The sequence below is a fragment of the Tenrec ecaudatus genome, chromosome 16 (genome assembly GCF_050624435.1).
Source record: "Tenrec ecaudatus isolate mTenEca1 chromosome 16, mTenEca1.hap1, whole genome shotgun sequence".
NCBI lineage: Eukaryota > Metazoa > Chordata > Mammalia > Afrosoricida > Tenrecidae > Tenrec > Tenrec ecaudatus.
Genome location: NC_134545.1, coordinates 49,454,740 through 49,597,187, shown reverse-complemented (window position 1 = coordinate 49,597,187; position 142,448 = coordinate 49,454,740). Strand labels below are relative to the sequence as shown.

Below are 142,448 nucleotides of genomic sequence, written 5' to 3'. Positions count from 1 at the left end.
TGTATCTTCCGGAGCAGGGACCATTTGGAGCCTGTAGCGGGTCTTGGTCTCAGCACAGCCACAGTTTGCCCGTCCCTGCCCTGAGGCAGGCACGGGACCCTTGCAGCTCCACCAGCAGGGATGGGGGTTCAGCTACATTGTTGCTTCTGTTTGCATCTCTGCTCTCTGTTCCCACACAGCCTTGGAAGGCTGCACAGGGGCTTCTTCACTGCACAGCCACAGCTTGCCGCGCCCTGTCATCTGAGCAGGGACTAAACCCAAACCCTCACAGCTCCACGGGCAGGGATCAGGGTTCAGCTACACTGCGGCTTCTGTTAACATCTCTGCTCGCTGTCCCCCCACTTCTCTAAGGGCTGCTCAGCGGCTTTCTTGTGACTCTTCTTGGGGCTCAGCTGCGGACTGCCGCTGGGGCTCCGGGCAAGGAGTAAACCCTTGCAGCTCCACAGGCAGAGAGTGGGACTCAGCTACATAGTTGCTTTTGCTTCCCTATACCCCTGCACAGTCTAAACGGTCTTACTTTTAATTTTTTCTCCTCCTCCTTATTTCTGCCCTGTTCTCTCACACTCTGCTGAGGATTTACAGAACACTCCCTTTGCCCTAGGGCATTTACACCTGAGCCACACCCAGCTAGGTGAGCTCCACCCTGCAGAGATAGCCCAAGGCTAGGGAAAGGCCTGTTTTCTCTCCAGGGGATACTCCTCCCAACTTCTCCAGGGAATTCCTTCCTGTGTACCTGGGGGCATAAGGCAACTCGGCCAACACTTATCAACATTCCAAGCAATAGCAGGAACTTCAGTCCAACCTCTACAACATTGAGGCTGGGGCACTCCCCTGAGAGGGAAGCCACAGGAGGATAAAGTGAGAGGTTAATCCCATAGTAAAATCAGCTGTAGGCAGTTCGAAGAAGCATTCCTATAAGTCTCCCAGAGAGAGCCTAGAAAATGGCACCTGGTCCCTCTAAAACAACTCAATGCAAACAGCCATCAGTCCCAACGACCTCAATGAAAAAACAGGAGAAACAAAAGGCAAAGGCAGAAGATGTCCTGAACATAACAACATATATAGAAGAAGCAGACATTGAGATGCCACACAAAGAAATTCTCAGAATGCTGCTTGGAGCTATACAGGATATGAGGGAAACAATACAGAAAAAGGATGAAACGATAGAGGAGATAAAAAGCACATACCAAAGGGAAATACAGGAGCTTAGTAAGGAGACAAAAAATTAGCAGAATCACGGTCCTTGAGAATCGATTGGAGGAATCAGAGAACCGCATCAGTGTCGTGGAGGACAGCCAAGCAGACTTTAATAAACGTGAACAAAAATCTAATAAGAGCATCAGAGAAGCTGAAGAAAACCTAAGAGCTATGTCTGATGCTATGAAGCGGAACAACATTAGAATTATTGGCCTACCGGAGGAAGACACAACAAAGAAGTCATCTGCAACAATAGCGAGAGAATTCTTGGAGGAAAACTTCCCCAGCTTAATGAATGAAAACCAGGCAACCATCCAGGAGGCTGAAAGAACACCAGCACGACAGGACCCCAAGAAGAAATCACCAAAGCACATAATAGTTAAACTATCCAACTTTGAGGAAAAGGAGAAAATCATGAAAGCAGTGAGGGAAAAACAAGCAATCACACATAAAGTTTTCCACATAAGAATATGCTCAGACCTATCAGCAGAGACTATGAAAAAAAGGAGAGTGGAGTAACATATCCCAAAACTTGAAGGAAAACAACGCAAATCCAACAATACTCTACCCAGCCAAGTTATTGATCAAGATTGATGGAGAAGTAAAAGTCTTCCCAGACAAGGAAAAATGCAAAAAATACGTTACAACAAACCCAGCCTTACAAAAGACCCTCACTGACTCAGTATGGGCAGAAGAACAACACTCACCAAGCATAAATAAGACCATCACATAAGGATGGAAAGAAGTCAAGAATGATACACACACTAATGATAAAGGAAAGTAGGAAAGCTCCCAACACAAAAGGTATAAAATGGCATCACAGAGTCAGCACATGGAGATAATAACCCTGAATATCAATGTCCTGCTCTCAGGCATTAAAAGACTGAGACTAGCAGACTGGCTTAGAAAACACAACCCATCAATCTGCTACCTACAGGAGATTTATCTCAAGGCTACAGACAAAAATAGGCTGAGAATCAAAGGCTGGAGAAGGCCCTACCAAGCAAACAGCAATACAAAAAAAGCAGGGGTTGCAATCCTAATCTCAGGTAAAATTGACCTCAAAGTGCAAACCATAAAAAGAGATAAGGAGGGACACTATATAATGCTCAAAGGAATCGTAGACAATGAATCTCTAAGCATTGTAAACGTATAATCCCTGAATAAGAGACCAGCTCAATAAGTCAACCAAACACTCTAAAAGATTAAGAAAGAAATCACAGACTCGACAATTATAGTGGGTGTCTTCAACACACCACTCACTGAGAAAGATAGATCACAGGGAAAGAAACTCAACAAGGAGACTAGAGAGCTAAACTCCACAATTAGACAATTTGACCTGATAGATATTTACAGAGCTTTTCATCCAAATATTAAAAATTTCACATTATTTTCAAGTCCCCATGGCACATATTCAAAGATAGACCACATGCTGGGGCATAAGGCACATCTACATAAATTTAAGCACATTGAAATAATACAGACCTCTCTTTCTGACCACTTTCCCATAAAGTTGGAATTCAACAAAAGGAAGACAAAGAAAACAAGAGCAAACAATTGGAGGATGAATAACTCTCCACTCCAAAAGGAGTGCATACTGCTGCAGATCAGAAATGAAATTAGGAAATTTCTAGAAGCCAATGAAAATGAGCACACGATGTACCAAAACTTATGGGACACAGCAAAGGTAGTCATCAGAGGAAGTTTCATAGCAATACATGCACACCTAAGAAAGGGAGACTCATGATTGATACGCTAGCACAAAATTTACATAAACTAGAGCAGAGTCAGCAGGACAATCCTACTAATAGCAAAAGAAAGGAAATCATAAAAATCAGGGCTGAGATCCAGGAGAGGGAAAAGAAAACTATGGAAAAAATCAATATTGCTAAAAGTTGGTTCTTTGAAAGGATAAACAGGATTGATAGACCATTGGCAAACCTAACCAAAGAAAGGAGGGAACAAATCTCAATAGCAAGAATAAGGGATGAAAGAGGGGGCATTACAACAGACCCTAATGAAGTCAAAAGAATAGTTACACAGTACTATGAAGGATTGTACTCCAATGAATTCAACAATTTGGAAGACATGGACAAATTCCTGGAAAAACAATGCCTCCCTAGACTATCCTCGGTGGACATCAAGAATCTCAACAGACCCATAGCAATAGAAGAAATAGAAAAGGTTATCAAGGGATTACCAACAAAAAAATCCCCTGGACCAGATGGCTACACTGGAGGATTCTACCAAGCATTCAGGGAAGAACTAATACCAATCCTACACAAACTCTTCCAGAACACAGAAAAAGATGGCAAACTCCCGAGCTCCTTCTATGAAGCTAGTATAACTCTGATACCCAAACTGGGCAAGGACCCCACAAGAATCAAGAACTATAGACCAATATCCCTAATGAACATCGATGCAAAAATCCTTAACAAAATACTAGCCAACAGAATACAAAAGTATATAAAACAAATAAATCACCATGACCAAGTGGGATTCATACCAGGGATGCAGGGATGGTTCAACATACGAAAGACCATTAGTATCATTCGTCACATTGACATGAAAAACTATAAGAACCACATGATAATATCAATAGACGCAGAAAAAGCATGCGACAACATCCAACACCAATTCCTGTTTAAGACACTAGCGAAGATAGGAATGGAAGGAAAGTTCCTCAAGACAATACAAGCTATATATGAAAAACCAACAGCCAAAGTCATAGTCAATGGAGAAATGACTAACACAATCCCACTGAAAAAGGGGACCAGACAAGGATGCCCCTTGTCCCCACTCCTATTTAATATCGTGCTGGAGGTTTTAGCTAACAGCATAAGGCAAAGAAGAGACATCAAAGGTATTCATCTGGGGAAGGAAGAGGTGAAATTATCGTTATTTGCAGATGATATGATTTTATATATGGAAAATTCCAAAAGTTCCACAAGGGGAGTACTGGAAGCAATAGAGGAAATTGGCAGAGTGGCAGGATACAAGATCAACAAACAGAAGTCCATTGGAGTGTTATATGCATCAGATAAGACCACAGAAGATATAAAAAAAAAGGTGGTACCCTTCACAATAGCCAAATACAAATTGAAATATCTAGGGATACACCTGACTGAAAAAAAACAAAAGGTCTATACAGGGAAAACTATAGAACACTATTACAAGAAACCAAGAGCTACCTCAACAAATGGAAGAATATCCCATGCTATTGGATTGGAAGACTTAATATAGTTAAGATGTCAGTTCTGCCAAAAGCACTATATAAGTTTAATGCCATACCAATACAATTACCATCATCTTTCTTCAAAGAAATGGAAAAACTGATTACCAACTTCATATGGAGAGGGAAGAAGCCCAGAATTAGCAGAGAACTCCTCAAGAAGAAGGACACCGTGGGAGGGCTTGCTTTACCTGACTTTGGCACATACTATGCAGCCACAGTTCTCAAAACTGCATGGTATTGGTACAATGACAGATACTCAGACCAATGGAAAAGAACTGAAAACCCAGAAATAAAGGCATCAGCATACAGACAGCTGATCTTTGATAAGGGCCCCAAAAATATCAAATGGGAAGCAGATGCCCTCTTTAACAAGTGGTGCTGGAAAAATGGATATCAACATGCAGAAAAATGAAGCAAGACCCTTATCTCACTCCATGCACAAGAATAAACTCAAGGTGGATCACAGACCTTGAAGTTAAACCCCAAACTATTAGGACTATCAATGAGGGAATTGGGACCAACTTGAGAATCTTAGCACAGGGAATACACAGGCTATCAGAAATAGGGAAGGACACACACACACACACACAGAGGAGACACAAATTGACAAATGGGATATACTGAAGATAAAACACTTGTGTACATCTAAAGACTTCACCAAGAGAGTAATAAGAGAGTCCACAGACTGGGAAAACATCTTTAGCAATGACACATCAGACAAAGGCCTTATTACTAAAATCTACAATACTCTGCTAGCTTCCAAAAAGAAAAAAACTAATGGCCCAATGAAGAGGTGGGCAAAGGACTTGAACCAAAGTTTCACAGGGGCAGAAATCAGAATGGCCAACAAACATGAGAAAATGTTCCTGATCTTCAGCCATAAGAGAAATGCAAATTAAAACAAAATTGAGGTACCACCTGACACCCTGAAAGGTAGCCCAATTCAAAAAATCAGAAAGTAATAAGTGTTGGAGGGGCTGTGGGGAGACAGGAACTCTCATTCACTGCTGGTGGGCCTGTAAGTATGTACAGCCACTATGGAAATCAATCTGGCGATATCTAAAACAGATGGAAATAGACTTACCATATGACCCAGCAATCCCCCTACTGGGCATATACCCAGAAGAGGCAAGAAACAAACCAAGGCCAGACATCTGTGCTCCAGTGTTCATTGCAGCACAGTTCACAATTGCAAGGAGTTGGAAGCAACCCAAATTTCCATCAACCGAGGATTGGATCAAAAAACTGCGGTATATACATACAATGGAGTACTACGCATCACTAAAAAGCAGTGATGAACATATGAAGCACTTAGCGGCATGGGAAGAACTGGAGGAAATCATGCTAAGCGAAGTAAGTCAGGCACAAAAGGACAAGTACAATATGAGTCCGCTGAGGTAAGTATTAAAAAAAATGCAAAAGAGGCATAGGGATATACAAACATTTTTGGGGTGAAGACTGTGTAGTATGGCAGAGACCAGATCAAAACCAGGGATGCACATGGAATACAACTGAGAAGGTGGTGGGGAAAGGAAAATAAAAGGATGAACATAAAGAAGAAAAGGGGAGCAGGGGCATGGGGCACTAAGCCACCCAAGGGTATTGTTTATATCTCCGCAGGGAAAGAGGGACCAGACTTCAACCCAGTGCCGCAAGGTGTGAATGTAACATTCCAGCGTGGAGTACGGAACCAGTGGAGAGGTCTGGGAGGCTGGCCCCAGCACCAAAAATTAAGTGGATTCCTGCCCCTCCCCCAAGAAGAATTTGTTTCAAAGGACAACATTGAGTCGGCAGCTCCGGGAGATGGACATATCTGATCAGAGCACACGGGAGCAGATGAAGGGGGAGGAGGAGAGAGTGGAGCACAGCCTGGCCCACCAAGCTATGAGGATGATGTTTCTGAGTAGAGCAGCCAGTCCACAGAGAGGACCACATGGCTGGCCCCACTATGAGACATGATGCCCCTCAGTGACAAATGGCGCTACAGGGGACAGCACTGGAGACACAGTGTGTGAATTGCACCTGACCTGATCCCACCACACCGAGGCAAAGCACTGGGGGAGTGCAGCGGAACAGCAAGGGAATGGAGTGGCAAGGTCCCCAGGGAATGCTGAAAGTGGACTTTGGGGCCAGGGCGTGGTGCCCCAACAGACTGGACTGGAAAACGCTCCTAAGGGCCAGCAAATGATCCTTGAACAAACAAGTTTTTCTTTTGTGAAGTGTTTTGTTTTGTACTTTGTCAGTGGTTTGTTTTTGTTGTTTGGTTGTATACTGTTACTTTGTTTTCCTGTCTTGTTTTCGTGCATGTTAGTGTCTCTACAGGTCTGTCTGAATAGGACAGGCTGGATGAACTATCTGGAGGAAAAACAACGGGACCGACAGTTCCAGGGGGACTTAGAATAGGGGGGAGGAGGGTAAGGAAGTGGTGTTAACAAACCCAGGGACAAGGGAACAATATGGGATCAAAATTGGTGGTGAGGGGGGAGTGACAGGCCTGGTAGGGAATGATTAAGGGTAAGGTTACATAAAGAAAAGGTATAGCTGTAGCCCAGGTGGGGATGGAGCATGATAGTGGGGCAGGAGGAAAGTCAAGGGAAATAGAGGAAAGAGTTAGGAGGCAAAGGGCATTTATAGAGGTCTAGACAAAGACATGTACATGCAAATATATATGGATGGGGAAATAGATCTATGTGTCTATGTTTATAGGTTTAGTATTAAGGTGGCGGAAGGACCTTGGGCCTCTATTCAAGCACTCCCTCAATGCATGAATACTTCTATTAAATTGGCATTCAATGATGCTCACCTTCCGGACACAACTGCTGAAGACAAGACACAACTGCTGAAGACAAGACACAACTGCTGAAGACAAGACACAACTGCTGAAGACAAGACACAACTGCTGAAGACAAGACACAACTGCTGAAGACAAGACACAACTGCTGAAGACAAGACACAACTGCTGAAGACAAGACACAACTGCTGAAGACAAGACACAACTGCTGAAGACAAGACACAACTGCTGAAGACAAGACACAACTGCTGAAGACAAGACACAACTGCTGAAGACAAGACACAACTGCTGAAGACAAGACACAACTGCTGAAGACAAGACACAACTGCTGAAGACAAGACACAATTGCTGAAGACAAGACACAACTGCTGAAGACAAGACACAACTGCTGAAGACAAAGCAGATGAACAAGTAAATGTGGTGAAGAAAACTGATGGTGCCAGCCTATCAAAAGAGGTAGTGTCTGGGGTCTTAAAGGCTTGAAGGTGAACAAGCAACCATCTAGCTCAGAAACAACAAAGCCCACATGGAAGAAGCACACAAGCCTGTGCGATCATGAGGTGACAAAGGGATCAGGTATAAGGCATCATCAAAAAATTTTTACCATAGTGAATGAAGGGGGAAGTGCAGAGTGGAGACCCAAAGCCCATTTGTCAGCCACTGGAAATCCCCGCACAGAGGGGTCTAGGGGAGAAGATGAGTCAGTCAGGGTGCAATGTAGTACCGATGAAGAATACCGCTTTCCCCCAGATCCTGGATGCTTCCTCCCACCCAACTACCATGATCCGAATTCTACCTTGCAAGTCTGGATAGGGCAGAGGATGTACACTGATGCATATAGGAGCTGGAGACACAGGGAATCCAGGGTGGGTACCTTCCGGACCAGGGGTGTGAGGGGTGATACTGAGAGAGTAGAGGGTGAGTGGGTTGGAAAGGGGGAAACAATTATAAGAATCTACATGTGACCTCCTCCCTGGGGGACAGACAACAGAGAAAGGGGTAAAGAGAGAGGCCAGATAGGGCAAGATATGACAAAATAATAATCTATAAATTATCAAGGGCTCATGAGGGAGGGGGTAATGGGGAGAGAGGGGAAAGAAAAAAGAGGACCTGATGCAAAGGGCTTAAGTGGAGAACAAATGCTTTGACAATGATTAGGGCAAAGAATGTACAGATGTGCTTTATACAATTGATGTATGTATATGTATGGAGTGTGATAAGAGTTGTATGAGCCCCTAATAAAATGTTTTTTTAAAAAAGAAAAAAACACTATTGAAAAAAACCCAGTATCAACAAAACACTATTGAAAAAAACAAACATTTTGGGAAAAAAAACTTCCCAACTTCAAAACCACTTACAGCCATAGTAATGAAAACAGTTTGACATTGGTACTACAGTCAATATATATGTGGCAGTGGATTGGAATAGAGAACCTAGAACTACAACCAAGCATCTACAGAAGCTGTTTTTTTTTAAATAAAGGACTAAAGCACATTAAGTGCAGAAGAGAGGCTTTTTTTCAATAGTGCTGTAAAAATTAGATCTCTGCCTTTGAAAGAATAAAGCACCATGTACAAAAATGAACTCAAGAGGGTAAAAGACCTAATTACATATCCTAGGACCATAATAAAAATGAAGGGCACTAATGCAAGGAATAAGCATTATCTAACATAAAAGTATCCACACTACAGAGGACAAAGTAGAATGGGGCTTCCTTTTAAAGAGGCTGTTGTGAGAGGCATGAGGGAGGTGGCTTCTGCTCTTGGCCTGGAATGAACGGCTTTCCCAACGGAGACATGGTGGCCAAGCAGAGCCCAGGCTGGTACATGGTAAGAGCTGGACTGACTGTTGCTGATGCAGGATTTTCAAAGCTATTAAGTTTTGCAAGCCATGGTGTATGTGGAGCCTTAAATAAAACAAGCTTTACAAGGTCCACCAAAATTAGCCTTCAGTGGTGACTATTAACAGATTTGAGCCTAGAATGACTAAAATGAGAGGCAGCATTAATTCTTGATGTAAGTACTACTGCCAGCAATGGATAAATAAGAAATGCTCATGAATTTTGCTCTTAAATCATTCAGATAGGGTGGGTCTGCCCAGAGCACATGAAAACAAACTAAGGGGTGGGGGTGGGGGTGGGGACGGGAGAGAGAGAGAACACAGTATCTTGGCCCACCAAGCCTCGAGGACATTCTTGCTCAGAGCAGCCAATGCACAGAGAGGATCATAGGGCTGCTCCCCCACAATGAGCTACAGGTGAATGTTGAGAAAATGATGGCATCTTATGTTCAAATATGCTTGATGCAATTGATGCATGGAATATTGAGAGCCTCCAATAAAATGACTTTTAAATAAGGTCTTTTCAAAATTGATAAGATAGCAACTCACACTGACACTCTTAACAAAATTGGAAATAAACATGCTGGAGGGGAGGTGGAGAGATTGGAATACTCATGCACTGCTGGTGGTGTTAAAGAATTATACAGCCCCTATGGCAAAATGTGGGACACTTCCTTAAACAGCTCCAAATAAAGTTAACATAGGACTTTTGTAATCTTTACTCAGTGAGGTAGTTTATTGTGCCAACCTGGCTGATAAACACATGTGGGATTAATTGAAAGGCGGAGAGATCAATGGCTCAGTGAACCTTGCACCTTTGTCTCTTGCTCTTTGATCATCAGACCAGTGTGTGGCTGCCTTGCTTGTTCTGTGCCTCAATTTTCAAGCTACACTACCTGTGGGACACCTACCTGTGGACTGTGTCGCTGTAATTTGAGGTTTCTTCAAGACCTGCTTTGCCACACCATTGGAATTAACATCTCTTGAGCTGGGGACTGTCGGACCCTGCCATCTGGCTGACTATTGGTGACCTGCCTTGCTGTTTGCTACCTGTGCCCAGATAGCCAGAATTGCTCTACAGAGGACTACCCGGTGGTCCTCAAGACATGAAGGACTGCCAGTGTCTCACAACTGTCTCACGGGAGTTTCACTGAGCCATTTGTACTGTTTTATAATTTAATGAACTATTTCTTATGTTATATATATCTATCTGCATAAATATATATAATTATTAGCATTCGGTTGTTTCTCTAGAGAACCCTAACACACTCAGAATCCATTCCAGAAAAGAATACAGAATAAAACATGAGCAGATATAAGCACACCCAATCTACAATTAGCAATGTACAGATGTGCTTTATACAATTGATGTATGCATATGTATGGACTGTGATAAGAGTTCTTAATAAAATGTTTTTTTAATGGAATAGTATACATCAGAAAAGGTAATGAAACTGTCAGGCATCTCATGGGTAAATTTGGAGGATATTAAGCTCAACAGTCAGTCAACTGTATGAAAAATGGTTTTCACACCAAAAGCAGACTTTGAAGACAATAGGGAGGCAGGGGGAGTAAGAAAATACTGTCATTCCAACATATGATCAATAAAAGATGTGCAGAGCTCAAAGACAACTACCAGGGAGCCAGCAAACATACGAGGAAGTGTTCAGCCATCACTAGCTATTTGAGATGCAAATGCAAAGAATGAGATGCCACCTCACTGACAGCAGTTACAGCAAAACGAGTGTTGGAGAGACTAGAACCTCATACACTGTTGGGGGTGTTGAAACTGCACCCGCTGTGGAAAGTGGCATGGTGCTTCCTCAGATACCTGGGAAAACTCCACCTGAACCAGCCATGTCCACTCAGTAAACATCCTAAAGAAACAAGGGGTGACACATGAGCAGCAGCTAATATTCACCAAAGTACTATCTGCGATAGCAAGCAGATGTCCGTAACTTGAATGTGCATCGGTGGGAGAATGGATAAATAGCCGATACATGCTTACAATGTAGCACTACACATTGATAAGTAATCAAACTAATGGATTTGGAGGACATGCCAAGTGAAGTTAGGCAAACACAAGAGGACCAATATGGTATGAGACCATTATTTAATATAAAGATAAAAGTTCTCATACCAAAAGAAACAGACTTTGATAGTTGCCAGGTGGGAGGGAAGAGGGAACAGACAGCTGTTAACTTGGGCAAAGGGGTAAAATAACGCACTAGAAAAGGAAAAAGAGAAAAACAGGGTAGACAGGGACAGGGCAAGCTATTTTGCAGTAATTCACAATAAAAAGTTAAGAATTTAAAAATAAAGGACAGACGAGCTGGCACTCAGCAGAGGGAGAAGGTAAATATAACCTCTGGTCACCTTGGCTTGTCTATCCTGGTGTGGCACTGTCGTGTTAAATACAGGCAAGGCTGAAGGCTATCGGGGCTCAAGTTTTCTCAGCCCACCCCCCACCAAGGTGGAACCTCTGCCCCACAGTTGGCCAGAAGAGAAGTCCCACCGCTCAGCCACACTCACTGAGAACTAGCTCCTGCAATAGGTCATGGCACAATCAAGCAAGCCATGGCTTTGCCTACGACCTGAGAGGAAGACCCTATGCTGAAGCAAGGGCCATTTTCAGGCCACAGATGGAACTTCTGCCTAGGCTGTCCCATACTCACAGAATACCTAACGTGATCTGCATAAAAAAGAGTTTTGACAAAGAGGTTGGAAGTCATCACCCCCTGTCCTCACAACCAGAACCATGCTGAGGGTGGAGGGGTGGGGAGATTAAGTATTTTTGGTAGATGCATCAGCAAAGAGGTCACAGGAAAGCTACCGCCTCAAACATCCCACAGGAGAGATCTGTATGCTCCAACTAAGTCATGGTTACCCAGACCTGCCTGGCCCATTGTGCAGTGGCTCCTACAAGAAGTGTTGTGGGAACAGGCCTGGCACGCAGGGGGTGAGGGAGACCGAGTCACCTACCGACGCATGCACACAGACTGCAGAGACCAGGCTCTGATGACGCAGATCTGACTTTATTGTTGTCCTTATAGTTTATATAAGGTGCGTAAGCCAATCAATTGTTACTGTGCTTACTTCCTTGTTCTCAGAACTTATCCTTTTAAGGTTAGAAACTCATGCTAATGATGAAGGGGCAGGCTTTGGCCGTGGGCTAGAGCAAGCAGAGGAATGCTGAAGCTTACAGAGCCGGCTCCTCTCTCTCAGGGCCATTGTGTCTCACCAGTGTGCTGGGAGCCATTGTAGTAGAGATGGCATGCTGCTTCTCAGGCCCGCTCGAGAAGGATGCTGCGCTTTCTATGCTGTTCCTCCTGCATGCATTCTCACTCCACAGCCATCACCCCCACAAAGCTTCCCCGAAACCAGAGCCGTTAGATGTAGATTTTGTGTAGGTCATCTTCATTTCATTAAACGACACATCCATCTAGACTTAGTTGATGCGTAACTATCCTATTCTCCCCAGCCGTGTTCTTTGATCAACAGGATCAAGGTGCCCTTTACATAGCTGAGCGCACTAACCACTGTGCTTCTCCAGGGTGAACATAACATAGTAGCCACAACGAGAATGGGAATGGAGGATATTAAGATCGATACCAAAGATGGGGCTGCTAGAAGAATTTCTGTGACCAAACCCATTCAACCATACTCTTGAACAGATATGAAGACCAATGGGTTAAAATTGAGAACCTAGAAACACAACTGATTACCTACAGACATCTAATTTTTGATAAAGGACTACAACACATTTAAATGGGGAAGAGAGCCTGCAATAACTTTTTCAATAAATGGTGCTAGAAACACTGGATTTTCACCTGCAAAAGAATGCAAAACAAATTTGAGATGTAGCGAAGACATCAATATAAACCCCACAGCCATAAAGCTCAATAGGGGCAAATTTAAGGACCCTAATACATGGCATAAATACTGCTGAGCATGAGGGAAAATATCCACACTACAGAAGACAATGAAGGACCGAGACCTTCTAAAACTGCAACATTTATGGACATCAAAAGACTTCGTCAGAAGAGTTCAAAGAACCCACTGATTGGGAAAAATATTTACTATAGATATGTAAAATAAAGGGACTAATTTCAAAAACCAGAGAAAATAACACTATCTTAAGAAAACCGCAATTCACTCATAAATGGGAATATGAATAGACCATTTACCAAAGACAACTTCCGGGCAGCCAGCAGCCCTATGAAGACGTGTTCGTGGATCAACAGACTCTGGGGCACTCAGACAATAGAATAGCAAGCATCAATAAAACCAACAGTGATAATTCCTGAACACAGCAAGACATGGACGAAGCTAGAGAACATGATGCTTAGCAAAGTTAATCAACCTGAAAAATGCAGCACCACCACTGTAAGAAAAAAAAACTGAAAAGTGGTTTTTAAACCAAAAGATAAGACTTTGAAGAGCACAGGGGTGGGGTCAAGAAGGGTGGGCTAGAGAGGGTAGAAGGGTGGAAGGAGGATAAAAGAACCACCTGTACAGAGGGCTTATTAGTCCCGACTTCATTTGCAGTGGGCTGTGCAATGCCGTAGAAGGCGCTTCCTTGAGAACCAACAGAAAACAAAGGGGCGAAACTTCACAGCGTCAATGCCCTCCTGCAGGGTCTTCCCCCTCAGTTCTAAGCGGTGGAGTTAGTGGCTAGAGGAGGAGAAAGTAGAACGGAGGCGACGTAGAGTCTTTAGTGGCGTGCACACAAGCTTGCTTCAATGTGGGTAAGAAGGGAGGTAGCATGTGAGCAAGAACCACTGGTACTGAAAGAATTTCAAGATGCACCGAAGGCTTTAGCTGAAAACAAGCCTCCAGGAACTGATGGAACACCAACGGAAATGTTTCAACAAGCTGATGAAGCACTGGAAGCACTCACTTGCCGATGCCAAGAAGTGTGCAAGACAGCCACCTGACCAATTGCACCCAGGTCAAAGAAAGGTGACCCCACGGAATGCTCGGATTGTAGAATCTCATGAATATCAAATGCAAGCAAAATTTTGCTGAAGATCATTCAACAATGCTTGCAGCAGTACATTGACTGGCCAGAAATTCAGCTGGATTCAGAAAAAGACATGGAACAGGGAATACCAGCGCTAATATCAGACAAATCTTGGCTGAAAGCAGCAAATACCAGAGAACGCTTATGTTTTATTGGTTATGCAAAGGCATTCAACTGTGTGACTGTAACCAACGATGGATAACCTTAAGAATGGGAATTCCAGAACCTTCATCGTGCTCTTGGTTTCTTGTAGCCAAGGCTAAAAGAACGCCTGACTTAAGGACTGGAGTCCCCAGTAAAGCCGACAAAGTGCACATCCAATAGCCCAGGTATTAGAATGACTTCCCTTCCCACAAACGGATGATACTATGACAAACCTCAGACACTGTGGCAGAGACTCCACAGGCTTTAAGGCTTTCGGCAGTAAAGGCAGTTTTTAAATACTTCGGATTTCCAAATGAAAATTGGATCTAGTTCTACACAGAAGTCCCTCCATTGGGCTATGTGGGCTGCACACTGGCCCGAGTCCCATCGTTGGCTATGCTTTGTGTTTGGCAGAGATGACCCCAGGGGTGGGTCTGATTGCTCACAGCTCTTCTGCAAACACTGGTGACTTATGAAGATCCAGGAAAGTAAATAAAGCAAGGAAGACATTGGCCTTAGAATCAAGGAAGACAGCCCTGCCAGTAAAACATAGAAATCTTCATTTCTGCTTTCCAGCAAGCAGAGTGGCTAATGGAGGGTAGGGGAGAAGTGGGAGGGAGTGAGGGGAATAAGGATGGTAGTTACCAATGTATAATGGACTTAGTAAATTTTAAGCACACGAGCAGCTTCTCTTATTTGCTCTATGTCAACTGCTAGCTCTCCCCACTACCATAAACCTTGGAGAAACGAAGAAAACAAGCTCAGGAAACCCAGCTACACCTGTGGGGTCAGGATTGTTTTGACCTGGTATGAGTGGGTGCAGCTTTGGTCTGGGTACGCAGCAGCCTGCTCAGCTGTTGGGGGCAAATTAGGGAACATGGTAGTTTGCATTCTGCTCTTGCTCCTCCCTCTATTGCCCTGGCACTGAGCCTGCCCCATGTGCCCAGGAGCTCAAGCCTCTAAGGCAGGCATCATTAGGCATCATCAGGACCAGGCAGAAGCCAAAGCTAAGGAAACACAGGTAGAAAATGCTGCTCTTGGTAGGTACGTGGCTCTGTAGCTCATGCTTCCACGACTAGGGTTTTTTTCCTGAGGTTACTTCTCCTACTAGGCAAAGAAGTCGTGTCCAGACAAGTCATTTTCGTGTGGTGAAAGTGATGATTCACTGGCTACCCAGCACCCGGGCACTCCACACCAGGCTTCGTCTACACCGCGCCTGAGCTCAGCTAGTTCAAGGAGAGGGGTCTGCCCCTCACCCGGTGTCGTTATTTCACAGTAATAGATGTTCCCAGGGTAAGAGCTCCAGCCAAGCGAGACACAAAGAGTAAGAGACTTTCAAGATGGTTAACTGGATCAGAGGTTCCACCAGATAGAAATGTGGAAACAGATGGGCCTAGGTTTTTGTTTTGTTTTAATGTTATCAGCAATATAAGCATGAAAAGTATTAAAATGAAAACATACCATTGGTGTGACAGCAGAAGGGATACAAATGAGTTAACGTGTTGGAAGCTCAGCTTGAAGAAATCTGAGATGAAGAGCTGTACGGTGGAATTGGATAGATAGAGCTGTGCTAGTCAATCTCCTTGTTCAGACATTGAGACAGCAAGGAAAAGGAGCTGGGTCCCAGAATCAGATCAAGTCCACCAGTCATGACTAGAAGAGACCAGTGTGTCCTCTCCTAACTTTTTGAGGTCAGAAGGCAAAAACCACCCAGATATAGGCTAAACTCCATCATTATGGACCTTTCCCTTCTTGACAGAAGATGTAAAAACTAGGTTTTGTTCTGAATCTTACTAAGACAAACATCAATCAGATGCCAGTGACCACTCTAGAAGCTCCCAATAAAAGATTCCTGTCCAGAACTCAGGGAGCCACCATGGGTGCACGAGTCTCCGTGTGGCTCCTTGGTTTGCCCAAACGAAGCTTCTTTTGCTTTCTGCCATTTCATGTTTTTATCACCACACCAAGTAAGACCTGATTGCAAGCACGTCTCTCAGAAGGACACAAGGATAAACACCTGACTTGTAGAGGATTGTCATGTCACCGAGTGCAGGAAATGAAAGCTGCAGGGAGAAAAGTGACAAGTTATTTAGAGGGAAAAGCCCCAAATATTTAAGACAGAGGGAAAACTCCAGAGAGAGAGGGGCTGGGAGGACGAAAAGACCCCAGCTTAGGTACGTAGCCGGATATTCTTACATTCGACGTTGAAGAGAAAGTCACGGTTAAGAAAGGACAGATCACGTAAGAAGCAAAATCAGATTAGCCCGACGGGCTGTCTCTGGGTTTCATAGTACAAGCACAGAGCAAGTAGGGAAGGCTTGCAATCATCAGAGCTAGAAGCTGCCTCTCTCCTGGTACACAGAGAGGGTACACCCGACAGAGGCACTGGGTGCCCAGGGAAGTGTAGTGATAGAATTTAGACATCTGTGTGAGGACTGGTCACAGCACTGGGCCAAGATAGGAGCGCCCTAACTCCCTGTGTCAGCTTCAGGGATGCGGGGCCTATAGGGCCCCAGCTGGGAGGCCTGAGAGCACCAGGGTAGCCCAATTGAGCCATTTGGGAAGGAGATGCCCTTAAATTGGCTATGCAAATTGCTCCTGCTTCTTAATTTGGCCGAGCCACACATGGTAAATCTTCCTTCAGCATGTGGTCCATCCACTCCATCTTTCGTGCCTGTTCCAGACAAGCCCCACCTGCCTCCCATCTTGACCTCTACTCCCCATCACAGCTCGGCTTCTTCATGGAGAAAGGGAGCTAACATTTCTCACCTCGAGCCCATGTCCCAGCTCCACGATGCCCAGTGTCTCCTTGCGTAGGGACCAATCTCTGCTCTCTCTTCAGCAAGCCCCATTGTGAGATTGGAGGCCTTGAAGGCAGAGTGGGGCTCCACCTCTGCCTAAAGGACTGTGCTGTGCCAGCTCAGCCAATAGGACAGTGTGGGGGGAGCTTGATCAGGTGTGATTGGAGGGCAGCCAAGATACAGAAAGACAGCAGCACCCCATATCTTTTGCTCCCTGGTGATAGGACTGGGGTTCCGCTGCTTGAGCTAGTTCTCTGCCTCAACCTGTGGGCCAAGCCAACCTGTGGATCGTGCTTGGCTGGAGTTTGAGGCTCCTATGACAGCTGCTTTGCCAGGCTGCTTGGTGTATAAATTGCTTGAGCTTGAGGCCAGCAGAGCCCATCAGGACCTGCCTCACTAAGCGCCCAAGCTACTGACTGTTGCCGACCCACCCCGCTGTGTGCTGCCTGCGGACTGCCTACCTTGCCTAAGGAAGATTCGGCTGTCTCCTTTCTTGACCTTGGACCCGGCAGTCCCAGTGAGTTGAAGGATTTCCAGTATATTAACTGTTCCATGAAAGTGAGTTGAAAGGAACCCTCTGTGCTGCTGTGTGGACTAATTGGCTCTTATAGTCCTTCTGGCTGTATAAACCTATCCTCTTGCGTGTGGGTATATGTTTGTTTTCTCACAGAACCCTGCCTGACATATTGACTGACACCAGTCAGAGCAGCAACCAATGCAAGTGAACAAAGGAATCAGAGACCCAATGATATGAAAACCATGTGTTCTTATCCATGGCCCACGGGTCCCTCATTGGGTCAGGGGATCCTGAGCAAGCAGCCCAAGAGATGCTACACCCAGAATCTCAAAGGCCCAGTGTGTGAGCTTTCCCCAAGACATCTCCCACCCCCCACCACATTGCCAGACGACAGTCAGTTTCTACTTTCCAACACCTGGAGCATCTGCCTGTCCTCCCGGAGCTAGAGATGGGAGGGGGATGTGTGGGTGTCCTTTTGACCATTTGAAGGTACCTCGCTACCCAATATGCATATGAGCAGCTGGCCATGGCGGTGGGAAGAGACAGGAAGTGATTAATAAGCAATGCACATCAGACGTGGGCCCTTAGCACCTGGCCCATTCCTGAGGCTCACAGGGCTGCTTCTCAAAGACTAGCCTCCCACTGCAAAGTATAGCTCAAGAGCAATGGGCCAAACAAGTCCTGAGTAAGTCAACTGAGATACACAGGCAAGCAGAAGTCACTCCCCATTGGCTTAAGCTCCCCAAATCTCAGGCAAGTTCCTCCCTTCCAGGTGGTCCTGGAAAAGATACCGGACATTCGGCCCAATCTTGGGCACTAGGAACCCTCCATCCAGGTAAGACTACGTATCTGGGCAACATTATCTAACATTGAGGCTCCGACCTGGGGGCCCTGCACACATGGAACCTAGGATTACTCAACATTTCATAATAAACATCAAGCTCATACTGCCTACAAAGTATGCCAAGCTATACCCCTCAGCCACTTCTTGTACCACAGACCAGCCAGACTCTGATGAGCACGGGGATCCAGATGAAGCAGAGTCCGCTGCAGAGTGTCCTAGCTCCTGAACGGAAAGACCCTGGTATCCTTTCCAGATCTCGGGGAAGGAAGCCCCTGTTCCCATCAGCCAGGCCCAACATGTATAATCACAAGTCCGGCATCAACCTCCCCCAGGATCCAGCAATACCCCTCATGCATCTGGCCCTAGCTCCTCTAGGCCTTCCCATAATTTGCTTCAGAGAGAAGGCAGTGGCAGCCATCCTAGTGAAGGAGTGGAGAAGCCAGGGCATCATGAGTCCTGTGACATTAACCAAGGTCATAGTGTGTCTGCCTCCTCCCCAGCCAAGCCTCCCAGCCACCCAAGATGCCCTGCTTTAGTGGAGATAGGTCTAAGCCCCGTTAGGAAGCTGTCAGGCGCAGGGCTCAGCTGATACTATGTTCAGTAGACATCCCCCCCTGCAAATCTCTGGGCTACGACAGCCACACACAGTCTGCAGTCAACAGGGAGGTTCACGGGGACCAGCCCCAGCTTTCCCATCTGTCTCCAACGCCAAGCTTCAGCAGTTTTCCCCTAGTTTCCCCATTTTCCCTCCCCAGATGGCTGGGGAAGCCCCCAGCTGGGCTGCTTAGCTAAGTAACATATCCACCCACCTCCAGAGACTATTCAAACCTTGAAGCAATATGATGGTAAGAATCGACACATCACTGCCTCTACCCCAACACCCTTATGCCCAGACCAGCGGCCTCCCACCCTGTGCACTAGCCATGAAGCGTGACTACACTGATCAGAGTAGTCCTTGGAACACCTATACCAATCTTATCCCAAGCCCAGTATCAGTCAGAGGTAGAGCAGGTCATTAAATCAGTTCTAGTTCCCACCTGGGTTAGTTGCCCAGCCTGGACAGGCACATCACCTGACAGAGCAGGCCTCAGCCTGTGCTGTTTAGATAGGCGCCTGGTGGACTGAGCCTCCAACCAGACCTCTGTCCCCAGCAGTCACCAGCACACAGGGGTTCCCTGAAGTCCCAAGCGGTATAATCGATTGTCTTCGGCCCAAGAGGCTGATAGGACTTACTCCGAAAAAAGTCACATCAGCTTCTCACTGGAAAACTGCTTTGGCTTGAAATTTGTTTGGGTGGTGTGCATGCTCGGTCTGAGTGGTACGGCAGGCAAGCAGGCAGGCAGCAGTGTGGTTGGGGCTGGCAGTGGGGTAGGGACACCCTCAGGCAACCTAGCCAAGCTCCTGTGTGAGGCTCTTTATAGGCTCCAGCCTCTGCTTCTCTTTCTTACATTAGCTTGTATCAGAATCATCTGGAAGGTTTTCTAAAACAGGTCTGCTAAAATAAGATCGCTGGGCCCCATCCTTAGGTTCTGATATGGTAGATCTGGGTAAAGTTGAAAAATATGCATTTCAAGCAACTTCCCAGGTGGTCCTTATATTGCTGGTCCCAACTCGTACATTGAGAACAGCTGTCTTAGAATCTCTGTAAATGCTACGGACCAGAGCCAACGCTTTCATGAAGGCACAGGTGGATCTGGGATTACAGGAATAGGTTCAGTACTGTGGGGCTGAGTCCTTGGCATAGGACAAGGAGAGTGGTCTTCCTTATTTAATTGTGTGTGTGTGTGTGTGTGTGTGTGTGTGTGTGTGTGTGTGAATTCACTAAGATGTTAGCAAACCTGAGGGGGTCTAATGTCTCTTCAGGGCAGGAAGGCCATGTTGGGTGCTGATAGCTATCTCTTGGGAATCCCTAAGCAGACGTGAAGCGGATGAGAGAAGAGGAGGAGCGGGCAGTGGTAGGAACATTCCTGGGATTTAGAGGAGTGGAATTAGCCCCAGCTCTTCCACTAGCTCCTGCGGACACATGGGAAATCACTTGCCCTCCTTAAAGATACTCGCACTTGGGCACATTTCTGGGGTGAGACCAGATTCCTTAATCTGTGGTGTGTTTGGAAATCACTGATGGTCTATTGTGTGCCGGGTGCTGAGATTTGGAACGAGAAAGAGCAGCGCCTTGTCCCGGAGGAGCTACTGCTTGTGAAAGGAAAATAATCTGAATCCAGGCGGGAAACAAGCGCAGGCAGCAGCGGGGAGTCTTCCTTGGGGGCTCAAAAGGGCCTTCCAACCTCTATCTAAAGAGGAGAGGCGGCCACGGTTGGCAGCTGACAGGCCATTGTGGGGCCGTGAACTCCCCAGTTCTGGAACATGAGTGGGAAGGCGTGAGACAGAAATGCGAGGTCAACCTAAGTTTTAAACGTGTTTGCCATCCTGGCCAGGCTCAAGCAGTGGGTGGGCCTGTAAGATTTTGAAATGTTTTCACTGTTGATGCTGAGCTCAGGGGCTCTGGGGTTGGGCTGCTCACCCAAAGGTTGGTAGTTCAAACACACTAGCTCTTCTGTGGAAGACAGACGAGGCCATCTCTTCTCATAAAGATTTACAGCCTGGGGAACCCTAGAGAGGGTACCTACGAGTCAGAGTGGAGTACGTGACGGTCAGGTTTTGGGTCAACAGAGCTTATAGTTTTCCAAGGGTCAAACAGGTTCAATACTAATGCTCAGTCTTCACTCAGACCAATGTCATAGAATCACCGAGGGCAGGACCAGGGTATCAGGAGGTCCTCTTGCAGAATGATGGTTGGTGAAGAATTATCAGGTGGTAAAGGGCTGGGAGGTTGTTCCAGACACGGTGAGGCAACGCAGGGAGGAGGCCAGGAAAGGAAGCGTGAACAGCATGGCTCTTGGAGGGGGGGGGAGGGGGAGGGTAGAAAGGTCAGTTGGTCTTAGTTTGACAAAGGACCGTCCTTGCAAACCACCTCTTGTCTGTTTGTCATACCGAGGTGGCTTGCATGTTGCTGTAAAACTGGAAGCATCCTAGAGCAGAGAGGTTTCAGCAGGGCTTCCCGCCTATGACAGACCAGGAAGATGGACCTAGTGATCCGCTTTTGAAGAAACCGGCCACTGAAACCTTATGCGTAGCAGCGGAACATTGTTTGACACAGCGCCAGAAGATCCACCCCCTGGATTGGAAGGCATCACAACGCTACTGGAGAAGAGCTACCTCCTCAAAGCAGAGTTGACCTTCATGGTGTATTCATGTGCCTACAAGCACAGCCAGTTGTAATCAGTGCTACTCAAAGGTACCAGGCAACCCCGAACACCAAAGAGGAAGACGTTTAAGATTTAACCTATTTCTTCTGTCTGCAATTAACCTAGCAATCAAGATGCATCGGTGAGTACTAGAGACAGGAATGTGAAAGTTGGAAACAAAGAAGGATCCGTAAATGGAAAATACAGCCTTCCTGATAGAAACGATCCCAGAAATTACATGATACAATTTTGTAAGACTAGTAGTCACTGGTATTTGTTGCAAATACCATTATAAAGGTGGATTGCACACACTGAACTTGCCAGAAGGAATACACAGGAATCAAATTGGCTACATCTGTGGGCAAAGTTCGTAGAGCATCTCAATGCCATTGGTCAGAACAAGATCAGGAAATACTGCAGAACAGACCACCAACTGTTCGTTTGCAAGTTCAAGTAGAAACTGAAAACATTCAAACAAGTCAACAAGAGCCCGAGTATGGCTGTGAGCACATCCCACTTGAATTGAGAGACCATCTCAGGAACACATGGACACCTTGAATGCTAATGAACAAAGACTAGACGAGCTGTGGGATGACATCAAGGACATGCGTGAAGAAAACCAAGGTTATTATTAAAAAGACAGGAAAGAAAGACCAAAATGGATATTGGAAGAGACTCTGAAACTTACTCTGATGTAAAGTACCTAACGCAAACACAGGAAGTGATGAAGTAAAATAACCAAGCAGAAGATTTCAAAACACATCTGGAGAAGACAATGTGAGATATTCCATTGAAACGTGAAAGGATGGGGAGTTAGAAAACAAAAAGGGAAGAACACATTCCAAATTCCTCAAACTGACAACTGAAGAAAAGGATTCAAGCCTTGAGTTGTACTGAAGGTTCCGATGACCCAAATGTCGAGCAACACAGGAAGCATCAAAAGTTGAAGAACTGCACAGAACCACTATACCCCAAAGAGTAAGCTGGCAGTCAACCATTTCAAGAGGAAGCACACGATCGAGAGCTGATGGTACAGAAAGAGAAAGTCCAAGCCACACTGAAGACATTGCCAGAAACAAGGATCCAGGAATGGGCAGAAGTCCAATTAAGCTACTGAAACAGAGAGACCCAATGCTAAATATACTCACTCATCTATGCCCAGAAAGCATAGATTTAGGAGTGAACTTTGGTCTTGCCCTTAATCCTAGCTCCTATCAAAGAACAGTTCTTACAACATGACCCTGCTCAAACTCACCCCCATGAAGTAAACACAGAAGACAGGGTGCTATCGCAACATGTGGTAAAGAATTTGAGTGGTACACAGCTATCAAAAAAAATAAGGACTGGGTCTTAAAGGCTGTTTTCAAACAAGCAGCCATCTCATTGAGTGAGATGTCAACTCAGAAGAATTGGAAAGGATATCATCCAAATCCGAAGGAGGAAGGATATCAGAGCTTGAATTGTGAAATTCTGGTTTGCAGGAGGCTGTGGATGACAGTTGACAGGACCCACACATGGAATCAGCCTCCAGTGGTTGCTCTCTGACCATAAGTGAGGGACTGGAGTGACCTGGTTATCAGACGGAGGGCAGTGGAGAGATCCCAATGATCAATCGGACTCGAAAGGTTGAAACCTTGTCGTTTAATCTCACTTTTGATATACTTTGAGCTTGACCTGGTTTCTAATACTTTCTATTTTTTTTCCTTCAGATCGGAGCTTATCCCTATGGTACTGGGTTTTTGTTGGTAGCGTTCTTGCCTCTCTGTTATGAATCTTTCTAGGATTTTCAGCCTATGAAACCCAAGCTGGGTGAATCTACAGAGACAATAACTAGACTAAGGGTCCCTGGTGGGCACAGTAGGGGCGAGGGGGTAATGAGGGGTCGATGTCAAGGAGGACGGGAAGGAGGAACATGGTTGGAAAAGGACTGTGGGGGCAATAGTACAACACTGCTTGGTGTGACTGAACGATTGAATGGTATGATGCCTGTATTATGTCCCAATAAAATGATTTGGAAAAACAAACTTAGAACAGAGTTACCCGATCAGTCAGCCAGAAGAGATCCTTATCTGTGACCACTCTGAAGAAAGGTGATTCAATAGAATGCGGAAATGATCAACTAATATCATTCACATCACACGCAAGCAAAATTTCCCAAGATCACTTAAAAGTGGTTGTGGCAGAGCATCAACAGAGAGCTGCCAGAAATGCAAATCAGACTCAGAAGAGGATGTGGAACAAGGGTTATCATTGTGGATATCAGATGGATCTAGGCTGAAAGCAGAGAATACCAGAAAGATGTTTATCTGTGTTTTATTGACTACACATCCACCTTCAGGTGTGTCGATCTTAACAAATGGCGGACAACTTTGTGAAGAATGGGGATTCCAAAATACTTCATTGTGCTCATGCAGAACCTGCATATAGGTTGTGTTAGTCTGGGTTAACTAGAGAAACAAATCCAGAGACACCCATATGTGTGTAAAAGAGAATTTTATATTAAAGCGTAATCGTATATTGAGAAAACATCCCAGACAAGTCTAGATCAAGTCCTTACGTCCAAGACTAGCCTATATGCCCGATACCAGTCTGTAAGTTCCTCTTCAGACTCACACAACACATGCAATGACACCGAATGCAGGAAGGTCACAGGGCAGTGGGTGGGAAGTCTTGTGGATGCAGTGGTGGTGGAAGCATCTCACACTGGTGTGGGTCTCCACGTGGCTCCTCCAGCTCCAGGACTCTGACTCCATAAGTGTAGCTCCATGTGGCTTGTCAACAGGAATGTCTCACAGCGAGAGAGTGTATCTGGCCTCCAGTGAGTTATTTATCTCTATTGTGCCTAAAATGAGGTCATTAAACTGAAACCCGATTGACAGGCTAGACTCCACCTCCTCACAAGGTGGAAGGAGATTATGTAACAGCCACATAGGTCACAAGGCAGCTGTTCAAACAGAAGAGGATATTGCACAGTTTCAAATCAGAGTCGTACTCTTTCACATACTTCTTCAGTCTGTGTACTGAGCAATAACCCCAAAGCTGGACCATGAGAAGAAGGATGCAGCATCAGGATGGGAGACAGACTTATTGACAACCTGGGATGTGCAGATGACACAACCTTGCTTGTGGACATAAACGAGATTTGAAGTACTTAGTGGTGGAGATCGGTGTGTACTACATCTCAACCTGAAGAAAACAAACATCCTCACACCTGGACCAATCAGAAACATCGTGATAAACAGGAAGAAGGCCGACGTTTTTATCATGATGCACAGTCAACACCCATGAAGGCAGCAGTGACGAAATCAAACAGACAACAGGCAAATCTGCTGCAAGAGACCTCGTCATGCTGTTAAAAGCAAAGATGTTCACTGTGAAGAGTAAGGTGGGACTGACCCGTCTTGCTGCTTTCAATGACCTGCACATGCAAACCCTGGACAACGAGTAAGAACGACCGAAAATAACTAATGCAGATGAATTATGGTGTTAGTGAAGAAAATCAAATAAAACATGGATTTCTAGAAGAACAGGCAACTCTGCCTTGCAAATACAGCCAGAATGCTCTTTAGAAACTACGGTGGCAGGACTGCATCTCATGTGCTTTGGGCATATTATCCACGGGGACCTAGTCGTGGAGCCGGCCATCAGGCTTGTGGAGCAGCGGGTCAGGGAGGAAGGGGAAGCCCCTCGGTGGGATGGATGGATGGATGGATGGATGGATGGATGGATGGATGGATGGATGGATGCAGTGGCTGCAACCACGGCTTGAGCACAGCAACCACCGTGCAGTGCGTCCTTCTGCTGTTCACCGCAGGAGAAGCCACGAGGCCCTCCGGGTGCGGTTCCTATCGTTGGCCGATCCCAGCTGGGGCTGAAGGTGCTGAGGGGCAAGCAAATTGGAAGATGATTTGTATAGCTTCACTCCCTGTGGAGGCCCAAGCCTGCTAAAAGGAACAGGGGCAGGTGGAAAATGGCTATTTTGTATTATCCTAAGGGCAAATGTGAGAGAATGATAGCAGGGATGATACGGATGGAGAACAGATGAAACATTGATAGTTTTATGAGGTGACTAGTGCGGGAGGGGGCAGAGGGCAGGTGGGGAGACAGGAAATGGGCTCTGGATGCCCTCACGGATACATACCTGGGAAGACGCACCTGTGCCTGCACCTTTCAGACCACCTGATGTTCGTGCACCTTTCAGAACGACCTGAGGTACAGGCCCAGAAGAGGGTAGGTTGAGGTTTCTGAAGAGCATTATTCAGAATCCACACCCCAGTTTTGCTGTGTCACCTGAACACAGTGCTATGTTTCTGGGCTCCATTCCTCCGGGTCCATGGGGTCTCCTCTAATTAGGCTCCAACCTGGACCATGAACACCATGAGATGCATGATGTCCAGGGAGCCTACGGTGTGAGAGGAGAAATGAGTGATTTAAATAGCAAAGATCCCGCCTCGCCTCAGCCTCAGTCTCAGCCTCAGCTGGGCCTGCCTTTACTGGCCTAGGACTACATCTACCTTTGGGCCCTAGTCCACTCTGATCCCTGTGGTGGACTTACTGATGAGTGTAGGCCCAGCAGGCCCACGGGAGGGGCCCCATTCATGTCAGGCCTCAGTCTCACCCTCTCCCCATCCTCACCCAAACTGGTCCATATCCTCGACCCTCCATTCTTCTGCTAGAAGTTGAAACCACAATCTCAGCCAGGCCAGCCGACTGGCCTTCCTGCCTGCCTGCCTTTTCTCTGCCTCTCCTGCCTTTTCAACTGGTTTTGAAGTCAGTCTGGAGCACCAACAATCTAGAAGCATACAATGCAGTCAGTGACTGCGGTGTTCTATCTCCTAGGTGACGGGATGGGAAAGAAGTTTGCCTTCTCTGTCTTTTTTTTCAACACACAAGTGCTTATTGAATACCCAGTGTGAGCCAGGCCCTCCCACATCTCTCCTCTTCCTGAATTCTCACAATCACGCCACCAAGAAGGACTGTCTTCCTTGACTTCCAGAGGCAGAATCAAGGCTCTAATCGTCGCTTACCCCGTGTCCCAGAGCCAGCAGAGCCAGGGTCCAATCCAGGGTTCACAATCCCCAGAGCGGAGTTCTTTCTCAGAAGTCTGAGCTGGTCTCTGGTTCAACGTCCCCCTCTGGACAAAGGGTACCACTTGTTCTTCCCGGCTCGTCCTCAGGGTGGTCGTGGAGAAACTTGGGAGGCAATAACCTTACTCCCCGCCAGCCTTCCTTGGGGCACCATCCCGAGTCTGCAGACCACAGTGCGGGTTCTCTCCAGGGTTCTACTCCCCTCAGGCCCAGGAAGGCACGCCCGACCCCAGGGAGCATCGCATGGGTGACACCAGACGACTCCTACTCCCACTCTGGGGGCAGAAGAGTGTCGTGTGAGGCTGAGATTCAGAGGCCAGCACACTTAGGTTACATCGCGGCTCTCACGTTCAAAGGTCGGGGTGACCTCAGCCTCTCTGAATACGGGGGCCTTTTCTCAATCAAATGGGGACAGTGCGAACTCACAGGGTTATTGCAGGACTTAAACGAGAGTGAAATAATAAGCGCACCAGCTGAAAAGCCTGTCCCTGAGGCTGGTGTTGGCAGCACCATGTGCCAGGGAGGAGATGACTTAGGTCCCATCCCAAAGGCCTACTTCCCAAAGGCCCATACCCAGGTGGTCTCACCTGCCTGACGCTTCCCCCACCTGTCAAACTGCCTGGCCTTAGATACTTGCTGAAAGCCACACCCCTAGACTCCAGGCACCGCATCTAGAACTCTGCAGCTCCCCTACATGAGACTTAGCAACCATCAAGTTCAGAGTCCCGACTTGACAGAGGAGGGAATGAAGTGCAGAGGAGGAAAAGGCCAGGAGGGGCAAGGATCAAAGCCCAGGCCCGGGGCTCCGAGTCGGAGGCTCCTGCATTTGCTGTGCCAGCTGGGATTGTTGTCTTCTTTGGAAAAAAATGAAATTACAAATTATGAGGTTGACAAAAACTATTGAACATGCCACGGACCTCCAGAGGAATGAATGAATTTGTTTTAGAAGTATAGCCAGAGTGTTCTTAGAAGCGAGGATGGTGAGACATGGCATCAGGAGGGACCAGTCCCTCGAGAAGGACAACACGCATGGTAAAGTCCAGGGTGAGGGGAAGGGCAAAGCCCCTCAGTGGGCTGAGTTGGCCGCGGGGCTGCAGCGATGGGCTCAAAGATGGCCACAGTGATGCGCTGGCCCAGGCCCGGCTGTTTGGTTCAGGGTGTGTGGGCTTGCTCTGAGGGCCGGTGGACATGATGGCACTGGCCACAGCAAAGCAACACCAGTAAGTAGGTAGGACCACCTGGTGGTCTGGCTCAGGCCTGGCCCACCGATGGATTTCCTCTGCCAGTCCTCCACAGTGTTTCATAAAAGTGCACATCCACAGTCCTTTGGGGTAACAGGGGCATCTGGAGCAGCAGACCTGGTCCCCTTATGACCTTGCCATTTTTTAGCCGGGTTATTGTTCGGTGAGGCTGGTGCAAGACTGGGCCATGGTTTGCTGTGTTGGACACAGGGCTGCTATGAATGGGGATTGACTCCATGACACCGTGGCATGTTCAATAGTTCCTATTCACCCAGAAGATTACACACTTCACTCGGTCCTTGCAGCAAGGCTAGGAGAGAGAGACTATGGTTTCTGAGCTGCAGAGGGGTTAGGGTGCTATTCCAAGGCCACACTGCTAGTTAGCTACAGGACTGGGACTCCAGCCCAGGTAGCCAGGACCAAAGCCTGTGCTCTTAACCACCACACCAGATATAGGAGCCATTGTCCCTGAATGGGGAGATTAGCTTTTTATTTGCTTTTTAAGCTTATCTCTGTTTTCCAAATTTTCTACAATGAATATGCATTGCTTTTGTAATCAGAAAAAACACACACAACAAATTACTTTTTTAATAGCCTCCCACTCCTTCTCCAGGTCCCTAGATACCTCTAACCTATCCCCTTCCCAACCTCTCGGCAGCCTCAGACCCATACTCCGAGCAGGAGGGAGGAGGAAGGAAAAGGTAACAGACACTGTACATGCTGCCCTCCTGCAGGGTGTCCACACAGCCGTGCTCCTCCATCAATCTTGCTCTAAGTCCAGAGCTAGGATCACTGGCATGGGTGAGGGGCTGCCTTCCAGCCTTTCTGCCAGACCTGGAAGCTCCACCATCGCCCCTCAAAGACTAGGTGGTCAGTGCCACTCCCACCCCCACCTTAACCTGATCAGCCCCCAGCACTGGGGAGGTCCCCTCTGGAAGCCATTGCCAGCACTGACTGTGCCTCCCTGGAAGCCATGGCCATCAATTGGTACCAGGTTCCCCTGAATTCTTTCTTAAGTCCAGACTGGGACTGTGGGACCATGCTGACTTCACCCCTCAGCACAGGTCAGAGATTCTCCCATGTCTCCCTGTCGCTGGCTCTCTTCAAGGAAGAGGAGGAGCCTGAGCCTAGACATGGGTCAGTCTCCAGGTGGAAGGCTGGGGGTCTGTGCCAAGCTGCACAGTCTTCAACAGTGGACACTGTACCATCCATCCTCTCTAGCTCAGCCCCCCAGGCCCCTTGGGACTTATAGCTTCAGTCACAAGAGGAGTGACAAGGACATCAAGCGCAGTCAAGGGGCTTCAGGAAGCTGACTGGCCCAGGCTGACTCTTAAAGGCTTCACCTTGTTTGTACACACACACACACACACACACACACACACACAGAGAGAGAGAGAGAGAGAGAGAGAGAGAGAGAGAGAGAGAGAGAGAGAGAGAGAGAGAATAACTCAACTTTCAAATGTTCGTTGCTATGGATTGGCTCATGTCCCCACAAAAGTTAATGTTGATTTTCGGAATCCCTGGAACCTGTGAATTGATGCTTTTTTAATAAATCTGGTTTTTTTTTTGTAGTTGTTATTAGTTAATGAGGTGATACTGGAGGAGTGTGAGGCCTCATCCCTTCTGAATAACACCGTAGAAAAGGGGAGCACAGACACAGAGAAAGAACCAGAGAGAGGTACAGGGAGGAGAATGCCACATGAAAATGCGCCCACAAGCCCAGGGATACAGAGACTCCCAGGGGCTGAAAGAGACAGCACAGGGATTTCCTGGAGTAGACAGAAGGCACCGGCCCATCTTGGGACTCCTAGCCTCCAGACCTGTGAGCTTATGCACTTCTGCACTTTAAAGCCATGTTGTGGTGTCCCCTGATGTCCACCAGAGGATTGCGACACCCATGCCATGGGTGATGGCATAGGCATTAAAAAGATGATACAGACCTGTGTCTGTTGACCTGGAATAGCAGCAGTGCTATAATATTGAGCGGAAAAACATGATGGCCCCCAATATGAAGCATTTTTTCTTTCTCCTTAGATATTTTAGCCATGTTGATATACTCCATCCTTGTGCTCATGGGAAACTCACACATTGACCATGGGGCAGTCCTGCTAACTGTGGTAGTTACCTAATCTTGTATCAATTTGAGGATACTCAAGGTGAGGGATGGAGTCTAGCCTGTCAATCAGATCACAGCCTGATGACACCTCCTTGTGGGCATGGCCTTTGCATGAGGACTCTGAGAACTTCCTTTTTCTCTCCCTGTGGTGGACCACAGACTGTCTCTCTGCTTTACCTTCCTGTTGACTAGCCACATGAGCCACACTGATGGTAGCCAGAGCCGTGGAGATGTATTAAATGCAATTGGATCCATGGGGCTTTCCACCCAGTGGCCTGGGATCTACCTGCATCTAGCATCATTGCATGTACTGACTAGTCTCAGATATATGGGCTGATATTAGACTTATGGATTTGAATTGGAATGGGCTGGAATATTTTCTCAATATACAATTGCTCTTTGATATAAAGCTCTCTCTAACACAAACATGAATGTCTCTGGATTTGTTTTTCTCGCCAACCCGGACTAACACGCTAACAGAATGGGGAGCTACTGTGTGGTTTAACATTGGGGGAAATGTGTGTTATACTTGTTCAACACTGTATTCAATTTTTATGCTGAGCAAATGATCTGAGATACTGGAAGAGCTCAGTGCCAGGAATGGAGGAAGATTAATTAACAAGCAGTGATATGCAGATTACATAGAGCCTTGCTTGTTGAATGTGAAGGGAACTTGTACCTAATGCTGAATTAGGAACTTGTACCTAATGCTGAAGATCAAAATGTACAACCTTCAGTATGGACTACACCTCAACATGAATAAAACACAAGTTCTCACAACTAGACCAGCAAGTAGCATAATGAGTGTGTTCGCAGGGTTCTCTGGAGAAACAAACTCAGGACTCTTTATATATACATATAAACAGGTTTATGCCAGAGCAGCATCCCCTGAGAGGGCCTTCCAACTTGCCCTCCAAATAACAGAATACTGGTTGGCTAGGGAGAGAGTGAAACCACAGTGGGACAAAATGGTAGCCCAACCTCCCAACACAGTTACCTGCAGGCAGTCTGCAGAAGCATTCCTGTGAGTCTCCCAAAGAGAGAGCCTATTGCTCTTCAACTCTGGAAAATGGCACCAAGCTCCTCTAAAATGACACACAGACAGCAACCAGCCCCAACAACATCAATTAAAAAAAAAAAAAAACAACCAGGAGAAACAAAAGGCAACATCAGAAGAAGTCCTGAACCTAATGAAGTGCATAGAAGAAGTAGACATTGATCAACTACAGAAAGAAATCTTCAGAATGCTGCTCAGAGTCATACAGGATATGAGGGAAGCAATATAGAAACAGGATGAAACAATTGAGGAGATAAAGGCCACGTGCTAAAGGGAAATATAAGAGTTAAGGAACAGGAACCAAAGGGAAATACAAGAGATATAGGATGAGGTAACAAAATAAAACACAGGTTAACAGACATTACTAACAGACTAGAAGAAGTAGAGAACCACACAAGTGACCTTGAGGATAACCAGGCAGCCTTCAACAAATGGGAAAAACAGTCAAACAATTTAATCAAAGAAGCTGAAGAAAACCTAAAAAAAAAAAAAAAATCTGATGCCATGAAGAGGAAAAATATTCGAATAATTGGATTACCAAAACAAGACACAACCAAGAAGTCAGCTGCAAAAATAACAAGGAAATTCCTGGAAGAAAACTTCCCCAGCTTAATCAGTGAGAATCAGGAAAACATTCAGGAAGCAGAGAGGTCACCAGCTAGACTGAGTCCCAGGAAGAAGTCGCCAAGACACATAATAGTTAAACTATCCCACTTTGAGGAAAAGGAGAACACAATAAGAGCAGTGATGGGCAAGGGGTTGGGGGAGGTAGTCATCTCTAAAGTTACACAGGTAAGAATATGCTCAGACCTATCATCAGACACCACGAAAAAGAGGAGAAGGTGGAGCAACATCTTCTAAAAGTTGAAAGAGAACAATGCCAACCCTCTACCCTGCCAAACTATCTATCAAGATAGGTGGTTAAGTATGAGTCTTCCCAGACAAGGGAAATCTTAAAGAATATGTTAAAAGGAACCCAGCTCTACAAAAAATTCTTACTAACCCAGTGTGGTCAGAAGAACAGTATGCATTGATCACAAATAGGAGGCTACCACAGAGAGCAACTCTACCCATGGGTCAATACATCGAAAACAGTTCCGAAAGCAACATTAATTCAACGTTGAAAAGACAGCAAGAATGAACAACCCACCCCCACAAAACACAATGATAAGAAGAGAGGTAGCCAGATACCTAACACAAAAGGTATGAGATGAAATCACAAAGTCCACAGATGGCTGTAATAACTCTGAATGTCAGTGGACTGAACTCACCCATTAAAAGACAGACTAGCAGACTGGCTTAGAAAACACAACCTATTGATCTGTTATCTACAAGAGACACATCTCAAGCTCACAGACAAAAATAGGCTGGGAATTAAAGGCTGGTGAAAAATATATCAAGCAAACAGTAATTCAAAGAAAGCAGGGGTTGTGATCCTGATCTCTGACAAAACTAATTTCAGGGTGCAAGCCATAACAAGAGATAAGGAGGGGAACTAAATGATGCTCAAGGGAACAGTTGACCAAGAACAAATGAGCATAATAAATATATATGTGCCCAACGAGAGACCTGCAAAATCCATCAATCAAACACTCCAAAAGACGAAAAAAGAAATCACAGGCTCAACAATCATAGTAGGTGACTTTAATATGCTGCTCTCGGAGAAAGATAGATTACAGGGAAAGGCACTTAACAAAGAAGCTACAGATCTAAATTCTACAATTAGGCAATTTTATCTAATAGACATTTTTAGAGTTTTTCACCTGAATGCAAAAATTTCACATCTTTTCAAGTGTGCATTGCTTGCAGATAGTGGGGGCACATGCTGGGACACAAGCTGAGCCTGAGTAAATTCAATCACATAGAGATCACTTAAACTTCCCTCTTGGACCACTACGCAATAAGGCTGGAAATCAATGAAAGGACAGTTAAGAAGACCAGGACAAATAATTGGATGATGAATAACTCCTTACTGTAAAATGAATGGGTACTGGTCCAGAGAAGATATGAATTTAGGAAGTTTTTAGAAACCAATGAGAATGCGAACAGAGTGTACCCAAACCTTTGGGACACAGCAAAAGCAGTTATCAGAGGAAGCTTGAGCGTGATAAACACACACGTGAAAAATGAAGAGTTACTTATGATCGACACTTTGTCACAAAGCCTCCAGCAATTAGAGCAGAGTCAACAGAATGATCTTATCAATAGCAAGAGAAAAGAAATAAAATCAATGCAGAGATAAACAAGTGGGAATATAATGCACACACACAAAATCAATGCGGCATAGAGCTGTTGGCAAACCTAACCAAAGACAGGAAGGAACAAACATCAATATCCAGGATAAGGAATGAAATGGGGGAAATTACAATGGGCCCTAATGAAATTAAGAGGTTAATTATACAGTACTACAAAGGCCTATACTCCAAAGAATTTAACAACTTGGAAGATATGGACAAATATCTCTATGTTAGTTTGAATTGACTAGAGAAACAAATCCAGGGAGACACATATGTGTATAAGAAAGAGGTTTATATACAAGAGCAATTGAACTTTGAGAAAATGTCCCAGCCCAGTCCAGATCAAGTCCGATATTAGCCTATATGTCAGATACCAATATATAAAGTCCTCTTCAAACTCACAAAACACATGCAATGAGGCTGAATGAGGAAGAACACAGGCCATTGGGTTAAAGTCTTCTGGATCCAGGGGCATTGTAAGCATCTCAGTGCTGACAGGGGTCTCTCTGTGGCTTCTCCAGCTCCAGAGGTCTGGTTGCATCAGGGTAGGTCCATGTAGCTTCTTCAGCTCCCAGGGCATAACACCGTGTGTCTTGTCAGTAGAGTGTTTCCAAGGGAGTGAGCTGAGAGAAAGAATCTCTCCCACCGCCAAGGAAGAAAATCAGGATTTCCCTGAATTCTCAGGAGAAGGCCATGCCCACACAGAGGCCTCGTTGGCTATGATCCACTTGACAGACTCAAAGCCCAAATTGACACCAGATTATGTAACTACCACAACCTGGAAAAACTATCTTTCCCTAGATCATCCCAGATAAATGTCAAGTACCTCAACACACCCACAACTATAGAAGAAATAGATAAAGTTATCAAGGGACTACCAACTAAAAAAATCCCCTGGGCAAGACAACTTCACAGGAGACTTTTACCAAGTATTCAGGGAAGAACTGACACCAATCCTACACTATCCCATGCTCCTTCCAGAGCATAGAAAAGAATGGCAAACTCCCAAACTCTTTCTATGAAGCTGGTATAACACTGATACCTAAAGCAGACAAGAATCCCACTAGAATTGAGAACTATCGACCAATATCTCTAATGAACACCGATACAAATACCCTTGACAAAATCCTGACCAATAGAAGACAAAAATATATAAAACAAATCATTCATCATGACCAAGTGGGATTCATTCCAGGGGTGCAGGGATGGTTCAATATCTGAAAGTCCATCAATATGATTTGCCAAATTGACAAGAAAAAGGATAAGAACCACATGATAATGTTGAGAGGCATTCGACAACATCCAACACCCATTCATGTTTAAGACACTCAAGAAGATAGGAATGGAAGAAAAATTCCTTAATATAATAAGAGCCACGTATGTAAAACCAACAGCCAATGTAGTAGTGAATGGAGAAAAGGTGAAAACATTGCCACTGAAAAAAGGAGACCAGACAAGGATGCCCCTTGTCCCCTTTTTGATCCAACATCGTACTGGAAGTCCTAGCTAATAACATAAAGGGACGACATGAAAGGAATTCATCTGATAAAAGAAGAGGTAAAACTATCATTATTCACAGATGATATAATTTTATATATTGGAAACCCCAAAAGCTCCACAAAAGGAGTGCTAGAAATGATAGAGGAACATAGCAGAGTAACAGGATCAACAAACAGAAATCTATTGGATTACTTTATACACCAGACAAGATCACGGAAGAGGAGATTAAAAAGACAGTACCCTTCACAATAGCAAAACACAAATTGAAGTATCCAGGGATATACCTAACCAAAATAAAAGATTTTTACGAGGAAAACTGCAGAACACTATTACAAGACAACAAAAGTGACCTCCACAAATGGAAGAATATCCCATGCTCATGGATCAGAAAACTCAATATAGTAAAGATGTCTATCTTACCCAAAGCACTATATAAATTTAATGCTATCCCAATACAAATACCAACATCTTTTTTCAAATAATTGGAAACACTGACCACCAACTTCATATGGAAAGGGAAGAAGACCAGATTAGCAGAGAACGCCTCAAGAAGAAGGACAAAGTAGGAAGACTTGTTTACCTGACTTTAACACTTATTATATAGCCACAGTGGTCAAAACAGTGTGGTACTGGTATCATGACAGATACTCAGAAAAATGGAAAAGAACAGAAAATCCAGAAATAAAAATATCAGCATATGGAATACTGATCTTTGATAAGGCCGCCCAAAATATCAAACAGGAATCAGATGCCTTCTTCAACAAATGGTGCTGGAAAAAGTAAATATCTACCTACAGAAAAATGAAGCAAGACCCTCACCTCACTCCATGCACAAGAATAAAATTGAGGTGGCTCACAGACCTCGAAGTAAATCCCCAAACTATTAGGTAGTCATCTCTCAAGAAGTGGGGAGAGCTCATTGAAATGAGAAAACTGGCATCCGCAGACCACTACATCCGAGGCAGTGTTTCTTCTGGGGTAACTGCCACTCTGTCTCTGACAGAGCCTCAGAGCTCTTGGGCTTCCTCATCACCACACCTGCCCACAGCTTGTCTCCCCAACCCCTACCCTCCAACCCCCACCCCCACTCTTGAGTTAACCTCTCTGTTGATGAAGGGGCTTAAGACTGTGGGCCCATCTTCCTTCCCACAGGATGAGGGTCAAGATCCTTTTAGGCAAAGCCTTTAAATGGCCTTAGCGAAGAAATGACATGCGGTCTTAGAGAACTGTGGATGTATCTGCCTACCTGCTGACCTGCTTACCTCAGTCAGGGCCAAGAGGATGAGGGAGAAGGGGGTCGTGGGAAGGGCTTTCAGTGATGGCAAGCGTGGTCTGGTCCCCTGGCCTGCTGCTCACTTGCCAGTCCTGGTAGGCTGCAGGGGTAGGAAATGACAGAGACCACAGTGATCAGAGACTCTCAGGGCTGGAGGGCTCATCTAATCCACTCTCCTCCCACATAACAGAAGAACTGGACTCAGAGAGGGAAAGAGTTGGGGAGCCCTTCTGTGACCCACTAAGACAGTGGTTCTGAACCTTCCTAATACAGTTCCTCATGTTGTGGTGTCCCTGTAAGTGGGCGTCTTTCCATGTGGGTGGACCCGACTGGAGACGGATAGAGGAGCAGTGTCTTGGTTCCTAAGACCATTGGAAATATGGTCATAGGCGATCCCTGTGAAAGGTTCGTTTGACCCCCCCCCAAAGGGGTCGCAACCCACAGTTTAGAACTGCTGCTCTAAGAGGTATGGTCTGAAGAAAGGGTAGGAGGTGAGGGCGGAGGGTGGGCGAGGAGGGGCTGTTCTGTGCGACTAGACAGGAAGGTAGGTGACCGGGGAGTGCTCAGGAAATGGTGGACAAGGGGGTGCGGCATGAGCATAAGGCTAGACAGAAAACTTAGGGTCATCGCCTGCATCTGCCCTGTCCAGTCCAAGAGACACTGCCGCACGTGGTCCCTGAACACCTGAAACAGACCGGACGGTCTGAAACACCAAATGCTAATTTGTTTACACATTCTGTTTATTTTTTATTGTGCTCCATATAACAGTTTTCATTTCCACATTCTTCACCTGTACAATTCAGTGACAGTAATTAAGTTCCTTGTGCTGTTCAAACATCAACACGATTTATCTGTTTCCGAGTTCATTCTTAATTTTTCACTTACTGGGAAACTTCTCAGTGTGCTTGGAAAAACTTTATTTTTTAAGACCCGTGTTTTATTTCTTGGAAAATGGCACAGAGAGTATAAAACTTTTCCATCAATGTCCCCTGTCCCGCTCACTGAGCTGGAATGACACAATGGCTGCAGCAATGGGAAGATGGTGTAGGACTGGACCGGGTTTCATCCTGAGTGCACAGGGACCCTGTGAGTAGGGACGGACTCAGAGGCAACTAGATCCCTGCTTCCGGTTTCATATCTTGTACTAGTGTGGTGCATCTGTACAATTGATGCACAACGATTGATACACGCCTAAAGTCCAGGGTTGGTTCATTCTCTGTATTTTATAGTTCCACAGGCTTGGACAAATGCCCAATGCTCGCTCTAGCTATCTATCTATACATAACGATATAGATATAGCTCAGTACTGTATCAAGCATGATAGCTTCATCCTCTCACTCTACTATTTCCTGTCTCTATGCTTTTCTTTCCCATGTCCTAGAGGGGCTATCATACAATATGTAACCGTGTCTGACTGGCTTCTTTCCCTTAGCAATATAAATTTTAGCTTTCTTCCTGTCTATTCATGGCTGAACAACTCGGATCTTTTTATCTCTGAATAATGCTCCATTGCAGGAAGCCATCATTCGTTTATCTGTGCCAACATTTCACTGTAAATTTTATTCAATGGAAACACAGCTCCATTGTTTCTGATGTGAATTGAGCGTCCGACCTGAGATGTGCTCTAAGGGTAAACTGCATACCAGACTTCAAAGGTGGTATTGAAAGAGGAGTATGATAGCTGCAAGTGGTTTTCACGTTGGCTGCATGTTGAGAAGGGCCTGGAGGGGCAATGGTTACCCATTGGACTGCTAGCTGCAAGGTCAGCAGTTCAAAAGGCCCATCCTCTTCCTGGGGGAAAGATGAGGCTTTCTACCCCCATGAAGATTTACAATCTCAGAACGCCAAAGGAGCAGTTCTACTCTGTCCTATAGGGTTGGAAGAGACAGAATCGACTCGATAGCAGTGAGTTTGGTTTTTGGTTTTTAAATGTGGAGATAGTAATCATTTGGTATATATCGAATAAAATAAAATAAGAGTTATTTCGCCTCTTTCTTACCTTTTAAATGTAACCACTCTCTCTCTCTCTTACTGCCACCAAGTCGATGCTGACTCACAGTGACCCTGCAGGATAGGGTAGAACTGCCACTGTGAGTTTTGGAGACTATAACTCATAACAGAAGGAGAACATCCTGTCTTTCTCTCAAAATGTAACCACTAGAAAATTTAATTATGTGCATGATGCACATTGCATTTCTACTAGAGAGTGCTAAAGTTTTTAAATGCTGGCCTACTTTTAGCATTGGAATAGCTTAATTACCCATTAAGTGTCTCAGGTTTAAATACCCAGTGTGGGTGCCCCATGCCTTAGTCTCCTGGTACTGATGTAACACAAACACCACAAGCAAGTAGCTTCCAGGACAGATCTGTCTTTCCTCAGATTGCTGGAGGCACGTGATTTGCTTCTTGTTAGCACTCCCAGGAGTCCCTTAGTCCCGTGGTGGCCAACAGCCTCCACGTAGTGTCTGTCTGCCAACAGTGTGCGTCTGTCTCTGCCTCTAACCTGCTCTGTCTACAATTCAGAAGTGATGAGATTTAGAACCCACTTTACTTGGGTGGGATCTAATGGACATAATACAGAAAACCCTGTTTCCAAATGGAATCACACCCACAGGCATATGGGTTTAGGGATCCAACACGTGTTTTAGAGAGACACAATTTAATCCACAACACTCAGGGAGAATTCTTTGTTCCCCAGGAGTGAGCGGGCCCCACTGAAGGACCTCTTCTGCACCTCCTCCTTCACCAGGTGCCGAACATGTTCTCCCCTGGGTACTAAAAAGAAAAACAAAGCCATCACCATTAAGTGGATTCTGACGCATGGCGACCCTGTATGGTGCAGGCCTTTCTTCTGTGCCACAGTGTGGTGCGCTCACACCATCAGGCTTTAGGCTAGTCTGGCACAGACCATTTGTGTCTCCCACAGACCTCTCCCCGAGGACTATCACCTATTACCATTCCCTCCTTGGGTCTACAAGGAGCCCCAGAGGCCCAGTGACGAAGCACCGCTGCTAACGGAAAGGTCGGGGCCCACCACCAACTCCATGGAAGAGAAGACCCGGAAATCTGTCCCTGGGAAGACCACAGCCTGGGAAACCCTGCGGGGCAATTCCCCTCTGACCTGTGGGTGGATCTGAGTGGAAAGATCCCACCAGGACAACCCTGGGTCTAACCGTGCCCAGGGGGATGCAGAGGATACTGTACAGCCTCCCAGAGGACCAGCCTCCTGCCCCCTCTATCTTGCCGAAGACTCTCTCCACTCCTGCTCCTGACCCAGGGCGCTGCGGTCAGTTTTCAAGCTTTGTTTTGAAGTAGGAAGCCCTGTCTTTATATAGACCCAGTCTGTAAAGCAGAACCTGCTTTGGAAGACAAAGGTTGGGTGTCTGGAATACTCCTAGTCAACCCCTTTTACGAGAAGCCCAGGTGGTAGAGTGGGTTAACCAGAAAGTCTGAATCTACCAGTCACTCTGAAGGGAAAGATAAGCTTGTCTATTCCTGTAAAGAGTTTACGTCTCAGAAATCCCACGGGGCAGGTCTACCCCAGGAGAAGGACTATGAGTCAGCGCTGACTCGATGGCAAAGAGTTTGCTTTTTGTTGTTTGCTTGTTTGTTGGAGAGACTTTTCCATTGTCTCTACTTCCACCGTTTCTTTGAGTCTTTAGTATCAAGTTTAAGTATTTGTGAGAGAGACACCACCCACATCATATTAGGGGGCTTGCATACTGTCGTGATGTTGGAAGCTACGCTACCCATATTTCAAATACCAGCAGGGTCCCCCAGAGTGAACAGATTTCAGCTGAGCTTCCAGGCTAAGAGAGATTAGGGGGAAAGGTGTGAAGTTCTATTTCCGTGGATCACAGCAAAACATTGTCCAACAAAGTGCTGGAGATGACCCTCTCGGTTCAAGCCACTCAAATCCAGGGTTGTAAGAATGGCCCGGAGCACCTGAAGACCACGGTCATTTCCTTCTACTGCCCAAGGGTCCCCAGAGGCAGAGCCAGCGCACTGGCAACGAACGACCATGAGGCAACAGGGGCTCATCTGAGAGGATCTTGGTGAAAGTGAGCAGGCAGCTGGCGGAAAGAGGCTTGTGATGAGAGTCAAGGAGCCAGCCCATGAACCAAAGATCAACTTCCAAACTTCCTCATTTTCTGTAAGTGATGCTGGAGCAGATGAACTACAGGACCAACCAGGGTCGCTCAGCTGCCACCCCGGCCCCATGCCTGCTGCTCAACCCAGCCACCACACGGTGCTGCAACAACTTCACCGACGGCCGCTCACTGAGCACCTACTGTGTGCCAGGCATGCTGATGATTCCAGGTCCCTGCCCTCGGAGGAAGACACATGACAGAAAAGCCAGACCCCCCCCCCCCCACCACCCTGCAGATGGGGACAAGTGGCTGAAAACATGCCGGAGGGATGGATCAAGGTAAGGTATCATGTGCCCCTGGCTGCAGATAGAGATTTCCAGGAAAACAAGAGTGGAACTACTTTTGTGTATTTTCGGCTTATCATAGAGCCACTTATGCAAGGAGCCACAGAAAGGGGCTCACCACCACTGCGTCCAGTCCTTCATTCCACCCTCAGGGGAATGGGGTCCAGGAGAAAGCGGTAAGGCGTAGTGAAAACAAGCCGAGTAGACTTGCCTGTCTCTCAGCCCATCCTAGACATGACTTACTGGGCCACCTCAGTGGAGGGGCTCAGCCTCTCTGAGCCTCCCCTCTCTCAGCTGGGAAGTGGGCTCAATCAGAGTGTCTCCTAAAGGCCTTACAGGCTGGTGATCACGCGTGATGTGCCGGATCACACTCACTGGAGAAACAAAACCAACCCACAAAACCCACTGCTCTCAGTCGATTCCAACTCACAGCGAACCCTCTATGGGGCTTCTGAGCTCTAAATCTTTAGGGGAGCAGATGGCCTCAACTCTCTCCCATGGAGCAGCTGCTAGTTTGGAACCACCGACCATGCAGCCAGCAGTCCAAGGTTTACCTGACAGTGCCAGCAGGCCTCCCTACATACTCATAACAGGTGCTCCGTAAATGCCCTGACGACTGTTGCCATCGGCATGAGGGGCTGACCTGCCCAAGACAAGCCAGAACTGGATCCTAGGCCTCCCAGGATCCCGACTACCCCTGCCAAGATCCAGTGTGCTTTCAGCAGAATTTCCAGGTCAGATGATGAAAGTTGGAAAAACAAAAAAACCAAACATTTAGTAGGATATTATGCAATCGCCTACCATTAGGATAAGCGATAAACAGGGGGAAAGTTCCAATGATGCATAGACTTCACAAGCAGCAGCTCTCTTGTTTCCCAATGGGTTTCCCCAAGGTGAGCCCAGTAGGAGACACCTTAAGTGACTGTGCTACCTGGAGAGACCATCCTAGCCCTCTGGGAGCCCGCCTGCCCTATCAACGCCACCCCCTATCCCCTCACCTCCAGGGGGAGCCTGCTTGCTCTACCAATGCCACCGCAGGGAACTTGCTACTTTAGCAAGAATGCACAGTGACTGCAGCAGAGCCCCGCAGCCAGACCAAGCTGGCCTGCCAGGGCAGGCTGCACGAGAGGGAGCCAAGGCCCGGGGCAGGCAGCCAGAGCATGGCACCAGGGGCAGCCTGGGACAGTGGAAAGAGGATGGCTCTGGAGTTGACATGCTGAGACTGATGCTTGGCCATCCCCTCTGGAGCTAGCTGACTTGGTATTGTTCGGGGACCCAGCTGGTGAAGAGCCTGCACGGATTTCAAGAGATCACATATTGTGTGTGTGTGGAGGGAGGGGGGGGGCGTGGGGAAAGCACACAGTAGGGCTTCAGTACTTGTTTGTGGTCTTGAAGGCCCCAGTCCCTTTCCTAGTGGTGGGTTCCTGGAGGATGAGGGCTGGATGGGACTGGCAGGAGGGGAGAGGGTGGAAACTGTTAGCTTCTCTGGATGGGGCAAGGACAGTAGCAGCTGATATCCTGTGGGGCTGTCAAAGAACAGTTGACACAAGGAACCTTGTTGACACCAGGAGACAGAGCAGTGAGTGCTTCGCAGCAGTGACTGTCACTAGGGAGGGTACCTGGCCAGCAAACCAGTGAGTGGAGGGGTTGCTGCCATCGACAGAGAGGGATGGGGACAAACCGCCAACACTTAGGCAATGAACTAGGCTGTGAGAACAGATTAAAATCAGGCCTCATGAATCAACAGTTCCATGTTTTACCATGTAATCAAATTTCCCAGGGAGAACAGAAGTGGAGGAGGGATCAAGATAAAATTACGTGTATTTGGCACTATGTATTCTTCCAGCACCTGAATTTTAAAAAAATGAATCCAACGATAAGTCAAAGCCAAACCCTTTCCCAATTCAAATAAAAAGAAGATTAATTTTTTTAAAATCTGGTAACGGAACTTGAGTTTGGGGACAAAACAAATCATGGGTGAATTCAATACAACTAAATCTGAGGCCTGGCATCAAGCAACGCAACTCAGAAAGAATTTGATAAATTCTCCCCTCACCCTTATACCCGACAGAGGCAAGTGCATATACTCTATTTGAAAGAAACAAGTGAATCCAGAGAAAGGCTTTTTCCATATCTATTTTTCATAGACAATGCCCATGAAAAATGATAATGTATTTTATACATATAAGAAAGAGAACAGCCAATTGTACATTTCTTTTCCCATTCAGTTATGTTATGTTGATAGGGAATGCAATCCTGGGGAAGTAGTTATACCCTAGAAACTGATAAACACTGCAAATCAGGGTATGCTCTTTATCATTGTTTTCAGTGAGCGGATAGTTAAGTATTTATAACATACTACTGAAAACCTGACCTATGACCAAGAGAAACTACAGTGAATGTAAACAGACACACCAATGACTCAAAGAGTTCAAAACAACTGTTGTTAACATTTAGAGAATATACAGGAATTGGGTTTAAGGAATAAGATGGAATATTTCAGAAGACAGAAAACAATCTAAAATGAACTGAATGGAAATTATAGAAAGTAGAATAAAGTATCTGAAATCTTCAGAATTCAATAATAGACTTAATAGCAGACTATATACTATCGGGGGGAAAGAATCAGTAAAATTGGAGGCTAGGATCATACAGGCAGTCTCTGGGATACAGATGTCATATGTATGGACAACTTGTACTTACCTTTAAAGGTGACGTAAATTTACCCTAATTTTGAAATGATCGAACCAACCCTTCACCCCCACTCACTGCCATCCAGTCAGTTCTGACTCAGGGACTCGGTAGAACACAAAGGGCGGAGTAGAGCCGCCCTGGCAGGTTTCCGAGACTCAATCTGTACAGGCAGGGAAAGCCCCTCTTCCTCTGCAGAGCAACAGGTGATTTGAACTACTGGCCTTAGCAGCCGAACTCTGGTAATCCGCCATGCCACTAGGCCCCTTGAACCAACCCCTTCTTGCAAAACATTCTTTACAAAAATCACCTTCACTTGCTGCATACAAAGCTTTTAAATGAAAAAAGCTTAAAGCCTTTGCTTGCCCTAACTCTCAACTCACCGCCGTTGAGAGAAGAACTGCTGTGTGGTTTGTGAGACTGCCTGTAGATCTCTGTGGAAGTACAGAGCCTCAGCCTGCTTGCTCAGAGCAGCCGGTGGCCTTGGACTGCCGACCTTGGGGTCTGCAGCCTGATGCACAACCACTACCCCAGTACTAAAGTCAGGCTGACTAAGAACTGTATGTATCTGCTCAAATAGCCTTCTGCATCCTACTTTGTGGTCTGCTTATCTTTCAAGACATACTTCAGAACAGATCTCATTCATAACCTGGGGACTGCCTGTACCAATTATCCAACTTGAATCAGAAAAAGAAACGTGGTTGAAGAAAAGAGCACCAAGGATCTATGGGATCATAGTCAGCCATCCAGAACCTGTGTGTTGAGAGTCTCAAAAATAAAAGATAGTGCAGGAAAAAATACTTAAAGAAATCATGAGAAAATTAGGAGAAAAACAACCCCCAGTTTAAGATGCTCATTAAACCCAGGTAGATGAACACACATACACAAACCACCAACTTAGCCGTAATAGGGTCAATTCATAAAAAGTAAAGCTCACGATGTTTTCATATCATGTCTACAAATTCTTTGTTACTCTCCAAGAGATGATCTGTGAGTCTTCTCCCTTTGAGTGATGCCTGGACTTAGTGCTCTCCCTACTCATAAATATGGCCCAAAGGGATGCTAGTTAACTGAAGATTGGGTCTTAACTGGTGTTGCTGCTGCGTCCATATTCGCTCTTCAATCACTCATTCTGGAAGAAATCAGATGCCACGTCATGAAGGAACTACAGCAGACACGTGGAGACGTCCACCAGGTGACCGACTGAGGTTTCATGCCCATTACCAGCAGCTGGGACTTTATGCCAACTGACATGTGAGTAGCAATCTTGGAAGTGGGCCTGCTAGCCTCGATCAAGGGAAAGCTATCGATAGAGGAATGTAGCTCCAGAGAACATCTTGACCGCCATTTCACGACCAGACGCAACAAAATCCCCCAAACTAAGCTGCTTCTATGTCCCTGAGGAACATGTTGTGAAATGGACAATGACCGATGTTCTAGGCTGCTCAGTTTGGGGGGAACCTGTTACGTGGTAATAAATAACAATTCAAAGGGAACAACCTTAAAGCAAATAGAAAATACACCAAGAAGAGCAACCATAAAAAGTAATATTACCATGGGGAGAGGGGATGCTCTCGGATGGACATGGTGGTGGTGATTGTACAAAGATTCAACTCTATGATCAGTAAATTATGTGCAGATGAAATGGTTTTGCTGTGCTTACAGGAAAATCATCAACCTCTTTTTCTATAATAAGTATAAATAACCAAAACTCAAACCAGCAGTCATCATGTCTATTTCAACTCATAGCAACCCTATATTAAGTAGAAATATGTTTCAGGAGGGAAAAAAGGTTTTTTTTCACATAAATAAAAATCTTCAAGAATTCATTGCAAGAAACTTACATAAATGGGAAGATGTTCCCTGTTCATAGATAAGAAAACTTAATATTGTGAAATGTCAACACTACCCACAGCAATTTACAAATATAATGTAACTCCAATCCAGACACCAACAGCATTCTTAAAAGCAAGGGAAAAACTAATCACCAACTTTATTTTGAAAAGAAAGAAACCAGGATATACAAAACATTACTGAAAAAGAAGGACACAGTAGGAGGCCACTCCCTTCCCAACTTAGAAACCTGTCACACAGCCACGGTGGTCAAAACAGCCCGGCACTGCTACAATGACAGACACACAGACCAACGGAACGAATACAGAACCCAGAAATAAAACTACGCATCTATAGACAACTGATATCTTGGTTATATACCTAGTTACTTAGACTGTGAACTCAGTGGGCATGGGGCTGACATTTCAGACTACCCATTCTGCATTTAACAGTTCAGACCACTTATCAACCCCCACATACCCTCTCCATTCTACCCTCCACCGCTGTCTGATGTCCCTTCTTCCCCCCTGTGGTCCTCCATCCTCCCTTTCACTAAGTCAACACCTGTTGGCCCCTCGGCCCCTGCTTCATCTTCCTGCCTGTGGCCCCCCCACTTGGCAAACTCCAAAGTTTGCTTCCTTCGGTGCATGGCTTCGTCTTAGCTTTTATTCTTACAGCAGGATCGCGGGCAATATGTGTCCTTTCGTGACTGAGTAACTTCGCTCGGCATAATGATCTCCAGGTTCACCCATTCATGAGGGGCTTCGTGGTTACATCTGTGATTTTGAGCGATGCGGCGCATCCCGTTGCACGACGCACAGTTTCCTTAGTCAGACTTCTACTGCTGGGCACGTGGGCTGTTTCCAGCTCCTCGCGACTGGGGAGGTGCTGTGAGGAGCCTGGCTCTGGTGGTTACTTTATGTCCACTTGCTCTGTAAAAGGAGAGGGGTGGAGTCCAATCTGTCCATCCCGGTACAGCCTGATGAAGCCTCGCTGGAGGTGTAGCCTTTTCATAGAGAGACAATGAGAATGTCTCCTTCCTCTCTTGCCCTTTGCCTTCGTCCTTGCTGCACCCTGTCTTCCTCCAGAGGCAGCCCACGTGGCCACTGACCCTGGGAGCCAACCTCTGAGCCGTTGGCACCTGGCCAGGTTCCCACGGACCGGGGACCTGTGCAACTCTGCATCCACCAGCTTGGGATCTCCCTGCATCCCGAGTCCCTTTCTGCATGGGCCTTTGGCTTTGAGTCGGAAGAGGGCTTCAGCTAGCATGGGGCCCAGGGGCTTGAGTTAGACTGGGTTGGGATGTTTTTGATATAAAGTTTCCTTCCGATACACGAGTATCACAGTGTCACTGGTTTCGTTTCTCTAGACGACCCAGCCTGACACAGTGAGCACGCATCTCAGGCAACTGATTTTTGATAAAGAGCCCAAGCGCTGTAAATGAGGACAGCAAAGTCTCCTCAACAAATGGTGGTAGCAAAATTGGATCCCCGTTTGCCGAAGAATGAGACAGAACCCATACCTCACACCGTACACAAAAATGAACTCAAGCCGGATTAAAGGCCTAAATGCAAACCCCAGAACTATAAAGATGATCAATGAGCAAGTAAGGACAAACATATGAACCCTAACACAAGACATAAACACACCATCAACACAATGAAAACATGCACACCACAGAGAGTAAAACAGGACTGTTGTTGTTGTTGTTGTCAGGGACCATTGAGTGAATTCCAACTCTTAGAGGCCCTATGCCAAGTCCTGTACCATCCTCACAACTGGGACTTCCTGAAAACATGACATTTATGCATCAAAAGATTTCATTGAAAATGTAAAAAGGGAACCCACCAACTAGGAAAACAAAATTTGACACTGATATATTGGATAAAGGACTAATCTACAAAATCCATGGAAAACTGCAACACTCCAACAAGAAAAAGGTGAGAAATCCCATTTAAAAATGGGCAGAGGACATGCACAGACAACTCACCAAAGCTGACGTCCAAGCAGCCCGCCAACATATGGAGAAATGCTCACGATCACCAGCCCTTCGAGAAATGCAAATAAAACTAATGAAATATAGCCTCACGCTGGCAATGATAGTAAAGTTCATTAAAACAGAAAATAGTGAAAGTTGGCGAAGATGTGGAAAGATTGGAACTCTCATACACTGCTGACGGGACTGGAAAACTGTACAATTCCCATGGACAGTGGCACGGGGTTCCCTAAAACAGATGGGAAGAGAAGCGTCATATGACCCAGCAATCTCGCGACTCAGTATAAGCCCTACACACCCATGTTTATCACAGCGCTGTCCACAGTAGCAAGAAGATGTGAACAGCCTATTGTGGAGGGAGGAAGGAATAAGTGCACTTTCGCGTACACACACACACACACACACACACACAACGGAAAACTATGCATCACCAAGGAGCAATGACAAACTGTCTAACACCTGGATGCATTTGGAGGAGTTTGTGCTGTGTCATGGTAGGCAATTTCATAAATACAAGCACTGCGTGAGACAAGTCGGGAGGGGTCAGGGCGGGGTGGGAAAGTCAGGGAGAGGGAAGAAAATAAGATAATAATGTATAAAAAGTTTTCAAAGAAGTTTTTAGCATCATACCCAACCTAAAAGAAATACTAAAGCATACACTTTGGGCTAATAGGAAGTAATAGCAACTTGAACGGTTCATCTATTGAAAGGAAGGGATGAAGAGTAAATATAAAATACTACTTAAACAAACAAAACACTATTTTTTCCTTATTAACTTCTTTAAAATAAATTTTTGTATTTTTCTTTTGAGCAAGGTGATGCCACAGGGATTGAATACACCTTCCCATCTGGAACAATAGGTAGGGTGTTCTGTACATATCTGTTAGGTCCCGTGGGTTGGTGGTGCTATTGAATTCTTCTATCTCATTGTTGACTTTCTGTCTGATCGTTCTAGCTCTTGCTGAAGACCGGATGCTGAAGACTCCCAGCTCACTTTGCAGATTTATCTCTTTCTGCTTTTTTGTTGTATCAGTTTTTGCTTCATGTATTTCGAAGCTCTGCTGCTTGTTGCAAACCCATTTAGGATTTCTATGTCATCTTGGTATATTGATTCCTTATCAATATTTAATGTCTCTCTTTGTCCATGGTTATTTTCTTTGCTCTAATTTCAGACAAGATTAATATAGACATCCCTGCTTCATAAACATTAGTGTTGTCATGCTCTATTTTCCCCATTTTTTGCTTTCAAACTACCTGCAATCTTGTAATTGAAGTGAGTTGCTTGTAGACAACATATAGGTGGGTATTAATTCTTTACCCATGCTCTGCTAATCCTTGGCGGAAGAAGGGGATATATATATTGTTTTATATACATATATAAAACAGCTGAGTGAGGTCAACTCCAGGAATGCAAGACTAGCTTCATACCTGACAAGAAAAAAGAAGACAATACATAACCATCTCAATATATGGAGAAAAAGATGCATTTGACAAAATTAAATACCCATTCATGAAAAAAATCTTAGTAAAGTAGGAATAGAAAATAATTTCCTCAATATGATAAAAGATATCTAGAAAAGCTTAAAACCAATATCATACTTACATGGTAAAAAACCAATATCATACTTACATGGTAAAAAACCAATATCATACTTACATGGTAAAATAAGAGCCAGAACACGGCAAGAATGTCTACTCTCACTACTCTGTTCAATACTGCCCTACCGGCTTGACCTCGGGCAATGGAGCCACAACAAATGATAAAATCCATAACAACGAGAAAGGCATGCGTCAAACACTTTCATTCACAGATATACACAGTGTTTGTGTATATATAGAATCCAAAGGAAGCTAGAAAAATGACTAGAGTCGATCAATGAATTTAGCAGGTCTCAAGAAACAAGTCAGGATACTCAAGCTATTGTGTCTCTTCAGATGATTGGGAAATAAACAACAACACAAAGAAAACGTCTACGTGAGAGTGGGGTTCTGTGTCAACTAGGCGGAGCCAGGATCCGCAGTGGTGCCATTGAAGGGCTTCTCATCCCCAAGATTGGAGCCTGGTGGTACGTCGGCTACCCATGTGGCTGTGATCCACATGGTTGGCAGCTTGAAACCCGCAGCAGCTCCTTGGGAGAAAGAGCAGGCTTTCTACTGCTGTAAACAGTTACAGTCTCAGAAAGCTAGAGGGTCTCTGTGAGTCACAATTGACTGGATGGCCTTGAGCGTGGTTTGGGCTTAATCCCCAAGATGTGAGCTAACTCCATAAGGGGGGATCAGCTGGGAACAGCCAATCGGTTGTAAGATTAGAGTGGAACACACTCCCCTTACTTAAGTCACAGTGCTGATAAAGTTTCCTCGGGGGGGCGGCCTACTTCCTATATAATTAGACTCTGTGGGCAGCTTCTTGGTTTCTTGCTAGTTCTGGATCCTGCATGTGGGCTCATCCACCTCAACTTCTTTGGACCCGTGTTCACACCTCCACATTGTCTGCCGACCCCAGAGCCTCCACCTGACCTGCTGACTCTGGTCCCGTCGGCATTTGCATCCATCAGCCTGTGCTCTTCCTGCTTTGTCCTCCCTCTTCCTGGCTGTTCTTCCTGCTTTGTCCTCCCGCTTCCTGCTCCCTGGTTCATCGCCCCTCAGGAAAAGCCTCCAGTTTAACCTCTAACCCATGGACTTGAACTGGACTAGATTTACCCCTTTCTACAACTGTATGAGCGAGCCGTTTTCTCAACATATATTTCTCTCTCCCTTTTGCTCTCTGTCTCTAGATATATGTATGTGTATGATTGCTGTTTTATATATATATATACATTGCTCTCTATTATCTATATCTCTATCTATATAATTGTGTGTGTGTACCCCTGGGGTAGAGTGGTGACACACTGAGCTACTAACTGCAAGGTCAGCAGTTCCAAACCACCAGCTGCTCCTCTGCAGGGCTTTCTCCTCCTGTAAGGAGTTAGTCTTGGAAACTGACCAGAGCAGTTCTACAGGGTCATACAGGGCTGCTACCAAGTGGAATCGACTCAATGACAGTGTCAAATGGAGGAATGAATTTAACGAAAAGATGCAAGACGTCTATACTGAAAACTACAAAACAATGCTGAGAGAAATTAAGAAAATGTCGAAGGCCACCCTGTGAGGCAAAGCCAAAGGGCAGTGAGAAGGAGGCAGGCTCTCAGTGAGATGAAGGACACAGGAGCTGCAACAACAGGCTCAAGAACAACCGGGAGGATGGCCGGGAGGATGGAGCAGGGCAGGTTTCATCGGAACCGACTCAACAGCACCTAACAACGACGACAACGACAAACAATTGATGCTAAAGCTGTGGTCATGAAGACTAGGTGGGATTGGGATAACAGACAAATTACTAAAAGAGAACTGAAACATCTCAAATTAGAGCGACACATGTAACAGGCAGTTGATACAGGTGTGGAACCAAAGCTTTTTCCACAAGTGGTGCTGAATTAACTGGGTGGTTAGAGAGCCCGACCACTACCTCACACTCTGTACAGAAAGAGAGCTGTATCACAGAGCCAAACAGAAACGCTGATTCCTAGAATCCTCTTCTCTGGGAGCCGAAGAGAACGTCTCCACGACACACAGTCGAGTAACCGTAAGAGGAACGCAGCAACATTTGTCTTTCGTGAACTCTAAAAGCGATGCTCTTGGAAAGCCCACTGCAGGCAGAGGGGGATGATCCCGGTATGAAGCTGTCGACTGGGAGTGGTTAAGACATTCCCACACATTCACGACCCAAAGACAAACAACCCGAGAAAAGACGTACAGTAGCTGCCACCATCAGAGAAGCACCAATGAAAAGGAAACGGGGGGCTCCTCCCCTGCCCCCCAGCTGCTAGGACGGAGACCCAGACGTCAGATCTTGCGGAGGGTGTGGAATAGCTGGATCTCCTACACGATGGTGGGACGTAAGACGGTGCGGTGACCCCGAGAAACAGTTTTAACAGTTTCCAAGAAAGTTAAACTTACACTTGCCTGACGACCCAGCACGTCCTCTCCTAGGTGCACTGATGAAAAAGGAAAGCGCATACGCACACTCAATTTTTATTTATTTATTTAGTTTTGGTTTGGGGCTGACTATTCACAGCAGTGTTAGGCATACGACACGGAAATGGGAAACCAGCAGATGCCCGCCAGTGAGAACCTAGATAAATTGAGGTGGTGTCATAGAATCCATCCCACTCACAGGGGCTCAAGGAAAAGCTTGGATCTCTCCTCCAGAAAGAAATCACCGGTGCTTGCCAGCCTGTGGAGCACAATTCTCTTGTGACACGTGGTGCCCAGGCACGGGGGTCAACTCAGTGACAACCGGGCTGAGGGACGTCCATGACTGCAGTCGGCAGGGGACTCTCACTCACAGGTCAGTCACAGAAGCGCTCCATCTGTCTGTCACTCAAAACCAGCCAAAGCGAATTCACGGACTGAGAGCTTAGAACTCGGCTGTCTTTGCACGGTGAGGCTGGCTGGAAAGAGGCAAAGGGGGCTGGTTCTGGAATGATGGAAAGGGTCATATCCTGACTGGGATCACCATGACTGGGTGCTTTCGCTTGTCTGATTCCATGGCGCTAGCCGTTCAGTGAATGTGAGTTAATTCTCCTTCAGAAGAGAGAGAAAAGGAAACACTGGGCGGGAAGATGGGTTCTTGTCTCTTCCCGTATATGTGGCTGGGTGTTTCACTCCCACGGCCCTACACTAACACCACCACCCGCCCCCTGGGGATTTCCTCGACTCCCATGACCTTCTACCTCCTGGAGAAGAGGACTGAGTGTCCCCAAGCCCTCACACGCCCCACACCCACGGTGGAACTTGTCAGCGTGCGCTCCCCAATACCCCTCCCCACTTCCTGGTCTCTTCTTTCTCCCAGCTCAGAGGTTCCCAAATGTATTTGGCTCACTGCCCCTTTGCGGGGAGAACACCCCCACAAACCAACTCATCACCTCCTTGGCAATTAAAAGCCTTTTAGTTATAACCCATAATCCTGGACAAACCTTTGCAGCCCCTCTCGATTGCCCCAGTGGCCACTTTGGGAAACTCTGTTCTAACGGAACACGCTCCGTCTGCAGTGAGGTGGGCTTTCAGCATCCCCCTCCTTCTCCTCAAAGCCCTCACCTGGTCACCTCCCTCCATTCTGCTTCTCACCTGCACTCCCTCCTATGGTCTCTATGTGGCCTTAGAGCTGCGCTGCCAACCTCCCTTACTCTGCCTTCCTCCAAACGTTTATACCTGCTTTCCATTGTGATCGCCTGGTGTTCACCCATTGTTTTTCAAAGCTAGATCACCAAGCCTATCTTCCTAGTCCCTCTGAGTTTGGAAGCTCCTCTGAACACTGTTTAAGTCTCCACTGGAAGATGGGTGACAGCGACATATGAGGTGCATCGGCCAGGTATCTAACGCAGGTCTCCTGCATGGCAGAGGAGAGTTCTGCCACTGAGCCACACGGAAGTGCTCTATTCTTTGTCTGTCTGATAAACCTCGGCAATTCAACTCACCGCCATCCTGTCCATGCCACCTCACAGTGGCCTGGAGCAAGAAACCTCGTCTTCCTCCCGCAGATCAGTTGGTGGTTTTGAACTGATGATCTTGCAGATAGCTGCAGGGCTCCTATCCTGAAATAACAGTGGGTGTATCTCCAGTGTTGGTGAGGAGGAGGAGGCTCGGCCTTCAAACAGCACTACTACAGAACAAGAAATGGGAGCCTCTTGTCTCTCTTCAAAATTAATTTTGAATTCCCTCATTTTTAGTTTAAGGAACTATGGCTACTTAAGTGATTATCCTTTTGTCTAAATGAAAATCTTATAGTTTATAATTCTCAAGATAGTGTGTTTTATAAATAAAGTTGATTAAAATATTCATCTCAGTGAATGAATGATTTACCTTATCTCGTACTCTCTGAATGGTATAAAATAATATTGTGTTTTCATTTGATCAACAGTCCATTATTACGCAAAGAATATTGGCAGTATCGCACGAGCAATTCTGAAGGGGGGGTGTGTTTGAAGCGGCCAATGACCTTTCCATGCAGCAAGAGCGGCACTTCTCCCGTCTCTCAACAGATGTGCAAGTACCTTGAAGCGTTTGTCGGACACAGCGACTGGAGTACATTTTAATCGTATGTTCTAAAACCAGAAGACGGGAAAGTCTCACTGATCTAGCTCCGTGTTAAGCTCTACCGTCTGCTTTCTCCCTCGAGCATGCATGTGGTCAGGAGAGGCCTGTCCCTAGAAAAGGACGCAGCGCTTGGTAAGCAGGAGGGCGGTGACAAAGGGGACCACCCTGAGATGCATGAACACAGTGACTGCAGCGGTGGGCTCACATCACTCCCACCTCAACTCTGGGCGGGACCTGGGAGGGGCTGGCTGTGTGGCCCGCTCAGCCCTTACCAACTGACCTGATGCATGTTCCTTTCCCTCTCTGAGCCTCAGTTTCCTTTTTAACCGGCCAACTCATGATTAATACCTACCACGCAGGACAACTGAGATGACTGAGGAGAAATCCAGCCATTTTGATAACAAAGGGGATTAGGGAGGGGGTGAGCATGGGGATGGCCCCTGCAGTGTGGGGCAACACCTTGCTCTGTCATACTGGGTGGCCAGGTGTCACAGGTTGACTCCGGGCAGTCAGCAATGACCCCATGACTATGTTCCAGAAGTGTGCGCTCTGACCCAGGCAACCTGGGTTGGAATCCTCCTTCTACAGTGCAGAAAGCTGGGCCCGGGATTTTCCATTTCTGAAACGAGGATCATCAGTTCATGGGTTCTTTTGGAGAGAGGATGAGCCAGTTGCGGGGAAACTCCAGCATGGTGGCCATTAGCTAGAGCAATCGGATTTGAAGATGGTGACCCCTCATGGGAGCACCGGTCAGTTCTGTGTTCAGGGTGGTGTGCCAGGAAGGGTGCCGCACCCCCCAACCCACCCTACCTCCTCCTCCACGGGTCACGATTCCTCTCATTTCAATCGCCTCCTCCCCTCCCCGCCCCGGCTCCCCACCTTCACACCCAATGGGGCTCAAAGCCCATGGACCTCTTTCCACCCCGGAGAGCCCAATTCCAAGCCCCTGCAGCAGCACCCTCCCCATGGCACACCCTCCTCTGCTGCCTGCCACCTCAGCCCCCACAGGGGCTTGGAGACTCTTCTCTCCTGCTCACTCAGCGCCCATGACTCCCATTCCCTAGACAGCCCACCTTTGCTCAGCCCAGCAGCCCTGGCGCTTGCAGGCAGAGTTCCCCACCTGCCCTTCACGGCCACTTCGGCGCCTGGTGGGTGTCTTTCGAAGTGAAAGAATCCACCCGTTGTCCAGGCATGCACGCCAGCTCCCGGACGCCTCCCCGGGTTTCGAGTGGAGCTGCGCTGACACGGTTGCCCGTGACTTGATTTGGGAAAGCTGCTCCCCCAGCCTCGCTTCTGAGACGCATCTGCGTGACTGTGAACCTCAGTTAGCCCCTGAGCACATGAACCCTTTGCCCCACCGGGTGACGCTTGAGTGGAAGGGCCAGCATTGGCCCTATCCTTGACCAAGTCGCCCACGTCCCCGATTGGTCCCGCCCCCAGGCCCTACCATGAAAGTTTGGGGCTCCCTTTGTACCCCCGCTAGCTCCCAACCCTCTTTCTTCAGAGTGTGGACGGTCCCCCGGGCACTGACCTCGGGCAGCTGGGCCTCCTGCTGCGGTCCACGCGGGTTCATCGCACGCTTCTCTTCCCCGGAACTCACACGCAGGGCCGCTGACACGGAAGAAGAGCCGGTGGTGTCAGGACACGGTGCTCAACTGCTTAGTGAAAGGTCAGCCGTTCAAAGCCACCCAGCGGCTCCACAGGACAAAACCCCGGGTGGTCTGCTCACGTCACGACGAGTTCTCCTCTCTGACACAGGGCTACCGTGAGCTGCACGCGTCTTGACGACCCACCACCGTGGGAGCGCCGGACCCTTTGCTCAAAGAGTGGGACAAGTCTACACAATAAGCTACAAAAGGCCCAAACTCACCACCGACTCAATTCTGACTCACATAGGCACTATAAGATCAAGGTGGCAGAGCCGGCTCTGTGGACTTGCGGGTCTATCAATCTTAATGGGAGTAGGTAGCAAGCCTCATTTTTCTCCCACAGAGCATCTGGTCATTTTGAACTGCTGACCTTGTGGTTCACAGCTCAATGCATAACCGCTCTGCCAATACTTGCCTAATGAACCCTCCAAACCACGGAGGTCATAAAAAAACAGGGAAGGCAGGGAAACAGTCACAGCTGAGAGCAAGCAGCCCAAGGCCCCGTGACCACTGGATGGAATGCGGGGCCTGGCTGAGGTCCGGGATAGAAAAGGCATTAGGGAAAAACAGAAGAAATCGGAACGAACCTTAGTTAACAACGACAAATCAATATTGGCTCATTAATTGCAACGAATGTGCCATGCTAACATAAAATGCTAATAATAGGGGAAACTCAACTGGGGGGGATATGAGAATTCTGTTATGAGAATCACAGGTTTTTTGGTAAATCTGAAACTGTCTTAAAATCAAGCTTTGTTTTGTTTTAATTAACAACCACAAAAGAATTTTGAGATAAGAGCATTACACTCAGAGTAATTTTTGTGCTAGTATGCAGTGAAAACCCTTAAGCCCTCACCAACACCCCCCCCCCTCCCCCAGTCAGCATCCTGCCCTCCTCAGTCCTGATTCTGCGGCCCAGAATCGGTCCACACCAAGAGTCCTAAAATCCACTGCCAGCGAGTCGACGCCGACTCATAGCGACCCTGTAGAAACTCTGAGTTTCTGCTCACTCACGGCTCTGGCGAGTTTCTGAGACTCTTGGTAGGAGTAGAAAGCCCCATCTTTCTCCCAATACTACCCACCAAGGGCGGTGGTTTGTGAATGTTGGTGGACTGAGAACGAGTCAATGAAATGTTAACGTATATCACAGTCTCCACCAGGGAAGGTCATGTGAATAGCTCCTTTATAAACCGGCCCCCATCCCTCCATTTATCCCCATTCAGTTACGTCAGGGCTAGCTGAGTGAGCCAGCGCCTGAGGAACAGCACAGGTCGACAGAGGTGCAGTAACCATAGCAGTACTGAATATGTCCTCCTTTCCTCGAGGTGCCCCGAGGCTGCCATGTTGCTCTGCAGATGCAGCAGGGTGATCGGGTAGGGTTTAGAGACAATCAGCTAACTGTCCAAGACAGAGCCAGCTATGAACCCAATGGGCCTGACCCCAAGGCTTGTGTACTTGACCCAGTCACCATGGGTCAATCTAAGGTGACCAGATTTTAACACTGGTAAACCGGGACACCAGGGGGACACCATTGATAAAACTCAGATCCTGGTGAAATAGCCACACGGCAGTCGAAAACCATATACCCTAGCTTGTCGTGCATTCTTTCCAAAAATTGGGACTTTTTAAAAACGCCGCGGGACGTGGGAAAAATTGTTAAAAATCAGGACTGTGCCGCCAAAAGCAGGATGTCTGGTCACCTTAATATTGATACATGAGTGTCAGTGTGTCAGAGTGTGTCAGAGTAGGACTGTGTGCCGGATAGGGTCTTCATGACTGATTCTGTCAGAATTAGATTGCCTGGCCTTTCTTCCGCGGCAGCTGTGGGTGGATTCCAGTCTCCCATTTGCAGGTTAGCTGCAGAGCACACTCAGCATTCTCATTACCCAGGGACCCTGGTTGTCCTATTCAACACCATGGAGAAAACCCATCTGGGGTTGAGAGGGGCACAGCAAAGGCACGGGGAGGGGCGAACAGGAGAGGAGGTATTTAGTAGATAGGAACCTACTGACTATGCCTAAGGGAACGGGAATCCTGTTCCCACAAACATTTGTATGCAAATACTCCAGCAGCACTGCTTAGATTAGCTCATATTTCAGCCCCACTGCCCATCACCAAAGAATGGATAAATAAAAGGTGGAGCCTCCAGGCAGGCACAGGGCTGTGGTGACATACCCTCCACGAGCCTAGTAAACCAAGATGCTGGCTACCAGAGGCCAGCCATCGGAGCTCCTCTAGAATGGTGTGATTCCATTTGCATGTAATGCCCGCCACCGAGCAATCTATGGGACAGGAAGTGGACTGGGCTGCTGCTGGGTGGGCGGGTAGACAGGAGTGACTTGCTAATAACTAGGGAGGGGATTTCCATTACATTCAGGGTGATGAAAAGCTCTGGATTAGGTGGTGGGGACGCTTGCAAAGCTTTGTGAACGTACCTAGAAAACACTGCCGTGTTCACTTTAAAGCGGTGAAGACGGTGCACTTTCTGTTACCTCCGTCTTGCCTCACTTTACAGAAAGGGAAACAGATCCGAGCTGTGTGGATCTGGGTCTGCCCATCTCTTTACCAGCTGTGTGTGATTTCCGGCTCTGTACCTCGGCTCCCTCACCTGTTCCTCGGCGGTCATTACTCACTATAGCACCTACCTCTTGCGGTTGTTGAAACGACTTAGACCAGCACCTGACACGTTAGAGAGACGCTCAACCTTAACTTTGGGAATATTGTTGCAAGATGGGACAGACTTAAGGACTTTAACCTTGGACTCCTCCTCCCCTCACCAGGCGCAGGCAGGATCAGGACAACAGCCCCCCGCCCCCCAACAGCCTACACACTGAGCAGTCTCAAAGCCGCCTCCTCCTGAGTCCCAGACCTTGGGGGTCCACGCCCACTCTCGCTGTCCCCAGGCCGGACTTCTGGCAGGCCGGCAGGTGTGGCCGGCGTGCCTCTGGGATGCAGATCCAGCGCTTGGGGGGAACGTGTGAACCTTAGCGCGCCGCCTGGTGGCACCTGCCGGTACAGCGGCGGCGCCGGTACCGGGGAGGCGCCCTTTGGAAGTCTGGCCAGGCCTTGCTCAGCTGGATCTACCACTGCTTTGAAATCATCCTTATTATAAAACAAGTAACTTTTATTTAGTCCAACCAGGAGCTTTGTGCGGGCTCTTCTTAATCGTATGAGGTAAGTACCATTGTTGCTTTTTGCAATCGAGGGAGTTGATGCTCGGTTTCCCAGCAGGCTGAGCAGGCCTGTGTCCACTTGGCTCCAGATTCCTATTCTTAGAATAAGTGGGAAACCGGGAGGGGAAGGTGGCAGGGGAGCATCCCCGGGCCTCTCTAAAGGTCAAGACCGATTCAGGAGTGGATTTCAAATCAGCTCGGGGTGGAGTGGAGTGGGTGGGTGGGGGGCACTTCCACACGTTCTTAGAAATTTCCATTATCTTTAAATAAACATTTTGAAGCGCATGGAGCCCCAGAGTGGTGCAAATGGCCAATGATCCCCCTCTTAACGGAATGTTGGAGGTTGGAGTCTGAATATCTATGGGGCAAAAAAATCAGCCACAGAAAGTCTCCCAGTTCGACTCTGACATTGATGGGCTTGCCAGGAATCCCTGTTGACTCCCTGACAACAGGTTACACAAAACTCCTCCCCTCCCGTTCAAGGCAGCCTCCAGGAGCTCCAGGAAATGGAGAGCCGGTGGGAAACTCTTTCTCCTGCATACTGAGCAAGGGCTGAAGGCCCTTTGACTGCATCTCCACAGGACAGGGTAAAACTGCCTCTGTGAGTTTCCGAGATTGTAGTAACTGCCTTCTCCACAGAGGGCTGGTGGTTTCAAACTTCGGACCTTGTGGATTGCAGCCCAATGGGTAACCCACTAAGCCATCAGGGCTCCATGAATGAGTCTATTGAACCAATGTTGATGAGCTCCCTATTGTGACTCAGAAACTGCCCTGGGTGCTGGATATATAATGCTGGACAGATAAGACCGGACCTGCCTTCAAGCAGCTGACCATCAAATTCCTTTTCTTGACTCACACCAGGATCCCCTTGCAGGGAGCCTTTGTCTTTAAAAAGGCCATGCAAATACTCATTTGTAAGGATTGTGCGAGATGATGCATAGAGTGCCGGCCCCAAGGCCCTATACATGGTAAGGTCTCTAGTCAACAGTGGGAGCTGGCAGCCCCTTCTGAGGCAACCATCCTTCAAGTCCCACCTAACCCCGCAGGCTTCTTGGCCCACTTTTGGGGTGGTCAGAACACCCCCTCCAATCAGACTAGCTGGGAGGGGAGAATCTTAGAAAGCTAGGTCACTGACATGTGTGAAGTACATTCCGTACATTTTTCATTCACTACTACAACCAAAAAAGAGTCAAACTCACTGCCATTGAGTGGATGCTGACTCATAGCCATCGTATAGGACAGGGTAGGACTGTCCCTGTGGGTTTCTGAGACTGCCCCTGTGTACAAGAGAAGCAAGCTGTCCTTCTCCCACGGCACACAACTCCCTATGAAACAGTGCCATTCTTCTCCGTTTTGTAGACAACAAAGGGAGCGTCAGAATGGTTAAGTACATTGTGTAAATCACACACCCAGCAAGGGAGAGAGCCCAAATCCACACTGGGTCTCTTTAGATTTAGAGCCAGGATTGCTTCCTTTCTTCCCTATCTCCCACTGTAAACTGGGCCAGGGGGCCAGGGGTAGGATCGTAGCACCTTGGAATCTGGGTGCTGGAGAGGGCTCAGAGGTTCTACACAACATCATAGGGATGAGGGGGGGTCAGTCTGAACAATCCCAAATGATGCCTAAACTCCCAAAGCTGTTAGCCCCTAGAGTCGACAGAATTGGGGTAGCTGAGATTTTTCTCATTTAGGGAGAACTTTTGTGTGTGTGTGTGGGGGGGGGGGCAAGATCCACACTTGTGGAAGGATATAAATTATAACTCAGAGCGAGAAGCCGTAAGTGAAGGACCAGAAGGCTGACTATATATAGCCCAAAGGACACTGTGAAGGTGTATTTAGTCCCCGGTTTGTGACATATTGAACTTAAAATGAACCACACGCTCGGCCCCTATTTTATCGTTCTTTAAATGTGCATCACACACACACATACGCACACACAAACACACACTCGTCAGTAAAAGGAGCCCTGGTGGCGCAGAGGATTGCTCCTGGCTACCCCATTAGCTGCTCCTCAGGCGACACTGGGCGCTATCCACTCCAGTCAAGATTTAGTCTCCGCAGCCTATGCAGGGTCGGCATGAGACCGGAACTGGTCAGAGGCAGTGAGTTTGTTTGTTTTAAGGTTAATCAGGGACTTAGTTATTTTTTTTATTAAAGGAAAATTGTGCAGAATTCTGCTCCTAATTTTGCTTCACCAGCCGGTGTTTTCCAAGGCACTGGGCGCTGCGTCTCGCGGGGACCCCCCCTGAGGGGCCCCAAGTTGCTCGTCGGCCTCGCCCAGTCGGCCTCGCGGTTCCCCCTTCAGGCACCCCCGCCGGCCCCGCCCCCGCCGGCCCCGGCCCCGCCCCGCCGCGCGCGGTCCACCAGGGCTCCGGCACTCGCTCGGGCCGGCGAGCCGGGCGGCTGGGCATTGTGGCAGGCGGCTGGCTCGCGAAGGCGCCGGAGCAGCCGGCGGCGGAGGGGCGCGGAGAGGCGCTCCAGCGGGCTGAGACTGCGCGGCGCCGGGCGCTGCGAGCGCCGCCGAGCACACTCGCCTGCAGCCGCGCAACTTCGGAGCCCGGCGCCGGGGCTCCAGGAGCGCTCGGGGAGCTCCGCAGAGCTGCGCTCCTGGGTCGGGCTCGAGAGCGGGCGCCCGGCACCCAGCGCGTTCCGAGCGCCCGGCAGCCTTGCGCGCAGCGTGGCTGCCGCTGCCCCCACGGAGGGCACGGGCTGGCGCGGCCGGGCGCCGGGGAAGACGGCGCGGAGGCGGCGGCGGCGGCGGAGACGGCGGCGGCGAGGCTGGGACCAGGGAGAGGGCCCCGGGGGAGAGGCGCCGGAGTCGGGCCGCGGGAGCATGTGGGCCCGGAGCGGAGCGCGGGGCGCGCTGCTGCTGGCGCTGCTGCTGTGCTGGCACCCGAGGCTGAGCCGAGCAGGTAGGGAGCTACGGGGCGTGAGGTCGGGGGGCACGGGGACTCCGAAGTTGAGGTGGCCCTTCTCCGCGCTGGGCGCCGCCGAGCGTAAGCGGCCAGGCGTCCAAGTTCAATGGCAATCCGATTTCCCGGTGGCGCAGGCTAGGTATGGGCGTAAAGTAAGCGAAGCTCCCCGAGTCCACACACCCCCTCCCTTCCCCCGATGGCGAGCTTCTGTTATCTGAACTGGTTGGTGTCTGCGTCGGGGTCTAAGCTGCCGGGAGCACCTGCATCCTTCCCAGGGACCCCGGGCCCCGGCGCGCCTGGCAGCGGCTCCGAGCGGATCCAGCTGTTGCTGCGCGCGCCGGGTGTGCGCTGCGGTTCGCCAACTTCCCACCGGGGCCGCCGCCCGCTCGCCCGCTGCGCGCTTCGCAAGCGCGGACCCGCAGACGGAGCCCGACAGCGGGACACCCGCGGAGCCCGGGGAGCGCTGGTCTGGCTGGGCCAGCCAGGGCGGCGGGATCGGAGGCGGGGAGAGATTGAATCCCCGGGGCACACCGCTTTCCAGACCGCTGGCGCCCAAGTCCGGCGGGTTTGTTTTTTCTTCTTCTGAGTAATTGGGGAGCGCAGGGTTCATAGTGGATCTTAAGGGATCCGGGTCTAGGGAAAGAGATGAGGGACCTTCGACTCTAGACTGAGCAGGAGACTTTTACGGGGTTGGTGGTCTCCTGAATGAAGTTTCTAACAGTGCGCTCCCCAACCCCGTCCTCCTGCTGTGGAGGTGTGTGTCTCGCTTGTCCTCCAGTGGAATGAGCCCTTGCCCGCTGGCCTGGGTCTTCCAGGGCAGTCACTGGATACAACCTTTTTTGCTTGTTTGTTTGGGTGGGCTGGCCCGAGTAGCTGACCTTCTTGTTCACTGGGGTGGGGCTCCTTGAGGCTGGACATGGGGCAGGGATGACGAAGCCCCCACCCCACCCAGGGCACCTTCCATGTCCCCCAGGTCCCTGCATAACCAAAGATCCTGCACTCAGGAATTAAGTGATTCCCATGGATCAGGAGTGAGGGCTTGCTTCAGCACATTCCCCCCCCCCCGCCCCCCTTCCTCAGTCCTGTTCCATGAAGTTACAACACTCAATCATTTCATCCCAGTTAATTATGATTTGGGCAGACTCTGGTATTTAAAGCAGTGTTTTGAAGTTGGGAGGTAATGATGGGGTGGGGACAGACTGCTGAATGACCACCCTTGTTTTAAAGGGTGCACTTGAATGTAGAGGTGCTCTGCTTAGGGTGTTGGTTTTGGTTTGAGTGTTTGGGGGTGGTGGTGATTGAGGGCCTGGTGAAGTCTCTGTAAATGGTACATTGGCACACAGTTGGGTCTTGATCCGGAATGAATACCAAGGTTTCTGGGGATGGGGTGTGGGGTGTGTGTGTGTAGGTGGGGTGGTGGTGTTTGTGTTCCAGTGGGCAGTAAAATGACAAGAGAAGCTCTCCGAACTCAGATGGGAAGGCTGGGGGTGGCCTGCCTTTCCTGCTTAACAAAGCATCTAGTCCCCATCTTCCCCCAAAGACACCCTAGGCCCAGGGCTTTGATGGATTTGGGCACAAATGGTGCCCGGCTAGAAATGGCCTGTAATACCCAGCTTTGATTTCTTAGTCGGAGCTAGGCAGCATCGCAATTGTGCTCATTACTTAGCCTGGCGGGAACTGCCTGCCCACCAGCAGTAGAGGGGCCAGCTGGCAGGGTGGCCTGAGGCTTCCTGTTACCCCAGAATGTGTGGACGTCAGAAACTGGGGAGGGGGGTGGTTATGCCCCTTCCTCCCACATACTCTTTTGCTCCAGTATCACAGACACAGCATCTTTATTTCACAGGGTTTTTGGGGCTCCGCAGTGGGCCCCTCTTTTTTTCTAGTCCCCTTTCACTAATGGGAAAAACCAAGTCCAGTGTGTTGGCTTTCCAGATTTTGCCTGACCTTGGTGGTGGGTGTAGAATTGTATATAGTCAGGCTGATTGAGGTCACCCAGGACCCCCTCCCTATACCCTTACTCACCTCTACCTTGAGCTTCAGATTAAGCAGAGGCAAGAAAAGCTGTTACCACAGAGTGGAGGGCTAGGGGGTGGGTGAGGGTACCCTTTTGGGTGTTCAAGTTCCTCTCAAGTAGCTACAGGCACCTCTTTCTCCCCCCCCCCCCCCATGAATAAGAGAATAAGTCTCTTTAGAGCACTGTGATTTTTCTTTCTTTTTAACCATAAAGTTTGATGATGGGAAAATCAAACCTGGAACCATAAAACCCCAGACTCTGGGAAGGAGAGGTCAGCAAGTGACTGGCTAGCCAGAGGCCACTTCAAAAGCCCCAGTTGACCAGGGACGCTTCCCCACCCTGCTCCACTGCCTTTCCTGGAGCTTTTAATGAGCCTTTCCGTGGCCTCTGTTTATCAAAGCCAAAGTGTCTTGATAACACTTCTTCTAAAAGTGCAATTCAAACCAGAGTTTTCCTGGTCTGTGTGTGTGTGTGTGTGTGTGTGTGTGTGTGTGTTGCCTGTTCTTGTCTTCTACACTACAGCAAACAGCCCTCTCACTTAAACCAGTGGAAAATCAAGAGCCTATTAATGGGTTTTCTCATTAAAATGAAAGTACCACTGCAGGGGAGGAATATTGTCGGTTATCTAACTTCTTCTGCCTCTTCTTCCCCACTGCCTCCCCAACAGGGAATTATGTATGACACCCTTTCTAACCTACTTACTTAGCAGTGGACGCTTTGGGACAGGTCCTGACTTGTCCTCAGTCAAATGGGATTTATGGACAGAGGTGGGATTTGAACTCTCAGATCTCAGTTAAAAGTCCTTGGGGCCCTTCATTCCACTTGGGGTTTAGACTGGCTGTGGAGGGTCTGGGGCTGAGATTCTGAAAGTCAGCACCACCTGAGGCAGTCAGCTGACAAGCCGGGCGGTTTGGTAGCCAGATTGGCCTGGGATTTGTAGCAGGATATTGGAAAGACTGAGCATCCAGGGGAGGTAGAGCAGGCCAGGACCAAAGGTTCAAGGTGAAGGGCTGAGACCAGGCACCCAAAGGTGACTCCACTCTGGGACTTTCTTTCTCAGCAACTGCTCTACCCACCTTGGGGGGAGGCAGGATCTGAAGTTACTGGGTTAACAAGGAAGAAGAATCACAAGCCAAGCTTCTCCATTAGCATTTTAGAGCTCCGACCCCACTGGTTACCCTTCATTTTGATGCTTTCCAGGCTCAACTCCATCCCTCCTCTCTTTGTCCCGAGCTGCTCCTCTGCCACAAATTCTGTGGGACTCTATCCCTGGCTGCCAGGCCAAAGATGGGGCCTGCCTCTCTCCTCCCCTCTCAATAGACACAAATGCTTTTGAAAGCCCGTGGCAGACTTTGGGTATGAGGCTAGGGGAGGAATGAAACCCTGTCCACTCCCAAGAGCAAGGTTAGGGATTCTGACGGACAGCCATGGGAATCTTCCCCAAAGGCTAAGCATTTGGAAAGCAGCCAGCTCAGCCCACTGGGGCCTGTGGGACAGTGGAGGCAGGGATGCAGTCCTGGCTGGACTGCCTGGTGCTGGAGCTGGAACTGGGCTGGGGGTAGAGGGAAACCAGTGCCTAGGCAGGACAGGGAGGAGGGAGAGGGTTCCACAGTGAGGCCCAGAGCTTGCGCTTCTTCTGGCCTCCTCCTCCTCCTCCTCAGTTTTCTAAACAGCTTCTACAAATGGACTCATTAACGCTGTGAAGGCAAAATGAAACCAAACAAGCGGAGTCGTGCCTTTCCATTTCTTTCTTTTATTAAAAAAGGGAAATTGTTCAGTGCCATCAGATCTATTCCCCCCCCCCCCCCATAGCAGCAGCACCCGAGGTTCAGCAGAAGGAAGTCTGTCTCGTTGCCCCTCATCTTGACCAAGCATGACGTCCTTCTCCAGGGACAGGTCTCTGCTGACAATAAGTCCAAACTACATGAAACAAAGTCTGTCTCCGTCGTCGTCCTTGCCTCTAGGGTGCGTTCCCCTGTACCCCTTTTAAGGTAGACTTGCTCAGGAGGCTCCTGGCGTATTCAGAGTTCTCTGGTAACTACACCAGAATTCAAAGGCCTCAATTCCTCTTTCTTCCTCGTTCACTGTCCCAGGGTTACATGCCTAAGAAAAGGCCAGGGCTTGGGTCAGAGGTACCTTCGTTCTTCAGGCAACATTCTTTGCTAACACTTTAAGGAGTTCCGTTGCCACAGATTTTCCGGGCCCTATTTGATGTTTGATTTCTTGACTGTTGCTTCCAGGGGCTGCTTCCATGGGTGTTGGCTGCCGATACATAAAACCAAATCCCTGACAGCTTCAGTCATTTCCACATTGATCACGATGTTGTGTGTGGTTAGCACGATTGTGAGATGTCTTGATTTCTTTGCACCATTTGATGGTCATTCTAAGCCGTTCAAGGTTCAAGTCCTCTCTGAACCAGCAAGGTTGTGTCCCCCGCTAGCTGGCCATGAGATCCTCTCCATTCTGGAGTCCCATTTTTTTTCAGATGGTCCAATTTCTCCCTTGTGTTTGCTCAGCATACAGATGAAAGTAAATATGGGGAGAAGAAACGGGGAAATACCGTAATTATTGTAGTACAAGGAAAGGACCGTTTCAGGAGGTCTAGGGGAAGTTGTCCACCCTCAGCCTTTTGGCTTTGCTCTCCTGAATTTGGGGTTTGTCTTCCTCTGGACCTGCACAGAGCTGGGGGGTGGTGTCACATTTGGTGAGATGGGCAAGGAAGCCCCTCCACTGGGCGTTTTAGAAGAAGATTGGCTTATCCCAGAGCTGGCCTCTGCTCTGGTGGTGAGTTGGGTAGTTGGAAAGTGCAGCCCAGCTGCTGGCAAGTGCTCAAAGCCCCGTCCTGGGGATGCTCCTTCCCCACGCTCCAGGTCTTGAAGGGAAGGATGGCAATGTAAACCTTTGCTTAAGTGCTGGCATAAATTAGCCACCTCCCCCTGGCGTGCCTTCCCTGCCTCCTTTATTGGCCCCTTCCTTCTCTCCAAAAGCGGGGAGTTGCTGGAAGCACCCAGATTTATGACAAAGCAGCCTGATTAGTGTCCCCGCAGCTTGTGGGTTTGATTCAGCCCCACTGCACTGCCACAGCATTGCTATGCCTAGCTCCCTCTGGCCCCTCCACACACCCCCTGCCCCGCCCGCCTAGCTCAATCCATTTGCTAGAGCCCCCACCCCAGCTCTCACCACCTCCTAGCAAGTGAGCCTGCCAGGCCACCCCATTGTCACCTCCCAGCGCAGGCTGCCCCCAGCGCCTCACAACTCCCGCGCCTGCCACCGCTCACTTTGCGTGGAAAGGCAGGCTCCTGGGTATGAGAGTGTGTAGTAGGAGTGTGTCGGGTGGGAGGTGAGAGTGGATATGGAAGGAGTAGGTGGAGGTGGGAGTGTGTGGTGGGAGGTGCGGGTGAGGGGAGATGCGGTGTTGTGCTTGGGTGTTAGGTGTGTGAAAGTGGGGTGTGTGCGTTGTGTGCAGGGAAGAGTGTGTGTGTGTGTGTGTGTGTGTGCGTGCGCACACTGAGGAGGGCTGTGCCTGGTGTCTATGGGGCTGGGAGAGGTGTGTGTTTGGGTGTGTGTGGGTAGGGCTGTTCAGTAGACTCGGGCATGGCTGCGGTGTGCTTTGTGTGTACACAGGGGTGTGTCCTGTGGGGCCAGTGAGTCGCTGTGCAGCCAGGGGTGTGCCAGTCATTGCGTCGTGCTGGGGATGGGTCTCCACTCAGGACACGGCCTTTTGTGCTAACCTGTCGTGGGGTCTGCCACGGGGCAGCACCAATCGTCTGTGCTGGTCTGCTAACAGGAAAGGTTGGAAGGTCAAGCCCATGTGGCCGCTGCATGGAAGAAAGGCCGGGTGATCTGCTTCCATCACAATGACAGCCTAGAGCCCTGGTGCCACGAGGGGGTCTGGCCCGGTTGGTCAGCAACTCTGGATGCTGCTCTCGTGATGGACGCCAACCCTGGCTGACCAACCTGTGGCCATATTTCCACCCCAGGACCTCTCCGGCTCAACGGATTGGGTGTGCCTGGGAGACCTGCCCCTCTCAGCAAGCCCAGACTCCGTGGGGTAGGGCCTGGGAGGCAATGACTTGGGAGAAAAAATGTCCTTATTCGTTGCTTCTCTCTCAGTGGCTCTCACATGGAAAGAGCCCAGAAAATACTTTATAAGCACTGGTCAAGATTATTTTGGTAGTGGGGATAGGGCGGGTGGGGAATGCGTTCCCTACCACCCGACCCCACCCCTCAAAGCTGGTGAGAAGAGCAGGTGGGGAGCAAGTCAGGGGGGCTCAGAACCTGAGGCATCTCCTACTGTGGGATCTGGAGCAAGGAAGTCCCTTTCCCCCTCTGGGTCCTGGTTGGTCTCCAGTGTGGGAAAGGTGAGAGGTGGCCCCTCCGGGTTGCCTTTCCCACTTTGGTTCCATCTGAAGGGGCTCTCAGCAACAGCCAGCAAGGGACAGAGGTAGCTTTCAGCCAGCACCATGTGCTTACAGGGGCCCCCAGAAAGTCAATCTATCCACTGGGGTGCCCCCACGTGTGCTTCACAACCCTGGGTCTCTCTCCAAAGCCATAAATCACTCCTCTTCCCAGGACCTTCGTCCTTTTTCTAGTCCGCAAGGGTCTCTTGCCTCAGAGACCGAGAGGAAGCCAACCTGGGCTTGGGAGAAAAGAGGTCCTCACCATCCACTCCCCCATCCGAGGCTCCTGTTGGAGGTGTAGTAAGACGGGCCTGCCGAGACCTTGAGCTCTGATGCAGTTCTCAGAAGACAGGTGGTAGCTGAGTGTGTGTGTGTGTGTGTGTGTGTGTGTGTGTGTGTGTGGTGTTGGGGGCTGGGGATCCTGTTCCCAACCAGGTATTGGAACACCTGGCCCAGCCCTAAAACCTGGTGTGTGAAGCTCAGAGGTGGGTAAGACACAGGTCTGACTCCTAGGGAATTAATAGACTTTGTGTTGCCTCCTGATTATGAGCCATGTGCAGGGCCTGTGCTGCTGGGGTTGAGGGGACAAGAGAGGTGTAGGTAGGTAGGGAGGGAGGGAGGGAGGGAAGGAGGGAGGGAGGTAGATATGAAATAGATATACAGTGTCTGGTGTGGTGTTTAGAGGACAGGCTGTACAGACTGCTTGGGTTCAAATCCTGACGGTGCCACTCTTGGGCTGTGTGTTTTGGGGCAAGTTGCCTACCTCTCTAGGCATTGGTTTCTTCATTTGTGAAATGGAAGCAGTGGTCCAGCTCCATCAGATGATCATTATAGTGATGAATGAGATCAAAGCATCACAGCTTTTCTTGCTCAGTAAGAGTCATTTTCATCACCATGAACCATCTTCTCTCTGCCTTCGAGGCGATGCCGACTCAGAGTGACGCGACAGGACGGCCTAGAACTGCCCCTGTGACTTCCCCAGCTGGTAGCTCTTCACAGGAGTAGAAAGCTTTGTCTTTCTCCCTCGGAGTGGCTGCTGATTTTGAACTGCTGACCGTGTGGATCGCAGCCCAACATGGAACCACTCCACCACCACGGCCCCCCTTCATCCACCCATCTTCACTGGGGACAAGGATTGGGCGGGAAATGCCTAGGATGTTGGGAGGAGACATTTGAAGTTCGCAAGTGCCTGGGCAGTTCGGAAGGCTTCCTGGAGGAGCCTGCTGCCCCTTGGAGGGTGAGTATAGTTTGGCTGATAAGAATAGAGGGTGCTGCTGGCAGGGCAGTGCACTATCCATGGAGCGGCAGGGGAGAAACACATTTTTTTTTTTTTTTGCATGTCTGCCCAGGGAATAAATTCTGAATTCAGCCCTTCGCTTTCATCTGGCCATCTAGGGACACAAGAGACATATGGGGTCAGGGCCCTTCTTATGAGTGGAAAGAGCCAAGGCTTTGGGGTAGAAGGACTGGACTCTGTCCTTCTAAGTTAGAATCCCTGGACTCTGGGTTCGGAGGCACAAACTCTCTGAGCCTCAGTGTCCCTGTCTGTGGGCTGGGGATGAGGCAGGGGATCGCACATGCAGTGCTCACCCCATGGAGTTGTGCCCCACCCCCACCACCAATCTGGCTGACCACTGGTGGGGCTTGGCTCTGCTTTTCTCCATGAATGTCTCTGGACAGGAGAGCAGTGGGCAGAGGCCCCAGGGGGCAGCTACCAGGTTGCCCAGAGAGCCAAAAAGAGGGACAAGGAGAGGAGAGATGGCCCTTCCTGGCCTGGGTACCCAGCTAGTCAGCAGCAGCCCCGGAGGCATCCCAAAGGCCACCCGGGAAGCAGCTGGCATCCCCTGGAGGCCTCCAGTGGCGCCCGGAGGCACTGCCAGCATCAGGAGCCGGAACTTAGGGAGAGCAGCGCTATAATGCGATCAGAGGCGCCTGCCGGCCCGGCGTGCGGCCTGGGCACCCATGGAGGGTGGAGGGCTTATGGGAAGTGGAACTACAATTCCAGGAAAGCGATTCCTGGCACCCCAACCCCACCCCGCCCCCAACCCACCTTTGGTCACTGTGACTCTGCTGCCCCAGAGCTAGGCGCAGCTCAGAGATGAGTGAGCAGGGACCTGGGGTCAGGTGGTATGCCTTTTCCTTGCTTTGCCACTGAGCTAGGGTACTGGGGGTGGGGGCAGTGGAGGCCGGTGGGAGGAGGCAGGATGGAGTGGAGATGAGTAGGGGATGGGGGTGTGGCTAGGGCACTGGAAGACTAGGGAGCTGGGTCTTGTGTTGCTCATCCACGGGTCTGTGAAGCCCAGCACAGGGCCTAGGGCTCCGTGAGAGTCCCTGAAGTGTTTGTACCACGGAGGGCCACGCCCTACTCAACCACGGGGCCGCCGTGATTCAGACTTGCTGCTAGGTACAACTCACCAAAGACAGAACGAGGAGAGTGTTTTCCTTTGCGAATAACCTCCCCTTCGTTCTGGGCTGCTTTCCCTCTAGGAGCAGTTCCCGTGCCCCAGGCACAGCGGAAGGAAGAGCTAGGGTCATCAGTGGTCAGCCCCCAGGTAGGGAAGCATTTACTACTAAATCCAGGGGAGCCACCAGGGGAGCCACCATGCCTTGACCCAGCCTAATGGTCAAGTGCCCTCGGACCTGCTGGGTGAGCAAGCAGACCAGCAGACACTCGCTGGGCTGGGAAGCTCAGCTTTCATGCAAGGTGGCCTTAGCAAGGCGCAGGTGACAAGCCCCTTGAAAACATTCATTCCTTTTTGCATCCTCAGCGCCACCTAACCTTCTGGTTGCTGAAGATAACAACCACTCATGAACACTAGCCCTGAGGCCTGGGAGCAGTGGGGCTGATGGTCCTCCATCCCCCATAGCAACTGCCACCAGCTTCTTGGCAGGATCTGGGTAGCTACAGGACCTGGCTGGGCCAGGCTCCCCCTGGCACCATGTCCAGTGTGAGCATTCAGGGAGCACCCCTGAGAGATTAAACACCTCCAGCCCGTTGGCTGAGGTGCCAGTAGGCCTGGCCCAGATAACCACCTTCATAGCTGGGCTCTAACTGGCCCGTGCCAGATGTGCCCCCGCCCCAGGCTAGTATGAAGTTCCAGCCTGGCAGCTAGGGCTGTGTGGTGGCTTGGCACCATGACCCCTGCTACAAATGTGGTCTGGGCCCACCGTCTCCTCTGGGCCCCAGCACTTCTGTGTGCGCTTGGGAGACGACCACAGACCGAGCCCCAAGCCTGGGTCCTCGTCCTAGCTGTGCAGCAGATCTGCTGTGTGACATTATGCTCATCCCTGTCCCTCGCTGGGCCCCAGCGCCTTCACTTCCTACGTGAAGAGGGCCCATCCTGGAATCCGAGAATCTGGGCTCCAGGTCTGACACCTCCCTAACCATCGTGTCCAAGTCTGTGTCTTCTTCCTGTAGATCGGCATCCCCAAGTGAGGAGGATTTCCGGTTCTCCTCATGGGAAAGAAATCCATTCACAACATGCAGCCCCTCCCTCCCCTCTTGCTTCTGTCTAAGGTCCCCCTCTTGAAGGGGTGAGCCCTGGTGCTGGGGTGGGTTCGATGTTGCGCTGCTAATTGCAAGGTTGATGGTTCAAATCCAGGGCTGCTCTTGAAGTGGAGATGGTTTCTGCTGAGCAGGGCAGGGCTGTCCCTGTGGTGCTTCCGGCCATAAATGCACAATGGTAAAGCCACTGTGCTTGTGCTCAGGAAGCCCCTGGCATGTCCCCAGGGATTGTCAGCCCGTGGGAGAAGCCTGCCTTGGCTCACATATGTGACAAGAGCGTTGGAGGAGAAGTGAGGAAGCCTTAGCTCCATGGCCAACCCCTGCCAGCGTGTGATTGGCAAGTCGCTCCCAGAGCCTCAGTTTGCCCGTTGACAGAAAGAACAAAAGAAACAATACCAGTGGGCCACATGAGAAAACACCCAAAGTGGTGCTTTGGAAAAGTCCCTGGGGTCCCCAGAGCTGCAGATCTGAGGTGGAAGGAGGCTGTGGAACAGGGTCTGTACCCCACAGATTTGGGGGAGTGCCTCCTGAAAGCTGTTCGCTGTGAGGCAGAGGTGAAGCCCGCACCTCCATTTCCCCGGCTGGAGCCTGACCTTGGCAGGCTGGGCCCTGCCTTGCGCTCCCCAGAGACTGCATTCCAACAGTCTGGGCCGGTTCCCATCCCTCTGTGTGTCCCCTTCCTCCCCTGCCACGGGCCCTGCAGCCTGGAGCAGGGAGGCCAAGGTGCCACGTCGGGGAAGGTTAGTGTCAGAGCTGGTTTGATGCTGTCCCAGGTAGCACACCATCTGCCATGCCCACCAGAAATTATGTAATCCCTCAGCCGGCTGCCCATTCTCAGAACAAATGGGGCAGTAGCACAGCGGGAGTGGGTGGGGTGTGGGGAGGAGGGGGGTCTTCTCTCCACTTGCCTCTCTCACCGTTCACCCACCTCCTCCCCAGACTAGTCTTCATTTTCCAGGTTGCTCCCGCACTGTCCGGAGCAGCAGACTTTAATGCCAGGATAGAGCGAGGCCAGGAGTGGCAGGGGACAGGGCAGATCTTGCCTGGCGGACCCCCGGACAACCTTCATTTGGCTTGCTGACCACACACCTGTCAGGCAGCACCTTGCCAGCCCTGCCTCCCTTCTCCTGCCAAGCCTGGAAGAGGTAGGGGTGTAGGACAGTTCAAGCTTCCTGGGGAGTACGGGGGAGACAGCCCCTCCAGTTCCTATAGAGATCTTCCCCTCCTAACTTTGTCATCAAAAACTAGCTGGATTAGGGCTACTGGGCTCGAACTGCTGACTTTTCCATTAGCAGCAAGCGTGTAACCCTGCACTTCCAGGGCTTCCTCATCGATACACAGTGTTGCCCACAGAGCCCCAGGGTCTTGGGAACCACCGAGACCTAGACACCCATTCTGCCTGCCGTTTGTGTGAGGTTAGCCAGGCCACTTGCCTCAGTGTCCCCTCCTCTGTGGAATAGGGCTCGTGGAAGCTTCACAAAGCTGTCTTGGACACTGAGTGAGTTCATGTGTAATGGGGTCAGTAAAAGCACAAACTAATGAATGGTAGCTGTGTTCATGGGTACCCAATCCTCTTCTCTCTTTCAAGAGCATAGTGATACATCACGACCAAATGGGATTTATTCCAGGAACGTAAGGATTGGACTCAAAAGGACTCCATTACTATGAACAGCATATAGCATATTGATACACGGTATTAGTGAAGCGAAAGAAAGGAAGCAACAGTCCTGTGATTAGCTCCACAACCTCACTGCCATCCAGCCGATGCCCACTCACAGTGCCCCCACAGGCCAGGCTAGGACTGCCCCTGTGAGTGTCCAAGCCTGTAACACTTTACAGGAGAAGAAAGCCTCATCTTCCTCCCTCGGAGTGGCTGGTGGTTTCGAACTGCCAACCTTGCCGATCACAGCCTAACATGTAACCACAATGCCCCTCAGGCTCCTCAACAGATAGTGGAAAAGCTTTGGATAAAGTTTAATGCCCATTCATGGTATAAACATGTCAATGAAGAGATACTTCTCAGCATGGTATTATCTATATACCTTAGTCCTAATTCTGTGTTTAATAGGCATTTTTACAAAGATCAGTAGTAAAACATGGATACCCACCATCTCTGCTGCTACTCAGCACTGTGCTAGAGGCATGTGCCGAAGCAATTAGACCAGAGAGGCCAATTAGAAACCATGAGAATAGGGAAAGAATGGGAAAATGATCTCTACTGAGTATTAAAACACACTACGAAGGAATAAAAGGCTTACAACCTACAAAGGGCTAGTATCCTGAGTATTCCCTGGACAAAGGACCACAGGGTGACAGAGAAATGGAGAAAAGGACATGGAAATAGAACATGGCAGCTCACTGTCTTTTAACAACCGGCTGCCATGTTGTGGCTGAGCCGGCTCCAGCACACAGCTCCTCTCGGGGGTCACAGAAGGAAGTGCTGCCCGCCGGCCCCACCTTCGTGATCAGTGGTCACTTTGAGCCCCCTGTTTATTATGGCTCTCGTGCCAGCCCTCTCCGTTAGCAGCAAGCTGCCCCTGTCGGTTGCCATCCTTACTGGAGCAGTCTCCAGGACTTACTTCTCCCATGGAGCTTGTGTGAGTCCGGGTAGGCTGGAGAAACAAATCCAAGGAGACCCATATGTGTCTAAGAAAGAGCTTGATATACAAGAGCAATTGAACTTTGAGAAAACATCCCAGCCCAGTCCAGATCAAGTCCATAAGTCTGGTATTAGCCCATATGTCTGATACCAATGTAAAAAGCCCTCTTCATACTCGCAAAACGTGCAATGACGCCGAATGCAAGAAGATCACAGGCCAGTGTGTGGAAAGTCTTGTGGATCCAGTGGCAGTGGAAGCATCTCAGCGCTGGCGTGGCTCTCCATGTGGCGCCTTCAGCTCCAGGGCTCCATGTGTCTTGTCAGCAGGAATATCTCCCAAGGAGTGCGCCTGTGTCCTGCCTCCAGTGAGCTGGTTATCTCCTTAGTGCCTCCAAAGGGGGCCATCAAGCTGAGGCCTGATGGACAGCCTAGACTCCACCCCTTCATTCCCAAGTCTGATTGACAACAGATTATGTAACTACCGCAGAGCTGTTGGGGCTTTCAGTGGTCAGCCTTCCGGTTAGCAGCTGAGCGCTTAAGTGCTGTGCCACCAGGGTCTTCCCTTGTAGTTAGAGCAGCACAAATTAAAACAACGCTGTTAAAGAAGGTGGCGGCCCACTGTACCAGGGAGGCTGTCGGGAAACAGGCCCCTTTGGCTATGCGGGTGAGACGAGTCTGTAGGAACACAACAGAAAATACGCTGCGCTCCAACGTTCCACCCACCTCGCTGTGAGCAATCTTCCTCTGAGGGACTCATTCATCAACACAGAGGCACGCACATACACCCGAGATTACTCATGGCGGCACGGTGGGTCACTGCAGTGCCCAGGCAGCCTGGATGTCGGAGGAGGGCAGTTGGAGAAGCTGTGGTACAGCTGTAGACGTCAGTGCTCACAAACCAAGCCTGCCGACTGCCATCCATCGACTTCCACTCGTCAACACCCACAGGGTCTCCGAGACGGCAAGCCTTGACGGTACACAGCCACGTCTTTCTCCTCTACAGCAGCCCCTGGGGTTGAACCTCTGGCCTTGCAGTTAGCAACCGACCCAGTGCTTATCCTCCGTAAGTGGAGTTAGTTCTAGTTAGCTACAAAAAAGGGCAGGGTGATGCTCTCCGTGCACTGATACAGAGATGCCCAGGACAGACAGACTGACAAGGGAAAAGAAAGCTCCTTGTACAATTGCCCTCGCTCCTAATGGCCTCTTTAATACATTCCCCCCCCTCCCCTCCCTGGGATGGGTGCCCTTCTACTCCAGTTATGGATCCACGTAGGAAGCCACCAAGAGGGCCAGAACCCCTAAGTGCCATCCCTGCCCCAGCTCTCACTGAGACCTGGTTCCACCTGGTCCTGGGCATATCCACCTTTGGGACTCGATTTTCTCTTCCACAGCACGGGGAACACGATCCTGCATCACTTCAGAGAGGAGGTAGAACAGGTATCAGGACATTCGGTTCCTGTGCTTGATGGGGGTGTAACGTCATCTACTGTTTACCCTAGGGACTGCAGGTGGCCTGTTAGGCCTCAGATAAGCCGCGGACCATCCTTTCCCAACCCCTTCTTGAAAACACACACAGAGAGAGAGAGAGAGAGAGAGCGAGAGAGAGAGAGAGAGAGAGAGAGAGAGAGAGAGAGAGAGAGCGAGAGCCCCCCCTTCTCTCTGGAACTGTAGGACGTTATGTTGCTGTTGTTACTTTGACCTGAGAGGGTCCCATCCACCTTCAGTTGTATTCGCATACTTGTATGTGGCAGGACTCTGAGCCCCTGGACCGCACCCTGCCCCTGCTCCACCCCCTAACCCTGCTCTGTCATACTCACAGTCTTCCATCCCTGAAACAGCTCTGAGGGGAACGTCTTAGCAGAGGAGCAAACGGGCAAGGAAGGGAAATGACTTGGCCATTTAGCCCTCGACAATGGACTCTCAGTTCAGTGCTTCTTCCACAAGCCCACTCTGTGCCCAGTTCCCAAGGGAGGGACCAGGTCTCACTCGTGCCCGTGTTCCTCTGTGGGTGCCGCAGGGAGCGGCAGATGCTCACGGCTCTGTGCGGTGGTCAGGGGGTGGTGGTGGCGGGGCATGGAAAGGGCTGCTTACGCTGAATCCCACACAGATGTAGTTCTGTGGATTAATGGACCGACCTGGGCCATGTTCCCAGGCCTGTCACCACCACCACCACCAGGCAGTCCTGCTTCCCCTGCCCTACCCCCGGCCCAGAGTCTGAGCACGTTGGCAGGCTGGCAGATCAGCAGACCTGTGAAGGGAAGGGCCCTGAACAGGCCTCAGCCTCTCCACCCAGGGAGGAGCCTCGGGCAGGCTGGTGGAGGGCTTAATTGCCGGAAGGTCCTGCTCCGAGCCCAGAGAACTCCACTTCCCTGTCAATAAGTCATTTATTACACACTTGACAGTGCCCCCCACCCCACCCCCTACTTCCCCCGGATCCTGGGGAGCTGAGGGAAGTGTGGGCTGGCCAGCCTGACGTCAGCCACCTTTGCCTGCCGTCTCACGTCAACCTCCTAGACAGGGGTGCTCACCCAGGGCTCTGGAGGCCTGGTCACCGTTGAAAGTGTGGGCCAGAGGCCTCGGGGCGCTCCCAGCGTCTCCTCCTCACTGGCCCCTGGGCTTTCTTCTCAAGGCCTCTCTCGGGGATTTATGAGGGCTTGGGTGCCTGGTGGACGAAGCACCGGTCTGCTGGCCACAAAGTTGGCCGTTCAAACCCACCAGCTGATTCATGGGAGAAAGACAAGGCAGTCTATTCCCATGACAGCTACAGCATTGAAATCTCTACTGAAGAACCCCACTCTGTCACTGTGAGTTAGGTTTGGTTGGCCCGAGCATCACGTGTCAAGGTCATGACCAGGCTCCTGGGCCTAGAGAGCTGCACATGCACAAGACCCTTTCGCCTCATGAAGCTGAGCTGCCCGGGGAGATAGTGAAGTGAGAGGGTTCATCCCCTTTTTACAGACAGGGGAGACTGAGGCAGAGAGAGGGGAGGCTGACGCCAGGTTACTTGGTGACTGGCTTCCCCCTCCACACTCGCCTCAGGTTGGTGGATGAGAAAGATTAAGCAAGGATATATTCCAGACCAGGGGTCCTCAAACTACAGCCCGCGGACCACATGTGGCCCACCAGGTGTTTTCACCCTGTTTGTTTTTTAACTTCAAAATAAGGTATGTACAGTGTGCATAGGAATTCGTTCATAGTTTTTCTTTTTTAAACTATAGTCCTGCCCTCCAACGGGTCCGAGGGACAGTGAACTGGCCCCGGTTTAAAAAGTTTGAGGACCCCAGGTCTAGACTGTTAGCGATAGTCCTTTATGGGCACCTTGTCTTAATGTCTTGCCTTATTAATGTCAGAGGACCCCACAGGGGACCAGAGAGAGGACCATTAGGGCTTTGGCTGTGATTGGCCAAGAAGAGTAGGAACAAAGCCTCCACTCCAGGGCCCAGCGAGGGGGAGCTGCTGGCTCCTAGAGTGACCTGCCCCCACCCTACCCCTTACCTCTGGCAATGGTGGTGATAGGCGGCGGGGCTGGGAGTGGAGCAGAGGAATCTCCATGACTGGTCCGTGGACTTCCCAGTGACCCAGGTTGCCTCTCCTGGGTAGCAACAGCCAACCAAGTACTCTGACCATGGGGTACCTGAGCCACCTGCCTCTTCTCTGGGGTATGCTTCTTCCTTCCTTTGGATGCTTGCAGGGTCTTGGGCCGCTGGGACCAACCTTCCCCATGAGGGAAATTCCAGATCCCACCACATTCCAAATTCCACAGCCTTACCTGCCACTGTACAGTCTGGCCTTTGATGGGCTTCCCAGTGTGGGAGGAAGGACCTTCCCACCATCAGAGAGATGATGGAGGTGAGGGCCCGCCACGTTGCCACCCCCAAGCTCCCTGGGTGTGTCTCGGCCTGCGAGGCAGCAGGCACGGGCCATGGCAGGCACAGCCGTGGGGTTCCCATGGAGAGTCAGGGCAGCAGGGATGGGGTGGGGAGAGGAGAAAGGAGAGACGGGCCAGGCAGCAGCAAGCAAGCTGCACAGCACCACCTTCGCCTAGGACCTGTCGCGCTCGCACCCCGATCTTCTGTTTCCCCATCTGCTAAACGCGAGGGCTGGGCACCTGGATTCTGGGTCCCCCGTGGCTTTCAGCTCTGCGTTCTGAAGGCCCTGAGCCTATGAAGTGTCCCCAAGGGAGAGAAGGCACCCACCGGCCAGAGCCGCACACAGAGCCAAGCCTGTTGCAGCACAGTCAGCCCAGACTCATGGTGACCCCTCGGTCACAGAGGAGCACTGAGCTCCCGTGGGCGGGTAGGGGGGGGTCGTGTCTTGAGAAGTAGGTGTCAAGCCTTTCTTCTGCAGTGCTGGGTGGGGGTTCAGGCTGGCGACCTTCAGGTTAGGAATTGGGTATAGTTTGTGCCACTCAGCGGGCTGGGGAACCGGGTGCCAGCGGGAGTGTGAGCGCCATGGTGAGTTTGTATGCCAGAAAACAGGCTTCGTGTAGAGTGCTGCCCGGCTGCACTCCACGCGGCTGACGGCACGGCCCCTCCTTGTCACTTGGCTCCCAGAGGCCTGCCCTCCACCCGCTGCTTCTCTGTCTGGGCCCCAAGCACTTGTTACACGGTCTGGAGTTATCATTGCGTGCTCACCGCCCTGGCTGCCGGAGCATCATCTGTCTCTCCACTGAACGCAGCCTCCAGGTGTGGGCAGGGCCCTGCCTCTCCCTAGACCCCCACCTCTTAGAACAGGAGCTGGCAACCAAGGCAGGTGGTCAGGGATTGGATACTCAAATCAGGACCTCCTCGTGAGAGTGTGTTCAGAATTCACACGCCCAGCTTGTGTAGTTATAGGGGGGTTTGGGGTGTAGGAAATCTAGGTGGGGCTTGGGTCTGATCACCCCAGGGACTCTGCTACACTGCAGCCTCTTGCTAGACAAAGAGAAACTAGCTTGGTGGCATGGCTCTCCACCTTGACGGAACCAAGGGCCCCCACCTGGTACACTTTGAAAGCCCTCATGCCTGGGCCCCACCCCAGAGAGTCAGCTTGTATTGGTCTTGGATCTAGCGAGGCGGTTGTTCTTTGTAAACGGGTGGAGGTAGACCGTGGTGCAGCTGCGATGAAGGTACCAGGATCAGATGAGCCCCACGGCCTCTCCGGGCCCCAAGTTCTGCCATTCTTGGCAAGGTCTGCAAGGTTAAAGGTTAAGCTTTTCTTTGTTCCAAGTGGCAAACTCAAGTCTCACATGGTGGGTGGGGGTGGGGGGTGGTGTTATGTCCCTGGGGAATCTGCATGGATGAGAAAGGGAGATGCCCAATTTGATCAGCGCTGATACCTTGTGAATGTTGCCTCGTGACCCCTCTCCGCTGACTTCCTCCGTTCTACACAGCCCCCCAGCACCTCCCTTCCTGGCACGACGGCTGAGCTATGTTGAAACCTGTCTCTTCTCCTCCCCTGATAGCACCGTTTTAAATAAGATCTTCATTTACCAGAAGTTCACACCACAGCTTATGTGTTACATGAGAAGCAAAAAAATCTTGCGTTCTTGGGGGAAATGTTCCGAAACACAATCGGGGGCTGCAGAGGGAGTGCAGGCAGGAGGGAGGGCGGGCGGGCAGGCGGGCTCTAGTGGACTGGAGCCCGTGCCAGGCACCCGCTGCCCCAGCCCTGGCAGTGCCTTGCTCCTCTTGGCTCAGCATGTGGCTGGCAGGGGAGGTGTCCGGATGGAGGGCCTGACCTCACGGCTGCTGCTGGGAGGCCTGGGGCTGGCTGCAGCGTGATGCCCCACTCCGCCAGTCGGCACCCAGTGTCGCTCTCGCTCTCTTGTGCGTCTTCAGTGGGCTTAGAGGAGCTTGCTGCGGATGTGTCTTGTCTGCTGCTTGGCCCGGGGGACCCAGATGAAGAGGGGTTTGGGAGCCAACTTCATCTTCTTCCCGGGACCCTCCTCCCTGGGCTAACTGCCTGCCACGCTTCTCCCCAGTCTGGCCAACACATCCCAGTTGCTCATCCCAGTTTTCAGTTGGCAGGGGTGGGGGTGGAGGGGTTCGTGGGTGGCTTCGGGGAGCCCTAACAGCTTTGTGGCTTGGATGTGTGACTGTCTGGGCTGCATCTAGGGATTTGGGGTACTTCGTACCAGGCTCTTACCCCAGGACTTCTGTCTGCTCTTTCTGCCCCTGGTGGGAGGCTGGCAGGGAGGCTTCCTCTGTCTTATCTTTGAATGTCCCCTGGAGTCTTTTTACTCTAGTGACCTTAGACTAAAGGTTCTGATATCTGAAAAAGCCCCAAGATAAGGGTTCAAGGACCAGTGTGCCTTGTAGTCTTGAGCAAGGCTGGTTCTCCCTCCTGGCCTTACTCTCCCCACATGGAAATTGAGTCGGCTCTGCTGGTCTCTCAAGGAAGTGGGACCCTTTGGGCTCTTGTGTACACGCTTTCAAAGGTGCCCTGGGGTGGCCCCAACACAGGTCTGAGGCCCAAGGCCAGTGCACTCGTAATAAATATTGAGCCGGAGAAGCTAAGCCGCATCCCAAGCCTCTGAATAAATAAAACACTACCCAGAATAACAGCCCCGGAAAACGCTGGCGGCCTCAGCCAGCTCTCACCTTGGCCCCTCCCACAAGTCATGCCTTTGTTCCCCCTCCAGCCCCCAAAGGTAGCAATGCCCCCACTGGTTTCAGTTCACTGCAGTCAGGGACTTTCAGCTGCCAGGGCCGCTAATGAGAGCCAACTCTGCTCACGACAGCTGGGGGACGGCCAAATCCCCTTCGTTGTCAGGATGCTTTGCCAGACATCTCCCCCTCCAGCCTGTCCCTGGGAGATGAACTAGCCCCACCAGCAGATTAGGACCCAGGCCCACAGAGGTGTTCGCAAGATACACCAAGCAGGCAGAGTTTGGGGTTCTTTGTGGGACTTGTGTGTGTGTTTTCCTGGGGTTACAGTTCAGGTTTTTCAGGGACAGAGACCCAACCAAGTCTAAGCGTGCAGGCTGTTGGGACTGACAGATCTTTGTTTTAAAGAGGGGGAGTCTGGCGCCCCAATGGGGCAGGGGAGGCTCCCTTGTCCGGAGGCATGCTGTCAATGTGGGAGCCTGGATTGAATCTAAACGTTGGCTCTTAGCCCCCACCTGATACACCCCTACCCCTCAACAGCACACCTGGTCCTTGGGACTCAGCCCATGCCCACTCGGAGGCGAAGACCAAGCCAGGTGTCAAGGCACCTCTATTCCGTTGGTCCTGGGCCAGCCTGCAGATAAACCCTGCCTTTGGCCTGGGAAATAGAGGGCCAGCCCTCCGTGTCTCCTGGGGCTCCCCAGCTTGGTGAGAGCCCCCTGAGAGACTCTTCGGAGTAAAGTCCTGAGAGGTGAAAGGCATCCCCCATTAACTCCTGCTAGTTTCCACAGCTGGCCTCTGCAGGGAGGACCCCAAAAGTCCAGGTGGGGTTTTAGTCTCCATTCTATTGGGGAGAGTGCCAAATTCAGGTGCAGTCAGGAAGTCACATGGCTGAGCTGGATGCAGAGACAAGTCCTGGGCTGCTGCCTCCCTGGGCCCTTGGGGGACTCTCCTGTCCCCTCTTCCCTTGTTCTGAACCCTGGGGGGAGGCCCTTTCCCCAACAGGTGTGGCCCCCATTGGTCCTCAAGCTCTGTGGTGGCGGTGGGACACAACCGCCCCCCTACACACACACTCCCTGACCCCCCCACCCCACCCAAGGCTGTAAGTGTCAGGCCTGGGTTGCAGTCCCCAGTGCCTGCAGCCTGCCTGCCCCTGACATTCCGCCCCAGAAGATAAGGATCCTGTCTGGCGCCTGAGTGCCTGCTTTCTTCCTTCTTGCCCAATCTGTTCCCTGATTATCTGCAGACAGCCCCTCACAAAAGGGGCCCCCTGGGAGGGGACCCAGACCACTGAGAAAGGCAGGAGAGGGTGGACCAGGTGGCCTGCAGACACCAACAGGCCCCCATGTGCCGGACCTCCTGCTATTCCTTCCCCCACCCCCCTCACTGCCCCACTTGAGGGCCATGTACTGAGTTCTCTGTGTAGAGCTGAGACCTCATCTCTCTGGGTGGGACTGACCCACTTCAGCTGGAAGAAGCGGGTGTGTGGACTGGACAGGGAGGGGGCCATTGCCAGAGTGGGCTGAGTTGGGAACAGAGGGTGGGGTCACTTCCGTGGTCAGTGTTCCTCAGCATCAGGACTGGACAGAGAGGATGTGGTAGAGGCTGCAGACAGCCACATCCTGTGGGAGACACTGGCCCTTTCCAGGCCAGACAGGACTGAGGACACGGGGCAGGAGGCAATGGGAAGATGTGCAAGGGGGTTCCCAGGCCCAGCTTCCAGCTCTGGGCACTGCTTACTGAGGACAGCAGGGCTGGTGTGGCCTCCCAGCCTCAGCCTGAAAAGAAGGGGCCTCCCAGGGCTTGGAGACAGAATGAAGGGCACTGGAGAGCCACCATGTAGCCTGGACTAGGCCCCCTGGCCGGCAAGGCTCATGGTACAGTCCCCACCTTGCTGCAGCAGAGCTGCTAGGGCCCCAGAGGACACCTGGTCCCTGCTGGCCAGTGCACAAATAGGGGGTCCCAGTTCCCATCTGACCCAGCTGAGTCAGGATCCCCTATTCCCAGGGTATCGACCCTGCTGGGAGGTGGAGGCCTGGTTTAGATCCACACTCTGCCACTCACAGGCTCTGTGCCTTGGTGAGTCCATGTGCCTCTCTGGGCCTCTGGGCAGAGACTGGCTAGACAGGAACTTCTGGGTCCTGAGGCAGCCTGGGTGGAGAGTGGACAGGGCCTTTCCTGGTTGGGGGGCTCAGCAGAGGCATGCCTTCCCACATCCTAGGGCTGTTGAGAAGATTGCCTGTCAAGCTGGAGGTGCTGCCAGCCTGGAGCGGCATCATGATGAGGATGGTGCATCTTCAGCTCTGGCCAGGGCCAGGCCAGCTTGCCGCAGGGGGGCAGGGGGCTGTGGCAGCAGCTTCCCTCTGGGGTACTGGCTGCCTCAAGCTTCCCCTGCGCCCATCTCTGCTTGTTCTCCCCACCCCCACCCTCAGCCTCCTTCAAAAACCATTTGGGGGAAGGGAAACTGCAGGATCCTTTTTTATGGCTTCCTGGCCTCCGGAGCAGGAGCTGGAGGGCTGGGCCGCTGCTGTGGGCTGCATTCCTGAGCCTCCCCCTCGGAGCTTTTCAGCTCATAAATGTGCAGCCCGGCGGGCCGGCCTGGCCTCGGGGAGCTGGCTGCTAAGCTGTCCGCAGAGCTCCCACTTAGAAGGTCGTAAAGCCTTTCTCAGGATGGATCCGGCTCCTCCCACCCCCACCCTGACCAGAGGGGCCTCCTGGGCTTTCCCCTGCCCAAGACCCTCTTTTGAACGATCTTGCAGTCTCCCCAGCTTCCCGTTGGTCTCCCCTTACTGCAGACGCAGTCTTGAGTGGCTTGGGTTCTGAGGCCACAGGAAGTCATGAGGGGTGAGGATGGGGATCAGCTGGGCCCTACTCCAGGCTTCTCTCCTGAGGAGAGGGAAAAGTCAAAACGCCTATGGATGCCTTTCAGTTTCCACTCCCGGGTGTCCAGTTCCACGCCTGGCAAGCCCTCGTGTGGCTGGGGAGACCTGAGCGCCATAGGGTTCTCGGTGATTCGAACCACAAGGCTGGTGGTTCAACTCCCCCCACACCCCCAGCTGCTCCTGGGGAGAGGGGGAAGATGAGGCTGTCTGTTCTTGTGAAGATTTACAGCCTTGGAAACCCTACAGAGGGGTGCTGTGAGTCAGAACCAACTCAGCAGCAGTGAGTTCAGCTTTGGGGGGGTTTAGTAAACTCATAGGAATAGATAACCAGACTTTTCTTCCTCTGTGCCTCCGTAGAATTGAACTACTAACATTGTGGTTAGGAACCCAGTGCAAACTGTCTACACCACCAAGGGACCTTATCAAACAAGCAAGCAAAAAACAACCCACTTCTACCTGGTGTTGTGGAGGTGACACATTGAGTTGCAATCTGTATGGTCAGCAGTTCAAAACCACCAGCAACCCCATGGGAGGAAGACTGGGCTTCTGCTCCTGCCAATAGTTCAGTGGTCTTGGAAACCCACTGTGAGTCAGCAGTGACTCAGTGGCAATGCGTTGACAGCCTGGTGACCCGATGCAGCATTTCCACAACTGTGAACCTGACAGCACCGGCCATTCTTTACGGGCACCTTCTGTGCGCTCCACTCCAGGGGAGCCCAGACCTTGGCAGAGAGGATTCTAGGTTGATGGAGAAGGCATATGCCCAAAGAGAGAGTTGGGGTCTCTGAGGTTGGGATTAGGAAAGGCTCCCTGGAAGAGGCAGCAGATGCGTGGGATTCCCGGATTTGGAGAGGAGATGGGGGTGGAGGAAGTGTGGGGCAGAGGGCAAACCACGGATGCCAGTGAACAGAGGTCCCCAAGTGACCTTAACCCAAGCACCCTCTTCAGAGTGTTGGAGAGCAAGGGGTCACCCTGCCTTTCTTAGAAGGGTGGCCATTTCTGGGACTCCTTCCATCCTTTGCTCTTCAGTAAGACACTTTTAAAGGCAAGTAGGCACCACAAAACACCAGCTGGGCTCATTGTTCTCAGCTGGGTGGGTCTAGGGGGCGGAAGGCTGGTAACCTGAGCTGGGAAGAACTGGAGAACGTGGGAGGGACCCCTGGCCAGGCAGGTGATTGGGGAGACAGAGGGGCTGCTTCTGTCTTCCCACCGAGTGAGGAGGAGGGGGAGACAGGCAAGAAGGCAGCCAGCATCCACAGTCGCTTCATTAACTTTGCCACCAACAGCTCGACTGCCTGTAACTCTGACTGCCTGTAACTCTCAGCAGGCCGAAATCAGGGCCCAGGGCCTGTTCTGAAATGCAATAAAAAGTGGTGAGGTCATAAAAGGTAAGAAGGTGCTGGTGAATTATCCTGCCCCAGGGAAAGCCCCTTCCTGTTGGAAACCCTGCCTCTGCGGAACCTGGAGGTCCAGGAAGGTATTGCTCATCGGACTCAGGATGGGCTGTTACAGTGGGGACCTGAAAGTCAGGGACACCTGCCCACAGGCCCATGGATCACTACCCGGAGCTGCTCCTGGCTGCTCAGGACTGCAGGCTTTGCTGCCCACGCCCACCCTCGTGTGCCAGGCTTCTTCCTGCAGGGCGTCCTTTATGGATTACTGAGACCCTACCTCGTGCTGTTTCTTTCCCTTGCCATTTTTCAGCCCCTTGCCTATGGTTTGGGCTGCAAGGTCAGCAGTTCAAAACCAGCAGCTGCCCCTAGAGAGACAGACAGGGCTTTCCTCCTCCCATATAAAGTTACAGTCTCAGAAACTCACAAACCCACAGGGGCAGGTCTCCCCTGTCCCATGCAGTTGCTGTGAGTCGGCATCAACTCCTTGGCAGTGAGTTCTGGCCTAGACCGGAGACCAGAGGACTCAGCGTCCTGCCCTTGAGGCCCCTAAGGAGGTGGGGTGGGGGGAGTAGGGGTGGCTAGGCAGACTTGGGCTCAATGGTCTCCCCTCAGACCACCCTCTGCCCACTCTGCCCTCCAGGTGTATGTATCCTTAGACACTATTTAAACCACAAAATGGAATGAATAACCATCTATTGGTAACATTGTTATGAAGTTTTAATGATATGCGAGATCAGGAGTTTACAAAGCCTATGGAAACCCTGAAAATGGGGACTGTCTCCCATAAAAGAGGGCTAACAGAGACACGGCCTCCCTTTTGCCACCCAGTGCCCTTTGCAGAGGAGTCTAGTCGTGAGGAAGAGGACCCTAGGGGTGGTGTGGGCTAGGTGTAGGCCAGCAAACTGCAGGGTTGGCAGTTCAAACCCCTCCTCCAGAGGAAGAGGAGCCCTGTAAACCCCAGGGAACAGTTCTCTCACCTGTAGGGTCGCCCTGAGCCAGAATCAACGTGGGTTCCTAACGTGGCAAGAGCCCCGGCCGCAGGGACCGACCGAGGCAGAGAGTGACTTGTGTGGAGGGGCAGAGGGCCGGCTGGGCTGCAGGCCTCGAGGGACAGTGAGAAGCCCTCCAGGTGTGTCACTCTGCAGACCCCTTAACCTCACTGAGCCCCGGAGCCTGCCTCCCCTCACTGGAGGCTGAGAGGGTCCCTTGTGAAGTGCCTTTCCTCCTACGAACAGAACCCCAGGAAATCGCCTTCAGCTGTGAGAGCACAGGGGCCTCCCACGGGCGCAGTGGGTCCACAGGTGCCCACCCCCACACCCCGTGACCTCAAAACCCAGGTTCCTTTTGCAAGTCAGCTTCACAAAGTGGTGTGTGTGTGTGTGTGTGTGTGTGTGTGTGTGTGTACATAAATAGTGCATCCAGAGCCCTCTAACCAGCCCGTTCCTGGGGTAGATGGGCTTTGGGCTCTGCAGAGATACCCAGGTACTCTACATGGGGTGCTCAGAGGCAGGAAGGACAGGGTGCTCACTGGGCATCTTAAGACAGGGGCTGAGGGTCGGAGACACACATTAGAAACTTCCTCCATTCCGCCTCCTACTTCACTGTCTCTTCTTCCCCAGGAAGCTCAGCCCCCAGTAAGAGTGCCAGAGGCTGAGCCCACTGCTCACCTTTACAGGGCCTCTGACTACCCTCACTGCCCCCTCAGTGGCACCTGCGTCTCCTGCCACCTGCTCTGTTCTTGGAAGACTTTGGTAGCTATTAGTGTCCGGCCCAAACCAGCTCTCTTTGGCTTCCACCCCTGGCCCTGGGCCAGCAGCCACTGCCACCAAGGACACATCAAGTCCTCTCTGATGTCACATCCTGGAGGCTTATTTTTATCCTCCTTCAGGACCCTGACGTCCCCAGAAAGGAGGGTTCTCAAGATGGTGAGTGATACCCCAAGAATCAGGGGTCCCTGCCCAGGAGGTAATGGGGGTGGCCTGCCTCTTAGGCAAGACGTGGGTGGGGATGGGCTGATGAGTCATCGAAGGTCCAGCTTGCATCCCTCAGGCTCACCTTCCGCTCCCACTGACTCCAGGCGCTTCGGGGCTCCTACAGTCACTTCCTGTTGGGGTCACTGCCAAGCAGAGGCCATCAGCAATGGCTTCCTCCCTTCCCGGCCCACCTGCTCTTTAATGACCAAGAGAGTCACCCTCTCATACACACAGTGCCCACTGCCCCTCCTCCTTCCGGCAGGAAAGGCAGGGGGAGCACTTGCGATGTCTGACTGTCCTCGGGCCTGGCCTGAGAATGGCCGCTCCTGCTGAGGAGCTGGGAGGGTTCCTTGACTGCCTGTGGAAGTGGGGTAAGGCTGCCTTCCTGGCCCCAGCCCCCCTCCTCCCCCAGGGCAAAGAAGAAAGAAGCCTTTAGCTGGGATTTCTCTCTGGGGGGCAGTATGGGATGGCCCTGTAAATGCATCTTAACAACTGCCTGAGAGTCCAGGAGTTCTCGTGTTCTTCAGAACCGCCTCATCCCCGGGACCTGGTGTTTCGTAGTCTCCTGCCATGGCGGGGTCCCCAAGGAGGACCGCTTAACACTGCTAAATGAATGCGAGGCGGGCTTGATTCCACCCAGAAGCACTGCCGCAGAAAGGCCTGGGGTGGGGGTGGGGGGTCTCCTTAGAAAAAGCAGCCACTGGGAACCCCGTGGCATTCATCATGGGTGGCTGCCAACCCAGCAGCTACACGTATGCCAGGACCTGTTCTGTGCTTCTGCTGGTATGGACTTGTTTTGTCCCCAAAGGCCCCTTCAGATGGGAACCATGTCCCTGTCTTATTGATGAGGAACCGTGAGACTCAGAGAAACCCTGCTGGGCTGCCCTGCCCGGTTCTCTGAGCATCTGCCTTCAAGACTCAGTTAGTGTGATTCACTTTGTCTGCAGACACGTTGCCCAGAGCCCTAAGACCACCCTGGGGTCAGAGATGCTCAAAGAGCCCACAGAGACGGCGAGTAGGTGGCCACAGGAAGGGAGTCCCCCGGGGACCCCGGTGTCCCAGACAGAGCTCTGACTTGTCACAGAGGCATTTGAAGGCCTCTCAAGTGCTCTGCTCCTACCCTGCTGTTCAGAATTAGAGGCGGCTACCTGGGTCCAGGGTTAGTGGTTCTGGTCTGGCGGTTCAGGGAGCAAGCCAGAGGCCGCAGCAAGTGCATGAGCTGGCCTTGCCCTCCTCCCCGACAGAGCCCCACCCAGACAGCCTGTATTATTTGAGCAGCGGGAAGATGCGCAGGCGTGCTTAAGGGGCATACCTCCCTTTGTCCCTGGGAGGATGGGCTACATTTGAACACTAACAGTAGTAACTGGCAGCAAGACAGAGGCTGGTCGTCTTTGGGCCTGGCACCTCCCCAGGAGATCTCTATCATTAAATCACAGGCTGTCTGAGCCTCGCATTACCACTGTCCAAATCAAGGCCTGCCGCCGCTAAGTGCTGCCCAAGGACGCAAGATCGCGCCATTAAGAGTGGGGGGAGGCCAGGCTAACAACATAAATAATAGTAACCTCTTGCAGTGGGGAGAACAACAGCCGGGCCTCTGTCCTGTTACCCTTAACAGGGAGCTGACTGATTCCTGGGGGAGTCTTGAATTTGTCCGAGGTCATTCCAGGGCTCGGGCAGAGCTGGACTGACGATCAGATCTCCTGGCACGAGTTCCGGGGCGCTCTCTGCTTGTGGTGTTCAGGTGGGATGAACAACTCAGTCTGTGTACTCTGAGAGACAAGTTGTAAATATAAGAAAACCCAGGAGAAGGAGGGGAGGCGGATGCTGAGCACAAGGATGTCCACTTCTGAGAAGGCACGTGAGCGAGGATCCCGCCCGGCTCCATCCAGGCTGCTGTGTGTGCCTACATGCGTGTGCACGCTTGTGCACGCATGCCGTGCTGTGCAGTGGGCAGTGCCGCTGGCGTCACGGAGCATGTCTAGGGCAGTCAGGACACACAGACAGTCTCCAGTTCTCGGACACTCCCCAGTCCACTTCTGAGTTCTCCGGCAGCCAGATGTCTCCCAGATGTTTCTCGCTTCCTGCCTGGCTCCGTGCAGTGCGCGTGTGTGTTTATCTTGGACAGCCTGCTACGTAATAACCATTTTAAGAAAGGCTTTTTCATAACCCGGTTCCCACGAGGAGTCTGAGTTCAGGAAATAATCCCAACTCTATTCACTATTGTCCCCGAGCTCCCCCTTCTCTGGCCCGCACCCGTGGGGACCACTTTTGAAAAGATTTTGTTATGCTACATGACGTGTTCTCTCCCTGGGAAGCTGGGGCTGAGTGTTTTGAAGAGTAGTGAGGGTGGGAGCTCGGGGCTGGGTGGGGCTGGGCAGGGAGCCCTCCCTCCCTAGCTGTGCTATTCAAATGGTGGGCCGCAGGTGGGGAGCTGAGGCATCTCCAGGAGCTTGTATTGCTCGCTTCCCCCAGTCTTGGGGATCAGTGTCTGCATTGGAACAGGGTCCCGGGAGAGTCATGCACATCCAGGTGGGAGAAGTGCTGCTGAGAGTGGTCAGACCCCAGGGCTTAGCTCCCCTTTCACAGCTGGCCTCAGAAAGCCCGGCTGCAGGTACCCCTGCCTAACCTGGCTCAGGAAGGAGGAGACCAAGACTTGGCCCTGGGCAGTTGGTAGCTGGAGCGCTAGGCTCCCACCTGGGGAAGTTCAAATACAAATCAGAACCAGTTTGGGAAACCATTCGTTGGCACATGCTCCCTCCCTCACCCAAGGGTAGTGCTGACGAGTTATTTATGAACAAGCCGAGACACTGCAGCTGGGGAGGAGAGGGATGATTCTGAGAGGAGTGAGGGGGTGAATGGAGGGCTGCCGGGTGAGGGGTCCAACAGGGGGGTCTATCCTTCCTTCCAAAAGGATGTCTTTGTGGCTCCCCAAGCCCAAAGGAAGGTGAGATCCTGGTGAGAGAGCATCAAGATGGTCCGGAGGTATCCTGAGATGTGGGGCAAGGCAGGAAGATACCTTCTTGGTGCTCCAGCTCCCTCCACAGAGGGACTCAGATGACTCAAGTCGTGTGTCAGAGTAGGAACACAGTCAATATTTATTGATGAACCATCAAGTGATGGGTAGGAAAAGAGGGAAGGATGGATGGATGGATGGATGGATGGATGGATGGATGGATGGATGGATGGATGAATGGATGGATGGATAGGTAGGTGGATGGGTAGGTGGATGGATTGATAGGTGGGTGGGTGGATAGGTGGGTGGATGGATGGATGGATGGATGGATGGATGGATGGATGGATGGATGTCTAGGTGGGCGGGTAGATGGATTGCTAGATGGATGGATATGTGGATGGTGGAAAGGAAGGAAATATAAAATGAACTAAGCACCCTAACACTTCACACCTTTCCTGCCTATACTTGCACTCTGTGAGAGCTAAATGCAAGGGCATAATCTCCGTAGGATTGATGACTAAGGTCCAGGCCCAGAGAGAGGAGACCAGAGGTCAGATGAGCAATCGGCGGCAGAGCTGGCCGAGCACCTCCCTTTGTGCCTTTGACACATGGTGTAGCTGTGTTCCCTGTAGTGATAGTGCCTGGTACAGAGTCAGTCATACTTCCTGTGTGACCCAACCCCTGTGTGACCAGGGACCTGGCCTGCAGGCTATCCAGAGTCCATCCACACCCTCGATGCTGGGAGATGCTCAATGACTGTGGCTGGTGTCTAGGCCTCTAGCTTTTCCCAGATTCCCGAGCCAACTGCACAAGAACATCTGTTCCCCTGGTTGACCACTGGGATGTGTCCAGGTCCAGCAGGCTTGTCTGGGAAGCCTGTCACGTACCATTTACTGAGCACCAGCTATTTTCCGGACCGGTGCCAGGCCCCCAGGAACAATGAGGACACAGGTATATCTCTGCCCCAAACACTGCCAGTACCAAGAACAGATCGGTCGGCACAGTGATGTCAGAGAGCACCTCCCCAGAAGAACCAGAGGACACGCTGCATGGGGCCCTCGCTGGTAGCCTTTGAAGCTAGGGTCCGGGGAAAGTTGGGGTCCTTGAACAGGTGGTGCTCCAGGGGGCTGGCCTACCCAGGGGTCCCTTGCAGGAGCAGTGAGGTGAATCAGTGGAGGGGCCTGGCTTTCGTCTTTCTCGCCTGCTGAAGGCTCCATTCTAGGACAGGCCCCCAGGCTTGGCAAGGCTGTCAGCTGGCGGTCTCGCCCAGGCAGCTCTCAGGTCTGACCCCTGTCCTTCAGACTGGGCCTCCACAGGCAACCCAGGTGGGCTGTGTCTGAGACCCGAGACTGAGCCTGCCTCACTCTGTGGCTCCAGGCCCTGGCCTACCCCACCAGACTATAGTTTCTGCATGGTGGAGAGATTTTATACCCAGGAACATTGAGGCTGCCCAAGGTCAAAAAGAAGCCAGGCAGCAAGTTCCATAGAAATCAGGCAGAGGGTCCAAGGAACAGCGCACTTCCTTATTGGGTGCCGGGAGTTGAGCCCTGCTGATGTAAGGTTACAGGCTGGGCTGCTAACTGCAAGTTCAGCAGTTCACAACCACTGGCTGCACAGAGGGACAAAGCCCAGGCCCATACTACTCCCATAAAGAGCTACAGTTTCAGAGACCCCCAGGGGTAGTTTCGCCCTGCCTTTCAGGGTTTCTGTGAGTTAAAAGAGATTTGATGGCAGTGAGTTTGGTGTTTTGTTTGAAGCAAGACTCAGTGATTTGGTGGCCTGGGCGATCTGGCTGGAGGCTCAGAGGGGAGGAGAGAGAGGAGCACTGGGAGGCTAGGTAGCTAGGAAGAGAGGGTGCGAGCGGCACCCACAGAACCTCAGAGAGAACAGTCACTTGGAGCAGGAGGAAGAGGGGACCCTCCTCCTCTCCACCCCGCCCCCTCCCTTCTCTCCTCCATCAGCCTCCCCCCTCCTCTCCCAGGACTCCTCATCTGGGTCTGGCTAAACCCTGGTGGGCCTCAGGGCAGAGGGGTGGTCCTCCCCCCACCTGAGTTGACACTCTCCTCTGGGTATTAAACTCAGCTCTCCTTCCCTTCCTCCATTCCTGGCTGCCTGTTAAATAATTTAAATTTTAGGTTCTAAAGGTCTTCGCTTGCCCTTTAATTTACATTAGTAATTTATGTATTAGGCAGAATGGACCCGTGGTCAGTGTAACAGCTCCCGGGAGGCCAGCGGAGACCTGCTGCACTCAGTGTTCTTAAGAATGCCAGCACTTTTCTTTGCAGCCCAAGGTCTTTGTCTTAGAAGTGGCTCCTGTACTCAGTCCCTTATGCAGCCCCGTGCACATGCTCCTGTGCACACACAGGATGCCAGGCCACCAGGGACCCTGGCGTATGCCCACTTCCATGCAGGCACAGGTGGGCAATCGGCACGAACTTCTCCCAAACACAGCCTGGTATGAAGTCATCCTGCTTGTTTAACATGGTCAGGTGCACTTCATCACCGCCCCCAGGCACACACAGAGAAACATGTAAAGCCACCCATAGCTAGGCAGACCCCCCACCCCCCACCTGCGTGCCCCTTCCTGGTATTCCAGGCACACCTGCGAGAATTTGCGTCAGCCAGTAAAGGGCCCTGGTGGGTGGCGGTAAGACGGACCAGTCTATGTCTGGGGGTCCGCTCTTCCTCATGCTGCCCGCATGGGTGCCTGGCCAGCCTTAGGGTTGAAAGTGCACAAGAGAACGCGCATGGGCTGTATGTACCCCAGCCCCCTCCCACGTGGCACCAGAAGCCTGACTGAGCTCTCACCCTGAGAGGCCAGGCTGCAGTGGGACCACTTGGTTTTGCCAGCTCCCCTGCTCCTTTGGGGGCATGCATGTTCCCAAGCCTGACCAACTGAACAGGGCCCCGAGCCCTGAGGAAATGCATCTGGTAGCTGGGTACCAAGACCGTGCCATCTGGGCAAAGCTCTGAACTGTCCTGGCTGCCACCCCGCATTCCAGGAAAGCTCCTGGCCCCTCTCACCACCTCCTATCTAGATGGTTAGTGGTCATCTGGAAAACGGTAGCAGGGGGGGTGGGAGGTGGGGAGCAAGGCTTAGTGGTGATGCCTTGGGCTGTGGTCCATAGGTCAGCTGTTTGAAGCCACCAGCTGCTCCAAGGGAGAAGGTACGGGGCTTTCACACCCTTAAAGAGCTACAGTCTCGGAACTCAGAGGGGCAGCTCTGCCCTGTCCTATAAGGTCACTGTGAATCGGCACCGACTTGACAGTAGGGTAGGCGAGAGGTTAGGCTAGAAGACAGAAGGCTCACAGAATCCCTCCTGGGGTCCCAGTGCACAGGAGGGCTCTTCTGCTCTGGAGCCCAGGCTGTGGCCCTGCTGCCTGGGACAGAGGGATGCTGTTCCCTCTGGAGTGATGTGTGTCTGGGCTCAGGAGAACCCCTGAGGGAGTCAGGCAGCAAGCATGGCAGCCACAGGTGTCCCTCATGAGACAGCATGGCACCTGGCATCTGCCACTCCTGAGCAGTGAGACCAGGAGCGCATGCCAAGACTCAGTGACCTGCAACCATGCCGCTGGGAAGGCTCATAAGCTCTGCTTTGCAGGATGCTAACAGGGCCCTTTCCCCTGCCCCTTCAGAGCCCTTTCCCCTGCCCCTTCCACCCATTCTGTTCAATCTCAACAGGATGCCCCCACCCCCACCTGGGAGCCTCCATCATTGCTTCTTTGCCAGCCCTGGCCCCTTCCCCCTCCTCATTCCTGTGGCTTGGGATTGGGTGGGTGGGGAGGGGGCGTTGTGTGACTCTGGGAGTCCTAGTGCAGCCTCCCTGGCAGCCTGTGCCTCGAGACCCAGGGCAGCAGTGGCCAAAAGGCTGGGGACGGGATTGAGAGCCTGCGAGTGACTAACTGGGGGGATGTTGAGAAGTCTCTTGGGCACATCTGAGTTCACGTGGAAAGCCCGTCAGCATGAATTAGTGGTGTCTGCTGAGAGTGTGGTTGGGGTCGGGATGGCATTGATAAAAAAGCATTTGCCCACTTTTGACCCGGAGCCAAATGTTGAAGTCTTGTTAATGTTTTCTACAGGCTTCCTGAAGATTTGACACCTCCTAGCTCCCAGCACCCATGATGACTTTTTGGGTGAGCAGGAGCACATGTCCCTGTGGCCCACGGGTCCTAGCATAGGTTTAGAGCAGTGGCTCTCAACCTGGGGGTTGTGACCCTTTGGGGACCTAAGGTCCCTTACACAGGGGTCGCCTAAGACCATATTTCCGATGGTTTTAGGAACTGAGACACCGCTCCTCTATCCGTCTCCAGGCGGGCCCGCCCACATACAGATATGCCCACATCGGGGGGTGACCACAGGATTTTCAGTGGCTCATTTGTCACAAGTCACTCTCCACACCAGGCCTTCCTGTCGAGGTTCCCCTGGGGGGACCCCAACAACCAACCTTCATGTTAGCAGTCAAGCCTATTAAACATTTGTATTTACATATTCTTTTTTCCCCTTTCATATTCTTGTTTCTGTGGAGGTACAGGTCTACACTGTGTCACAGGCCTGAGGCATGAGGAAGGTCAAGAACCACTGGTTTAGAGACCTACGAACGCCCACAGCAAGCTAGAGGTGGATGCCAATTGGGAGGAAAGGTTTTCCTCCCGCTACCAACTGGTAGCTCTCAGTGGTGGCTTCCAGGAGCTATGCGGATTCTGAGACTAAGATTAAGTTCTGGTGGAAAGAGTGCTGGGATTGATTCCTGTGGTAGCCCTTGAACCACTGTCTCTGTTTCCGTTTAATCTCCCAAATGTATCGCCATGGAAACTAGCACCCAGCATGGGGCACTATGTCAAAGGTCAGCCCGTGGCTTGCTGGTGGTTGAGTGACTGGATAATCCGCACTCCTGCCAGACGAGGTCCTCCGAGAGGGGCCAGTGCCCGGCAGTGCGCATGCTCGGACACCCTCACGTGTCATTCAGCCCTCGGCCCGGCCTGTGGCAGGCCATGTGTGGCTGCGGGGACGCCTGCCCCACCGGATTTTCAGTGGCTCATTTGTCACAAGTCACTCTCCACCCCAGGCCTCCCTGTGAGGTGCCCCTGGGGGGACCCCAACAACCAAACTTCTGGTGAGCAGGCAAGACTATTAGCCACCTGTATTCACATATTCTTATTCCTGTGGAGGTCCAGGGCTACACGTGTGCTGTTGCGTTTTCCTCCCTCGGCTGGTGGGATGCAGCCATGGCTCCAAATAACCGGCGCCCACCCACCGATGGCCCTGTGTCCGAGCCGGCCCCCACAGCTCGAGTCTTCCTGAGTCTTGGTGCAGTTTTTAAACGGTTTCCTGGTGCCCTTTAATGGCAGCAGCATTGCAGCAAAAACAATCTATAAATGGCATTTAACGGCAAATTGTCGTTTTCGCCCGGTGTCCGCCCCGGCCTTCGGATTGGCAGGCCACAGAGCACAGCTTCCCTGCCCGTCAGTGAGAGGGGTTTTCCACGTGACACGCAGCCCCGTCACGTGCCGTTGTGCCAGGAGGTGTCCTCCGCGTTAATCAGTTGGCTTTTCCGTGCTGGCTGTGGCTCTGAGGGGTTCACTCGTGTTGGTAGACAGGAGGGAGGGAAGTGGCCGGGTGTATACGGTCCATGCCACGACCCTGCGCCCATCCCTGCCTGAAACCAGTCCTGGGTGGACAGAGGAAACCCGATGGGACACCCAACCTGATGGGTTTTCTGTTTTTCCCTCTGTGGGGGAAAAAAACAGAGATGGGGACATAGACTTCCAACCACTCATTTTATTTCCTCCAAACACACTGACCTTACTTTATTGGAACTTTGCGTCTTTACATATACCCCGCCCCCCCTCAGCCCCTCACCCCCACTGCTACCAATCGCAACTCAGAGTGATGCGGTCAAGTTGAACTGCTCCTCCTGTGGGGCTTCGGAGACTCTAGATCAGTGGTCCTCAACCTTCCTAATGCCGCGACCCTTTCATACAGTGACCCCCCCCCAACCATAACATTATTTTCGTTGCTACTTCATCACTGTAATCTTGCTATTATGAATCGGGCAACCCCTGTGAAAGGGTCGTTGGACTCCCAAAGGGGTCGCGACCCACAGGTTGAGAACCGCTGCTCTAAATCTCTAAATTGTTACAAAACGGACAGCTTCGTCTTTCTCCTGCATGGGCCAGGTGGGCTCAGACACAGACCTTGTGGTGAGCAGCCAAAGCGCAGCCCACTGTGCCGCTAGGTCTCCTCTGCAGCGTACCAATCACGATCATTTTATAAGTAAAATGAAAACCGAACCCGTTGTCACCGTGTGGATTCTGGCTCATGGCAAGGCCACGTGTTAAGCAGCCGCATTGCTGTAGGGTTCCCTTCTCTGTGATCTCCATGGCAGCTGAGGGCCAGGCCTTTTGCATGGCCTCTCTATGTAGTTTGTGTATGGGGGTCGGGTGGGGGTGGAGTTCCTCTCAGCTAAAAAGCGACTTGGCTTCTGGGAGGTAGAGACAGCCCGGGTGTCCAACACAAGCAGTCTAACAAGCTGTGTACGCGGCACACCGACAGTGGACAAGATCCATCCAGAAAGAGGAAGGTGATCTCCCCACCCCCCCACCCCCCAACGGGCAACATCGCTAATTGGCAAATGCCTAGAGACAACAGTACATTCGTGGTTACCAGAGCCTCACGTTACTGCTTTAAACACGTACACACACACACACACACACACACGCACACACACACACACATGAAATTCCATCTTAAAAATAAATAGCACATAAATATAGCACAATATTTTCCCAAGTATCTGTGCCTTTGAAACAGTGAAGGAAAACAGCTCCTTCTAGTGGGGGCTGGCTTGAGTATCTTCCCTTTCCAGGTTCCTGGCCCTTCAGAGTTGCCCCCTGGCTGTGTGAATCTAGGCTGGGTGGGTGCCCATTCTGGGCCGCATTTTTTTTCATCTGTCCAATGGGAAGATTTGGGAACTGGTGGCAGCAACAGAGACCCTGCTGTTTTATATGGGGCTGAAGAAGGACACCCCCTTTTGGGTACAGGATGGCTCAGCATCAACCCCACAGTAGTGCTGGGGACAGCAGCCACCAGCAGTGTGTCGGTTTGTGTTCTGTGCCAGGCATTGCCCACCTTGCCATTGTCTCACTGAACCCTCACCACCCCTGGAGGCCCACTGACTGACGCAGCCTCAACCCTGACTCATAGCACCCTGTACAGCCCAGGAGACGTGCTCCTTGGGATTTCAGGAAGATGGGGGGAGCAGACAGCCCCAACTTTCTCCCTCAGAGCAACTGCTGGGTTTGAATTTCCAGTCCTGTGTTTGGCAGCTTGATGTTGGGCACGTTCCGGCCCCAAAACTCCTTATTCTTCACTCCTTTGGAGCTGAGGACACAGGCTCAGAAGTGAAGTGACTTCCAGGAGCCTTCCAAAAATGAGGGAGAAGGGACTCAGAGCTCCAAGGGGCCTGTCTCAGAGGCTGGGCAGCCTGTCTTCCCTGGTACAGAGGGCAGGTGGGTGGGGGGTGGGCTGCTTCCCTGGAGGACTCCAAGGTGTAAGCAGAGAGGGGGCAGAGCCAAGTCCCAGAATCCCAGGGCCTGAAGGCATGCCCAGGCCTGTCCTTAGCTTTTTGCTCCTTTACAACTTAGACCCCCTAACATCATGCCCCAGCCTGACCATGAATAGGCTCTGGGCCCTACATACCATGAAAGCCCAGCCACCCCAACACTGAGCAGTAGAGCTGCCACACCCCTGCCATGAAAGGCCCCACCTCCTTTGCCATCCCTGGCCACAGTAGCCACCCCCGGGCATGACCAGGCCTGAACGAGACAGTCCTGGCAGTTTGGGCGTCCTGCATGCCCATCCCCCGACATCGGGCCCTAGAGACCCTGATGCAAGGAGCAGCAAGGCCAGCAGGCATGGAGCTTCTCAGGAATGAGGCCTCGTTTCTGGGGAAAGGCCTGCCGCAGGTGGGCAGGCGTGCAGCTGGCCCAGAGTGCCCGCTGTCAGGTGCCTGGGCCTGGTGTCACCGCTCCCCTGATCATTGCGTTGGTCCAGGCTCCTGGCCCAGGGCTGGGGAACTGGTAGGGGCGGGCACTGAATCCCGGTACAGCCGAGCCTCTGCTGCTCTCTCCTGGGGCCTTGCCAAGCTCCCTGGCACCTGGCTGAAAGTCTTTCCAGGGTGTCAGAGCTGCTGGCATCCCAAGGGCTGCCAAGGGGAGGAGGGGCAGGAGAACTGGGCACACGCTTCTGCAGCTCTGGGTGAGAGAGGCCCCACAAGGCGTGAGCACCTGGCTTTGAGATGTCTCTCGGGAGGTGTCCAGGCAGCACCTTCCCCAGGTGTGCATCCCATCATGGGCTGAGTGGGGTGGGCGCAGGGACCCCCCCCTGCCCCCCACTAGTCACCCAGGTGGGTGAGACTCGCAGACGAGCAGTGAAGTCCCCCAGTTCAGCAGTGAGGGTGTTGCTGCCCAGAGAGGACAGGATGGCCCTGCAAGTTCATAGCATTGTTGGGTGTAGACTCCAAAGTGTCTCGCTCTTAGAGCAATGCTCTTTCCCACACTGCAGGTGGCTATGCAAATCTATGCAGATTGCATGCAAAGAGCTGTGGTTTTAGCAGCTAGCATGGGGGAGTGGGTATATTCTGGGGAAGCAGACAGACTATCAGCTCTGTAAGATCTTCCTCCATTCCTTCCTGCTCCATGAGTTGGGCCCAATGGTCAGAGACTGAGAGCAAGCTGACCTGGGGACTAGGGGCGCCTGGCGTCTTATGGCTGTGCGGGCACAGCTCCTGACAATGCCTGGAAACAGCCAGAGGAAGCCTCGGGCTGGGCCCCAGAGAGACTCCCAGGCTCCCAGGCGTTGTGGGCCAGACCCAGGGAGGCTTTCTCAGGCATCCAGGGCTGAAGGCGGACTCTCCCCGTGGCCCCTTGGGTCCCCATCAATAAGCTAGTCTGAATGGAAAGGCTAGGTGGAGAGGGAGGGGTGAAAGATTTATTTCCCAGCCTTAGAACCAGTCATTCTCCCTGCCCCCACCTTCCTGCTGGCCAGAGAACAATGCAGCGTCCCCAGAGGTCTTCCTGTGGCAACAGGTGCACGCATGGAGCAGCAGGGCTGGCCACCCGGCCCCTCGCGCCCGCCTCAGGCTGCTCCACATTGGATGAACCAGACCCGTTTCTTCTCCTTCCAGGATAGGGACCCCAAGGGAAGCTGCAGGGCCAGACTCTCCAGGAGCTCCGTGTCCGAGAAGCTTCCATGATTCGTGTACAATTTATTACAGGGCATGTTCCCATCGTGTCCCCCACCCCCGCCGTGGAGACTGAAGGTGTGACAAATCCTCACGGTCCCACCTCTCAGGCCCAGCTGCTGTTGGCACACTGGGACGCAGTCTGCCAAGGACTCCGGTGACTGGCGGAGTGGGTTACGCATGGGACAAGGCATCTGTTCCCGTAAAGATTGTCTTGGAAACCCATGCCGGCTGGCATGTCTCCGCTGCCCGGCAAGGTCGCAGTGGGTCAGGCTCGCCCCCATTGCAGTAGTGGATTTATATTGTGGATCCCGCCTTTCAGGCTCACGCCCCGGCTAGTGTCAAGTTGCGATGGAGTTAGGTGAGTTCTCTCAAAAGCTGTGGTCTCCTTGCTGACGTTTCCCAAGAAGACAACCCTTCCCACGCCGGCCGCCATGCAGACTTCAACATTACCCTTCTTCAGTGGCATCATCACTAAAACCCGCGCCAAAGCCACTCGCACCCCTGCCCACCCAGTGTGTCGCTGCTCCGGACTTTTCCGTGGCTGTAACCTTCACCAAAGCACATCGACAGCTGGGCTTTGCTTCCACAGGCGGTGGGGTGGGTTCAAACCACCAGCCTCAGACTAGCAGCCCATTCATGCCACCCAGAGACCTGGCACTGTCAATGACTGAGAAGAAACCAGCCTCCTTGTAGGCCTCCTTCCATGACCCAGCCAGTGCCCCCATTGTGGGACACTTTGCCTGGGTACACACGCTGCAGGGAAGGCCCCCTGCCCACAGCCTGGCTGAGCGTCCTGAGAGGACAGCCGGAAGTGGAATCTGAGGACGGGAGGGCTGCGCTCCTGTGTGACACTGAGCACGCGTTACCAGACTGCTTTGTGGGTCCAAAGTTAGGGTCGTCCCCCCTTGCCGTTCTCAGAAGTCCCCACAGATGTGCATAGGCCCAGCGTGTAGTGGGTAGTCCTGCCCAGGCGGCACAGGAGCTCCGCACATCCCCAGGTCCCGAGGATCAGAGAGGAAGGAGCTGGCGGGCTCAGGTCCTGAGTCCCTAACCTAGAGACCCCACCCCCGCCCCGGGACCTGCTGTACTGAGCGGGCCACGCCTCCTGTATAATGAGTGCCTTACATCTCCAGTCAGGTCTGGAAGGAGCGGAAGCCCTTTAAAGTAATTTGCTCTTTTAATATCACCCCTGTGATCTCATTTAATTTTCTCAACCAACCTTTCTTCGCTGAGGATGCCAAAGGCTCCTGCCAGCCAGGCCAAATCCTCACCCCTCCCGAAGAAAGGGCCATCTCCCAGGAGCGCTGCTGAAATCCCTCCCCTCCCTCACTGCGGAGACCCCAAGCAAAAGAGCCGTCTGTCCCAGCCCTGCCCTCACCTCCACCCACTGCAAATAAAGGAACAAAAACACTGTCACCGTTCATGTCCATGCTGGCTCACAGCCACCCTGTAGGATGGGGTAGAACTGCCCCTGTGCGTTTCTGAGATTGTCACTCTTTACAAGAGTAGAAAGCCTGCCTTTCTCCCTTGGTGGTTTCAAACTGGCAACCTTGCAGATCACAGCCCAACAAGTAACCACTGTGCTCCCAGGGCTCCTTAAAGGGGAAAGTCTGGTGTAAGAGACGTACAAGGGGTCCTGGGAAATGCCCTTTTCCTTGAATACCATTATCTTCTTGACCTTCCTGACACCCTCTCTTAGCTCGCAATGCTGGGGGCTGGTCGCCGAGTCCCCACAGGAGGCTGGGAAGAAAGTGTCTAGGGAGTCCTACTCCGCACAGGGGCTGGGAGGAAGGTGCAGGGACAGGGGAGAGGTGTCTCCGGTAAACCTTGCATGAACTCCGTGAGTTTGGCATGATCTCCCATTCCACGGCCAGGAAAACTGAGGCTCTGCCAGTGACCTCCAGTGGCATTGTGCTGGGTCACTGCTGCGGAGGAGAGGGGACAGGGCGAGTGGAGGGCTGCCTGCCTCACCTCTGGGCCTCTGTCTGCCCAACCCCCATTCCTGCCGTCAGCAGGACTGAGAGATAGTGTCTCTGTAGTTTAAGGCCACCTCATCTGCCCCCAGTGCCCTGCCAGGCCCCCTGTGCTTACTGACTAATGGGAGAAATTCTGCCAGGAGCCCTCAGTGACGGGCAACCCCAGTGCCTCAGGGCATGGATGGGGTCGGAATGAAGGGAGCTCTGAAGCCCAGAGCCAGAGAACAGATGGTACCCAGGCAGGGGCGTGGGCTGTGAAGGGTGGCACTGCCTGGCAGCCAGTCCTGGGATCAGTCTCCTGGGCCCCGGTGGGAAGCCAAGAGGTGAGGCAGGCGCTGTCCGACCTGGGCGCCTGCCAGCACACCAGCCTGTGCATGTGGAATGTGGGCTTTGATATTCATGGGACACTAGCACTTTTCACCTAACACCTCAATGACAGATGGGAAAGCTGGGCCCAGAGAGTCAGGGACTTGCCCAAGGTCATGCCACTTGTCAGTCACCGAGCTGAGATGAGAGCCAGATTTCCTGCCTCCCTCCGGCTTCCTGGCTTCCCAGCACGCTCAGGCCAGTGTGGAGCCAAGTGGGGGGAAGAGAGCGGAGAGGGAAGGGATGCAGCAGGTGTGGGGCTGGGTAGGTATGAGGGGATGTGGGACTGTCCTGTAGCAGGACTCGGGAAAGGGGCCAAATAGCCAGTGCAGATCATGTTGGTGGAAGGCGGGGGTGATGGGGCCAGGAAAGTCACCAGCAGCAGAGGCCACTGCCAGCCCTGAGGCTTGAGTCCACACTGGCTCTAGAGCCTGCCTTGTTCCTCTCTGACAGCACCAGCCAGCTGGGGTGCCCAGCCTTCTGATGGGAAGCAGGGAGGCCTAAGGTCCACCCCCACCTAAGGGCTTCCCTAGATAGTACAGGGGCCCAGGGAACCCTTGACCTCCACACCCCATCCAGGCCAGGCACCCTTGGTGTGGTGTTTCAGCTGTGCAATGACAGACCCAGGCCAGATCCCCATGTTCCCAGCTCCTCTCCTTTGCCCCTGGCAGGCAGGCCTTGAAGGCAGAAGCCACTCTGGCTGTATGGTGAGCTCCCTCCTCCTCCTCACACCAGGTGCTGCGTGGGCAGGGAGATACTGCCCCCAGCCAGGGCCCAGCTGCCATCTAGGGCCTGAGAAAACAGCCAGAACCTATTGCAGGGAGACAAGGGCTCGACCTCATGCCTGGGAACTGGGGCAGCCAGGTATGTGGGGGAACCCTGCCCAGGTCACCAGGCCTCGACCTCGGCCACTTCCACAAACGCCTGTAGCGCCAACATGCACTAGGCCTGGGCTGAAGCCTTTGCATCTCTGTGAGTGCGTGGCAGGGGGCAGCTAGCTCTTAGATGTTCACTTTGCAGATAGTTAAGCAGAGGCCGAGAAACTGGAAGCAGTGAGTACAGGGATCACTTTCACGGGAACTGCTTTTGAGGCTTACCGTGTCCCATGAGCCCTGGCCTCACACGAGCAGCCCACGCCGAGGCTTACCCTCTCCCCTGCTGTCTGCCAGCCAGCTCCTGGCCAAGGGGAGCCTGGGCAGGGAAGAGGAGAGTGGCTTTGCATGCTTAGTCCTTAGGGGGTTAGGAGTCCCCAGGTGAGCTGGGTTAGACATGGCCCCGCCTCGCCTGTGGGCAGGTGGAGTTTAGCTGTTTATTGGAAACACAAATAATGACTCATCTCAGGCCTTGACAGCACCTTCCCATCAATAAGAAGATACTGTTCGCCCCATCCAAAGATTTAAGAACAGGCAGCTTGCCCGGGGTCACGCAGTCACTCTGCATGGAGGCATGGGTTTGCGGGGGCTCCCCGGCCAGGCCCGCATGGCCGCTCAGGCTGTCCACCCATCCTATAACTAACTCACTGCCCTCGTGTCTACCCAGAGGACAGAGTAGAACGCCTCACCCTGTGGGTTTCTGAGACGGGGCAGAACACCGTGTCAGTCTCCCCGGGAGCAGCTGGTGGTTTCGAAGTGCTGGCCTGGTGGTGAGCAGCCCAAAGCATAACCACTACACGGAAGAGGGAATTAGGGCAGCCCAAAGACCTAGGGCTTTCCCAGGGCCAAACAGGGGCCCAAGGGCCTGAACCCTCTCCCAGGCCTGAGAGAAGAACTGCAAGGGCCTAACAACCTGGGGCAGGCGGCCCCAGGCAGCTCAAAGTGGGTCCAACACAGTTTGGGCCTCAGCGGGAGCCCAGCCACCCAACCGAAAAGCCGATTCTTGTTCCTTCCTGTGGAGGATGAGAGAGCTACATAGGATCAGGTGCCTTCCATGGCCCAGCAAGGGGTTCCCGCCCCCCCCCCCCACCCAGAATGGTCCCCAGATCCTGTTTCCAGGCCTGCAATCCCCTCAAACACCCCTTCCCTCAACCCCCGGGGCAGGTCAGGCACCAGGTGTGGCTCTGGATCCCACTGGCTAGCTGCCCTGTTTTCCTAATTAAAGTCCCTTTGAAAAGGCCCTGTCATCCCAGCCCAGCAGTGTGGGGCGAGGCAGGCACCTCCCAGAACCTGCCCGAGGTGCCTGTGCCCACTCCAGGGGCCCTTGGCTCCCCCGGGTTTGGGGCCAGCCTTCAAGGGGCTGAGAGTGGTGGGACTGGACCCACCATCATCATGATCCCACCTCTCCCCCTTAGCACCCTTCCCCCACCCCTGAGCTAAAGCAGTGGGCCTCCTGTTAAAGTGCCTTCAGAGTGAGGATCAAAGGCCCCATTGAAGAGGCTTGTTAGAGCCAGGGGGACGCCAGGGGCAGAAGATGGGGGGAGGAGGAGGTACTGCAGGGGGGAAAACTGTGAGTCACCACAGCCAATTGCGGTGAGTGGGCAGTGGGTGGCTGGAGCCAGGTTTTGGGGGTGGGAGGAGAGCCCAGCCCAGAGGCCCAGGAGAGGGTAGGGGTGGGGGGCAGCTCAGCTACACACTGGGGAGGCTGCTTCACAGGACCCCTTGGAGGTGAGGCAGCCTGGGCACCCGCAGTCCCTTCTATAGCACTGGCTGGCTAGGTATTTAGGGCGGGGGGATGGTGGGTGGCCTGGGTCCCCCGCAAAGGGAGCCCAGACTAGGCAGGGCTGGCTGAGGTGCGGGGCATTCGGGTTGCCAGTCACGGCGGTCAGTCACTGAGGCAAGCCGTCCTAACTCCCTGTGAGTTGTGTGGGTTTTATTCAGCTACCTGAAGCTAAACCTATTGTCAAGTTGACTCCGGCTTATGGCAACCCTTGCAGACAGAGAACTCCCCCCCCCACCCCCCCCACCCCCGTGTAGCTTCTGAGACCCCTCTTTAGGGAGGCAGATTGCCACGTCTTCCTGCCGCCGAGCAGCTGGTGGATCCCGACTGCCAACCTCTCAGGTGCCCCCGGGCCCCTGGGCTCAGAGAAATTGCTGCCTAGTCCGTCCTCACTCGCCCTGACTGCCACGGGTAGAAGACTGCCTCACGGGGGTCCCGAGGCTAGAATTCTTCCCGGGGCAGATTGCCACATCTCTGCCCCACAGAGCAGATGGTGGGTTAGAACTCCCAGGTTTGGGGCTAGCAGCTGAGAGCTTTAACCTCTGTGCCACCAAGCCTCTTTTCATCAGATACCCACTGCCCTCAAGTCGATCCCAGCACACAGGAACCCGAACAGGCTTTCTGAGACTCAAGTCTTTTGGTGACAGGTTGGCCTCAGCCACCAGCACTGTGGCTAACAGCCCAAGGATTAACCTCGAGCACCGAACGCCAGAGTTCCTTTCAATCAGATAAGCAATGGTGAATTCTCTTCCTCTCACTCCATGGAGACTGGCCTCCTGTGCTAAGAAAAAGTCTGAGGCCCTGTCCATGATTGATTAGTGATGTCTGCCACGGTCTGAGGATAAGCCCAGATGATCCTGTGTTTGTTTCTAACTAGATTTTCTCTGCCAGGTCGGCCGTTCAAAACCAACAGCCATGCTGCTGAAGAAAGATGAGGCTTTCTACCTCCTTATTAAAGAGTTCCACTCTTGGAAAGTGACAGGGGCCGTTTTACCCTGTTCTGTAGGGTCGCTGTGAGTTGGAATCAGTCCCGTGGCCGTTGAGTGTGGTTTGGGGTGGTAAGATTTCTCCCTACGGCCCTCACGCTCGGAGATTGTGAGGCAAACGGGTCAGGCTGGTGTGGAAAAGGCTTCCCACATCCTAGCTCTGCCTCCGAGGTGCCGGTTCAAATCTGAGCCCCACTTTCTTCACCTCTAAAAGGGATAAAAGATCTTAGCAGGACCTTGAAGGTCAGCTTCGCAAACCTCTAATTCTTGGATTGACTGAGTCCTTATCCCCGCCCTGCGGTGTGCCAGACCAACGAGAAGCTCAACATGGAGTGGATCTGCCATCCAGGATCCCCTCCGCCCCCCACCCAGTGCGGGCCCGGGCCCAAGACCTGGACTTGCCTCTTCCTGGTAGGCAGTGTGACTTAGGCCTTGGTTCGTCGAGTCCGGGCAGTGGTGCTTGCTCAGTGGGCAGCCGTGTCCATTACATGTAACTTTGCACAAAGCCTGGGACTCTGGGCTTGCCCCAGAGGGCCCAGCACCTGGCTGGGGCTCCAATGAATAGGATGAAAGAGAAGTCGCCATCCTTTCCTTTGCCCATCCCTGACCTCGGCCTCTGATGGGAATTCTGCCGGCGGTGGGGAAGGGGTGGTGGGAGCACAGTTTCAAAGCATCACAGGCCCAGACTTTCAGTGTTCAGCCCCCCTGGAGACTGCAGCCCAGCCCGAGCTGGCTTTTCCATAAACTCCCTGTCCCACCCTCTAACCAGCCCCATAAAAAGGGAGCGGAGCGGAGGGAGTCCGGCTGCAGACTTTGTAATTTGGCTGGGAGGCGGCTCCCGTTCTTTTAACCAGGCTGTGATTACTGCTGGCACTGGACACCCCCTCATTACCAGGGCCTGGAAGGAGGATTCTAATTACAGCTTGCTGGGTCCCGACTGGAGCAGGGGAAGACCTGGAGGAGGCCTGTGGAGGCAGGGAGGGACCCTGAGCTGGCTTGAGGGCCAGGGGCAGTGCTGGGAGTGTTGAGGCCATACGCCATGCTCCAAGGCAGGGCTGCTTCCCAACATGCCTCATTTCTCCTGCTCCCAGAACTGCCTGGGAAGGGCGAGGCTGGGCTCAAACTAAGTCTTCTTCCTCAGGAGCAAAAGGCCCAGAGGAGCCCAATAAATGCAATAAATTCATGAAAGATGCATTTATCAGGTGTCTACTGTGTGCCCAGCTACACTGCGGGTACCACTGTGAGAAAGCATACACCTCCAACCCAGGCTGACCTTCAGGCCAAATGGACCAGGAGGACCAGGGTGCCGGTTAAAAGGTCTAAATTCCCAAGCTGTTCTAACTGGTCCTAACCCCAGGACCTTTTGCATGTCACCTGGTGGAGCAGGGACTCCAGGACCCTGTCCCAGAGCCCCCTTAGCTTGCTCGGCACCCATGGAGCTGGGTGTGACCCTTTGCTTCCAACTCAGAGCAATCCTGTATGACAGTAGGACTGTCCCCCTAGGAGTTCCTAGATGTCATCTTCCTGGAGGCACCCTGGTGGTACAGAGGCTAAACGTTGGGCTCTTATCCTAAAGGTTGGAAATTCAAACCCACCGACTGCTACATAAAGATTCCTAGCCTCAGCGAGCCAGGGAGTCATTCTACTCCACGGCAGTGGCTTTAGGGATTCGGGTGGCCAGGTCATTTCTCCTGCAGAGGGGCCGGACTTTGCTGGAGGCCAGCTGGACTGATTGCTGGCCTTTCTGATCACCGCTGAGCTCTGCCCCATGGCGTGCCATGCATCTGCTAGGGCCCAGAGGGGACAGAGGCATGACACAAGGAACACACAGGTGGTTGTGCGCACCTGATGCCACAATAAGGAAAAGTTCCTGAAGAGCCTGCCCCTGGGTTTGGCTGGGAAGGGCACAGTGTGGGCAAGCTCTCTGAGGAGGCAATGTTTACAGGGAGACCTGGAAAGGAGCGACAGGGCGAGGAGGGTAGCTTTCTAGGTGCGTCTGCAGGAGGCTTTGCAGCCTGGCCTTTGACCGTCTGCAGTGGCCCCACCCCGGCTAGGAGCAGCGGGCAGTTGTGGGACTTCTCTCATGTGTGATGGAAAGAGCAGTGGCCTGGGAGTCTGCAGACACACACATTCCAGCGCCAGCTCTGCCTTCTCCACACACACATACACACACCCTCTGGGCTGCCCACAGCGAGGCCCTTCAAGATCTCAAACTCTACCTCTCTTTTTTTTTTTTCATGAGAATATGAGAGGACTGTAACCCCCAAATCTTATTCAAATGCCTCTTTCCTTTTCCGCTTTGTGGAGCAAGGGGCGGTGCGTGTGGCTGGGGCAGGGAAGGGGGAGGCTGGTGGGACTGATGTGGCTGGGGTAGATGGGGGTGGCTGGCATGGTGGATTGGTTTGAAGGCTCCAGACTGTCCTGTCCCCCCTCACTGAGCTATTAAGTGTCACCCGGAAGCAGACACAAAGGGTATTGTCCTTGGCTGGAACCGTGGCCCCCAGTCCCGAGGCAGGCAGGAACAATCGGGAGGAAAACCAAGGCCGTTTGTCCAGCGAAGAGTGCGGTGGCCGGTGGCGTTGGCTGGGAAAGAGCCGGGTATTCTTAGCTAAAATTAGCCAGCTACCAAACCTTCACACAAGGGCAACCCGAAGCCTCTATTGTTTTGAGCTGAGAGGTTGTGTGTGGGAGGGGAGGGGAGGGGACTTCAGGCCAGGGGATCTCAGGAAAGCAAATGAGTGTCCCCTTTCCCAGAGGCCAGGCCAGCCCAGCCAACACAGCCAGCCCTCTGGCCTTGCAGGTAGTGTTCAGGAGGATGAGGCAAAGGATGGACAGATGACAGGAGCAAGGGGGCCCGGCTGCCCTGTGTCACTGAGTGCCAGTGACCAACAGTCTCAGGGCCCCCACTTGGGCATCCTCCCTCCCCTGGTGACAGGCACTCTACTCTGGGCTAAGCCTGGGAGCCCGGAAAGCTCTGTAGGAAGCTAGGAAACAGCTCCCCATCCTGTCCTATCGTCCATCCTTCCGTCCTTGCTCCTGGGGAAGCAGCTCTTTCCCACTGGTGGGCATTAGGTGTCCACCAGTGCCTAGCAAGTTCCTTATCCTCCCAAGGGGCTTGAGCTGAGCCCTGGGGGTAGATATGGCCCCCGAGCTGACTGAAGTACTGTCGTGAAGATTAGATCGCAGAGGTGGTGCGGCGACTGGCGGCGGTAGTGACAACACCAGTAATGACCTGTCTTCCATTCACGAAGCCCCTCTGAGGCGCCACGCATTGCACTCAGCTCTGTGCCCACGCTGACGGTCTAGCCCTTGCTCCCATTCTGCAGGCAAGGAGCCCGAGGCCCATGGGGAACAGCGATTTCCCGGCAGGCAACAGGAGCACAGGTGATAGCGCTCACCGTCCCTAGCGCTGAACCTGCACGCCAGCCCCGGTGCAGGCTTGGTGGTTGACGCCCTTGGCAACATGCGGCTGCCCTTCAATCCCGGGGTGACTAGGAGCAGTGGAGCTGACATCTGTGAGTGTCAGCACGCGGGTACGTTTCTATTGGAAGGCAGGCGAGTGTTGGCACCTGGGAACTTGTTAGATGTGAGAGTGCTGGGCGGCCCTACCCCCGGCCCAGACCCCCGAGGAGAGCAGGGGGACAAACACGCTGGGTTCAACAAACCATCCAGGTGGAGCTTCTGTGACCTTGCAGTTTGAGAATCAGGGCAAGGGTCAAGGTTCAGAGTCAGGGAGATCCAGATTCCAATGGCGGCGACCACCTTGCCTCTGTGGCTTGGGGTCAGCTGCTTAACCTCCCTATGCCTCAGTTTTCCTTGTCTGCAAAGTGGGAATGGTAATGAGAGCCTCATTTTCCAGGGCATAGGGAGGATGAGTTAGATCAGTGGTTCTCAACCTGTGGGTCACGACCCCTTTGGGGTCAGGTGACTGTTTCACAGGGGTCACCCAATTCATAACAGTCACAAGGAGGTGAGGTCTAGAGTCACGTGCTGAGCTGGTGGCTGGCTGGGACTTCTATATCTTCAGAAATCCCTGGGAGGGAGCTGATGCCCACTGCGTGCCTGCTCTGGGTTGGTACCTTCTCCTGAAGTGATATTGTAGCAGAGCTGGGATTTGAACCCAGATCCACCGCTCTTCCCATAACTGCTTGTGGGTTATCAGGCACTTTCACCTCTTGGCCCTTCAGGGGTACAGCCGCTCTGCTCATTGGGGAGCCCTCACCTGGTACACGTCTGCCCAGCCTCCTGGCCCTGCCCTTCCTCTGGCTCCTAGCCCTGAGTCAAGGTGGCCCCACGGTTACATCAGCAGGTGCACACCAGCAGGCCAGGCGGGAGCAGGCATGGCGTCCCCGGGGACAGCTGGTGGAGGGCCGTCCCGCCCCACGCGAGTCTGTTGCATTCCCTCCCTCCATCTTGCATCAGCCTTCCGCCGCTCCCTGTCCTCACAGAGCAGAGCAGGCAGGCACAGCTGCCGGAGCAGGGTGTGCACGGTGAGGGGGGAGGGGGCCCCTGATGAGCACTGTGATTCTGGAGCCATGGGTCCCTGTGCCGTCCAGGGCCCCACATGCCCACCATCTCACAGTGCCCCAAGCAAGGGCAGAAGGCAAAATAGCTGCATGGTTATGAGCCTAATGCTCCAACAGCCTAGGGGCAAAGTGAGTCTAAGTGGCCCCGTTTCCAAGGCTAGCCAGTTGGTCAGTCAGTCACCCTGCTGGGTGCTTCCGCCCAGGGAATGCATGGGGTGGTGGGGACCTGGAGCATGAGTCATGCCCATGGTAGTCAAGGGGGGCATCATCGAGCCCTGCTTCTTGGAGGAGGTGAGCTGGCTCTTTGGCTGAGGCGGAGAGAGCTGTTGGCACAGGTGGCTGGAGTTCTGCCCTGCTGGAGCAGCATCAGGCAGGCTGGCACAGGCCATGCTGTCACTGTGAGGCCAGGCCAGGCGTGGGAGCGTCCAGATCTCCAGCTTGGTACCTTGGATCCTCTGCTGTGGGGAGGCATGCAGGAGATGTGAACCGACATGAGTCCCTAGCACTGGGGTGCACCAGAGAAGCCAGAGAGCCACCAACCTTGGTCGATGTAACCTGCCTCCCCTCTTCTCATCCGTTGAGCACTCAGCTGCCCACCCAAGCCTCTGGCCAGGGTCTGCCCTACCCCTGGGACCTCAGAGAGGCCAGGTGGTGAGCCCTAGGCTGAATGCCGGGCTGCCCACATTCCGGACTTAATTTCCCAGCAGACAAGTTACTCCCGCCTCTGGTCCCACCGTGTCCCTGGGAGCTAGGTCTATGAGGCCTGCCCTCAACGAGTCCCTGGGACCTTTGCCACCACACCTCCCTGCCTGTGGGCGGCGGCCACCACCACCCCCCAACCCCTGGGGGCTAAGCGTCTGAGCGGCTCCTTGCAAACCCACCATGACAGGCTCCCCGTCGCTGTGACACCATCTGCCCCTGTGCCTCCTCTCCCCAGCCCCATCTCACAAACTGGCAAAGAGCAGAGTCCAGGCGGTGCTGGAGGACCTGGCAGCCACGATTGGCTCTCTGCCCTTGCACAAGTCACCGCTCCCCTCTGGCCTAGGAGGCCCCACCTGGAAGCAGGGGGACAACCCTCCAGGTCTAAGGGCTCCTTGGGCCAGTCAGGCCAGGCCCTGGTCTGCGCAGCCAGCTGGTGACTGCCAGGCGGCCCGCCGCCAGCACCCAGGCAGGCTGTGGCCCAGGCCGGGTGACAGCCACAAACAGGGATCACTGCTGCTTTCCACTTTGGCATCGTGGCCCCTCTCTGACTTTGTGAAAGGCAGGGCCCAGCCCCCGAACATCAGCTGAGCAGGGCCCCCGCCAAGTCTGCTCCCCAGGGCCTCGAAGAACAGTCCTGATCCTGGGCTTGCAGGGCAGCAGGGAGAACTGCCTGGCTGGGAAGGGCACAAAGGACGTAACCACTGACCCGCTTGGCTGAGCCAGAGGCAGTACCCAGGGACGGTCTGACTTTTCCAGGAGAAGGGGAGAGGACACTGGGCGTCTTTCTGCTCAGGGCCAAACATGTCTCGCCAGCCTGATGTCATTGCCTGAGCCGGCTCCAGGCACGGCACCAGCTCTGCATGCCGCGCTCCTCCGGTGACCAGGCAGTCCAGCTGGCCCGCGCCTGTCTGACGTGTGCGGCGGTATTGTGTGTGTAAGATGGCTTTTGCTTGTGGTTTGTCCTCAGAGAACGGCCCGGAAGGGGAAACAGAGATGCAGAACTGCATCCGAGACACACAGTGCTTGCTCATGCACCTGGAAAAATCAGAGAGGCACCCGTGTCCACAGCGGCACCAGTTTTTGGCATGAGAAGGAAAAGGAGGCTTACGCCCCCTCCCCCCTCCCCCACCTCATGAAGTCACTCCCTGGGGGTCTGGAACCCACCCAGTGGCTTGCACCTTAGATGCTGTGTGTGGCCTGAAGCTTTCCACACCCTCTCTGGTCTCTGTCCTGGAGGGCCGGGCTTTGAGGGTTTCTAAGGCTCCGTGACGCGTCCCCATGGTGGGGTGAACTGTCAGCATGCTCAGCTGCTAACCCAAAGGTTCGCATCTGCCCAGAGGCACCTCAAAAGAACGGCCTGACAACCTGAGAAGCCCTTGGTGGGCCCAGATGGACAAACATGCCTCACGTAGCTGAGGCATTCCTGGAAGGTGCATCTGGCAACATCTGGGACTTTCCCAGGTCAGGGGTGGCTGTGGGACAGGGCAGGGGAGGTCCCAGGAGACTGAGCAATACACTGGATGTTGGGTGGAATCTGATGTGGCAGCTCAAGCTGACTCATCCAGCTCAGATGGAGGAGGGGTAGGTCAGATGAAAGAACTGGTTTCCGTGGGCCTGAGCCCCAGGCCCTTGTGAGGAGGCCCTGGCCCCGCCTGCTTGGGGCTCCCAGGAGGCCTGGGGTAGACTTTCATGGAACAGCAGGGTGTGGGGGGCCCCCTTCCTTTCCAGCATGCTGGGGAGCTCCTAGGTGATTCCATTGCCCCCAGAAAAATTGCTGCCACATGGCTGACCCTCAGAAGCAGCATGCGTCAAAAGAGGTGCCGTGGTTTAGCAGAAAGAGCCCTGGGGTTTCTTGGTAGCTATAGAGCCTTGGGCATACCTCATCGGTGCCCCCAGCCTCAGTTTTCCTCATCAGTGCTTGCCAGGGTGGTTGTACTGATGATGTCATCAGGTTTTTAACTGTCAGGTGCCCTGCGGGGCACTGATTCCCTGCGCACCTGCTAATGGGAAGGTTGGTGGTATGAAGCCCACCTGTTCCCCAGAGGAAGATGATGCAGGCAGCCTGCTGCCTCCTCATAGCCCACGGAAGCCTGTGGGGCAGCTCTGCTCTGTGCTGGAATGGGGCTATGGTCAGAAGTTACATGGAAGAGACAGACGGGTTTGAGCTCAGCAGAGGGAAGCCTGGTGTCCCCCTCCTGGCCCTCCTAGACCTGGGACTTAGACGGGAAACTGGAAATGAGTCCAGGGAAGGGGTCCCATCGGCCAGAGGAGGGCCTAGAAGGGGAGCAGGTCTGAGTGTGGTGTGAAGCCTCCCCGGCCCTCTCCCGGGTGCCACTGTGGCTCTCGGGGATGACCAGGGACCCAAATGTCCCTTCTCAGCTTTGTGAGTAGTGTCCAAACGAAAAACTGCCATCGAGTCGATGCTGACTCATAGTGGCCCCCTGGGGGTTTCTAACACTGGAACTGTTCACTGGAGTAGAAAGCCCAAGCTTTCTCCTGAGGAGCTGTTAGTGGTTTTAAACTGCTGACCACGTGGAAGGCAACCCAACCTGTAATCACTACAAAAATAGGGCTCCTGTAAGTGCTGTAGCCCCCTATAAATGGGGCCTGGGCTCTTCCTAAGGGCCCTGTGTCCTCCCTGGGCCCTTCCCATCAGTTCGCCTGCTTACTCCCAGCGGAGAGATCTCATAGGACCAGCCCGATGCCCCCTTCAGGAACCCTGCTCCTGCCCCAGTTGCCCATCTTGAGGCCGCTTCCTGACCCACACAGGAAGTGATGTCACGGGCACAGGCAGGTCTGCAGAGGGTCTGGGAAAAGTACTGGGCAAGGGGCTGCCTTTGTTAGGAATGAGTTGGCGTCATCGATAACAGTCATTGTAACCACCCCTGAGGGGGAGGGGGCCAGCCTGAACCCCCCCAGCCACCAGGCGCCAGGACCAGATGGAAGAAGGGCTTTGTGTTCAGGGAGGGGTCTTTCCATGCGGGGTGTGTGTGTTTTTAAAACATAACCATCAGTGGGCCCCTCCCCCCACCCCTGCTGAGCGTCTCCGCTGAGGCCTGAATGGGAGAGATTTTCCGTGCAGTGGGAGGTCAGGGCTGGGGAGAACTCGTGGGGGTCCAGGGACAAGAGAAAGACTGATTGCTCATGATAAATGTGCCCAGCGTGGGGCACTTCTCTGTTCTTCCCCTCCCACCAGTCCCTCCTCCCCCTCTGGCCCTACCCTCCCTGTGGGCACTGCCAACCAGCTCCACTCCAGAGGCCCGCTCCCGCCTGTGCCCAGCTTGAGGGAGACGGCTTGGCCAGGTCACCCACCCGGGGATAGAAGTGAGCCGTGGGGCCCCATGAGGCGTGGCTTCACCAGGGTGCACCTGGCTGATGGGGAGGGCGGCAAGTGGTCGTATCAGGCGTGGGAGGCGGAGCCCGGAGCCCTCCCGTGGCCCTGCTCAGGCCCCTCCTCAGCTGGCCTCTGGCTGGTCACTCACCGTGGGAAGTGGCAACCCTCCCGGGCCCTCTCTGAGCTGCCAGAACCCCAGGCCAGTGGTCCTCAACTACGGCCCGTGGGCCACATGCGGCCTGCTGGCGATATTTATCCAGGTCACTGGGTGTTTTTGCTCCGTTTGTTTTTCTTACTTCAAAATAAGATCTGTGCAGTGTGCATAGGAATTTGTTCATAGTTTGTTTTTTTTAAACTATAGTCCGGCCCTCCAACGGGTCTGAAGCACAGTGAACTGGCCCCCTGTTTAAAATGTTTGAGGACCCCGCTCCAGGCCCTTCTGCGCACCGACTCTCCACTCTCAGCGGCTGAGTCTCAGGCACCAGTAGCTAAGGGTCAGGCCACAGTCAGACTCCTGGGCTCCCCACCCACAAACAGGTTACCCAGAGAGCGAATCCCCCCTCAGGGCCAAGGGTCCTGCCAGGCCTCGCCCTGGGCCCCACTGGCCCCTGAACAAACCCCTTAATATCCGCTTCTCCTCTGACCTTTGAAAACACCTCCAAATTCACAAGGCAGCCACAATTACCCCCTTTTTTACAGATGGGGAACCTGAGGCCCCAAGTGGTCAAGTGGCCTTCCCAAGGGCTCATGGGGCCCCAGTGCGCCTCTGGCCCCGGCCCCGCCCCAACCTCACAGGAGCTCCCCGGCCTCAGGGGAGCAAAGCCTTTCTGGCTTCCCACCGTCAGGTAGACTCTCCCACCCAGCAAGCTCTGTGCCACCCTGACTCTAGTCTCTCCTTCCTCTCAGGGCAGCAGCTTCTTGACATTGGGCCTGAAGCCTCTGCCTTCATCTCAAGGGCCCTCGTTCCTGCTCCTGCCTCTCCACATGTGGCGGACTAGCAAGAAGCCAAACTCCCTGCCATCAAGTCCACTCTGACTCAGAGTGCCCTAGAGGACAGGGGAAAATTGCTCCAGTGGGCTTCTGAGATGGAAGCTCTTTATGGGAGTAAAAAAGCCTTATCTTTCACCCTTGGTGCGGTGGTGGCTTCGAACTGCCGACCTTGGGTTAACAGCCCCACTCATAACCACTGTGCCACCAATGCTCCTCTGGTGGACTCTGAAAAAAAAAAAAAAGACAGACTCACTTCCATCAAGTTGGTTGCTGCTGACGCACAGCGACCCCAAGGACACAGCAGCACTGCTCCTGTGGGTTTCTGAGTGAAAAGCCCCTCTCTGTCTTGAGGAGCAACTGCGGGTTTCCAACCGCTGACTTTGCGGATCGCCACCAAACTGGTAACTGCTGTGCCACCAGGGTGCCTCTGGTGGGCTCCAGCACTTATGAAACCTGTGGGCTGCAACCACATACGTGCAGGCCCCTCATCTGCCATGGGAGCCTGTGTCTTCAATGGGCATTGCCCTGGCTCACCCTGGCAGAAGTTTCGGGTTTGTAAAGGCCTGCTGGGAGTAGCAAGAGCCCCTGGGTACCTCAAACGCTGAAGTGTTCACCGCTGATCATAAGGGTTCGAGGCTCCCAGAGACACTTTGGAAGAAAATGCCCCCGCGGGGCTCAGCAGGCTGCTGATGGATATTCAGCCCCTGTGAGTCGGCCTCACCACGCGTGCAGCAGCTGGGCTAGTTTGGCTGGGAGGTGGTAGAGGCGGCTCAACGATCCTCCCCCATTCTGCAAGCTCCCCTCCCCTCCCAGCGGAGGGACGTGTTCCCTGCTCTCCAGAAGCAGCCACCACAATTACTAAGGGGCCCACAAGCTGTCTGACTGGAAATAAACTTCCCAGAAGTGGAGGTCCCCACAAAGCCAGCCACGCTCACCTCAGCTCCCACACGCCCTGGAATGTGAACAGAGTGGATCTTGTTCAGAAGGAGGCCAGGGTCATTGGGGTGAGAGAAAGAGAGAAGGTCGGGAGGGTGGGGGGACTGTTGGCTGCCTCCAGAGACTTTGCGGAGCGGCCTGAGGGGTGGGGGGGAAGGAATTATAGTGACCAGAGCCTCAGGCAGCACATTTCAACCCAGCCTAAGGAAGGTTGTTCTGCGGCATCTGTCTGAAGGAGAGTGTGGCTGAGAGGGCAGGGGTGAGTTCCCCATCACTAGAGGGATGTGAGTGAAGGTCAGCGAGAGGCCCTTGGCATAGCCTCCAACCCTGCAAATCTGGGTGGTTACATCTGTGCGGGAATGGCCCTTAGTGGGGAGTCCTGGGCTGCTCTCGTCTGGACACAGCTAAAGCTGCGTTGCAGTTTTGCACCAATGAGCCCAAATGAATTCTGTGAGACAAAAGCGCCTTCCACGGGGACTCTGTGGACCTACAGGTCCAGGTGGGCAGGGTGAGGTCTCACCTGCTTGCTCTGTCTGTCTCTCCCTGTGGGGGTGGAGCCAGTGAGGAGAGCTGTCCCACAGCCAGGCAGACAGGGGCAGGGCTTCTAGAACACGGAGATACCGCCAAGCTGACTGCCCCCAGCTGGCCACGGCTTCCCTGCCACGTGGGGACAACTGTGAGGGGTCAAGGGGGAAAGGCCTGAAGCACCTAGTGGACTTTAGTGCCATCGCCCAGCTTAGCGGAGCACTCCGAAGGCAGGGCCTGTGCAAGCTACTGTGGCAAGCTACCTGATGGTGGTGTGATTGGTTACACACCTGGCTGCGATCGTGTGGTCAGCAGTTCCAAACCACCAGCGACTCCGGGGGAGAAAGACGGGGCTTTCTACACCTGTCAACAGTGACAGTTACGGAAACCCACAGCAGGAGGGGGAACGGGGTGGGGGGTGGGGGCTGTGAGTCAGCATTGACTGGATGGCGGTGAGTTTAGTTGTGTGTGTGTGTGTGTGTGTGTGTGTGTACACACGTGCACATGTGAGCACCAGCTATTCCCCCACTCCATCTCCGTTTTCTCATCTGGAGTGGAGATGACAATAGTGCCTTACCGCACAGGGCTGTCTTTCCCACACTGGGTGCCGGCTCCCCAGCATGCTCCAGCGAACACACACGGGCTGCACACTGCCCTTCCTTTCCGGGGCAAATGCAGCCATACTGGGCAGTTCTCAGATAGAACAGACAGCTAGCCCGGAAAGCCCCGCTGCTTCATCAATCAAAAGCCAAGCCAAACTCCCTGCCATCGAGCCTGTTCCCACTCCGAGGGCCGCGGGAGTCAGAGTTGAGCTGCCCCTGTGGGTTTCCCAGGCTGTCAGCCTTTATGGGAGTGCACATAAAGAAACCTCATCGGTCCCCACGGAGCAGCCGCTGACCCTGTAGGTGACAGCCCGCTGCAGCTCCAGGGCTCTGTAGTCCCGTGCCTTGACTCCGGCTCCTGTGCTTAGGGAACGCCGAGTGCCTGCACAGTTGACGGCCAGGCGTTCACAGGGACAACAGCGTGGAGCAGGGCCTGGCAGGTCCATCCATCCCAGTAGTAAGTAATGGTACTTATTTAGGAGTGAAATTAAAATAGTATTTTTCCTTTTAATCTGTACACATACATTCTTTCAAGCTAGTAGGCTGTTAGCATGTGGGTACTAAGTTGTTTAGACTTTGTACATAATAAACAGAACCACTAAGGATGTGTTTTGGCCTTGGGTGCCAAGGAAAAATGGTGGACTTACTGCTACTGCTATTACTCTGACCCAGGATGGCCCTGCAGGACCAAGTAGAACTGCCTCAGAGGCCCTCTCCAGGGGGACACCTGAGGCGCTGCTGGTGGCTTCGAGTCCTGACCTTTAGCCTTTGTGCCACCAGGGCCCCTCTGCAGACTCAGGGGACCATACATGTTGGGGAACCACTGGTGTGGAGCTGAGTTCATAGGAAACGCCCTCTGAATGGTGCCTGGCAGCGTTACCCCCCAGGAACCCTGGCACTTGGTGGTTCCTAATTGCTCTGAGCCTCTGTCCACCAGTGGGCCAAAGCCAGGGCCGAGAGAAGCTTGGGAGCATCCAAGTGATTAAGGCAGGGGGCCCAACCCCCAACGCAGGTGGCACACACACACACACGCACACGTCATTCCTCCTTACTGAGCATCTACTACTGCGTGCCAACCAGCCAGCGTCCACCCCGTGGCCAATCTTAGTTCTGCCCTCCGTTCTCCTTCCTCATCTGCTGGCACAGGGGCAGCGGTGACTTCAAGAGCCACCAGGTCAGCCGCAGTGGGGATGCCCCAAAGGGCCCGATGCCCACCTGGGCCAGCCAAGAGGAGGTGCGGAGCACCATGAGAGGGGCTTCGGGGCTGCTGCACTCACGATATCTGCAGCCGGCGTCCCCCAGTGCATCTGCACCTGCTCTGTGCACGAGCCGCTTGTTAGCGTTTGCCGCTGCCGAGTTGGTTCCACATGATGTCTGACAGAGGGGACCACTCCGGCCCTAGGTCCTCCCCACAGCTTCAGGTGTGCGCCCTTAACCGCCCCTACATGGAGGGGCTTCCTCTTTTTCGTGGTCTCTTTCTGCAGGACTGGTCTTTCCTGGCACCGTGTCCAAAGTACATGAGACAAAGCCTCACCATCCTCTTGTCTAAGGAGCATACTGGCAGGACCTCCCCCAAGAGAGATATGTTCATCTTCCTGGCAGTCTTTGGTATATTTAAACGCGCCGCGTGGATGCCACCATTCAAAAGTGTCCATTCTTGGGCCTTTCTTGTTCATTGTCCAGCTTTGCATGCGTGTAAGGAGCTTAGAAAAGACCAGGGCGTGGGGTCAGGCACGCCATCCTCGGAGGGACAGCTTTGCTTCAGGACACCTTGAAAGGTCTTTTGCCGCAGATGTGCCCCCTGCGATACAAGGCCTGATTGCGTGACTGCCGCTTCTGTGGGGCCCTGGGTGCGGACCCAAGCAAGGTGGAATCCTCAGCAGCTTCGGTCTCTTCTCTGTTGCTCACGCTGTGACTTAGCGGTCTAGTTGTGAGGATGTTTGTTTTCTTTGTGTTGAGGTGCCAGCCAAACTGAGGGCTGCCGCCGCCGACCTGAGAACAATCACAAACTCAGCTGGCTGGGCCATGCGCAGCTGGGCAGCTGCACTTGGGCTGAGCAGGGTTCTGCCAGGAGGTAGGACACATGCCTCTCGCACCTGGAGTGGCAGCTTGCGTTGGCCTCTCCTGGACCTTGCAGGGCGGAGGGGCTCTCCTTCCATTTCACAGATGCAATCCCTGAGCCCTGTGCCCAAGAGTGTGTGATGCTGCTGGGGGACAGATAAGCCTAGAGACCCTCCGAACCCCACTCCACTCTCCCCAGAGCTGCCCATCTCAGTGGGCACAAGCGACCAGCTCGCAAGCCACTGGAAGACCATTGTCCTGCCGAGGGACCTGCTGATCTGGCCAGAGAATTGGCTTACCCCACTGTGGGGCAGGGTATGTGGCTGCACACCTACCCAGCCGCCTATCCCATGTGGATGGTCTTTGGCTTTTAAAGGAGAAGGCCCAGCCCCGCCTTGCTGCCACCTGGTGCCACAGGCCCTCTAAACTGGGGTCACCACCTGTGGCCTGGGACTGTTCAGGTTCTGGGTGTGGGGACACTTGCAGTGCGGGGAGCAGTGTGGAGTTTCCCAAAGTCACGGTGTCTGTTTCTTAAGCTAAAGCGTTAAGTCTACCTCTTGGTAACACTGTGACCTTGGGCAAGTTGTTTATCCTCCCTGAGCCTTAGCTTGTCCACGTAAAAAATGGGACAGCAACATAGCATGCCTTTCAGTAAATAGCCTGGCAAAAGCTAGCTACTGTAAGCATCAGAAACCTAGCCTCTCATGTGTGTCAGATATTCATTTTGATGTTGGTGCAGCAAAGATGTGCCTACAGTGTGCCTGCCCCCATCCTCACAATCCCTGCTCGTCTAGCTCGCACAGGCTCCAGAACATCCTGAGAGTGGGAAGGTGGTCACCTCCAGCCGCCTTCCGAGATGCCGCTTCAAGGCTCAGAGTTAAGGGCTCTCAGACGGAGTTAAGGACCCTAGAGCCCTACAGGTGGATCCACAGCCACCTCTCTGCTTCCCCAGAGCCCCGGGCCGCTGAGGACCCGGCTTGGCCCTCAGTGCTCACGGCCTTCCCAGTCCTGCCCTGGCCCCTGGCCAGCAAAGAGAAAGTCGAGGTGTGCTCAGGCCTGTGGGGCATGTTTGCCCCTCTGCCCGCAGGGACACCCCAAGAGCCCAGCAGCCACGCAGTGTTCCTGGGATCCCTGCCCCACTTCGGGTTTAGGGGATGAGTCTGATGGGAAGGGCTGGGCCAACACACACACACACACACACACACACACACACACACACCACACCCCCCCCCTGCAGCTTAATTCCCAGTCTCCTCTGCAGCAGTTGGCTGAGGAGGATGAGCCCCCATTGCTTGTCCCCAGCTGCCCGCTATCCAGGCATCGGGAAGCCTGTTTTCCTACGCGGACTGCGCGGCCCAGCCTGGCCTGGTTTCCACCCACCCTTTCCTGTTGTCTCGCCTCTGGGGGAGTTCTCTGCGGGGCGGCTCGCCGACCCTGCACTCTGTTGGAACACGAATAAACAGACATCTTAACTTTTACTTCAAGGGCTTTCTCTCTCCCAGGAGTCTGAGTGAGACCTTGGTCCACATTACAGAACACTGTTGACCTGCGCTGTTGTTTATGAAAATGTAGAGAGGCTCATGGCACGCGCTCACGCACACGGTCAGTAACAAACGCATCCTCCCCTCATGTAAACCGCTTCTGTCACGGACGTGTTGGAGGGCTCAGAGGTAGAGATGAGTCCATCGCTGCGAGGTGCTGGCGAGTCACCTCCAACCCCAGCCGCCTGTGTCACAGGACAGGACGGTCCTGCTCCGTCCTCACGATTGTCCCTGCCCTTTGGCCCGCTGTGGGGGTCTCTGTGTCAGTCCGCCCTGTCGAAGGCCTCCCTCTCGTTTGCTGCCCCTCTCCTTGACTAAGCACAGTGTCCTCTCCAGAGAAGTGGGGACTCCCTTCCAAGGAGCAAGGTACACATATGCAGAAGGCCAGGCCTCAGAGCCACCGCCCCTTGAGACCCTGGTCACCATGGGAGCGTGGATGCCGGGTTTGACGTGGCTGGTGGAGGCGCGTGGCCTGCGTGCCAGTAGAACCCCGTCTTGCCTGTGGCCTCTCCTCAGCACACTCCCGGCTTGCCCTTCCTCAAGCCTGCTCGGGTCTTCGCCCAGCCCCTAGACGGTGCGCCGGGAGCCCCATCCCGATGAAGCTTCTGCGAAAGCTCCGTCCTCGGCAGTCTTGTGTGTGGTTTTCGTGCTACTGGACAACTCTCCCCCACCCCCTGCCCAATTTGCAAATTGATGATTAAATCACAGAGCAATCCAAGATTGTGTTATTGGTTTGAGCTCACCCAACACTTTTTCCCCTCCTGTAATTATAACTCGCCTACTCCGAGGCACGCTCCTTTTGGAACTACGTGTGCTCCCTGCATGCTCAGATTCACTGCTCGAAATGCACCCACCCGGTGGATGGTTTTCTTTGGATTTTGAGTCGTTTTAACAGAGGGAGGGGGAGGGTCCGCCGCCCAGCGCCTCCCTGTGCCCCCGGCTTGTGCAGGTGAGAAGAGGCCAGGAGTGGAACAGGGCTTGGGACCCTCTGGGGAAGCTAGCAGGAAGGGGATCTCCACCCTCTGCCGCTTCCTGGGCCCTCCCTCCAGGCTGCCTGGAGGAAGGGGCCTGCCGGGGCCTCAGAACCCAGGCCTGGTGCAGCTTCCACCACCCACCGCACTCCATGCCCTCCAGGTGAACTGGACTCTGTCCATCCGCCCTTGCCGGAGCTGCAAAGGGCAGCGTGGCTTGGGCCGTAGCTGGCTGAGTTTGAATCCTGCCTCAGCCTCTTTGGCAGGCCCCCACACCCCACCAACTGCAGCAGCACCCTGGGAAGCTAGAACCAGGTTGGCTGGGGCTGAGGCAGGGATATTGGGGAGGGCCGGCTAGTGGGGTGTTCTTGCAGACTGAGAGATGGCCTCACCGCTCTGGGCTGCCCAAACGTCTCTCTCAAGACGCAGAGGCCCTGGGCATCGAGAGTGGTGCTGAGGCCCGGGGGTGGCAGGCTTGCAGCCCGGCCCTCACGGAGCCCCGTCTCCCACAGGCTCTGACTCGGGCAGCGAGGTGCTCCCAGACTCCTTCCCGTCGGCGCCTGCGGAGCCTCTGCCCCACTTCCTGCAGGAGCCGCAGGACGACTACATCGTGAAGAACAAGCCCGTGGCCCTGCGATGTCGCGCTTTCCCGGCCACGCAGATCTACTTCAAGTGCAACGGCGAGTGGGTCAGCCAGAACGACCACGTCACCCACGAGGGTCTGGACGAGGCCACCGGTGAGCATCCCCGGGCCCCGCGCCACCACAGAGTCCCGGCCCAGGCCCAGCTGACCATGTGGTGCTGCAGGAAAAGGACATGAAACCCCTGGCTGGGCGCTTGGCCCTTTCCCCTTTGCCTTCAGCCCCTCTGCTTCGACCAGCAGCCAGTGCAAGCCTAACCCTCCCCACACCTGCGCGCTCCCTGGGCAGAATCCCCCCCCCCCTGCCAGGTGTCCCCTGACCAGCACACAGCACTGCGGTTCTGTGTACGGTTGTGTGTGTGGAAGCAAGCCTGTTTCCATTCACAACGACAAGAATGACGTTTCCTGGATAGGATTGCCTTGATGTAGGTTTCCAACAAAATGACTTCCAGTCGAGGAGACGCCGGTGGGGGCGGTGCTAGGGCAGGAGCAGGGTCCAGAGGGAGCCGCGTGGTGGCTGGGAAGGGGCCATGGGGCAGGCGGGTCTGAGCCTGTTCTGACCTAACTCCCACCTTGGCAAAGCTGGAGCAAACACCTGTAGTTCTTACCTGTAGGAGCCACAGGTTCAGGTCCAGGTCCCCGGCAGAGGAGACCACTTCTCTCTGTTGGCTCTACAGCCAGGTTCTCGGCCCCTGGACACCTGCCTCATGGATGTGACGGAGATGACCCAGCTCCTTTATAGCCATGGGCAGAGGACATATTTGGGGGCATACAGTGTAGCCCATCAAAGGGTTGAAGGCCCCTGCTTTCCAAAGGATGTATGTGGAGCCTCGCAGAGCCCAGGGATGGAGGCAGAGCCAGGCTCTTCCCATCACTGTGGGGCTGATCGGGGAGTAACCTGTCTACAGATTTACAAGCCTTTCCCAGGGCTGAGGTCAGGAAGCGGGGCTCCCTGTTACTGTCACAGGGCCAGGAGAGAGAGCCCCAGATGATCTTCAGTCTCAGGGTGGGGGTGGGCACATTCCAGCTGACTTCCTCCTCTGCCCTTTCCTTCCATGTACGCTCCATGCCCCTCCATCTCTGCAGCTCCTTCCTTGTAATCCCTGCCCCTCACTCTGTACCCCTTCCCGCCCCTGCCTTCATCGTTTCCTTCTCTCTATTTTGCTATGAAGACGTCACAGCTTACTCTCACCCTTCCTTGCCCTTCAGGCCTGGACCTGAACTTGGGGAAAATGCCCAGCTTTCAGAACTCGGTGGGCTTTACACCAAATCCCAGCTGCCCCCTCTCCCTGGCTGTGCCCCCTTGGGGGAGTCGCTCTCCGTCTCTGAACCCAGTTCCTTGGTTTGTGAACCTGGATATGTTGGCAGAAGCCCTGGGGATGGCAGAGGAGATGCACTCCACCCCTGAGCACAGCCTCAGGCCACTGCCCAGCCGCTTTCTGGATTTTCCTGAGTCCCAGCCTGACTGATGTCCAGGCAGAGCCAGGGGGCAGTGTGCCCTGCGGGGGCTCTCTTAGCCTGGCAGTTATTGATCATGGTGACAGCATGACTCAGACACGGCCGTCGCCAGGCACGCAGACCCGGTCAGCTTAAGAAATTGGGGCACCATTGTCCCTGTTTGCTGCAAGTCATGGACAATGGTCTTGCACTCTGCTCCCTCGGCAGCAGTGGGCCAGACTGGCCCTACTCCACCCCCAGACCTGCCTGCACTCTCTGGGGCCTTGGACAAAGCCAGGGCCCAGGGGCATGGGCATGGGTCTCTCAAGCTGGACCCGGTGGTGGCCCCCCTCTGAGCATCTTGCTGCATGTGGGTGTCAGCCTCCCCAGCCTTGCACTGTCGCGCCCCCCCCCCCCGCCACGGGGTTCTGCTAAAGCCCCTTTGATGGAGAAGTCACTTGTAAGAACCAACCTGGCTAGGCCACAGGCTGGAGACAGGAGGTAGGGGTTCCACTACTGGCCTGCCCCTGCCGGCAGCCCCACCCTCAGAGTGGGCGGAGTCACCACCCCGACGCAACTCCAGCCCCCATTCAGAGTCCTGGCCACTGCCTGGGTGGGCAGGGCAGGCAGGTCACAGCAGTGAGCTCACCCAGAGAGGTGCAGAGAGACCTGGTGGGTGAGAATTCAAAGCAGTGACCTAGGAAAACGCCAGAGAACTGACCTCAGCTCTGCTGGGCACTTGCTGTGGGCCTGCCTGGGCTACCCCTTCTCCCAGTCCGTATGGCCTGCCAGGGTTGTCCTGGGCCCGGCTGGGTGTAGCCACAGGGCAAGGGCTGTGTTTTCTTGGAGTTCACCTGAGCATTTTAGCATGAGGAGGGGCTGAGACCTAGAGGGACCGGGGAGGAGGGAGAGGCTGGGTTCAGACTGGTCCAGCAGCTCAGCACATCTGGTCACCACCATGCTGCAGCACGGTGTGATGTGTGGTCCACAGTTCTGCCCTCCAGGGCCCTCACCGCAGTGGGGACAAGCCATGGTTTTCAGGAACGGCAACCTTACAGGTGCTGAGACAGGCTAGCTGGCAGTCAGGGAAGGCTTCCTGGAGGAGGAGGCCTAACCCTCCTCCCACAAGCTCTGGAGAGGAGTTTCCAGAGGACGGGTGCCTGAATCCAGGGTGGGGGGGTCACTCCTATGTGGAGGGAGAGCACTTTGTGGAGACAGATGGTTAGGGGTCATCTGGGGGCCCATTTATTCAGGGGACACCCCCTCCAGAGGTTGGGGGAGACTGGCCTCACCCCTGTACCAGGCAATGAGCAGGACAGAGTCCTACCTCATGGAGAAGGATCCCCAGCAGGGTCAGGAGGGAGTGACAGTGACGTGTCAGAAGTGTCAGGGACAGAGGGGCAGCCCTGAGTGGAGGCAGGGTCAGGGTAGGTACCCACATCAAGTGGAGCCCCGCTGAGAGCCGAAGGGCGACCAGAGTGCGCTGGGCAGAGAGGGGGCTGGAGAGTGAGGGGCCGCGTGAGACTAGAGAGACCTGACATGTGACCATGATGACGGGAGGTGGCAAGGGCGGCCCCCGGACCCACGAAAGGGGTGCAAGATCCCAGCTGCTCAGGAGCTGAATCTCAGGAGGCTGTAGTCCGGGAGGCATTGGGGTGGGGCACAGGGTGGGGGGTGTGCCCCACCAGAGGTGCATTTTCAGAAGCACACTGGCTCAAGGGCTGGAGGGGCCAGGCGCTTGGCACAGGAAGCCATTGCCCTGCCTGAATGAGCAGAGGCGGCCCTGCTGGTGGTGGTGGTGGCAGCGGCAGTGGAGATGAGCTGGGAGAGGGCTCAGCAGGGACCCAGGATCTCGGGGACTGGAGTGAGCTGTGCAGCCCGGGCCCGGCTTCCCTGACCGGGCTGTTTCTCTCCCGCCCCAGGCCTGCGGCTGCGAGAGGTGCAGATCGAGGTGTCCCGGCAGCAGGTAGAGGAGCTGTTCGGGCTGGAGGATTACTGGTGCCAGTGTGTGGCCTGGAGCTCCGCGGGCACCACCAAGAGCCGCCGGGCCTACGTCCGCATTGCCTGTACGTTCCCCAGCCCCCTAGCCCACCAGGGCCCCCTCTCCCCTGGGGTCCTGGAGAATGGCTTTCACATCTATGGGAGCCAGCCTCCTGGAGCATCCCCCGCTAAAGATCACCAGAGATCTCCGACCCCAGGATTCCCGAGCCTACCCACTCACCTACTTGGGCTTAAGCAACCTGCTCACTTACTCACCCGTCCTGGGCCACTCTGTCAGAGAGGGAGCCCTGTTACCCCCAACTCCACCTGGTGACATCTCTAGAGGAGAGAAATTCCAAGATAAAAGAAAAGGGGGCCGGTTGGGTACCCTTGATCTGTTCCCTTGGTGTGTGCTGCCACCTAGTGGCCAGTGAGGAGCATGTCACTTTGCCTCACACACACCCCCTCTCTCTTTTCTCCCAGACCTGCGCAAGAACTTTGACCAGGAACCTCTGGGCACAGAGGTGCTCCTGGACCACGAGGTGCTCTTGCAGTGCCGCCCGCCGGAGGGGGTGCCTGTGGCTGAGGTGAGTGGAATGGACGTGGAGACCCCTGCCAGGCGGGAGGCAACCAGGTGGACCTGCTGTCTGCTTCAGCCACAACCTCTTCTTTCTCCAGCCAGGGAGAGCAAGGAGGGACAGGGCACACGGAGCTGGCAGAGCCCAGTGCATGCCAGGGGCATAGGCCTCCGCTCTGTGGGAGCCTCATCATGTGCATGTCCTCGGCCTGGGGCTGCCCTGCATGGAGGGGGGGGTGTCCAGGAATCGAAACATGCAGAGGCACCCCACAGAGTAGGGTCCAGGGTAGAACCCAGGGCCCGGCGTGGGAGCAGCTCTGTCCGACAGGACCCAGGGATGTAGTGCTAACAGCCACCCTCTCTGGGAAGTCACTCCACAGGCAGCCTGTACATTCACAGCCTCTGTCCTCACATGGGCCCACCGCAGCCCGCCCGGCAGCTAGGACAAGAGCGCTGGGCCGGGTAGCACGGCCTCTCAGCACAGCCAGTAAGTGGCAGGTGTGTGGTTGGAATCCAGGGGTCGTGCCCTTCCTGGTCAGGCTGTTGCCTGGCCTGCCGGAGTCAGCCTGAAAGGTTCACGAGAAAGACTGATGCTTCTGGAGGCCTGACCCGAGCCTGGGCCGCTTGCTCTGCATACCACTCCTGCACAGATGCACCTTTCATGGGGACAAGAATGAGGCATTGAGCGGCTAAGTTCCTTCCGGCCAGCTCGTGGTGCTGCCTGCGGCCACTATGCGCTGCTCTGCACAGGTCCTGCCTTGCTGTGTGACTGTCGGTGGCTGTAGTCGCTGCTCCTTTTGGTCACACCACCCCTACCCTCTTTAGTGGGCCTCTCCCCCGGAGTCCTAGGGAGCAGGGGCAGGCCCTCACAGTGCCCCCACCCCCACTCCTGCAGGTGGAGTGGCTCAAGAATGAAGACGTCATCGACCCCATCCAGGACTCCAACTTCCTGCTCACCATCGACCACAACCTCATCATCCGCCAGGCCCGCCTCTCAGACACGGCCAACTACACCTGCGTGGCCAAGAACATGGTGGCCAAGCGCCGCAGCACCACCGCCACGGTCAACGTCTACGGTAAGGGCCGCAGGGCACACCTAACCCTGCCCTAGAAGGCACGGCACTTGCTGAACAGCTGGCCAAGCTGAGGCCCAGGGAGGGAAGGTGATTGCCCAAGATCACACACTAGTCAAGCCAGGTCCTCTGGGGCCCTAGCCCACAGCCCTGTCCCTTCTCTCGGCACCTTGCCTACCTATGAAGGGGAAATCTCCTCTTCCTGAAGTCAGGCGCAGGGACAGGACCCCCGTGCCGCAGTCCGGGCATGGGGACAGGCCCAGGTAGGACCCCCATGCCCCTGTTATCCTCGCAAGTTTCCCTGGCCTGTAGGCTCTTTGCTGCTGCCCCTTGGGGTCCTCTGGGCAGAGAGATGAGTGTTGCTGCCCCTGCCTGGCCCCTGTAAGTCACATGCAGCCTGCCACCTGCCCCCCCCCACCCCGCAAGACCAATGAGTGCCAGGCCGGAGTAAGGGCTCATCAGAGGAGAGGGTGGAGCTGGAGGTGGGCAAGGAGGGTCCCAGGCTTGGCCAGCCAGTGACTGCTGCCCGCCGCCTCTGCAGTGAATGGCGGCTGGTCCAGCTGGGCAGAGTGGTCACCCTGCTCCAACCGCTGCGGCCGAGGCTGGCAGAAGCGCACGCGGACCTGCACGAACCCTGCCCCACTCAATGGAGGCGCCTTCTGTGAGGGCCAGGCCTTCCAGAAGACTGCCTGCACCACCGTGTGCCCAGGTAAGACTGTCAGCCAGGTGGCACTGCCCAGGTCTCTGGGGTTGGTCAGACAGGTTGGCCATTCTTTCATTATCAACCAGGGCCCCAAGTGACTGCCCAGACCAGACTGATTGCTGTGACCTCTGACCCTTTACTCTGGGCCCCAATCCAAGGCCAGCCCTGGCCAAGTGATGAAACAGGCAGTGGCTCAGAGAGGCAGACTCTCCTCCTGTCCCACCTCTGAGCCTGTGCTTGGCTGCTCTGCAGCTGCCCAGGGCCTGGGGAGCCCGTCGTCCAGCCCAGGACCGGGCAGGCACCTTGGCTGTGGGCCGGGACCTGAATTGCTCTTCTCTCTCCCTCTCTTCATCCCACCTCCCTTTGTGTGTCCCATCTGCTCCTCTGCCCTGCGCCATCTGGCTGTGGCCCCGCGTGCTGGCACGGCGGCGGTGGTGACATGACTGGCGGGGTCTTTTCCACCCTGGCTGTGCGTGCACTGGACTTTCTGGGCGTGTGACCATCTATGTCAACGTGTTCGCGTGTCCCTCTGCCCCGGGCCGTGGCTCCTGCAGTGGATGGGGCGTGGACCCAGTGGAGCAAGTGGTCAGCCTGCAGCACCGAGTGTGCCCACTGGCGCAGCCGCGAGTGCACGGCACCCCCTCCCCAGAACGGAGGCCGTGACTGCAGCGGGACGCTGCTGGACTCCAGGAACTGCACCGACGGGCTGTGCGTGCAGAGTGAGTCCCGGGAAGGGACCGGGTGGGCTTCTGAGGAGGGACATCACAGACATCACCCCATTGCACTGTGTCCCTGTCACCTGCTCTGTCCCATCACCTGTGTCACTGTCTTCCCCTTTGTTTCCCCGACAGAGAAGAAAACGCTAAACGACCCCAAAAGCCACCGTAAGTCTCATTTCGTGGCCGTTCTTTCTTGGGGACCCCTGCTCCTCCTTGGTGGGCTTCTCCAGGCTGTGGGGCACAGGGCAGGGAATGCCCAGGGCACCCCTGTGATAACCAACCCCTGTGGAGCCCCTGGAATCCGGGGCAGCTCATACATACCCCCTCCTTATGTCCTGTTCAGACAGACCCCTGGCTGGGGCACCCTTGGGCATCATCTTGACCCCTCTTACTGGAGGGGAAACTGAGTTTCAGAGAGGCCAAGAGGATTTACGTACCTAGCCAGTAGCAGAGACAGAATGGAACCCAATATTTGGTGGCCACAGCTGGTGCTCTTTCCTCTAGCCCCTTGACATTCCTGTCTGGGACAGAGGAGACCAGCCACCCCTGACCACCGCCCTGGGCCTCAGCAGCTGAGGCTGGTGGTCAGCGCCTCCATTGCCCCATGTCCCACCAGCGGCTTATCTGTCAGGCTCCCAAGGGCTGTGCTGCCTGGATAACTCCAGCAGAGCGGTGGAGCCACGTCAGCAGACTGGCCTGCAGTAATTAAACCACAACGTCCGCATAATTGTGTGATCGTTAAAGCAGCAGCGAACCCTCTATCCTCCTCCCTGGGGGTGGGGTGGGTGTCCAGGCGGGTGGCTAACTCAGGATGTACATCATCAGGCAAGTGGCCTCTGAGGTGGAGGGGAGATGACCTGGATAGTGGAGCAGAGCGCCCAGCCCTGAAGAGCCTTCTCTGGTCGCTGCCCTAGGGGGCAGCCCAAGGGGTCCAGGCTGGGGCATAAACCAGGCCCCACTATGGGCGAGGGAGGGAGCCTGGAGGGACCCAGGCAGGGAAGGAGCGTGTCCATAGGGAGGCGAGCATGAACAGGTACCTCCTGGAGCCCCCAAAAGAAGCTGGAGGACGATCCTGCTGGCTAACCGAGCCATCCCAAGTAGAAGCCGCCCGCCCCATGTGGCTGTTTAATGATTTCAAGCCAAGTAGACTTAGGGAGGGCATCAGTTCTTCCATCCGAGCAGCTGCTTGCCTGGTGCCTGTGGTGCCGGCTAGAATCTCTTTCCATCATCTCAGGGTGGCACCTCTGACCCTGCCACCCCCCTCCCCCAGCAGCCTGCCTGAGTCCTGGGAGCCCCATCCTCGCCCACCCCTCCCCCCTTTCTGTCCCCATTGTCATGCACCTCATTCCACTTATCCCACCCATGCTACCATCCTACCCGCTACCGTCCTCAGAGCATGGAATGGAAGATGGCAGATTTCTGGGAATGGGGAGGGGGGCTTGTGGAAATTGCTGCAGGCTGGGAATGAGGTTCCATAGGTTCCCGGCTCAAGAGCCTGAAGGTCAGAGTGATCCAAGCTCGGCCAAAGCCCGCCCAGCGCTTTGCATGCTCAGCACCTTCCTGTCTATGCTAGGGTGGCAGGACCGGGTGCCTCCCCACCCCCAGCACACACCAGCTCCCTGAGAGGTCTGCCTCTCCCCTGTCCCTCCTGTCCCTGCAGTCCTGGAGCCCTCCGGGGACGTGGCGCTGTACGCGGGCCTCGTGGTGTCCATCCTCGTGGTCGTGGTGGTCGTCCTGGTGGTGGGGGTGGTCGTGTACCGCCGGAGCTGCCGTGACTTCGACACCGACATCACGGACTCCTCTGCTGCCCTCACTGGTGGCTTCCACCCGGTCAACTTCAAGACTGTGAGGCCCAGTAAGCTCCGTGGGCACCTGGGGGTGGCAGTGGGGGTGCTGGGAGAGGAGGGGCTAGCCTGCAGCCGGGCTTCATCCCATCACCCACCAGAGATCACCACATATGCAGATTGGAGAAATGCAGTCAAGGGAGGCTGTAGCCCGGCTGGGGGAATCCCCCATAGCTTCCTGCAGGTGGAGGCTCTGGAGGGTGGCTGCAGAGGGTGAAGTCTGGGGTGGGGTGGGGTGGGGTGGGGTGGGGGTAGGGGCAGGCACAGCTGGGTCTGACTAGAGACCCCTCCCCACAGACAACCCACAGCTCCTCCATCCATCTGTGCCCCCCGACCTGACCGCCAGCGCCGGCCTCTACCGCGGGCCTGTCTACGCCCTGCAGGACTCAGCCGACAAGATCCCCATGACCAACTCGCCCCTGCTGGACCCCCTGCCCAGCCTCAAGATCAAGGTCTACAGCTCTGGCACCACTGGCTCTGGGCAAGGCCTGCCAGACCCGGCCGACCTGTTGGGGGTCCTGCCCCCCGGTCCTTACCCTGGAGACCTGGCCCGAGACTCCCACCTCCTCCATGTGCGCAGCGCCAGCCTGGGCTCCCAGCAGCTCCTGGGCCTGCCCCGGGACCCAGCCAGCAGTGTTAGCGGCACCTTCGGCTGCCTGGGCGGGAGGCTCAGCATCCCTGGCACAGGTGGGCTCCTGGCCCTGGCTTCCGTCCGTACCCCTGGTCCTCCGCCAGCCCCCACCCCCAGCCAAGCCGAACCCACTGCCCTCATGCCTGTCCAGTCTCAGAGCAGCCTGTAGGCCATAGTCGAGCTGCTCCGTGGACTTGCTGAGGCGTGACTCTCTGTAAGCACAAGCCACTCACTGCCATCGGGCTCCTGCTGCTGTGTCACCATGATCCCCTGTGGGTTTCCGAGACTGCCCCTGTCGACAGGAGTAGAAAGCCCAGGCCCAGGCTTTCTCCCCCAGAGCTTCTGGTGGTTTCAGAATGCCGACGATGCGGGTTCCAGCCCAGTGTGTAACCACTGCACAGGCTCGTCTTTCTCCCAGGGAGCTGCTTGGGGTTTGAACTGCTGACCTTGCAGTTACCAGTCCAGAGCTTGACCCACAGTACCACCAAAGCGTAAAGAAGCCTGGGTGTGGGGAGATCAGAAAACCACACTCAATGCCCTCCAGTCAGTTCTGACTCCAGTAATTCTTTGTCCTGAGGACTGGATGGTGGTTTTGAACTACTAACCTTGTGGTTAGGAGGTGCATGTGTAGCCCACTATGCCACCAGGCTGTGGGGAGAAGCAAGTATAAAATAGAAAGGTCTACTTAGGAGACTGGCGTTCAGCCTGCCTCTAGGACAGGGAGGCCACGGGCCTGCCACTCTCTAAGCCTGGGCTTCTGCGTCTATTGCGTGGGGATTTAGCTAAGCCAGCAAACTGCAGAGCACTGCCCTGGCTCCAGCAGCCAGAGAGGGGGGTGCCAGCTAAGGTCAGCGCCCATCTCCAGTTGCCCAGCTCCACGGGACTGACAGGCAGCTTCCCAGCATCCTGCGCTGGGACCAGCAGGCTCCAGGGCTGTGCCCAGCTCTACCCCCCAGAAAAGGCAGTGGTGGCTAGTGGGGGGTTCTTGCCTTCCATAAGGGAGACCCTCTCTGAGTTTGTAGCAAGTGCCCCTCATGCTTGGATGAGGGACTTCCCGACAGGCAGTCTAGGAAGAAAGGCCTGGCTTCTGAAAAGCCATCAGAGAAAGCCACCCATCCACAGCTGACCCTGGGGTGGCAGGACCCGGGCAGCAGCTCATCCCACTCTGCCCAGGGCTGTGGTGGCCCAGTGGCCACTGGCAAGGGGATGCCCCGTAGGGGTGGCAGAGGCTCCTGACAGTTGGGAATACCTGCACCCAGGCCCTCTCCCAGCTACCCCTGCTGGTGAGCCCAAGAGGTCAGGACATATCTTTCTCACCCTGCCCAAGCTGGGCCAGGCAAGCTCCCATAACCCACCTGCCCTGATGACCTCCCTCTTCCCCATAGGGGTCAGCCTGCTGGTGCCCAGCGGAGCCATCCCTCAGGGCAAGTTCTATGAGATGTATCTCCTGATCCACAAGGCAGAAAGCACCCTGTGAGTAGCCAGCTCCCACCTCGCCCCGCCCTGCCCCCCTCTTCTTTCTCCCCTTCCTGGCCTCAGCCTTCTTGGCCCCTCCCTGGACATATCCCCTCTGGCCCCCGCCTCCCCACCAGGCCTGTCCATCGGGTCCTGTATACACTCGCCTCTTCTAAGCCTGACGTAAAGCAGAGGTGGTTCTCAAAGGCACAGACTGAGATGACAAACGGCTTTACTAGAGAGAGACCACAGACCCATCGAAAAACAGATGCCCCGCTGAGGCGTCGGGGGCCTCACACGGCACTCCAGGACAGAGCTGGCCCCCCAGCAGTAGCCCATCAACTCTGCTGAGCCCAACTGGCCCCTCCAGCCCCCCTCACTGACTGCCCGTCACTCCCGCAGCCCGCTCTCAGAAGGGACCCAGACAGTATTGAGCCCCTCAGTGACCTGCGGGCCCACCGGCCTCCTGCTGTGCCGCCCCGTCATCCTCACCGTGCCCCACTGTGCCGAAGTCAGTGCCGGCGACTGGATCTTCCAGCTCAAGACCCAGGCCCACCAGGGTCACTGGGAGGTGAGGGCCAAACTGGGGAGCCGGCACCTCTCCCGGGGGCGCTGGACCCAACTGTCAGAACCACCAGGCCCCCAGAGGGATGGGGAGTGGGCATGACTTCTCTCGGGCCTTGACTGAGACCTCTGCCGCGCCCCCCAGGAGGTGGTGACTCTGGACGAGGAGACCCTGAACACCCCCTGCTACTGCCAGCTGGAGGCCACGTCCTGCCACATCCTGCTGGACCAGCTGGGCACCTACGTGCTCACCGGCGAGTCCTACTCCCGCTCGGCTGTCAAGCGGCTCCAGCTGGCCATCTTCGCCCCTGCCCTCTGCACGGCCCTGGAGTACAGCCTCAGAGTCTACTGCCTGGAGGACACGCCTGTGGCACTGAAGGTAGGCCAGGCCCCAGGTGTTCACACCTCCCGGATGCTGCCATCCACACATCCACGTCCACGTCAGCCAGGTTCCTAAATGCGGCCCTGTCCCATTGATGTGGCCCCGGTGCCTGGAGAGCCGAGATGAATTGCCCGAGCTGTGAGCAAGCTCTTCTGCACAGAGGGCTGGAGGCCTCCACTTGGGGGTGATGTGATAGTCTGAGCTGAGCTGACCTGAGAGCAGAGAAGGGTGAGGGGACCCTGGAGCTGGTGTGCGGCAGCGTGTGGAGTAAGCTTGGGAGTGGGCCTGAGGGTCTTGAACCCCACGGAGCTTGGCTTCCCCAGGCCTCCTGGGCAAGCATGGGAGCCTCCCCTGGGGGACAGGGCCAGAACTGGGAGAGCTGTTCAGAAGGCCCTGCGGCAGCCCCGTGGAGAGACCAGGTGGCAAGGCCAGGTACAGGCTCGGCCCCAGGCAGCAGGCGGGACAGTGTCAAGGACAGAAGACTGGACCCTGGGAAGTAGAAGGGACAGAGCCAGAGATGATGGGAGGGGCAGGGAAAGAAGAGGGCCCACCTGCCAGCTAGGCTCCTGCCTGTGCTGTGGGGGGGCAGTGTGTCACCAGGTGAGAGGGCACTGTGGCAGGGAGAGAAGGGCAGGAAGCTATTTGCTCACCTGGGGCTGACAATGCAGGTGTGGAGCCAGTGTTACCCCCTACTCCCCCATGCAGCCTCAAACTCCCCTCTACTCTGTCCTTGGCCCTCTCTGCCTGGGTCCCAGGACCTCAGTCTCGCCCTAACTTGAATACTTGGCCCTGCTTAACCCCCACTTTCTTCTCTGCCCTCCCATCTACTCCTCTCACCTGCATACCTCACAGTCCTCCTCCTGAATCCCTGTGCCTCCTCCCAGCAGCCCTTGCAGTCCCTTCCAGCCCTGCTCTCCCATCCCAGTGACTTGTCTCGCACTCCACATTGCGGACTCATGCAACATGAGTGGAAAGGCCCATGGGACAGTGAGTGTCTCCTGCCAGGACTAGCTGACCTGGAATTCCAAGAGGCCACAGTGGGTTGGAGGCCCCTGGGAAATGCTCTTGCAGGCTGGATCTCATGGGAGCGAGGAACTGGCCAGTGGCCAGATTTGCCTAGAGAGTGGTGTGGACATCAATGAGGGACCGAGGAAAACTGCCACAGTATCGGTTTGAAGGCCTCTTTGGTTACTCAGGCCACCTCTAGCTATTTACCTATCCATCTATCTATCTATCCATCCATCCAACCAACCATCCATCCCTTCTTCCATCCAGCCATCTCTCCCTCCATCCATCCTTCCATCCCTGCATCCAACTTTCTATCTAGGTATGCTATGGATAGACTCATCTGTCTGTCTAGTTACAATTCCTCATGTATTTATTTCCGCATTCTTTCATTCCCCATGTGTTTGTACACCCATCCATTCATGTATCATCCACTTCCTACTTACCTCTTCATCCTTCATGCATCTATTCAGCTCGTCACCGGCCCCCTCCCCCACAAAAAAGGAACAAAACAGAACTCACTGCCAGCAAGTCAATCCCAACTCATGGGAACCCTATCGGACAGGGTAGCACAGCCCCTGTGGGTCTCTGAAACCCTAACTCTTTAAAAGATTAGAAAACCTTATCTTTCTCCCATACCTTCCCATCCAGCCATCTGTAAACCCACTTATCCATCCATCTGTCGATCTGCCCTTTACCCATTTTCTCTAGACATTTATTTTCCTGTCCACACTCTTAGCCTTCTGAGCACCTACCAAGAACCCACCTGAACCCACTCCCCTCACGCTCATGGTCTGACTCCCTCTGCCAGCATCTTGCAGCCATGACTCCCTCCACCCCGACCCCCACCCCCACCAACGCTTGTGGCAGAAAACTGCCCACTGGCCAAGTGTGACAGTCTGTCCCTTCTGACCCCTTGCCCCCCAGGAGGTGCTAGAGCTGGAGCGGACGCTGGGGGGCTACCTGGTGGAGGAGCCCAAGCCCTTGCTGTTCAAGGACAGTTACCACAACCTGCGCCTCTCCCTCCACGACGTCCCCCATGCGCACTGGAGGAGCAGGCTGCTGGCCAAGTACCAGGTGAGTGCGGCCCTCTGCGTAGTCAGCTACCCCGCCCTGCGCCCCGCAGCTGTGCCACTCCCCGGGGTCTTGTTGCCTCTTGGGCTTACTCCCAGCCATCCTCGGGCACGCTCCCCAAAGCGGTGCCACAAGAGGCCATGCCCACGCTCCTCCCCGTCACCGTGCCCACAACTCATGGGCACCACCCACAGGAAGCCTCGCCATCTGTCGGTGAGTGCTGCACCTGGGCAGGCTACCCGGTCTGAGCACAGGCGGGTCTGTCCTCAGTGACCGCCCGCCTGTGTGACCCCACTAAGTCCACGAAGCTCATGCTCAGTCCTCTCACACATGCCCTCTCTCTGGGCTCCCTTCTGACCCAAGGGTCTGGGCAGGTGGCCCTGTTCGTCCACGTGGAGAGTTCTGCAGTGCCCGTGGAGTGCCCCAGCCTCCGTGAGGGTGGCCCTGTGGGACAAGGCATGCTGGGTGGGTGGGTGCGTGGGTGAGTGTGAAGAGGCAGCCTCTCCTCCGTGCCACTGGCCTGTCCTCCCCCCAGGAGATCCCCTTCTGTCACATATGGAGTGGCAGCCAGAAGGCCCTGCACTGTACCTTCTCACTGGAGCGGCTCAGCCTGGCCTCCACGGAGCTCACCTGCAAGATCTGCGTGCGCCAGGTGGAAGGCGAGGGCCAGATATTCCAGCTTCACACCACGCTGGCTGAGGTGAGCGCCTGGACCCAGCTCTGCTCCCGGTGGACATGCCACCTTTCTAAAGTCAACCCCCTCCCTTCTGCCAAGGCTGGGCTGGGCCCTGCCGGTGTTTGCCAACCGCTTCCATGCGCTGGTCCTCCTCGAGGGCTGCAGATGGCCACTCAACTCGGTCGCTAAGCTGAAGGAGGGTCAAGTCCACTCGTGGGTGCCTCAGAAGAAAGACCTGGTGACCTGCTTCCCCGAAGCAGCCCACGGATACCCTGGGCGCCCAGTTCTACTCTGACCCACTGACTCCACAGTCATGGGTTTCCTGGTCCACCCTTTCCTGGAGCACCAGTTGCACACCTAGTCTTTGCTGGGCCGTGTGTATCATCTCATTATGTCCGCAGAGTTCCCCAGGGAGACAGCAATAATGCCCCGCCCCCCTGGTCCACGAGGAAGTCCTTCTTGAGGAGATTACCAGCTGGCCAGTCACCCAGCGAGGGGGTGGCACGACCGTGGGAACCCAGGGAGGTGTGAGGTCTGAGCCTGTGGATGGTGGCCGCCCTAGACGCAGGGGAAGCTGGACAGACCCTCCTCGCAGTGCAGCCCCGGATGCCCCCGACACCCAGCCGCCTCCAACTTGGGCCAGGGCTCAGGACACCGTTTGCCTCATGCGTCCAACGGTGCCTGTAGCTGAGATCCTCACGGCTTCATCATGGGGGCAGTATCCTTGGTGCACGCCCCTCCCCATCCCTCTCCCCCAACCCCACGCTGGGAGTCCGCTGCAGCCCTGGCCCTGAGCCTACCCTGCTAAGCAGAAGGCATTGACTGGCAGCTGATGCTTGGCTGGAGGAGGGGAGTGGGACTCTGGGTCTCCATAGCTCCGGTTCCAGGGTAGGACGGACGGAGGGAAAGATGCCCAGCGTCCCTCTCCCCTCTCATGCCCACCCCACCCTTCCTTCCAGACGGCTGCCGGCTCTCTGGATGCCCTCTGCTCGGCCCCCACAACTGTCGCCACCACCCAGCTGGGACCCTATGCCTTCAAGATCCCGCTCTCCATCCGCCAGAAGATCTGCAGTAGCCTGGACGCCCCCAGCGCCCGGGGCAACGACTGGCGGCTGCTGGCCCAGAAACTTTCCGTGGACCGGTGAGACTCGCGCCCGCCCCTCCCAAGCGAGCGCGCACACAGCGCCCACTGTCCCACAGGCTCGCAGAGGCAACAGGGCCTCTCCCTCCGACACCCGTTCAGCTCAGGGTGGGCGTCTTGGTGGCTCTACGTATAAACTTCTGCCAGTGCAGGACTGCAGAGAGAATCCTGCTGCCTCCACCTCTCTACCTCCTGACTTCACTCGGCTGCTTCCTTTGCCCTCCCTCTGATTGTACACTGTCTTCTCCTCACCCAAAGATGAGGCTGCCTATCAGTGCCCACCCCTCATGAAGAGCCACAGCCCCAGAATGCCACAGGGAAGTCCCCCACTGCCCTGCGGGCCTGCCCTGAGCCAGAATTGGGGAGGACGGCTGCCAGCATCTCCCCATCTTCCAGTCCCCAGGGGCCCAGTGTCTTGCTCTCTCTCTGCCAGGTACCTGAACTACTTTGCCACCAAAGTGAGCCCCACGGGCGTGATCCTAGACCTCTGGGAAGCACTGCAGCAGGACGACGGGGACCTCAACAGCCTGGCAAGTGCCTTGGAGGAGATGGGCAAGAGTGAGATGCTGGTGGCCATGACAACGGATGGGGACTGCTGAGCCATCTGGGACTCGCTCAGCTGGCAGGACCACAGGAGGCGGGCGAAGGGAGGCTGGCGGGAAGCCTCCGTGGGGCTGCCACCCAGCCAGCGGCTGCTCTCCTCCACCCCTGACCACGACCAGCCTTACTAAATCCATGTGCTCTCCTGTCCAAGGACCAAGGTGTTTGTCCACCTCTCTCTCTCTCTCTCTCTCTCTCTCTCTCTCTCTCTCTCTCTCTCTCTCTCTCTCTCTCTCTCTCTCTCTCTCCCCAGCCTGCCACGCAGGGATGAGGAATGGATGGGGGCATCTGTCAGGCAGGGCTCTGGCCACCTTCTGTGTTCCTGCACATGCCAGGTCCTGCCTCGTCCCCTCCCCTCTCACGCCACTTTCCTCTCTGACGAGCTGAGTGCTGTCCATTCAGACGGCTTTCTCCTGTCCAAGCCGAAGGAGCGGAGAAGGGGCGCTTCGGGCGTGCTCGGGAAGCTCATGAAGAAGAAAGCCACCAAGCCACACGGGAAAGGAAGGCCCGTTTCCTAGGAAACGCAGATGATTTATTATCCAGATACTTGGATAAGCCCTTTTTAAGAAAAAGAAATACACAAACAATTAGAAACCTCTTTTCTTGAGTGGACACGAGTGGGCATGCGCATGGTTCTGGCCAAGAGTGTACGTGTACGCGTGTGTGTGCGCGTGAGCAGGCGTGTGCATGGCACTGAATGGGGAACACGTTTCTACTGATGAGATTGATTATGCCTCCGTTTCCCCAGCCTGGGTTGAGCTGTAAGACCATGCTGTCCTTGAAAGGGGGCATCTGTGACGGTGAAGACCCCAGCAGGCACCCTCAGGCCCACAGATTCAGAAGCTGGGGGCAGGCAGGCCTGGGCAGCTAGAGAGATGCCTGATGATAACTGGGAAGGGGGTGTGCCCCAGAAGTAAGGGGATCCTCCTGGATCCCTCTGCCCTACAGTGTCCACAGAGAGCCAGGGCCCCTGGGCTGGGAGCAGGAGTCCAGAGAGTCCCCCTCAGACCTGAGTTCCCTTCTGCAGAAGAGCAGGGAGGGGTGGAGGGGCCTGTGCTCCTGGACCAGGCTGGCTCTGAGGACGGAAAAGAAGTTACCCTGCCCTCACTCGGGGCAGGAGCCCTGGAAGAGGATGGGAGGGGAGCGCTTTCCCAGCTTTGATCTCCTCCGGCCCCTCCCTTTAATCCTCCCCCAACCCTCAGCAGTCTGGGAGATCCCCAAGTCACTTCCTGAGCAGGGCTGGGTGTTCAGGGTGCCAGGCCTGTTCCAAAATGCTCCAAGAAGCCAGCAGGGTCCAAAGGATGGGTGGGTGCGCCCCTGTCCCTTTGCAGGGGCCAAGACTGCACCATGATCTGCAGCTGCTACAGAGGACGCATCAAAGGGCTCTCTACGGCTCAGGGCCAGGTGAGCTCCCCAGCTGCTCTGGGCCCTGACACCCTCCCCCCCCCAGCCCCGGCCTGTTGCAGCCGTCCCGAGCAGCTTTCAGGAGCAACCTGCCCTTGGAAGTCTGCTTCCGAGAGGAGAGCGTCAGTGTGGCTTCCCTGTCTGAAGCCTCGGGTTTGTGAGGTGCCTCACTGCCACCGAACGCCAGGAGTGGGGCTAGCCAGGGACAGCCTGGCAGCAGCTTCAAGGGGAGAGAGTCTGTCTCGGGCTGCTGGAGGGGCCACGCCTGCACCGGGCTCCCAGTAGTAAGGTGCTCTGCCCCGGTGCCTGCAGGGCACGGCCCTGGACACAGCCCATGCGACTTCACTGTCTGGGCTCCCTGAACGCTGTGGGCCTTGGTGAGCGGGGCTTTGGGCTGTGCAAGAGATGCCTGTGTGTGGTCTGTGAGTCCACAGACCAGGAGCAAGTCCAGTTTTGCCATGAGTCCAACCGCTGTGTTCTCAGACATGTGTGCCCTGCCTCTGCTGAGCCTCAGTTTCCGTTTTGATACTAAGGAGGCCGCAGGGCTGCTATCTGATGCACTGTGAAACTTGGCTCCAACAGGCTCCCTCCAAAATCGTCCCTGAGCCTCCATAGCCCTGTCCTCCCCAGCCACACCCAGACGATGGCTCTGGGAGGTCAGTCCGGCCACCGGCTGGCATTGGCTCTAGGCTGATTCCCAGAAATTGTGAACCAGCGCCTGGGGCATAGACCCCTCCCCAGAGGGCGCAGACTGCCCAGGTCTACAAGAAACACCTGGAAAGGGTGTTCTGGTTCCTGCAGGCAGCCGTGGAGGCATAGCCACACCCCCGCCAGCTGCCTCACTGCTGGGAATAGCCTGTCCTCTTCATCAGGCCTGAGGGTCAGTCCAGGACACCTGGTCCTGGAGAATGGCTGATGAGACACGCCGTGGCCTGTCTCTGCAGAGTGTTTGCATGTGTGTGGTGTGTGTGGTGTGTGTGCGTGAGCTTGTCTGTGGGCGCACCGGGGTGCCCCTCAGGAATGTGTGTGTCCCCGCCTGCGTGAGCTGTGTGCCTGGAGGCTGGCATGCCCGCCCATGTCCTGCCCTCCAGCTCAACAGGGTCAGTCAGTGTCGCTTCCATGTGCCTCTCCCTCTGCCTTCCCTCCGGTGGTACCCCAGGCTCTGAGGAGGTGGGGGACTCTTCCCATCTCCCGGACAACTTAGAGCCTCTGGTCCTTCTGGCACCAGGTGGCTTTAGGAGGCCCTTGAGGGAGTTGGGTACAGGGAGCAGCCCCCCTGAAGGGAAGGGCTGGACCCCTGCCTGGGCCATGGACATGGCTCTATGTCCAAGGATCCAGGGATGGTCCAATCCCACCTGTTTATTCTGTAAAAACTACCACCTGTAAATACTGTTTAGCATTCCAATTGTAACAAAATTAATTTTTATTAAATTATATTTCCTAGTCTAATAAAAATTTTTAAAAAACCAAACAGGCATGTGTTCTGCTGTGTTCTTGGCTGTGTTTCTGTCAGCAATTGGGGCTGGCCTGTGGCTTTTCTCACTACTCCACAGTCACTGTTTTCAGGGCTCCAAGTTCAACTGCCCCATTTCATAGCAGGGAAATGCCCAGAGAGGGGCAGGGAGTCTCCTGGGAGCACACAGCACGGGGGGCTGGGGCTGGATCTCGGTCCCTGCTCTTTAGGGAATGTTGTTGCTGTGCTTGCTGTCAGGGGCCGTCAACTGTCTGATTCCTAGCGGCCCTGTGTACCACGGAAGGAAAGACTGCCTGGCTTTGTGCTAGCCTCCCACTTGTCCACTGATCGAGCCCATTCTTGCTGCCACGCTGTCAAGACATCTTGTTGAGGGCCTTCTTTTCTGCCGCCCCTCTGCTGTAGCAGCATGATGCCTGTGTTAGGCAGGGTTCTCCCGGGAAAGAAAACCACGACACGTATATATATGTACACACACAGCTAGAAGGAATAGGACAGCTAATTAGTTTGCACAGCAGTACAGAGGGCTCAGTTCAACTCACTCCCATGAAGCAGTTAATATACTGGAAGTCCTTCAACTCACGTGGACTACCAGGTCCAAGGCCAAGGAAGCAGACAGTGGAGCTCTCCCTCCTGCGAGGCAGGCAGTCTGCCCCCAGGCAGCAAACAGCGGGGCAGGTCAGCAACCATCAGTAGCTCGGGAGCTTAGTGACGCAGGCCCTGATGGGATATTGATCACAATCAATGCAAGGCGACAGGATCCACCAGCCTCAAGCTCAAGCAGTGTGCACACCAGCAGCTTGGAAATATAGGTCTTGAAAGAGCTTCAAGTTTAGGAACGCGATCCATGGGTGGGCCTGGCCCACAGGTGGTGTAGCTCACAGGTTGAGGCAGAGAACCAGCTAAAGCAGCAGCAGGCAAACTCCAGCACGCTCTGATCACCAGAGAGCAAGAGGGATGGGGGAGGGCCTTGAAGAGCCATTTATCTCTTTGCCCTTCAAACCAAATGTTTTTATTGGCCAGGTTGGCACAATAAACCTATCTCACAATGCCCTCTCTTCTGACACACTACGTGAGACCACGTCTCACCGGCCTTGCTGCTAAGGAACATTCAGGCCGTACTTCTTCCGAGGTAGATTTGTTCGTCCTTTTGGAAGTCCGTGGTACTTTTGAGATTCTTCCCCAGCACCAGAACTTAAAGGCATTCACTCTTCTTTGGTCTTCCTTATTCAGTGTCCAACTTTCACGTGCGTGAAGTTAATGTGATTAAAGATACCCTGGCTTGTGTCAGGTGCACCTTGCACCTCAGAGTAACACCTTAGCAGTCCCTGAGTGGCAGATTTACCCAATACAATGCATCTCTGATCTTTTGAATGTGCTTCCATGCGCATTGGTTGTAGAGCCAAGCAAGACAAAGCCCTGACAACTTCAGTCTTTTCTCCATGTATCATGATGCTACACGGCGATCCAGTTTTGAGTTTGGGTTTTCTTTCCGTTGACTTGTAGTCCATACCAGAAGCTGCAATCTGTGGGCTTCATCGGCAAATGTTTCGAGTCCTCCTTAATTTCAGCAAGCAAGTTGTGTCACCTGTATATTGTTATCAGCAGGCTGTTAACAAGCCTTCCTCCGACCCTGCGGCCACATTCTTTTTCATATAATCCAGCTTCTCTGATGGGTCACAGCATCCAGACTGAACAAGAGTGGCGCGAGGATACGGCCCTGTGGCACACCTTTCTGGGTCTGTCCAGATGTGAAACTATGCAGGAGGGTTCCCCTTTGTTGTGTAGAGGTTCCGCTTGGGCACAGTGAAGTGCCGTGGACTTGCCCTTCTTCGCAAGGCTGTCCACAGTTCGCCACAATGGCACACAAGTGAACTCTCTGGTCGTCTCTGCTTCAGCCAAGAGCCATCTGACGTCAGCAATGCCATCCCTTGTCCCACATTCGCGTCGGAATCTAGGCTGAACCTCTGGCTGCTCCCATTGTGTCAATGGACTGCTGCAACTGTTCTTGGATGATCTTCAACGAAATTTAACTAGCATGAGATATTAATGATGTTGTTCTATCATTTGAGCCTTCTGTTGGCCACGTTCCTCTGGAACCGGAACAAATATGGATCTCTTCTAGTCAGTTGGCCAAGTAGCTGTCTTCCAAATTCCCTGGCAGAGGTGCTTCCAGTGCTTCGTCAGCCTGCTGAAAACTTTCACTCAGTCTCCCATCAATTCCTGGAGCCTTGGATTTCTCCCTACCAGTGGTTCTTGCTCGCACGCTCCTTCTTGACTAGCTCTTTTCTGGTGCGGTGACTCTGCGTTCTTTCTCTCTTGTAGATGCTTCCTGCAGCATTCAGTATTCTGCCCATAGAATCTCTCACTCTTGAAAGC

The 142,448-nt window shown here is 53.4% G+C and overlaps 1 protein-coding gene across 2 annotated transcripts; it reads left to right on the top strand.

The window, feature by feature from the left end:
• Window positions 1-60,453: 60,453 nt before the first annotated feature.
• On the top strand, window positions 60,454-140,069 carry UNC5B (unc-5 netrin receptor B). 2 transcript variants are annotated; one of them, XM_075534850.1, is made up of 17 exons: window positions 60,454-60,970; window positions 121,206-121,430; window positions 124,693-124,836; window positions 125,234-125,337; window positions 126,223-126,403; window positions 126,942-127,109; window positions 127,658-127,822; window positions 127,955-127,987; window positions 129,483-129,677; window positions 129,964-130,353; window positions 131,683-131,770; window positions 132,155-132,323; window positions 132,462-132,695; window positions 134,631-134,780; window positions 135,313-135,477; window positions 136,413-136,594; window positions 137,028-140,069. In XM_075534850.1, the coding sequence occupies exons 1-17, from the start codon at window positions 60,892-60,894 to the stop codon at window positions 137,191-137,193; spliced, it is 2,838 nt and encodes a 945-aa protein (XP_075390965.1). In that variant the 5' UTR covers window positions 60,454-60,891; the 3' UTR covers window positions 137,194-140,069. The 2 variants fall into 2 exon arrangements, with proteins under 2 accessions (XP_075390965.1, XP_075390966.1); XM_075534851.1 differs by lacking the exon at window positions 127,955-127,987.
• The last annotated feature ends 2,379 nt before the right edge of the window (window positions 140,070-142,448 follow it).

What these genes read in the sequence shown, in the direction of transcription:
- UNC5B (XM_075534850.1), top strand. Translation starts at nt 60,892, where the DNA reads ATGTGGGCCCGGAGCGGAGCGCGGGGCGCGCTGCTGCTGGCGCTGCTG. An exon ending in GGGTCTGGACGAGGCCACCG is followed by an intron (nt 121,431 to 124,692) that starts GTGAGCATCCCC and finishes CTCCCGCCCCAG; the next exon opens with GCCTGCGGCTGCGAGAGGTG. An exon ending in CGACGGGCTGTGCGTGCAGA is followed by an intron (nt 127,823 to 127,954) that starts GTGAGTCCCGGG and finishes TTTCCCCGACAG; the next exon opens with AGAAGAAAACGCTAAACGAC.